This window comes from Peromyscus californicus, unplaced genomic scaffold, assembly GCF_007827085.1.
Source record: "Peromyscus californicus insignis strain IS unplaced genomic scaffold, ASM782708v3 Scaffold_4__1_contigs__length_199733344, whole genome shotgun sequence".
NCBI classification, from domain to species: Eukaryota; Metazoa; Chordata; class Mammalia; order Rodentia; family Cricetidae; genus Peromyscus; species Peromyscus californicus.
Window position 1 is genome coordinate 34,909,477 of NW_026294562.1, and position 144,179 is coordinate 35,053,655.

Sequence of the window (144,179 nt, forward strand, 5' to 3'; positions counted from 1 at the left end):
GAATTAAGTTAAGCAACAATATTAATTACTTCTTTAGTTTTCAAGGAAATAAACACTGATTTTTAAAAATATACTCTATGTTTTTACATTTTAGGGTAAAATAAAAACAAGATGGTTTTCCATGGTGTGTTATCAAATTTGATTCCCCTCTTAAGCTGATAACTGCAATGAGAAGAAGAGGACTGGAAGAGGGTCTATATTCTCTGAGCCCTCTTGGTCCCTCTCAGGATGGACCAGGTGGAGTCTGCATGCCTAGTTAATTCAACCTCTTATGTCAGTAATTGCTTGAATTATTCCCTTCCCCACGGTCCTTGCCAGTCCAGCACCCTTCTCTCATGATCAGAGAGGCATGTTTTATCAACACTAATTGCAGATGCAGTAACTTCTGTATCTGTGTTCTCCTTTCCTCCTAGTGCAGGAATTTTTGGAGGGAAAATAGAAGAAAGACCATCTACAAAGTGACTGGCCATTTGGTATTCCTTGTGTGGGCAATACCACTCCTGTGCCCCTGACCCCCAAATTGATATTTCTCTCGAACTTCATAACTCTGTACCCAGGTTGCCTCAAGAGTCTCAACTAGTGGAGAGATTTTATCTGGGTCCTGTACCCATGTGAAGGTTAGCATCTAGGCTTACCATTGTATCTGCCTAGAAAAAAAAAAAAAAAAAAAACCAACCTTGGGACTCTGTTAAAGTTGGTGGATAGGGAGTCCAGTGAGGGAAACCAGGGGATGGGGAACCCATAGAATCCTTATCTAGGCTAACAATCAGAGAAGAAAATGATACATGTCATATTCCATGTACATACATTTAATCAAGGAGTAGACATAAGTCTATTTCAGCAATGTCCCACATAGTTGAACTTGTTCCTGCAAAGATAAGGAAGATAAACTTGAAGAGATTTTCTTCAATGGAAAAGCTTCTTTGTAATTGATCAGTTTGACTTTAAATACTGTAGACAACTTGTGTCTTTCTCTATATTGGTAAATTTGGATAGAGAGGTGACTTATCATACCCAACAGTTTAATTGCATACCCCTTTGTTCAAGTCTTCATGTCAAATTTTAACTCCACAAGTCATTGCCTGGCCCCAGGGCAAGTGAGTGCAGAGTTAGGAGTTCAGAAACATGATCTCACTTCTCCCATGAAATAAAGAGCCCCAATTTAAACACACATAAGCAAGGGGCATCTTTACTGGAAGGAAGCAGAGCCCATCTGTTCCAGCAGTTTATCTTGCTTCCAGAAGCACCCCCATATCCTCCAAACAGATTGGCATCTAAACTCTAGGCTCCTCCCTTGCAACAGTGCTCAGAATAAGCAGTTCCTAACTTAACTCTGTTACAAATGGGACATCTGGTGAACGTTGATTCAGAAATGCAGGTTGACATGGTGGTTGGGTCTGTGAGTTTGAAACTTAGTTCTTCAGCTGTCACCTGTGTGGTGCTGGGCCAGTCATTTCATTCTCCGGGTTTCCTTTGCAGCACTGCTGTGTTGATTTCATGGGATGATAATGTTTATCAATTCTTGATGTGTGTGTTCACACTGAACATATAGCCATTGCTCAGTGGAGATACCCTTATGTTACAGTATCACATGGCTCAAAAAAACAAAACAAAATGAAAATTGCTTATCAATTTTAGCCCCCAGTTAGACTCATTAATGTAGACCTGTTATGTCATGGGGCTTTCAACTCCCTTCTTTCCTCCCTACCAAAGTAACAGTATAGTTGTCATCAGCCCTAATGAAGCCTCCGACTCATGGGTACAAGTATGTCACCCTCTCTATAGACCTCGCTCTTTTCAAGGAAGGGGAGATACTACAGGGGAAGTGTAGTTTGTAGCTGATAAGTGGTAAACAGAGTGAGCACACATTGTAATTTCACCCATTTCTTGGGCATTTGGAGTAGAAACTGGAAGAAAGTGGAGGCTCCTTGAAATGTCACTGCCTTCATATGGACTGTGAGTATTTGAAAGGCCTGAGTAGTTATGCCCAAAGCCTGAAGGATAGGTTTCTCCCCTGTACTAAAAGAGGAGCTGGGCAGTGTTCTCCACCTGACCAAGCAGAAGACAGGAAATCAGCCTGTCATGGTAACAAATGTTTAAACCCATGCGTCCTATTAGTTTTTTTATTTGTTGGTTTTGTCAACTTGACACATGCTAGAGTTATCTGGGAAGAGCAATATCAATTAATAAAATGCCTTTACCAGATTACCCTGTAGGCAAATCTATGGGACATTTTCTTGATTAATGATTAATGTGGGAGGGCCAAGCACACTGCGGGTGGTACCCTTCCTGGGAAGGTGGTTCTGAGCAAACTGAGCAAGGCAGGAGTGCTGTGGGATGTTCTGTATGGCAAATGTGTTGCTGATTAGTCAATAAATAAAACACTGATTGGCCATTGGCTAGGCAGGAAGTGTAAGCGGGACAAGGTGGAGAATAAAGCTGGGAAGTGGAAGGCTGAGTCAGAGAGACACTGCCAGCCGCCAAGATGACAAACAGCATGTGAAGATGCCGGTAAGCCATGAGCCATGTGGCAAGGTATAGATTAATGGAAATGGATTAATTTAAGCTGTAAGAACAGTTAGCAAGAAGCCTGCCACGGCCATACAGTTTGTAACCAATATAAGTCTCTGTGTTTACTTGGTCGGGTTTGAGCGGCTGTGGGACTGGCAGGTGAGAGAGATTTGTCCTGACTGTGGGCCAGGCAGGAAAACTCTAGCTACACAGGAGGATCAAGGTAGTGAGCAGCACTCCTCCATGACCTCTGCTTCAGTTCCTGCCTAGAGGTTCCTGCCCTGAATTCCTGTCTTCCCTTCATGAGGGACTATGACTGGGATGTGCAAGCCAAATAAACCTCCCTAAGCTCCTTCTGTTGTGGTCTTTATCACAGCAATAGAAAGCTAACAAACACATCATATAAATGTCCTGGATATATTTACATCCTTAGCCCCATAAAATTAATATATGCTGTTTGGAGGAAGTCTTTCTGGGGCACTAAAGGGTGTGTCAGAAAGAATTGTTTGCTTCCCGTGGCATTGTACTTCAAGAGGTCTCTGCTGTGGGATGTCCTTCTGTATGCTGTGAATGTGTGTTGCTTTCATTGATTGATAATAAAGCAGTTTGGCCAATGGCAAGGCAGAATAAGGTTAGGCAGTACAATCAAATTGAGGACAGAGATAAAGAAAGGTGGAGTCCAGCAGCCACAGGCAGCCACCGAGGAAGCAAGACATATAGACAATGAGGTAATAAGCCATGAACCATGTGGCAAAGCATAGATAAGAAATATGGATTAATTTAAATATAAGAGCTAGCTAGTAATAAGCCTGAGCCATCTGCCAAACATTTATAATTAATATAAGCCTCTGTGTAATCATTTAGGCAGCAGCTGTGGGATGGTACAGGACAGAGAAAAGCCTTCATTTACAGGTCTCTCCAAAAATACCATGATTAATGTCTTTTTCAAATTCCCCTCTTTTTCACCTTTTTAGACCCAGCTGTGTGAGTTGGAGAGGAAAGAATAGACAGTAATTCTAGGACACTCATGGTATTGAGAGCACTTAGTGACAGGTCAGCTCATTCAGTTTTTTTTTTTCCTGTGTATCACCCTCTCTCCCTTGGGCCAGTAATAAACATTTCAGAACTGACCATGTCAGATGCCTTTCCATTTTAAAAGTCATTTCCTTAATTACAAAACCAAACATAGTCACATATTAATCAGAAGCTACAAAATTGTCCATACAGAGTCCATCACCTTTCTTTTCTCATTCTACCCCACTCATTACAATTCAATTTATACAATTATATATATTTGTGATTTTCTCTTTTTTTATTTTATTTTTTTGGTTTTTTGAGACAGGGTTTCTCTGTGTAGCTTTGCGCCTTTCCTGGAACTCATTCTGTAGCCCTGGCTGGCCTCGAACTCACAGAGATCCACCTGGCTCTGCCTCCCGAGTGCTGGGATTAAAGGCGTGTGCCACCACCACCCAGCTTATTTGTGATTTTCTAAGCAAGTACCTACACATAATATTGTCCTTGTTTCCATAATAAGATTTTCCTAATAGTCTTCATCTTAATCTTTCAGTCAGTGATAAGTCCTTGTGGTGGTTTGAAAGAAAATGGCCCCCAAAGGGAATGGCACCATTAGGAAGTGTGGCCTTGTTGGAGGAAGTGTGTCACTCTGGGGTCAGGCTTTGAGGTCTCTTTTGCTCAAGCTTCCCTCAGTGTGACAGGCAGTTGACTTCCTGTTGCCTGAAAAATGTAGCACTCTCAGCTCTAGCACCACGTCTGCCTATAGGCCGCCATGTTCCCTGTCATGATGATAATGGACTGAACCTCTGAAACTCTAAGTGAGCCACCCTGCTGTGGTTACAAATTGTTATTGGTCATAGTCAATCTCTTTCTAAAAGAAGAAAGGTGGACATGATATAGAAATGTAAGCTATAGATATGATAGGATAAAAGGGTAGATTATTGACTCTACTTTTTGAAAACAGCAACAACTCATTTTAAATATTTTACATTGCTATCGATTTTAGTTTATTGGTACAAATTTAAAATTAATTTTGTTATACTATATGTATATTTCTACTTTTGTTTAAGGTATTATGTTTATGCAACTCGTTTAAAATTGTAATGTACAATTAAGAACTACAGATTAATAATTAGTCATGTATGATAATCAAACTTATAGTCATGAGGAGGAAGGGTAAGGTTTTAGCTCTTAGCTCTGACCTCTTGGCTTTCTTCTTTGCATTGGTTCTGTGTTTCTTATTTAATAAGAAGGTTGGTTACATCTACCACAGGCATTTTAGACACTCCATATGGAGTTTATCTTCTTCTTGGCAAAACTGGCCATTTGGGCAAAAAACTGTTCTTGTCTGGACTGCTTGACAGTATTTTATACAGACTGGACATGCAGGACCCATGGGAAAGTGACCACTAAACTTTGCCTAAACAGGGCAAGATGGTCCTTCAAGGTTCCTGCTTCACAGAGGAGACTGGAAGACATTCTGCAGGACACAGGCATAAGTAACTGATAAACTTTTCCAATAGGCAAGACGACCCTTCAAATTTCTTACTTTACTAAAAAGTCTGCCAGAGACTCTAGGCCTGTAGGCTGAAGATGGATGCCCTAACATTGCAGAGGAACTTTGGGTTACTGTCCCAGCTGCCAAATGTCTTTGTCATTCTAGATTTTTGGAAGTTGCTTACAATGAATGCACTTCCTGTTTACTTAGGTATTATTATGTTCCTTCTCAGGTCTTTGATGGAGTTGAAGACTAGGCAGTTATAATTATAGTCTTCCTTAGTTATAATAAAAGATAAATTAGATATGAAACTTTAGACTCACAAAAATAGACAGATGATAGAGTATTTTCTTTAATTTTGTTAAATACAAATGGACTAGATATTGTAACTGTAATTCTTGCTTGATAACTGTTTTGTTATATGTAATTTTACTATGTTAAAGTTAAAACCTTCCTTTTTGATTAGACAGAAAAGGGGAAGTGCTGTGGGATGTCTTTCTGTATGCTGTGAATATGTGTTGCTCTGATTGGTTGATAAATAAAGCTGTTTGGCCAATGGCGAGGCAGAATTAGGTTAGGCAGTACATGCAAACTGGAAAGAGAGGAGTAGAAAGGAGAGTGGGGTAGTCACTGTGAGCCACAACCAGGGGAAGCAAGATGTTAAAGTACCAGTAAGCTACGAGGCCACCTTGCAATGCATACATTAATAGAAATGGGCTGAGTTAAGTTGTAAGAGCTAGCTAGTGGGAATCCTGAACCATTAGGACATACAGTTCATAAGTAATATAAGCCTCTGTGTGTTTACTTTGGTCTGAGTGGCTGCAGGACTGGGCAGGACACAGGAAAACTTCAGACTATACCCCCACCCACCCCCTTTAAATGTTTTTATATATATATATGAGTTGCCATGGTCCCAGAAGGACAAACATGGTAGGTACTCACTCATAAGTGGATACTAGATATAAAACAAAGAACAATCAGACTGCAACAAACAGATCCAGGGAGGCTACATAGCAGGGGAAATCCTAGGATGACTGTGGCTTATAATAAGTTTTGGTTTTACTCAATCACTGGGCAAACTTCAGTAAAACATTTCACTATTAGGATAAGAATTTGTACTGTATCAAGCTGATGATAGAAAAAATAAAATAAAATAATAATTTAAAAAAAACAAACAAACAAAAACAAAACAAACAAACAAAAGAGTTGTCATGGTCATGGTGTCTCTTCACAGCAATAAAAAGCCTAACTAATATAGTCCTAGATCCATAGTGATAGGTCTGTTTTTTTTAGTAGATGCATGCAAATCCAGAACATGGATATGTCCTAATGTCTAAAAATCAATCAAACAAACAAACAAACAAAAACCCTAGTCCATGCCTTGGCCTAGCATTTGGAAGGCTAAGGCAGGAGGATCATAAGTTCAAGGCAAGCCTAAATAACATAGCAAGACCCTTTGTAGAAAAAGAAAAAACAAAACAAAAACCAAAATGTTTCTTCAGCGTTTGGATTGCTTTCTCTATTTTTGCCATTGGAAATTTCTTTAGTAAATACCTTCAAATATAAATTGTACAGTGGCATCTCAAATAAGATGCCTAGAAATGGGAATACTGGATCAAAGGTTGTGTGCCTCCTATGGTCTTTTAGAAAGCACTATCTCTCTTGGATCAAAAACAGTCTTGCCTTGGCCTGCAACAGATGAGCATGTTTATTCCTCTACCTCTTTACTAAACTGAATGTTTCCATCTGTATGATTTCTATGAAACATTTCTTAAGATCTCTGTAAGTTATTTTAAATCCTATATAGGTGTGTGTATATGAATATAGGTACACAGGTGCCCACAGAGACCAGAGGTGTCTGGTACCCTGGATCTGGAGCTACAAGTAGTTGTGAGCCTCCTGGCATGGACACTGAGAACCAAACTCAGGTCCTATAAAAGAATGGTGAGTACTCTTAACCACTCTAAGTTTTCCTCTATGAAAGAGCCTGGCTTATCAATGTCATTTTAAATATGTCTCCAGAATAAAACTCAGGGCAGTCTCTGTATTCTGTTAAGTGTCAGGTACAGAGAACAGATTGTGAATGTTCTGAATCCTGCTTCTAATGGCAGAGTGTAATATAAGTTTCAATTAAGTTGGAGATTCATTGTACTTGAGTTTCTAGTCAATTAAAACTGGAAATCATATTTTCACAGGATCTATTTTTAAGTCATGTCTTTCCCTTTTCCTAGCATGCAACTCTTTTTTTGTTGGCTTTACTAGTCAAAGTTTTTGTATTTTTCAGTCCACGCACCCATCTGATGTTTTTATATCTTTACTAGAGCTGATGCATTGTTTTACTTTTGAAATCCTTTTGTACAACATATTAATCATCCTTACCGATTGCTAAAGAAATAACATAATCTTCCTTCAAAGGTGATTCTCTCTTGTGTATTCCATTTCTTTTTGATCTGGTCTTGGAAATGACTCTGAATCCACTTGTGTTTCTATCAAGCCCACAATCCTCTATCCAGGCCAGAGGAAATATTCTCTGTCCTTCGCCAGAGTGCTACCCAGATGAGCTGACTATCTGGATCCACTCTATAGTCCCTCTCAACAACCATGCTGAAGAGGAAGGCAAGATCAGCTGGCTGTGTGGAGTTCTTCTTTACTTTCTTGGTGGGAACATCCAGGTCTCTGGTTGTCACAACTTTCTCAGTCCTGAGAGGGTTAAGTTTTTGAAGTGCCGATACAGTTGCATCATTTCAAATGTGCTGTTAGGAGGCAATGAAAAGTCCTTCTCCCAGTAGGGACCCCATTCACGTCCCTCCTGCCACATTCTATAGCCACTGTTGTCACATTGTATGTTATGGTTTCTTGTATGTCCCCCCTGATATTCACTAAGGATGTGCATAGAAAACACTGCGGTGACAGGAATTTTTTCCTGCTTCTGGACTTACATAGTAACATCTTCAATGTTTTTCTCCATCTTCATCTTTGAGTTAGTAAGACATCTCAAGGATGTTTCAGTCTCCACCCATCGAGGTCTTTCTTCTTTCAGTTACACTTCTGTATCATGTTTTCTCGTTGATGTAATCACATCCTGCATGAAAGTCAAGGCTTTGTCAGAGTTTAAATTTTGTGACAGAGTATCTGCTCCCATTCTAAAATCTGGGCCTCCCTGGGCTCTGTGGCCACATGTGCTTCTCTTGTCCACTTGTCCATCTGTCTCATCCTAATCTCAACTGTTTTTCCAGCCCTTGCACAGATGTTGGTGGCTACAGATGGCTTCTCCTGGTTTTACAGAAAATGGGCTCTGGGGTCTGAGGAATCTTTCTGTTTTCCATGCTTTGGGTGGCTTCCAGGCGAATGGTAGAAGATGCTGACTCATACCATGTTCCTCTTGGAACTTAGCATTTTCTTCCTGAATCCTCACAAGCCAGCTGCCAAATGATGGGTTCAAAAAAAAAGTGCTGTGGAGCAGGAGCCAGCATGTGCCTGTAGTTTGAATCTTTTATGCCTTTAGCAAACCTGGGTAACAGTTCTTGCCTTTCAATATTGATGTTTTTTAAAGTATCTCATAGTATATATGATTGTGTAAATTTAAACCCTTTTTTCTTCTATTATTGTTATCTAACAAACCTTGGGTTTCATCTATTCATATGCTCATATTTCTCTACTTTCTTATCTGAATATACTCCTAATAGGTAAAAAAGGAATCAAATCATTTACATGTCACCCTGGCTTGCCTCCCACAGGTCCTGAAGCCTTGTGGTAGCTCAGGGTCACTTTCTATTTTGTCTGTATGTGACCCTCCTGAGAAGAGGGACTGAGTCCCAGTCTGTGCTGTGTCCCTGTCCACTTAGTGCGTTTCAGAGACTCGGCAGTGTTGAGCAATGACTAACCAAATGGAGGGCATCTAAGAGATCCATCAGACACAACTGAAAGAAGAAGCCATGGGCATGCACCACTGTAGGAGAAAGAAAGGAAAGAAGGGAGGGGTTGGTTATCATTAGGTTGTTCCTCTGAGGTAGTGTAAGAGCAGGCCTGGAGTCTGCTGTATCCTGGTTCCATTTAGTTTCTTCTGTGCGCTGGTTGGTGCATCATGATCTCAGGCCAATGAATGAACCTGTGTAGCATTGTAACTTCCTCCCTTCCTCTATGAGAGGCATTTATAATAACCAATCAGGGACGCTCCTGCCATAGTGAATGTACAGTGAGCTCACGGTAAGTCCCTCCTCTTGTCTCCTGTCACTGTTCTTCTTGCTTGTTGCTTAGACTTCTTGTTTTCCTTGATATTTTCTGTAAGCCTTAGCAGTTCTTGAAGGTCTCTATCTCGAGGATTTTTTTTCCCAGTAAGGGTATGGTCCCTTCACACTCCCTTGGATGGGATTCCCTCTCTCTAATTGCCAAATACTGTTTTAAACCCTGAACTCCTAGAAGTCCCTCTGCAGCCTCATATATGTGGCAATACCTGCCCTCTCTTTTCCCACCGGGACCATTAACAATTGCACTGTTAGCATTTTATTTTTGATAGCTCTATCACTGTGGGGCTGTCGCCTGTTTTATTACTCTGGCAGCAATAAAACAGAACCTATCCTATTATGAACTTTATGAAATCTGTATCCTGAAAGGTCACAGATGTGATCTCTGAAGTATTTTTGACCATCAGCTCCTAGGAGTAAAATCACTTTATGGACATCTTCCCGGAGAGTTTCAAATTAATCTTTCAATTGTGAGCATGTACAACAACAACAATAATAACAGAAAGTGCAGAACTAGCAAATATGTGTGTGTATACACACATGCATATCCATGCATTGACAGATTGCATACATGTGTAGAAATTCATGTTATGTGTTTTATAATACATACAAAATTAGAAGTTAGCATGATGTATTGACAATATTAAATATAGACAGATTACTGGATCTAACTCAGCTTCTTATCCTATGCCAAAATATTTTGAAACACTTTTTAAACATTCCCTGTGAAGGCCCACTACACCCAGGTTTGGCAAGGGATTTAGTTTAGAGAGAATCTGATGAGCTTTGTAGTTTACAAAATTGGAAGAAACGCTGATCAAAGAATTCAACCCTTGGAAGCTTCAAGTGCTATTCCAGCAGTCTTCATCAAACTGCCTTAGAGGACTCCATGCCAAGTGAAGCCTCTGGACTGCTATGCATTTGGTCAGCTGTATCGAGGGGAATTATGGGAGGAGATTTTCACATGCGGTCTTAGTGAGCTGTGGAAGGTGATGGCTCAGCTTTACGTGACTATTTTTGCTCTACAGCTTCAGATGCTCTGTGTGCCTATCCCATGGTGAGCACCACCACAGATGTGCACATTATTAAGAAGTAAGTCTTACCAAACAATGCATCCCAGATTCACAAAAGCTGCACAACAAGGTAAGGATGACAATACCTTGTGTTTATTTGATTAGAACCTCACACTCACCTAGGGAATTCACCAGGAGTGTTTGTCAAAAGCAGTGCTGTTTTCCCAGATCTGCCACAGTAAGTTGTTACAAGCCAGGCTGCTTAAAAGAACAATGGTTTGTTCTTCATTCTGGAGGTCTGAAGTCTGAAATCAAAGAGTGACTAAGACTCTGTTCCCTCTCAAAGCTCAAAGCTCACATAGAGAAATTGCCCTAAGTTTTTCAGTCTTTGCAGTTTTTAGTGCCCCATGATGTTTGGGGCTCCCAATGGCAGTACCCCCATCTCTGCCTGTCTCCACATGCCCTTCTTCCCTATATGTGTCTATGTCCTGTCCTCTCATAAGGAAGCCTGTCTATATTGGGTGTAACTTAATATGGCTTCATCTAAACTTGGTTATGTGGGCAAAACAATGTCCCATTTACAGTTACTGGAGTTTAAACTGAAACATAAAATTTCAGGAAGACACAACATTATCTATTATGACAACTAAAATATTAAAAATAATAACTAAATATCTTTTCCAGTGTCTCCCACATTTTCCCTGGGGAAAACTCCAACCCCTCTAATAAATACTGCCCTGATGTCCATGCCTTCCTTAATTAATAAATCCTCATTGATGGGCTCAGCTTTCCCCAGGCTTCCAGCCACTTCCGTTTCCCCATCCCATTCTTCCTAATGATTACCCATAAGCCTATTTAGAATTACTGTATTCTCACAAAAGACACATCCTTTGTCTGTTATGACCAAGCAGTATTTTATTGAATATTACCAAAAGAGGTGACATATGAAAGAATGGTTTTTATATTCAGTATTGAACTAAGGTACATTTTCACTCAAGCTACCTACTCTGTCTGTGTATATTTTTTTTTTTTTTTTTTGGTTTGTCGAGACAGGGTTTCTCTGTGTAGCTTTGCGCCTTTCCTGGAACTCACTTGGTAGTGTATATTTAAGATGAATGGTGAATCTGCAAAGATCTAGGGTTTTTAACTATACATTTATGTAAATGTATAGATGCATATATAAAATCTATGGCCAAATAACTTGTTCAAAATGATTAATGGTGATTTAGTTTCTGTAGATACAGTTGGGGAAGGTTATCTAATATTGTTCTCTGAAACTTTGAGCTCTAATTTTGGGGTTTGATGTTGACCTCCAGGGTGTCTTGGCACAAACTTTACATTGTTTTCCTGCAATTTCAGGCAATCACACATTGCCCTCTGTCAGATGAGTCACTACAAAATCAGTGAGTGGCCATCTCACTCCTCACCCAGCCACAGACACACACTGAGCAGCTGGGACAACCAATTCCATCCTCTCACTGACCACTCGGAGCTGTGATTCTCCGTCTTCTTATAGCCTTCCATCACTGGCATACACAAGGTCTTTCTGCATAGGGCTCCAGTTTCTCAGGAAATAAGCCCAACAGCAGATAAATGGGACCTTAGGAAATTCAAAACCTTCTTGACAGCAAAGGAAACAACTGAGTGAAGAGACAGCTTACAGAATAGGAGAAAAAAATCTTTGCTAGCCATACATCCAACTAAGGATTAATATCTAGAATCTACAAAGAACTAAAAATGCTAAACCAGAAGATGGGTACCAGGGAGTGGTAGTAGGACTATGTACATGTGTGAACATATAAGGAGACCCATTATTATGTATAATCAATGTATGCTAGTAAAAATAACTAAAAGTCCAGGAATATAGTAAGCTTACATATATCCACAGGAAACAAAGTAACCAACTCAGTCCATAAACGGGCCAATGAGTGACCAGACAGTTCTCAGATGCTGGGGCACAAACAGCAGCAAACACGTGAGAAGATGTTGAACCTCACCAGCCGTCAGAAAAACGGAAATTAAAACCACACAGATACTCCATCTCATCCCAGTCAGAATGGAGTCATTAAGAAAACAAAAGCAGCCAAACAGTGGTGGTGCACACCCTTAATTACAGCACTTGGGAGGCAGAGGCAGTCAGATCTCTGTGAGTTCAGGGCCAGCCTCATCTACAGATCAAATTCCAGGACAGCCAGGGCTGCATGGAGAAACTCTGTCTTGAAAAACAAAAACAAACGAAGAGAACAAACCCCACAAACATTGACACAGGTGTGAACTAAGTGGAATTCCAATGCACAGCTGCTAGGAATGCAAGCTAGCCCAGCCAGTACGGAAATCACTATGGGGGCTTCTCAGAAAACCAAAGAAGTTGATCTATCATGTGACCTGGGGACACCACTGTTCAGTGTTTACCCAAAGGACTCCACATCAACATATCAAAGACATACTTATGCATCCATGGCTACTGAAGTACTGTTCACAATAGCTAAGTTATGGAACAAAGCTAGGCATCCAACCACAGAGGACTATATGAAGGTGGCATTTATATACAATGGAGTTTTTTCAGCTATAGAGAAGAACAAAATTACATCATTTTCCAGAAAATGGATGTAGCTAGAGATTGTCAAGGTAAGCCAGTCTCAGAAATAGTGTCTCTGAATCATCTCCCATGAGGTTTCCAAATTTTTATAGATGTATGAAATCATGTATCCACACATGCTGTCAAAGTCTAAATGAAATTCTCTAAGGGATCAAAGAAGACTAATATGAGTGGGTGGAGACAGGAAAGGAATAGAGGAGGAATTTGGGCAGGGTATAAGACATACTTACAAGACAACATTCTTATGGAACACAGTACAGTACACTATGAGTATAATATATACACGTAAATCTTAAAATGAAAGACTTATTTTATATGTATGAACATTTTGCCAAATTGCATGTCTATACCATATGCATGCCTGGTGCCCATGGAAGTCAGGAGGAGGCCTCAGTTTTTCAGAACTGAAGTTATAGATAGATGTGAGCCACCATATGGTTGCCGGGAATTGAACCTGTGTCTTCTGCATGAGCAACAAGTACTTCATCCAAAATGAAAATCTGTGCTTCAAATTTGAACCATATATAGGTGTGTCTTCCTCTGACTTGCTTACCCCACTGCCTTCTGCAAAGTTTGAGCCTCTTCCAAGGAGCACATTGTATCAACATCTAGTTCCCCTGCAGCAATGGTTCTCAACCTGTTGGTCACAACCCTTTTAGGACCAAGGGACCCTTTCACAGGGGTTAAATATAAGGTACCCTGCATATAAGGTATTTGCATTATGATTCATAACAGTAGCAAAATTACAGTTATGAAGCGGTGCTGGGGGATATCTTTCTGTATGCTGTGAATATATGTTGTTCCCACTGTACGTATATACTACATGTATATTTCTACTCTTGTTTAAGATATTATGTTTGTGCAGCTCATTTGAAATTGTAATGTATAATTAAGAAATACAGATTAATAATTAGTCATCCATGATAATCAAACTTATAGTCATGTTAGTTAAGTTTTCTAGGTATACATAGATATATTTCAATTAGGTAGGTAATCTTCAAACACTTCTAAGATTTACAGAATATGGCATTTAAAATGTTTTAATAACATAATTTTTTTTCTTTTTTTTTCTGACTATGAGACATGTCTGTTCCTGGCAGCACCAATCTACTTCATAGAAGATGATGGGCATTGAAGAAACTCCATATGCAGTTTACTTTCATTGTGGCAAAAGTTAGCCACTGGGCAAGAAAGTGCCCTCTCATTGACTGCTGACAGTATGCTGTCCAAAATGCACAAACAGGACACAAAATAAAGGACTGCTGATCCTTTCCAAGACAAGATAGGAAGGCTCTTTAGAAAACCCTGCTCCACAGATGGGTCTGTCAGATATGCTAGGCCTGTAGGCCAAAGATGGATGCCCCAACATTGTAGAGAAACTTTGGGGACTGTCCAGGAAGCCAGATATCTCTGTCATTCTAGATATTTTGGAAGTTGCTTACAATGCATTTCCTGTTTACTTAGGTAATATTACATCCTTCTGAGGTCTTTGATGTAGTTGAAGACTAGGTAGTTATAATTTTCCTTGGTTATGATAAAAGATACATTAGATATGAAACTTTAGACTCACAAACATAGGATAGATGATAAAATATTTTCTTTAATTTTACCAAATACAAATAGACTAGATATTGTAACTGTAATTCTTGCTTGATAACTGTTCTATTATATGTAATTTTACTATGTTAAAGTTAAAACCTTCCTTTTGATTAGACAGAAAAGGGAAAGTGCTGTGGGATGTCTTTCTGTATGCTGTGAATGTGTTGCTCTGATTAGTTGATAAATAAAGCTGCTTTGGCCTATGGCAAGGCAACTGAGAGGCAGTGGGGGTGGGGGGAATCAATCCAAGGAGAGAAACAGGAAAGAGAAAGGTTGAGTCTGGAGAGAGACACCAGTCACCACCAGGGGAAGCAAGATGTGAAAATATCAGTAAGCCATGGTCATATGGCAAAACATAGATTAATAGAAATGGAATTAATAGAAGTTATAAGAGCTAGCTAGCAAGAAGCCTGCCATAGGCCATGCAATTGGTATATGATATTAAGCCTCTGAATGATTATTTTATAAGCAGCTGTGGGACAGCAGGGCCGGGCAGGACTGGAGAAACCTTCTGACTACAAAGTGGCAATGAAAATAATTTTGTGATTGGGGGTCACCACCACATGAGGAACTGTATTAAATGGTTACAGCATTAGGAAGGTTGAGAACCACTGCCCTACAGCCTACCTTTGAGTGTCACAAATGAAGAGAACTATTAGAAGAAAATTTTAAAAAAATCCACCCAGGTCAATTAGATGAGTTGAAACAGAATCAAAAAACACAATATTGTTTTATTTGATGTGTGCCTATAATTTTCCTCTCATTTGGGCCCAGTAAAATCTATGGCTTGGATTACAGTTTTCATGTGGCCTAATGTTATATTTAAACCTCCTCAGGTCACTATGGGCAATGATAGGTTAGTGAAAATGGAGACTTGATGTAGTACACAAATTTCTGGAATTTAAAAAGAAGTCTGGTAACCAAGTTAATCCTTAGTATTTAACCTCAGGTATGCAAGGCTGAGGGTTAGGAAAAGAGGTCTTGAGTATGTCACTCTCCTTGGTAGATGTGGAAGTAATCCAGCATACTTTCAGGGATATATTATAGTGATGAGTATTTGGAACCTTACATATGCCCATATATGTTAGCAGGGTGAGTCTGCCTCTAAGAATTTATGCCAAGGGAGTGATTGCAGGTGTGACAAAAAGATGTACTATAAGAATGCCCTTTATAGCATTTTTTCCAAAAATTATATCTTGCCATTATAAATAGTAATATTATAAAATATAAACATCCATACTATTACTAAACAAATAGTGCTTTGCCCATAAAATGCCACTGAAAAGTTTTCAATAGTTTATCTCATGATATAATGCTTGCTTATGTTAAACAAAAAGAAAGCTTTCAAACAGCACTTAAACATTTACATCTGTAATTACATAAATGAAATAGAAAGAACATCCTGTAAGGTTAACTGAAAAAAAAAAAAAACCTTATCCAGTGACATTATGAAAAATCTTCTTTATTTTTACCACTTTTCACTTTCTCTACAGTGAATATGTAGTACCTTTCTAATTAAGACATGTACATTACTCTGAGTATCCAATAAACACCCTGTAAGCATGGCTTTTTCAGATCAGTCATCAAGGATATCCCAGACTACATATTGTTATCAGTCAGTTCCTTTCTCTATAATTGCATGAGCTTTCTTCTGGGGCCCCTTAAACTCGGTCACATCTGTTAGTTGTTTACATCCATCTGAGATTTAGCTTAGCTGAGCCTTCTCTGATTAGGAAGGCACTTCAGTGAAGACTGTAAGCATCTGGTCCTTAAAGCCCCTTTCTGTCGTTATGTTGGGAAAGTGCCCCACACCACAGACTTTAATCAACCAGGAGTACCGTTAACGTTGCGGTTTTTAGATCATTATAGTCGTCATCTGTTCTCACAAATCAACAAGACTTTGAACGGCCTCTGTCAATATTGATAGCATCTAAGTAAGGCAACAAGAGTATAGGTAAGGTACCAAAGCACATTCATGAAATTGTAGTGTATGTAACAGACACCGAAGGTATGTATGCAGTGCTAACTGGCTTGTGAGGTGCTGCTGTTTCTCTATTCCACCGATAGAGCTATGGCATTCAGATTGTATCACTGGTAAACCAAAAAGGCTTCAAATCTGAGAACACCCTCAACTTAAAGACACTGTGCTGGAGGTAAGATGTGCTGTATGTGTATATAAAAGTTTAAATGTCCCTGTAGCTAGGTCAAGGAGTTCAGAGTAATGCTGTCTTTTTGATTCAGATGTGGACTCAATGGTTTACGATCCATGAAACAGAATTTGGTACATAGCAATTGCATGCTGAAAGAGTGCTAGAGAGTCCACAAAGTGAAATGAGTTGTATGGCCTGAAGCAGCGCTCCATCTCTCCCTGGTCTTGCTTCCCTCATTGGCAGGCATGGAGTTTAACGCTGCTCTTTGGCTTTCATTCACTAAGGAGTGTTTGTGAAGCAGTTATTCTAATGCATCTAAGTCATGAGCCCCTTTAAATCACATTTTGATGGGCTAGATCCACAGTTAAGAATGCTTGCTGTTCTTCCAGAAGACCAAAGTTCAGTTTCCAGCATTCAAGGTGGATGGCTTACAACCACCTGTAACTCCAGCCTCCAACTTATATACACGGGACATTCATTCCCACAGACACAGATACATATACATAAATGAAAATAAAGTCAATCTTAAAAACAAATAAATACATCATTGTGGATTTCCCCATCATGATCTTGACGCCCACCCCTCCACGCCCCCTACCCCCTCCCAAATCCCTTATACCCCCACCCCTACCCCGCTCCTATAATCCCTCTTCCTTCTCTTCAATTGGACTCCCATAGCTTGGCCTGGTGCTTGGATGTGGGCCTCTGCATCAGTTTCAATCAGTTACTGGATGAAGGTTCTATGATAACAATTAGGGTAGTCACCAATCTGATTACAGGGGAAGGCCAGTTCAGGCACTTCTCCACTATTGCTAGGGGATCTTAGCTGGGATAATCCTTGTGGATTCCTGGGAATTTTCCTAGATCAGGTTTCTCTCTAGCCCGGAATGGCTCCCTCTACCGAGATATCTCTTTCATTGTCCCAAACTTGTGGAAGCTCACTGACACTAGACAGCTGGGGAGCCTGCTTGGGACCGAACTAGGGCCACTACATATAGGCAACAGTTTTGTAGCTTGGACTGTTTGTGAGACTTGGCAGTGGGACCAGGATCTATCCCTGGTGTATGAGCTGGCTTTTTGAAGCCCATTCCATATGGTAGGATGCTTTGCTCAGCTTTGATGCAGCAGGAGGAGCTTGGTCCTGCCTCAACTGAATGTACCAGGCTTTGCTGACTCCCCATGAGAGGCCTTACCCTTTCTAAGGAGTGGATGGGGATGGGTGGGTTGGGGAAGGTGGAAAGGGAGAGGGAGGAAGGGAGGAAGCGGGAACTGTGGTTGGTATGTAAAATGAATAAAAATAAATAAATAAATAAATAAATACAATAAATTGCATGTTTGAAACTCATTTGATTTTAGATTGTGTGGCTGAGAATGTCTCTCTTTAGAAATTATATATATTTACTGTGATACAAAGAACTTGCCACACTGAGATAGATACAATAAATGTGTCATAGTTACCTTTCTCTTGCCATGACAAAATACTCATATCAAAGCAACTTATAAATGAAAACATTTAATTTGGGGGGCTCACACTTGCAAAGGTTTAGAGTCCATGACCACTATGGTGGGAGCATGGCAGCATGCAGGCATGGCATTGTGCTGGGGCAGAAGCTGAGGAGCTCACATTTGATTGACAAGTGGGAAGCCAAAAGAGAGCTAACTGCAAATGACATGGTCTTTTGAAACCTCAAAGCCTCATCCCTACCATGACATCATGACACACCTCCTCTAACAAGGCCACACCTCCTAATCCTTACCAAACAGTTCCACCAACTGAGGACCAAGCATTCAAACATAAGAGCCTCTGGGAACATTCTCATTCAAATCACCACAAAATGTGTCTGGAAAACTCCTCTTCTTTATACCTATTTAAAAACCACAGAGGAAACCAACGCGGAGCAAAACTGTGCGATAGCGAGACTCTTGCTTTTCTTACTAAGAGGAGATTTTTTTTTCTTGCTATTCATATTACTGTCTCTCTAAGGTCTTTACTCTGAACATATCTCCATCCCTATAGCATCCTTCTTGATGCAGTCACTCCATATCAAGCAAATGACCCAGGGTGGAGCCTCAGAACAGTCTGACCACTCATTGGCATGCCAACCTACAAGTTAACTTAGTCAACCTGCACTGCCCGGACCTTGGTGTTTTCATCTGTAAAATGAGACAAAAATACATAGCTTGCTGGGATTTTGACAGGCTCTCCATAGCATGCCTGTTGTGGCTTCCATGGGTGTGCAGTAAATGCTGGTTTCCATCCTTCCTCTCTCTTCTTCCTCTTTTCTGTGCTCCAGCTCTCTGTAAGGTAAATAGCTGATGATTCGCAATTCATTCCAAGCAAAAGCATCTGGACCTTGAATAATTGGGAGGGATTTTAGAAAACCCACTTTCTGAAAGCAAGAGCCATGTGAACCAGTAACTTGATTCTGCTTTCTTCATCTGCTATGAGCGGAGCTTTTACAGGAACGCTAGAGACAGCTGGACAGAGCCAACTCTTGCTTTGTGCAAAAGGACAAACATTGTGACCAAGAAGAGGTCAGACTGAGCTAGCCAAGGGTCAAGGGTAACTCAGCCACAACCCAGTCATTTAGGCAAGCTGTCAGGGGATGGGCAAGTGCCTTTCTGTTCTTTTTCTCCCACTCAACAGCAACAAATTTAATTAAAAAAGGAAACTGATTAAAAATATGACTCTCTTGAGAATTCTAGATCTTGAGTGTATTTCTTTACATTTCCTATCTTTGATGCCCAGGCTACAGCAGCGTACTGGTGATGGGAACCAAATGGCAGAATGTTTGAGAAGCTGGACCTAGAGCGGGTCCTGAGTTAATGTTTGGCAGTGACACTGCCCTTTTCCTGTCCTCCACTGAGCCCATTTCCTACTGCAGCAAAGGACAGAAGAATGAGAATGTATGTCCATGTGTCATTTGTGTAGTGTATGTGTGCTGTGTGTGTGTGTGTGTGTGTGTGTGTGTGTGTGTGTGTGTGGTATATATGTATAGTTTGTATATTGTGTATTATGTATGTGTGATAGGTGTGGTATATATGTATGGGGTGTGTGGTACATACATATGATGCATGTGGTACATGTATGTGGTGTGTGGTGTGTGTGTGGTGAAAAATTGTGGTGTGTATGCATAGTATGTATGTAGTGTGTGTGTGGTGTGTGGTAGGTACAAACCTTCTGGTTTTATAGTCCGGGGAGGCTTATGGTTTTCCGTTTCTTGGCAGACTTCAAGAAGGGAGCCACATTTCAGATGTGATGAGGTTTTGGGAAAGATAAACAGAAAAGCATCTATCTGGTTGTACAGCCATCAGCACTAACAGGACTAGTGGAAGTTCCGTGGCACAGAAGTCAGAACCAGCCCAGTACATACATCAGCTGATTATCAGCAAAACAGCAGAGAGGATTCAGTGGAGAAGGGAGCTGGATCAGTACATAAATCACTTGCCATGCAAGCATGAGGACCAGAGTTCAGATCCCAACACCAGCCTAAGAGCCAAGTGTGGCACCCTGTCTGTAATTCTATCACCCAGAGACAGAGATGGGGGATTCTCCAAGCAAACTGGATAGGCAACAAGAGATCCTGTCTCAATATTTAAAACAGAGAACAACAGAGGAACACACCAGATGTTAACCTCTGACCTCCACACACATGAACAGACGTGCGTGTGCACCCCCGTGTGTATGTGCATCCACACATGTAAATATTCATGACATACATATACACGTGCAAAAAATGAAAATAGGTAAATTAAGTCATTGTTTAAAAAATGATGCTGGGATCATTAGAAATTAGCATGTAATTATCAAAAAAATTCCATCCATGTCTCATAGCATCTATAAAAAGTAAGTCAAAAGAGATTATACATTTATGTGTAGAATGTAAAGGCATAAAAATTCTACCACAACAACAACAATAAATTCTACAATAAAACATGAGAGAAAAAGTCATTGTGCCTTATGTTGATAAAGATTTAAAGATTTCATAGGAGCAATCCCAGAAATTCAGTGAAAGGAAAAAGGCTAGATGAGTTATACACAGATGTTTCCCAGTGCTTGGAAGGCAGAGGAAGGAGGGCCAAAAGTTCAAGGCCAACCTGGGATATATAGTGAAACTCTGTCAATCAACCAATTGATTGATAGATAAGGTAAAAGCATACTTAATCAAAATTAAAAACTCATGCCCTTTGTAGGAGAATGAAAACACAAGTCACACATTGGATGGAGCTCTTTGGGAAGCACAAAGCTGAAGACTAAAAAGGGCTAATGCAATGTATAAGAACTCAGTTAATAAAAGAAACAAAAAGAGAGGAAAGGGCATAGGCAGATGAAAATTCAGCCTGATCTGTCATGAGGAAATGCAAAGTAAAACCATGGGATATCCTGCACCTGCTAAAGCAGCTAAGAGAAAAACTGTTTAAGCCTAAGTGCTGGTGAAGACAGGGAGCCACGGAGAACCTGGACAGCTACTCTATAAAGGCTCAGGCATGTCCTTACGTACACTTAACATATGCCTCAGTAACCTCACACCTAGGTATTACACACAGTCAACTGAATATTTACTGTAGCTTTATTCACAATCACCAAAAGCTAGAAGTAACTAAAATGTCTTCTAAATGGAGAATTAACAAACTGTAGTCAAGGCACACAATGGAATAACATTCAATAATAAAATGTGAAAAGGGATGGGATACTGGAGATAGTTATATTAAAAGAAATAAGCCGAACTCAGAAAGGTAAATACCACATTTTCTCTCATCTGAAGAATCTCTCTCTCTCTCTCTCTCTCTCTCTCTCTCTCTCTCTCTCTCTCTCTGTGTGTGTGTGTGTGTGTGTGTGTGTGTGTGTGTGTGTGTGTGTGTAACACATATATAAACTCGTTGGACATTAAAGGAGAAAGGAAACATACAGGGAGAGGGAATAGGGAAAGGGGGAGCAGAATGTATGTGTCATGAATGCCGAAGGACGGCTGGGAGGGGAGGCGGTTAGTGGGGAAATAAAAGTAAAGTGTAACAGTGGATATGCATGGAAATATTGCAATGAAACCCATTTCTTTTTATGCTAACTAAAAATGAATTTAAAAAATCAATTAAAAAAAAAAAACAGGACTAAAGCCCTGGTACTGATCATCATTTAGGTGAGTCTGAGATATATTGTACTCAACGAAAAAGGTCTGACAAGATCACCAACTGACTTCATTTTTATATCATTCTAACAAAGGAAGATGTGCATGTGAGTAGGGCCCCAAATGTCAGAATGGAGACGGGTAGGGCAGATGTGCGCATAGAACTTTCCAGAACAACAGTACGGTCTTGGGCAGCATGAGCCATTGGCTAGCAAACAGTGAGTTGAAGCTTTAGTCCCTCCTAAGACAGGGGAAGCAAAAGGGTCTCTCAGAGGATGAGAATCTGGATCACTGGCTCAGATATGATTTAGACTGTGCATAATCAAACTCGCTAAATATAGTGGCCAGAAATAGATGCAAGGCTGCCCATAAAACCTCCAGGGAGAGCACTGGGATGGGAGTGGAAGGGGCAGAGGATGGGAAAGGGAATACCGCAAAGCCTGTCTGCTGGTGGCTTTGGTTAGGATTAGCTCTTCACTCCTTCCCTGTCATAGAGTCCTCTAGCAGTCACAAGCCAGGCAGGGAGGATAATGAGACTCAGCGAAGCCCATCTGCATGTGAGTTCATAAGCCACCTTGCCTGCATTTTCAATAGATGAAACCGTAAACTTTGCATCCTATACTGAACAAACTGTTTCTTGGGGCTTCGTAGACTGGTTTCTTATAGCTTCAAATATTTTCCTAAAAACCGTTTGTCATTTTATCTTTAGAGTAGCCTCCTCCCCAACTACCCACCCAGGTCTGCAAAGGATGTGCTCTGTCTCCAGAGGATACCCAAAATCCTGGAGAGCATCAAGCCCTACAAACTCAGCACCCGACTAGAAGTGTGATGTGAAGTTGAGTCCCTAACTTGGGCATGGTAAGAGAGAAATAGTGACAACCAAGTAGAACAATTGTAGCAGGTATTCGCCCATCAGTGTTACTGGACTGTACCTTCCTCTTCAAATACAGAAGTTTACCTTTCATATTTTCAGGCCACAGTATGCCATCGTTACCAAGGCATCCCTCAACAAGACTGAAATGCCTGTGGGTCAGTAAAGGGTGCAGAGAGGAACCACTGGAGACAGTTTCAGGGAACAGTGTCTGCTTTATCATATGTGAACACTACTTATAGAGTGGAAGCCTGTGGACTGTGATTGGTTAGCACGTTACCTCAGATTGGACAGTGAGCGTTCATACCACCGGGGTCTCTCAGCACATAAAAGGTGATGTGAAGAGTGCACACTCATCAGCAGGCCGGCTACTGGCTACTACTCACACTACTTCAGAATTCAGTGTTCTGACTACTGGGAGTACTCAGGAGCATGGTGTGCCACACTGCTTATTCAGAAGGGCGGTGTGCCAGGTAGGCTGGCTGCCAGGTCATGACTGCATTTTCTCCTGCAATGGTAAACTGCAGGTAGCTGACACCAGCTGAGGCAAAGCTGCGGCTAGCATGGACCTACTGGGTTACCACACTCCAGAGCCAACGGCATCCACTTAGTTTCTGAATTATTTTTAAGAGAAATTTAACAGGCACCATGGGCTGGTGATGCAGCTTATGTGGAAGAGTGCTTGCCTAGCATGTGTGAGGCCCTGGGTTTAGTCCTTAGTGCCACATAGACAGGGTGGGGTGGGGGCATATCTGTGACCCCAGCACTTGGGAGATATAGGAAGGAATATCAGAAGTTCAAGGTCAACCTCGTCTACATGGTGAGTTTGAAGTCATCTGACCCTCTCAAAAAAGTAAAAATAAGTAAACAGAAATTTAAGAAACCCCCACCTCATAGTTTTATACATGCCTATGCTGTGGGATGTTCTGTATGGCAAATGTGTTGCTGATTAGTCAATAAATAAAACACTGATTGGCCATTGGCTAGGCAGGAAGTGTAGGCGGGACAAGGTGGAGAATAAAGCTGGGAAGTGGAAGGCTAAGTGAGAGAGCCAGCCGCCATGATGACAAACAGCATGTGAAGATGCCGGTAAGCCACGAGCCATGTGGCAAGGTATAGATTAATGGAAATGGATTAATTTAAGCTGTAAGAACAGTTAGCAAGAAGCCTGCCACAGCCATACAGTTTGTAACCAGTATAAGTCTCTGTGTTTACTTGGTCGGGTCTGAGCGGCTGTGGGACTGGCAGGTGAGAGAGATTTGTCCTGACTGTGGGCCAGGCAGGAAAACTCCAGCTACATGCCTATATATGTCAGACATCAGAGCATGTTATAGTGACCTTCTATTTGAACTTTTAATCTGCTTTTGTCAGTATCTTCAACAAATCAAAAGCTAGAGCCAGCACGGCATGTTCAGGATTTCTTCCTTGTTCCTTTAGTTATGTGATAGCACAGTATGACGTCGCCAGCTGATGCGTTTGTGTGTCATTAAGAGATGATGACAAAGCCTTTATTACCTTATCTTACAGTGAACTCGTGCAAGGCAAGATGCCATGGAGGCGGGGCCTCTCCTTTGCTTCACAGCATCATCAAATGAGGATGAGAGATGGTCTTTCCGAAGACCAAGCTTCCCTCAGCTTAAGCAGCTCTTACACGTCAACACATCAGGCTAACACAGCAGGGCCCCCAGGCATGCTCACTCTGTCAGGACAACTTAGTGAGTAGCACCAGCAAAGTGCTTTCTCCAGCTGGTTGGTGGCCATCATCAGGGCTTTCAACTGTCCATTCTGGTGCCTGGCTTATTCTGACCACTCATTTGATGGCGTCTTTCCCCAGCCCCTGGTGTCTACACAACAGTCTTACTAACATTTCAGCAAGGCTCTGTCCCAGTACACCCACACCAGTGACCTTTGTCAGACACCTTTCTCACCCACCTTAGACATAGCCCTGTTCCCTCCTTCTTCAGTCCATACTGTAGACTTATGCAACATCTTTACTTTCTAGTAGATAGTCTTTACAGATTCAATCCACATCTGATTTAGTTTTTAATTTCCCCTACTATTTAGCAGTATGCTTTAGGCATCAAAGGTATTCAATAATGTACTTATTTAGTAAGTTGACCCTGAACTTGAGTAACTAAATTATGAAATATGGCTGGATGTTGCTCCACTTGCATTGTAAGCATGGTAAGCAGACAGTAGAAACCTTAGTTGCAGAAATACAATATGGCTGATGCTGGTGCCTCTGCTCACTGATCCCAGTGCTCTTTCCTGTTGAACCTTCACGTGGCCTCAGTCTTTCTTAAGCTTGCCCCTCCAGGAAGCCTTATCAGTCTGTACAAGCAGACACAGCTGAGGAAGCTGTGGCCTTTAGAATCCCAAGGTTGATACAGTATCTTTGCCTTTGAGGAACCCTGAGGATCTTCTAAACATTTTACACACATTAACTACTTTACATCCTCACAACCCCACTAAGCAAGTGCTATTATTAACTCCATTTAACAGATGAAGAAGTGGGGAAGAATGGTTCAGTCACTTACGACATGCAGCTCCAGAGCCAGGGCAGTAAACCAGGCAACTCACTCTAGCCCATCAGCACGCTCTATCATAAGCAAACCATTGAGAGTAGCCCAGAAGTCTCTGTTGTCTGCTCTATTGGTCAGAGCTGGGTCAATGTCCATATTACACCAGTAACTGACAAGGGACCCAAGATTAGCATGGGACCAACTCAGTCAATCAAGATTTATCCCCAAACTGGAGGTAGGCTCGTCTTCCCAAAGATATCAACCCTAAAACAAGCTAAAGTTCTGTCCCAGAGAATAGGAATGGAGCTAGGGAAAAGAACTCTGCCACGACAGTCCAGTTTCACAAATCCCATTTCCTCTGTGACATTAGTCATCCATACATGTATCTTTGCCTCCTCCAACTCGCTTGCAAGCACCCGAAGAGAGGAATAAATATCACACATCAGCAAATTTCCCATTGGCCCCAGCATAGGACTTTCCACACAGAAATTATTCAAGGAATATTTGTTCATTGTAATTGAATCTTCACTCTGAGTTGACTAATTGGAGAGGTCAACAGTTGACCATGCTCAAGGCAGGCAGATAATGCATTTTCACGTAGATCTTATAATCAAATGCATTCTTAGGCACTTCTCTCTTGCTGTGCAAAAATGCATGAAATTGCACATTAATATAGGTCAGTGCAAAAGCCCAAACTTATTAAATTGTTAGTGTCTTGCACTCAGCACCCTTGGAGATCACAGTAATGTCATGTGTTTATTGTGAGTTCACAATTCTACTATATTCAAAGAGACATTGTATTCAAAAACATATTTCAAAGAGCCATAGACAAGGATGGGTGGGCCACATAATTGGCAGGGCTCAGTTCAGAAAGATGATGTGATTCGGTAAGTCAATTGTGGCTTCCCTTAGGCCTCTTGTTCCAACCTGCAGGGACAAGTGGCTTCTGAGAGACTGTAACATCCCAATACCTATGTGCCTATTAAATATACAGTAACAGCACCAACCCCCAGGGGATCAGCATGACATTGTCTTATTGTCCTATAGTGAAAAAGAACACTTCCTAGCCCCCATTCTTCCTGCACTTGCACATAGAGCTCCCCCTCCCCAGGGCAGAAAGCAGCAGTAGAACCTAAGTACCTACCCCAAATATGACATGGGTACAATAAAGAATGGGCAGAAAGAGGAAGAGGAGTCTAAGCATGATCTGGAGCTTGGCATGTGGATGGAAACCTATTCTAGAGAGCCCATGGTCCAGGGCTCCAAACTCCACTGTCCCTTCATATGTCTCTCACAAACACAAATTCAAAGGTAAAATTAATCCTTTCAGGGGAGTTAAACCAAAGCATTAAGCTCCAAACATTTTAAGCATGGGACTTCTTAGGGTTCAAAAGTGAAATGTGCCCCACAGACTCATGGGTCTGAACACTTGGTTCCAAGATGGTGACACTGTGTGGGAAGACTTTAGAAACGTTAAAAACTGTGGGGTAGAAGTCATGAATGACAGAGATGGGGGATGAGCTTCTGAAGGCTATAGGTAGGGTGGGCCTCTGAGGGTTATAGGTAGGGGTGGGCCTCTGAGGGTTATAGGTAGGGGTGGGCCTCTGAGGGATATAGGTAGGGTGGGCTTCTGAGGGTTATAGGTAGGGGTGGGTCTCTGAGGGATATAAGTAGGGGTGAGCCCCTGAGGGATATAGGTAGGGTGGTCCCCTGGGGGTTATAGGTAGGGGTGGGCCTCTGAGGGTTATAGGTAGGGGTGAGCCTCTGAGGGATATAGGTAGGGTGGGCTTCTGAGGGTTATAGGTAGGGGTGGGTCTCTGAGGGATATAAGTAGGGGTGAGCCCCTGAGGGATATAGGTAGGGTGGTCCCCTGGGGGTTTTAGGTAGGGGTGGGACCCTGAGGGTTATAGGTAGGGGTGGGCCTCTGAGGGATATAGGTAGGGGTGGGCCTTTGAGGGATATAGGTAGGGGTGAGCCCCCGAGGGATATAGGAAGGGTAGGCCCCTGGGGGTTTTAGGTAGGGGTGAGCCCCTGAGGATTTTAGGTAGGGGTGGGCCTCTGAGGGTTAGAGTCCTACCCAGTTATTGGCCAAGCTCTGCTTCCTGGTCTATACCCTAGGAGAAGCTGCTGCTGCGAATGCCTACCACCACGGGCCCAAACACTTCAGTCATCCTGCCCTCCCTGGCAAGCTAACCTGCACGCTCTGGAACTGTGAATGCCTACCACCACGGGCCCAACCACTCCAGTCATCCTGCCCTCCGTAGCAAGCTAACGTGCACGCTCTGGAACTGTGAATGCCTACCACCACGGGCCCAACCACTTCAGTCATCCTGCCCTCCGTGGCAAGCTCACCTGCACGCTCTGGAACTGTGAATGCCTACCACCACGGGCCCAACCACTTCAGTCATCCTGCCCTCCGTGGCAAGCTCACCTGCACGCTCTGGAACTGTGAGTCTAAGTAGCCTCCCTCCTCTTGAGGTTCTCCTGCTGATCCCATCAGGGAAAGGAAGGAGCCAGCTCAAGACCTTGTGCTGTCGCCATCATCTTGTGCCCGGGTAGTGCCACATAGTTCCTGGTGTCAACCCAATAAGCCATTTGTAGGGAAGATAAAGCACATGTTCAGAAATGCTATGAGGAGAAAGGACATAACCGGGGTGGGGGGAAGGGAGGGTGCTTGCTCATTGTACGCTCATTCAGTGTTTCCTGCTCTGAGAGGAGGCTGAGCTGACTTCCGACGCTGCCCTGCTCACAGGAACTAAGGAACTGGCTGGCATTTTTAAAGTGTTAGGGTGAAGCAACTGGGTTTATGGCAGAGTTGGAACCCTTAGGCGGCAGAATAGAGGAGGATTCAAGGGAAGAGAGTGACTTACTCTATCGTCTGAATTCTAGGTCAGCTGTCACTCAGACAGATATACTGTATTTGATAATACAGTATTACCAAGATCTGGTTGGTATTGTAGTCCAATGCTTAAAAGCCTGGTAGAGTCCTGTGGTTATAGTATGGTTAAGGTAGTTAAAGGTGGTCAAAGATAAGTTAGACATACCTGTGTTCAAACTCAAGTTCTAAGATGCATATATTGGATAAATTTGGGCCCACTTGACTTGAATACTGTGAATTTAATTTTCTTTTCTTATTTTTTCTTTTTTCTTTCCTTTTTCTTTTTCTTTCTTTCTGTTTTTTTTTTAGTTTTTTCTTTTTGGTATTTGTTTTTTTAGACCAAGTTTCTCTGTGTAACTGTTCTGGATGTCCTGAAACTCACTCTGTAGACCAGGCTGACTGGGAACTCATAAAGATCTGCCTGCCTCAGCCTTCCTAGTGTTGGGATTAAAAGTGTATGCCACTGCCGTTTTTGTTTTGTTTTGTTTTGAATCTGGTGAAACAAGTGAATTGGGATAGGGTTTTGTGAGAGTTAAATGAAATCACAGAGAACGGTGTGAAATGATACATAGGAACAGCTTAGCACAGGACCTGGCTCGTTAAACGTAGCCATTATTATCATAGGAGGTGAACCATTTGCTTCTGTCCTCTGCTCTGTGTTTATATTTGTTCTGAAACCACGAAAACCTCCGTGCTTTCAAGAGAGAGGAAGGGCGCATGCGCAGCCATCTCCCCAACCAGTCAACCCCGCTCTGCACTACTCAGCTCTTCAAGAGCAGAAGGGAACAGCTGCCTATTCCTTCCTCTATGTTCTAATACTCTCCTAGCTAAGGGCAGCCTCAAAATGGCCATCAAAACTGGAGCGACATCTACTTTATTGCCCAGTCCCTAATATGTGAAGAAAATTTAGAGAAACAAAAGCCACTTTCTGTTCATAGCTTAATTTTAAATGTACTGTCTTGTCAAAGAAAGGATCTCATTTATTTATTCAGATATCCCCTATTACCCTTACTTAAAAGTCTGTGTAAAGAAAACAACTAAAGGTTGTTAAGGAGGAAGAAATAAAACACATTCATTTAGTAGTCACAATATACAATCTTCATAGAAAAGATAACTCATCATTGCTATAATGGTACAATATGAAAATTAACTTCTGGAAATCCTACTTATAGGTAACATGTCATAGAACACACAATTTGATATAAACAACAAAATCATTTATTTATTTATTAGAAACTCCAGAGGCAGCTAACATCTGGCAGGGATAAAGAAGTATCTGGAAATTAAGAGTGGAGAAAAAAGCACACGGTTATCAAGACAAAAACTCAGGGGCCACGTTCATCAAAGACTAGAGAAGTTAACTGTGGTGGTGGTTTTGAGTCCTACATGCCAGGTCTACATGGCTATGGAAAGAGAGGACTTAGTGTAAAATGATAACATGTGTAGAGAGTGTTCTGGGCACTTGGGATTCCATTACCATCCCCACTGAGGTCAAAGGATAATCAGGGGTACAGCTCTGTGGTCTCCTGAGCCTTCCTGGTCCGTTACAGAAGTTGGCCTTGTACTGATGATGCAGGAGATGGAGATCAAGGTGACCCCTGCATGGCTACTCCTCAAATTTTTACATGACACTGAATAACTGGGAGATTTCATTGTAAGTCAAATCTGATGGGTGGGTTTAGAGTGTCCTTTGGGTGGGTTTAGGATGTCCTTTGAGTGGTTCTAATTCTAATAAGCTTCCTGGGGCTGGATGCTCCTGGCCTGTGAACTCCACTTCCAGCAGTGAGGAAACCCAGGCTTCCTGGTGGGGACTGTCTGGTAGGAAATTGCTCTCTAGTTCTTTTTCCATCTAGCTCTGCATGTTCTCCATCCTGAGCACCAGAGCTATAATTTCAGAAAACAATGAGCATGACTTTTGTCATACTTGATATATCCTTTAGGTAGATGAGTGCTAGTTGCCCTGCACCAAGCCTTGAGTTCACCCTGTCCTTATCTTCAAGAAACAAATGCCATGGGTAAATATCCCCAGCAACTATTGTTAAAGTACCTTTTATTCTTAGGACAAGAGGGTACATAGGGAAGGCCAGAACCAGTGACCATGTTTAAGCTAAGTCTGTGTTTTCTCATCTGTGAATATGGATAATAACAAAGACCTCAAAGACTTGCTTCCAGGATTAAATAAATCTAAAGTCTCTGATTGTAGCTAGAGTTTTCCTGCCTTGCCCAAGTCAGGACAAATCTTTGTCACCCGCCAGTTGCACAGCCGCTCAGACCCAACCAAGTAAACACAGAGACTTATATTGGTTACAAACTGTATGGCCGTGGCAGGCTTCTTGCCAACTGTTCTTATAGCTTAAATTAATCCATTTCCATAAATCTATACCTTGCCACGTGGCTCGTGGCTTACCAGCATCTTCACATGTTGCTTGTCCTGGTGGTGACTGGCAGTGACTCCTTCTGCCTTCCTGTTCTTTCTTTTCTCCTCTCTGTTAGTCCTGCCTATACTTCCTGCCTAGCCACTGGCCAATCAGTGTTTTATTTATTGACCAATCAGAGCAACACATTTGCCATACAGAACATCCCACAGCATCTGACACTTGCTTAGTTGATGAATAGTTACAATAATCTCCTATATTAGAAAATATACTTGGAAAAGCAGATACAGAGTATTGGAGGTTGTTGCTCAGGAAGCCTCACCCAAGCAGCCATTGTCACACTGATGAAGGCCACCTGAAGTTTCGAGAAGAGAACCCAGAGAGAAAACAGCCACTTGAAAGTCTGAGCAAAAGGGTGATATTGTTGGGTTCCCCTCCCCTTTCCTGCTTTTGGCAAAGGTGACATTTCACTCCACAATTTCTTTCGACATCTACAAAGCCAGGAATCTGACAGCAAGAAGAGGAGTGAATTTTTGTTAGTCCTACCAAACAGGTATTGAACTCATGATAAATAGTCTGAGGAAATGTATTTATTCCATAGCAGGCATGATAAATGGAGTCTGGGTTGAGTTCTCAGGTGTCTAGGGATGCTTGCTGAATGAGCTGACCTACAGGAAGATGGAAGGTACCTGGGAGAGCAAATGTAAGAGACCTAACAGGTGTGCTTAAGCATTCTTATACAAGCAGAGATGTCATGGAACTTGTCATCACTGGTGCTTGTTCACCGTCACCAACCCTTCTGGGAAGACCCTACCCTCTTTTGCCAGCATACCCACAGGCCCTTGGCTGCCTCTCTCTAAGCTAATGGGCTGCCAAGATCACCACCTGTCTCCTGTCAAAGTTGGCTTTGTATTGCAAACGCCTCTCTCTTGGCTGACCATCCTTGCAGGGCCTCCACGGGACTTATCACATCACCAGGTCCCCAAGCTCCTGGTTTGAAGTCTGGCCCTCAGCTGCTGGCCTGATCCCCTCTGCTAGCAAAAGGCATAGGCTTCGGAAACATAAACCAGTTCTAATATCTTTAAAAAAAAATAGATGCCAGCTTTTTAAATGACCATCTGACATGCCCAGTGAAGTGAAGCTCATCTCCAGATGATTCCCAGCTGTCACAACAGCCCTGTGCCTGACTCGCGGTCATTGCAGAGGCAAGGAGCATGAGCACTTCTCACATTTGACCTGACAACAACAATTGTGATTAGAGATCAACTTGAGATACTCAGAACAGCTACTCGTAATTACAGCAATTAATGCACATTCATTGCTTTACTGTTTATGAAGCATGGTTATGTGCATGGTCATAATATGTTACAGAGTGATGGCGTCTGAGGGGAGACATAGTTGAACTATTTTACTACCTGAGCTTAGAGGCCGGGAGGAAACACGAGAGTTCTTACACAGGATATCGAAGCAGATCACCATGCTAAGCGTGAAAGAATAAGCACTTTCATTGCCAGACAGCCAAGAGACCAAGCAGTAAATCTTGGGTTTCTCTGCACTGGGTCTTTTCTGGCCACATTGCTAGTATTCTGCTCTACTACTACCTATGTTTTCTGCTGCTTTCCATTTGAATCCAGGAAGTGCTTAGTGGTTCCTTGCCCAGCGTGCTTCTTCCTGTGGTCTGGGACTAACCAGCTGTTGATGACTTGGTTATGAACTTGCCTGATGATAACCACATTTCCTGGAAAAACTGGTGCTTGTAGTTAGTTGTCTTTTGTATTGGCCTGAACAGTACCACATTTTTCTATATAATATAAAAGGATTTAGCTTGGCTATTGTCATACCAACCTAAGCTGAGCCCAATCATAGTTCAATATATCTGGTTGTCTTAGTTACTTTTCCACTGCTGTGATAACACACCAAGACCAAGACAACTTTCTTATAAAAGAAAGAACTTATTTGGGACTCACAGTTTAAGATGCCATGATTATCATGGTGGGGAGCAAGGCAGCGGGAAGGCAGGCACAGTAATGGAGCAGTAGCTGAGAGTGAGAGCTTACATCCTGATTCACAAGCACAAGCGGGGGGGGGGGGGGGGGGAGGGAGGAAGGGAGGGAGAGAGGGAGGGAAGGAAGGAGGGAGGGAGATTTATTGGGAGTGACTCTAATCTTTTAAAACCTCAAAGACTGCCTCCAGTGACACACCTCCTCCAAGAAGGCCATACCTCCTTCCCTAATCCTTCCCAAGTAGTTCCACCAACTGAGGATTCATTCAAATATATGAATCCATAGGGGGCCATTCTCATTCAAACCACCATACTGTCAATTTTGACTTGTCAGTTTGAATAACTAGTTTCTTTCTGGTGCTTTCCCCTGAAGAGCCTTGAGGAATTGGCTTACAATATCTTTACTCTCCCACTCTCATGTCCACTCCATTGCCCTGTAAGTTTCCCTTGCAGGCAGTAAACACTCAATACATGCTTGTGGTTTGAGAGTTCTTCTAGACTGTGATGAGGCTCCTTGTGAACCCAGCTGATTCAGCAGGTTCATGTGGTTCTTATGCATGAACCCTTAAGGTATGAGGCCATGTGTTCTGAGGAGAATCAGAGCTGAAGGTACTTCTCCCCTTGAGGGTAAACATGCAAGTGTGGAAGGATGTGCTAATGTGTGAATGAGTGTGAAGTGTGGGGGATAAATAAATAAATGCATTATTGCTTTACCCCATCCTCAGATTTTTCCCAGCAGATAAGCCTCCTCCCCAGAAACAACGGATTCTTTCTTTTAGGATAGTCTTTTCAAGTCCCCCCAAAGGCAGAGATCTTACCTATCTCCTGAGGGTTGCACCCTAAGGTCTGAAGTGGAAACTGGTTTTGGTTTTTGAACAAAGCCAGACTGCTCCCAGCCTGGGTAGGACATTAAACAGAAGTGAGTCCTCCAGAATAGAGACCAGGACAGAACAGGGAAGCAGAAGTACTGCACAGGTGAATGCTGGCTTGGCTAGAACACGCTCAGTTGGATTTCTCTGGAAAATCTGAGTGTCCTGCTTATGACTGCCCACATGCTATCCTGACCTAGAGACAAGATGAGCAATAGGAATTAGTACAGGGGGCAGGAGATGAGAATGGGGGTGGGGGGTGAAATTATAAGAAAACTTCAAGGAATTACCAGAAATAGTAAATAGTTACCAGTAGCCTTCCTATTAACGTGGCAGTAAAAGTAGTTATCTACTGTCTATCCATCCATACTTACATCTATCCATCCATCCTGCCTGCCTTTTTATAAAGGGGTTTAAATTAGCTTTCAAGAAGAAGTTGTATGTGGTGATATAATGGAAACCATACTGGGAGAAAAATATGGAACTATAAGGATAAATGACTGAATGGAACCAAGAGTGGGGCTGCCTATAAAGTTTCCATGGCTGTAGCACGAGACAGTGAAGCAGGAACGGAAACAGACAGAGCACCCTGGGCAACCTGGGATTTGGTCTACAGTACCTTGTCTGCCGGTCTGGCTGTGTCTAGCGTGGACTCGGCCACACCCCGCGGGGCTCAGTGAAGTGGCCTCTACATAGAAGCAAAGGAGTGAATGGGAGTGTGAGTGTTGTGGACACTAAAATCCAAGTAGCAAGTTTGCTTCGGTTGCATAAGGAACGATGGCAGGAAGAATTTGCGTAGGTACAGGGAATAAAAACCTTGTCAGGGGTTATGAAACAGCAACATTAAGTTTTTCACGGTTGAAAAAACAGCAATTTTTAAAAACTTTACTTTGGAATTAAAAAAAAAAAATAGATCTGCCACTGTCTATAGGCTTCTTCTCTTATCTGATATCTCCCTCTACTGACAGTCCTTGCTTTTTTTCCCCCTTTGAAACTCAGCAGGGGAGTCCTTTGAAAGTGACAAGCCTGTGAAATGTCTTTGAGTCCTGGCTCACAAAGTGGAGAAGGGCCAGGTTTGGGGAGGGAAGTGATAGGTCCACTGGGGAATTGGGGGATTGGAGCCATCCAAGTTCAATCACCAACAGATACAGTGTCTGGAGATCAGATGAGAGACCCGAGGCAAAGCAGTGGTGGGAAAGTGGTCAATGAGAGTGGATGAAAGAGAAGAGAAGACAGAACATGTTCTGACTTTGAGAGCTCCACCGAAAGGTCAGGCAGATGGGCCGGAGGAAAACAATACACATTCCGTCATTCCCTGAATGCCTTTTTATAGCATTTCCTACCGAGGACAATCCATCTTTGGGTACCAGACCTCCAGTGTTGGAAAACTCCTTCCTTACTGTGTGGCTATTTATTATTATTCTTATCATTATTACTACTACTAATAATATTATCCACATCTTTTTGTTATTGTTACCGTTGTTTAAGACAGAGTCTCCCAGCAGCCCAGGCTGGCCTTGAACTCCCTATCTTCCTGCTTCAGCCTCCCAAGTTCTGGCAGGCACCACCACGCCCAGATGACAATTCTTTTTATTAGAGAGCTATTAAACTTGATGAGTTATGACCTGGCTCCCTGTCATTCCCGTCCCTTTCCCACGTTCTATCATTGGACATGATAAAGATAAACAGTCTCATTGTGCATTTTCTCAGTAAGTAAATACATTGCTCACAGGAATCCCATGTGGTAAATATAGCCAAATAGTTAATGCTCTCCTCCATTTCAAAACCTCTCCCTACCCCTCCCAGAAGCCTTGAGGATAAAATCACTGATGTTGCCTCCAGTCTGTGATGATTTCTGGGTCACAAGAACTTCTGCAACCCTTCAGACATTGCACTGAGTAAATGAGGCACACTGTTTTCTCCATCTGTAGATGGAGAAACTGAAGCTCATAGAGACATGTGATTTGTATCAGAGAGGCCACATAGCCAATGGGGATAGACCCTGGCTGGAAAACGAGACCTCGCTGATGCTGAAGACTGGACATACGTATCAATGTGATTCTGTATCTTCTACTCACAGACAGCATCAGACACAGAAGCAGCCCACGGTGGTATTTACTGCCCAGACCAAACGGTGGTAATATTTATTTGAAAACTGATAGTCAGAGTCAAGAACTTATAGGGAAAAGAAATTAAGATTCAGTAGGCCAAGTTTCTCTCCTTGGTTAGGGTTAGAGTTATGCACAGTCTCTGGAGAGCCCCCACCTTCTCAACCACCTTGCTACTGGAGGGTAGCTTTGGTTTTGGTTTTCTTTTTTGGCTTTTTGGTTTTTTGAGATGGGGTTTCTCTGTGTAGCCCTGGCTGTCCTGGAACTCTCTCTGTAGACCAGGATCGTCTCAAACTCAGAGATCGGCCTGCCTCTGCCTCCTGAGTGCTGGGATTAAAGGCGCAGGCCACCACTGCCTGGCAAATGGCTAGCTAGCATTTTTTGACTCTCCCAAGTGATACTATTCTCTCCTCCCTGCAGCTCTCAGTGTCAAAGAATCCATCCATAAAGGAGTCTTGTGGACCAAGAGATTTTTGTCAGTATGTCCAGGTCCTTTGAGTGTGACGGATTTTTTTTTAATCTACTATAGTTTGGTTATAATTGGCCCTCCATAAATCAGTTATATAGCCTTGGATGAAATGGTTATTCAAGTGCTTTGTAGCAGTCAGTGACTTTACTGAGACTGTGAGCTAAAGGCCCAACGCAGTACCTGCCCCCTACCATATCAACTCTGAGAATGAGTTACACAATCTGTCGATGGAAACTGAAAAATATTGCTCGTTCCTTCCAACTGGAGATGAGCAGAGGCAATGGAGACTATGAGAGGAGAAAGGGGTGGCAAGAACCAGAGAGTAAAGAGGCTGTGGGACCATGGAAGCCAGAGACTGAATGTTAGCTCCTGTTTCTGTTTTCCAGTGAATGTTTCAGATCCTCTGTCTTGCAATTGGCAAAGAGATTGAAGGGTCTTTGAAACTTCTTTGTCTGTGGCAAAGTGGGAATAGAGAAAATCTGAGGTCTTAAGGAAACGAAGGGAGTTACTGATGACCATGTGTAACGGGGAAGGAAAGCAGAGGCGAGGGCAGCAAGTGGGGCAGGTGATTGACGACGAGTAGACGATAAATCAATGCTCGCAGAACCACTGGCTGAGGGAGCAGTCGAGGGAGCCGAGTGCCTGGGCTTAAGTGATTTTGATAACGGCCACACTGTTGAGTCTGTACTTCTTTAAGGCTTTCTCATAAGAGTGAGAGAAAAGCTGGAGGATTGTGCTGTCTGCAGCCAATAACAAAGCAGAGCTGAGGGCTGAGAGCATGAGGTGAAATTCCCTTCACCTGCTCCCATCTGCTGCTTCTAAATCACCCAATTTTCTCTACGTGCCCTTGGTTTGCGTGAGAACTGGACTAAGGGGATCATCAGATAAGATCCAGGAATGCTGGTTGGGGGTAGAAGCTGTTCATCAGGGACTTGGAGATGCATATGGTTGAGACTTGAGTATTTATTTTCAACTTGTCTGCAGGTTGGAGGGCAATCAGCCTGTTTCCTTCTGCCCCCTTCCAGGATCTAGACTTCTGCTCCCCCAGTACTATTGGCTAGGTAGGAATAACCTAACTTGACAGGGATAGGCCATTGGTCTTTATTATAGATCAGAGTTTCTTAAATCTTAATGGACATAAGAATCATCTGGTTGTCTTGTCAAAACAGAGCGGACTCACCTCACTAGTTCCCTGTGTGGGTGGAGCCTGGCTGTCTGTCATCCCTAGTGAAGCTACTGATTGGGTGATGAAGTGCTATGGAAGGGCAAGCTATAATAAATCTGACCCTGTGCCCATACCCACTATGGTAAAACATGTGATGTGCCCACAAGAAATTCTTAGAGTCAGTTCAGCTTTAAGAGTATTTTGTTCCCTTTCCCTAACCTAGAAACATGCAAAGAAAAAAATGTAATAGCAGATTCTTAGAAACGTGTTTGGGGTTGAAGGGATCGCTCAGTGGTTAAGAGTACTTTTGGATCTGTTTGGGAGGCACCCAGGCAGTGGGACCAGATCTTGTGCTCATTGCATGAGTTGGCTGTTTGAAACCTGGGGCCTATGCAGGATTGTTTGGCTCGGCCTGGGAGGAGGGGACTAGACCTACCTGGACTGAGTCTACCAGGTTGACCTCAGTCTGTGGGGAAGGCTTTGCCCTGGAGGAGATGGGAATGGGGGGGGGGGGGTTGGGGGGAAGGTGAGGGGGACGGGAGGGGGGAGAACAAGGGAATCCGTGGCTGATATGTAGAACTGAATTGTATTGCAAAATAAATTAATAAAAAAAAAAAAAAGAGTACTTTTGGCTCTTCCAAAGGACCCAAGTTCAGTTCCCAGTACCCACACTGGGTGGTTCACAACCATCTGTTACTCCAGTCCTAGGGAATCCAATCCCCTCTTCTGGTCTCCATGGGCACATGTACATATGGGGCATATCCATCCACAAACACACATACATACAAACAAAACAAAATTTAAAGGATCATGTATTTACAGCTTAAAGATATTTTCCCCACATTTGTTTGGAAATCTACAAGTCTTGATTTCTTTTTTTTATTTTTATTATTTTGTTTATTTTTATATTTTGACCTTCACAGTTTGGCACAACCCCACTTTTGTTGATTTGGCATTCCCTCTGTGGATCAACTTTCTTCTGGCTTTGGAAAAAGCTTCCATCTTTTACCAGGCACTTTTAACCTGCAGGATCTCCATTTAGCTTAATTGGCATATTTATGTATTGAGATGGGTGCCTAGAGGGCTTGGGCCACAGCATCTTTTGTATAAATCGAAAAAAATGAAATGAGCTGTTCTCACAGTGGTGTGCCCTTCAGTCATGGAGTGCACTAAAAGGCTCATCATTTACAGGCTGCGAAAGCTCAGGGAGATCAATAGGTATAATGCAGCCCAGGGCCATTTAGAAAAGCAAAACTCCGGCATTTTCAAGCCCAATTACTTTAGGAGCTTGGCCATTACTAATTCCCCGTTAAATCCTTCCTAGGCCTCCACTCTGGTGTTAAGGAATGGCCTCAACACAGAAGAATCAGCCTCCAAAGGCTAAGCCGGGAGCCTGCTCCTGAGAGTTGGATAATGTAAACTCTGGGGAGCTGACACTCCTGGCCAGCCTCCTCTGATCACAAGCCCAGCTGCAGACTGTCATTTTTCAGGTTGCTTCTGAGGCCCAGCATGCTTTGAAGGCAAGTGTGGGAATTGATTCTTATTAGTTTAATATAACTATAGTTAATGGTTTATAGATTTTTATATACTCTGGCCCAGCTCGGCATGTCTATTAAGTCTCTATTAAGGTTGACAGAGGACAGAGCAGGTCATAGGACCTGGGAAAAATGCATGGCTTCCCTGCAAGTCAGACTGAGAAATGGCTCCTTAGCCAGAGCTCTTAGGTCCTCCTAAAGCCTTAAGAGAGAGGAAAGGGACCTATGCCTACATACCAGGGAAATGAGCTTGTGAGCTCCAGAGAGCTCATCTCAATAGGAGCAAAGATAGTACCAGGCAATCACAGTGCCCTGCTGGGATGAATTGAAAACAGACAGAGGACCATCTGCCCCTAGGAGTTTCTGCTCCTGCCAAGATGACGGTGGATGGGAAAAAAGTCCACCTAGAAACTGTCAAGAACCTACTTGAAAAAAAAAAAAAAGATCTTTGAAGATGCAATTGTTAAGGATCTCCAAATGAGATCATCTTGAATCAACTCCATGGCCTATCAATATAGCAACAGATGGCTTTACAAACAGAAAAGATGCTGACACATAGGGCACTATGTGAACAGAGCAGCGATAAGGACATGGGCAGCTCCAAGGATTACCAGCAAAGACCAGAAATTGGGATGGCATGGCATGAGCTCTCCCTGTGAAGTAAACTTCCAACTTTTTTTTTTGTTGGACTCCTAATCTCTAAGAATTGTGGGAGAATATGTTTCTGTTGTGCTATATTACCTAATTTCAGACGTTTTTTTAAGCAACAACCTTAAAAATCTAGTGTGATTCAGGCTACTGATCAACCCTGGAGAAACTCATAAACCAAGAAGAGATATGAGCTCTGAACAGTAAAGATCAAATGTTCAGGTGGGTGGCTGCTACTTTGGGAATGGCAGGTAACCTCAGGAAATAGTGAAAAGTTGGAGGAAGGCTGGTTAAAGTTTACACACACATCACCTCCAGGCTGTTCAGGACAATCATTAACTGACTCTACTGTATGGCTTCCTGTAGTTTCCTAGACATTCCCTGTGGATATCCACGGAGCATCATGGGGCATGCTCCAATGTCTCTCAGGGTGATAGCAAATGAAGAGAGGCACAGAAGAAGTGGAATCCACCCCTATCCACCTCCCTTCAACCCCCAAACCATTGCTACTGACTCCCTACCCAGCAACTTCTTGCCAGGACTTCAAAGAGGTGATGCTGATTGAGAGAGTTACCTAACAAGATGGCAACAAATGACAAGGAGCAGCAATGGTTCTGTGGCTATCAAGGGCTGCTTTCTGGGCCTCACTCCTCCCCCTTCTGCAACTCACCCGAACTCACACGCAGGAACTCTTCTAAATCAGGACTCCGGAGCAAGAATTTAGAGTGAATGTTTAAGAAATGCTTATGGTAAGGGACTATATTAGGTATCTGAACCAAGAACAAAGGTAAAGCACAACTAAATGAAGACTATAAATAAGTCTGTCCTCATTTCTGCTGCTGTGATTAAACACCACGACCAAAAACAACTCGGGGAAGAAAGGGGTTAATTTTCACTTACAGGTATAGCCCATTACCAAGAGAAGCCAGAGCAGGATCTCAAGGCAAGAAATGAAGCAAGAGATCATGGAGGAACACCGCTTACTGGCTTGATCTTCCTGGCTTGCTCAGCTCCGTTTCTGACACAGCCCAGGCTTAACTACCCAGATGTGGTATTGGCCATAGTGGGCTGGGCCCTCCTGCATCAATCAGCAGTCAAGAACATGCCCCATAGACATGAGCACAGGCCAAGCTGATGGATGGGATTGCTCAGTTGGGATTCCCTCTTCCCAGGTATGTCTAGGTCTGTGTCAAGTTGACAGTAACTAACTATAATAATATTACAATCAGTATAGCTGAATAATGAACCACTGAGTTGGAAGATCAGTTTGCAATGGCTATGACAGGCAATATGCTGGTCTCTTTAATGCACAATGAACCTATACAAAATTTTTTTAAAAATCTGAAATTTCAATTTTTGTCTGTTTGGGGGTTGGTTTGTTCATTTGTTTATCTGTTTTTGAGGCAAGGTCTTGCTTGACTAGGCTCGCTTCAAACTTGCAGTTCCCTTCCCTTAGTCTCCCAAGTGCTTGGATTACCATTGTACATCACCATACCCAGCACCAATTTTATATCAATTATTGAATGTACTGAAGATATGAGAAAAAGTCCCAGAAGTTAAAACAATATGAAAAACCCAACTCAGTGACATAAGATGAATATATGAAATATAATAATAAAATAATATTTTAATCCCTGAGTGGAAAAAGTACAAAGCTCTTCAGATATAAAGCGATCAACTTTGGATGACCTTGACAATTGTTCAAATACATACACCATTTCAGAGAGTTATGAGTTTTATTGGTGATCAGGGTTTTTTGATGATACCTGAAACTAGAGCTTGATAGAAAACAGAACAGAAGGCACAAGGGTACTGGGTATATGGAGGTGAAGCTAAACATTACCAAGCGAGGTCAGTGAGACAGGGATGCTCACACACTGCTGGGATGCACCTCTCTGGAGGCTAATTTGAAGATACTAAGTAGTCCAGAAATCTGTGGACATGTGTGTGGAAATTCCCAACCTCTGTTCTTCAAAGAAAATTCCTTTGCCTCTTCTCTCTTATTGCCTACAGAGGCACTCTCTCCATCTTCCCCAGCATCCTCTGTCATCTGTCCACTTGGTCCAGGCTTTACTAAACCTCAAGAAGAGCAGTTGCCATTACATGAAGCCTGATGGCCATGGTGGTCATTGTACCAGCCTTTTATTGCTTGCTTCTGAAATATTCAATTTTGTATCAAAAGGTATTTCTTTCATTTGTTCAAGCCACCCAGATCACTTCTCAGTTTACCGGCAACTAAATGCTGTTCAAAGCTGAAAGATTTCATAAAAGTTGAGCACATTTGCTCTAAATTGCTCAGGTATTCTGTCGTCATTTGGGTGACTCTGAAATACTTCAAAATGTCCTTCAATCACCAAGTATTGATTTTCTGGCTACATTGTTTCCCAAATCTGTTTGTTTTGTTCAAGTTCTAGAAGGTGTCTGATGATGTACAGACAGGTCACATTCAACTGGAGTGAGCAATCCTGCACTTTAGGAGCAGAAATGAAAAGAGCATCTGTGACATGTATGTTGTCTGGTTTTTAAATGTAGCCTCCAAACTCATGTGAAGGAATTGGTGAAAGATGGGCCAGGCCAACTTCAATGGCTGAACATGTAGCTTGCCTGCACTGAAGCCATCAGCAAAGCAAATCTCAGATTAAGCTCTGTGAGATACAGACCTCAACTCCAAGAAGAACCCTGCTTCTTCTTGGTCGTCTTAAGCTATGACCTGGGTTTCCTCCCAGGAATTTTGGACACTTTATTTAGAACTTTGTTGAGAAGGAGATAAAAGAAAATGTTCCAAGGAAGAATAAATTCATATATACAGCTTACAGTGCAGGTCCAAGGAATTTAGAAAACCCTGAAATTCTAACCAGAAAGAAGCAGGTCACCTTGGCTGTCACTCACAATGGCTGTCACTCAGACACTGTCAATGTATCATTAGCCAAATACTCTCTTTGTTGACCACCCTCACTCCTGCCTTCTTCTTGCCTGAACCTTTTAAAAAATAATTTCTGTTAATTCTTTGAGATGTTGTTATACAATGTATTTTGATCATATTTGCCCCTCCCCCAGCTCCTCCCACATTCACCCTCTCTACCTTCCCCTTCTTACCCACTCAACTTAGAGTTTTCTTCTCCCACCACCCCCTCTGTTGAGTCTAATTGTGTTGCCCAACTAGTCTTGGGAATGGGGCCTGGCCTGGAGAGTGGTAAATTTACAAGGGGTCACATCATTAAAAGAAACTGGCTCTCCCTTCTCTCTCTCTTAGAAGCTATCAATTGCCTATAGCTCCTCAGCTAGTGATGGAATTTCATGCCTGCCTTCCCCTCTCCATGATAGAATTTTGCATGGCTTGAACTTGAGCTGGTCTTAAGCATGTTGTGACAATAACTGTGAATTCATATGTGCAAGTGCCCCTGCTGTGGCTAAAAAATACTGTTTCCTTGATGTTATCCACCACCTTTAGCTCTTAAAATCTTTCTGCCTCTTCTTCTATGAAGAGCCCTAAGCCTTGGGGGGAGAAGTGTGATATGCATATCCCATTTAAGACTGAGCATTCCACAGTCTCTTATTCTCTGAACATTGAACTGTTGAAAGTTAATTGCCTAGGTTAATCCCCATCTATTGCAAAAAGAATCTTTTCTGGTGAGAGTTGAGAGGTGCACTGAGTTATACATCAGTAAGTCATTAGGATCCCTTTTAGTACTACATTCATCTAACAGAATAATAGTATTGGGCTCTCCCCTAGCACCTATGATCTATCTACCCACAGGCTCTTGGCTACTTTAACTGTGCTAGCTATGGGATTCAAGAAGCTTTGGAATCTGTTCCAAAAGTAGTTGGTTACTCCCATAATATTCATACCACTATTGCACCAGTTGCTATATCTCGTCAGAGCATTCATTGTTGTAACCTGCAGAGTTCACAGCTGGGTGAGAATGATTACTTTCCTCTTCTGGTCATGGGCATACCACTCTCCAGCACCATGAAAACTAGCAAATAGAGATGACGTTTCCAGGTGAGTACCACCTTGCTTTCTCCATGCTCTTTGGCTCAAATATGAGGTTCCTTCAGCAATGGGGTTGTATAGTCAAATTCAGGAGGGTAGCTGAGTATTGGTAATAGCTTATAATGTTTGGGGGCTTATGGGACCCTATTTTGCCTGGAATTCTTATAGGAGTTCATTAACAAAATTTATAGTTAAAGCTGTATCACTTGGCCTGGTGTGATTTCTTGGGTTTAAAAGATTCCGTTCTTGATTTTTAAGATGTTGTTTGAGAAGATAACATGTTTAATCTCCAAACTCATTTATTCATCCAGATTTCCCTGGGGATGCTCAAGCTGTGTATTGAGTATAGCATTCTTACAGATTTACACAGGGTTGTGCAGACTCCTGCAAAATCTACCCCATTTTCCCTAATGCTGATTTCTGTCAATACTCTTAAGTAAAAGCAGCACCCAGATATTTAGGACTTATAAAATGCTGTTAGTTGTCTTTGGCACATGTTTAAACACACTGGGAGAGATGTAGGCTTTATTGGTGATTTTAACATAGTGCCTGATATAGGGACTTGATAGAAAATGGAGAAGAAAAAGCATGAGACTGGGGCTCCTGGTATGTAAGGAATTGTAGATGAACATTACAGAAGAAGTATTAGAAAGAGCAAGGGAGGACCTAGCGGCTGTCAATAAAGAGATTGGCATGGTGTGGCAGGGACAAAGGCATGTGGGAACTCTATCAGTTTCTATCATCTTGTTTAAATGAACACAAAATGTAAAGTTTGTTTGAATGACTCATTGGGCTTGTTTGTAGATGAGGTACTTAGACGTTAAGAACAGTTAGTCTCTATTCTCTCTTCCACCCTATTAAATATGTATATTGTAAAAAGCTTTTTTTCCTGAAGAAAATTCAAGCATTTTTTTAAAATTCAAATCTTCTGAGACTGAAAGAAAGGAACAAGAATTACATAAGCAGCCTGTTTCTATAAAGCAGATTTTTATGAAAAGACTCCCAGCAAACAATTAGAGAGAAAGAAAGGAGATGATGTAGCTCTGTGTTTTCATTTCTTCAGAAGCTGAGAGTAAAGGACAGCCCAGGCTCTCCTGGAGAGCAAGACAGGTCAACATGCTCTACCGCAGCATACCAAGATTCACTCTGCAGTGTTCTATTTGGAGACAGGAGTGTTTGAGAAAGACAGAGACGTGGATTGATGGTTCAGAATAGTGCACCCCAGTTTAAGTTCACACATCAGTGATCACTTAGTGCACACCTGAAGAATCAGTGCAAAGGCACAAGGGAAGGACATCTTTTTAAATAGGTTGTGTTTGGCAACTGATCCTGAAGTGAACAAATAAAGGAATATACTGATTTGTTAATCTCTCCCTTTATTTGAAACATCCATATACATAAAATATATGACTTCCACTTCAGTAGAAAACATGAACAAAAACGTACAAAAACTCTAGATCAGATGGGACTGAGGAGACAGGCCAGTCAGTAAAGTGCGTGTCACACAAGTGAGGATCTGAATCAGTTCCCAAAACACACATGAAAAAGCTGAGCATGGTGGTACATGCTTGTTACTCCCCCTGGTGTTGGGGGAGAGGAAACAGGAGGCTCTGCCTGAGCCTAACCCGGGAGCTCCAGACTCTCCAAGTGAGAGACTCTGCCTCAGAAAGCAGCATAGACTCCATCGGAAGAACACATCACAGCGTCCCCAGGCACACATGCACAAACACACACACACACACACACACACACACACACACACACACACACACACACACACACGTGGAGAAAGGAGGGAGAAAGAGAGAGGGAGAAGAAAAAGAGAGGGAGAGAGAAAAGGAGAGGGAGAGACGTATCAAAGCCACCATGAGCATGTGTTGCCTCTACCCATTGTGTACTCTGGCTAAATTTTAAAAGTTAGACAAAATCAAATGTTGACAACACAGTATAGTAAAAAGTCAGGGAATTGTTGGCAGCAGGGCATAAATGCATGTATGTAATTGGAAAAGAACCTGTCTTTATCTAGCACAACTTCAGCTATGTACTCCTGAATCTGGTAATCTTGCCTCTAGATATATTCTCTTTAGAAAATGTCAGCACAGACATATCAGAAGACAAGCAGGAGAATCAACTGAGTAACACACTCATTATAGCCAAAAAGACAAAAACAAAAACAAAAAAAAACAGGAAAATTAAAGATAAAATTGATAAATAGGTAATGGAAATTTTTCTTAACATCTCATGCAGGAAAAAAACCAGTGAACAATAGCTGCAAACAACAACATGGGTGCTTTTAATATTTGACAGGAGAAGGTCGACACCAAGATTAGCCCTTATGATTTCATTTTTATAAACATGGAAGTTGTAAAACGAACAAAAAACAATTGGGCTAGGGCTATAGCTCAGCGGCAAAGTATTTGTTTAGTGCACAGAAGTTTCTGAGTTCGAGTCCACACTCCAAAAGGCAAAAATCTAGGGAATAGTGTTGAGGATGCACATTTATGTGCAAAGGTAAAGGAAAAGCAGGACACAGTGACCGTAAGAAGGGATGGGGAAGAATGTGGGCTGTAGGACCCAGGGACATTTGAGACTTGAGAATGTTGGACTTCTTGGCATGGATACTGGTTTCCCAGGTCACTTCACACTATTTTTTTAAACTACGTTAAGATGTAGATGTATAAATCCAGGTATGGTGGCTCAGGCCTGTAAACTCAGCACTCAGGAGGCTGAGGCAGGAAGATTTCTACTATTAGCCCAAATCTAGTCTGATCTACATAGTAAGTTCTAGGCCAGCCAGGGATACAGTGTGAGGCACCCCTTACATCTCAGACACACACACACACACACACACACACACACACACACACACACACACACACACTAATGCATATTTAATACAATTTTTCCAAATGAAAATTAAAAGAGAAAAAATCCTAGACATTATAAAAATAAAAAATTCAATTCATGATGTCCCTGAGACAACTTGATAAATGATCTCTCTACTCTCCACGTTTAGGGAGCATGCCTTCTGTGAGGTCTTCAGATAGCTTCTCACTCAATGTGAAATGGTGTTGCTATGTCAGGCCAGTCCTGTAAACTGCAGATAAAAGAAAATGCAGTTCCTCTGTTGGATTTGTCCCTGTGGTTGCTCGCTGGTGCCCCCTGCTGGCATCAGTGTTCTGGCTAACATATTTCAGGAGTCCTGTCAGCGACTGTTCTGGGATCCCTGACACAGGCAGCCCCAGAAAGCTGTACCTTAAGTGTGCAGACCACAGGACATGACAATAAAATGATCAGCATGCGCATCCTGTGCATGATGATAAAATAGATGCTTTCGGGGAAAAAATGTTTTTAAAGGGCTTTTATTTGTGCTAAGGGAAGTGACTTGTTATATCAATCTTGTTCCATAAAATAACCTCGTGTAACTGACCCATGATGTTTTTATGTTCATGGTATCAATGAAAAGCAATAGTGAACAAAAGACTGAAAATTCAAAATTCAAGAATTGCCAGCACCCTTGTCCCAGTGCAGTCTGTTCGTTCCTTTAACCAGTATTAGCTGAACATTAATCACATACCCAAGGCTGTGTTAGGCATTGCAGGGACTGGCTCTATGAAGCATGCATGCTGTTGGGGGACACAGACAATAATAAGCTAAATGCTCAATTTTAGATTGGGATTGAAAGCCATGAAGAAAGTAAAGCAGGGTAGGCGATAGGAGTTACAGGAAGGTATAGGGGTTAAGGGGATGTCTTAAGTAGAATGATGTAGGAATTCAAAAGCCTCTTTTTTGTTTCTCTAACCACTGAAATTAACTGGCTTCCAGCATCTATTGCATCCTTCTGGGGACTGAGTGAAATTGACCTTGACTTTGGGTGGAGCAATGGAGGGGGGAACAAAGAGGTCCCAGGAAGCAGCTCAGGCTGAGCTAAAGTATTGTTTTCTCAAATAAAGGTAGAGAGGGAGGGAAGGAGGGAGGGAGGGCTAATGGTGGCCAACGGTTTGAGGTTGTAGTCCATCATAGAAAGAAAGTTATGGTGACAGGGGCTTCAGCAGCTGGGCACAGCGCATCCACAGTCAGGAGGCAGAGGGAGATGAATGCTGGCATTTGGCTTATTTTCTCTGTTTCATTAAGTCTAGGACTTAATAAGCCATTGAATGATGCCATCCACATATGGGGTAAGTCTTCCCATAGCAATTAACCTGTTCTAGAAACTTCCCCACAGACAAGCCCAGAGGTTTGTCTTCTAGGACTCTAGGTCCTGACAGTCAATATTATCCATCATAGCTGGAAAGAAAAGGAACGGGCTGAGAGGACATGGAGATCCTAGCGCTCCAGAGACAAGGGGAGGGCGAGGGAGGACTGTCCGAGAGGGCCAAGGGGAGGGCACCACAGGAGGGTGTGCCAGAGCCCAGCCTAAAACCAGTTCCTTCTCTCCTCAAGTTGGGTGAAGCCTCTATAACCTGCTTAAACGAGGTCCCTGCCCTCAATCAGCAAAATCTATGCTAGGTGGACAAAAGTGTAACAGAATCAGCTTAGCTATCTCCACTGGCATTTAATCATGAGTCCACAACCCTCAGAACCAGCACAGGTTCCGAGAACTCCAGCCCGGCACGCAGTCACACGGCATTTGTAGACAGAGAATGGAATAGAGGTGTGGGCAACGGAAGCGACATGGTGGGACGGCTCACCGTTAGCCTTCGTAGAGAGAATTTCAATGGTTGTCCTGCCTGGCTGAGGCACCGCTACCATGAGCGGCTGAGCCCCAGCTGCCAGAGAGAAAACTCCTGCCCAGGCTGTCAGCTTTTGTGCTGTGGTTGTTACGTGAGGACTCATGACAGGCATCCTCTGCAACATCCCCTTTAACTCATTTTGAAAGTATTGATTGCTAAGGATTGATAAACTAGGGTCTCCCAATATTGACTGGCTCCATGGACCAACTGAAGAGATCCATGAACAGAACAAAGGAGCCTGGAGAGTGTGGGGGGGGAGGGAAAAGACAAGGCATCTTTATTTTCACTGACCTCTAACTACATATTGTCTATGTAGTGTCATAGTAAGGAACAAACATCCCAGGACGATTGTAAATATCTTGAAACATCATTTAACCCACATCTGTTCCACAACCACAATGGGTAAGAGGCCTGCCCCTGGGTTTTATCACACCACACATTTTCTTAAATATTTACCACATTTCGGCATTTGCTGTTTTTTGTTTGCTTGTTTTTGTAATCCAATATGTACCATTCTCTATATTTTTAAGGGCACTGTACTGAGGCGTTCAGAGGCCTAACAGATTGCCAGGGGGTCTTAAGAATTTTCTTGTTACACTGGGTCATGAACTTGTTTGGGAAGAACAGACCTCTCAAGTCACCTTGTGTGGGCAGCCTGAAGAACCACCTCAGGGTGACAGGCACCTCCAGGGGTCTAGTACCCGGCTACAGGAGAGAATACTAACTAACCCTTCCTGATAATCCAGGGACTTGTTCAACCCTGGCTTGCAGGGCCATCAGACATTTCTAGGGATGGACTGCCATCTGGCGGCAGATGTCCTCCCTCATTTCTCTGTCCTGTAATTGGGAGTATTCAGAGCAAATCAGCAGCACTGGGAAGGCTCAGTGCTCTTCTCCAGTCTGTCCACCATCTCAGTCCCACTCAGAGCACAGTCCGATTTTGGAATTGTAAATGTTCAGTAGGCGGAAGTGCCTGACAGGATTCAAACCCCAGTTTTCCTCTAATGGAATTCCTCTTCCCACAAAAGGGAATTCTTAGAAGTCCTATGTAGCCCAGAATGACCTTAAACTCCTCCTGTCTGCCTGCCTCCACTTCCTAAGTGCCAGGCTTGCAAGTGTGTGCCAACACGCCCAACTCTCAAAAGATCACTTCTATCTGTGCTCATATCTGGATAAATTTAAATACAGGATGTTCAGAGAGAAGGTGGGGCTCCAGGGAGCATACACTTTTGACACGTCGAGGATTCAGTGGTCCCAGAGTCTCAGGCCCCTGACCAGGGATAGTCTCCCACCCTTGGTCAACTTACCCTGGCTCAGGCACTGTGGTGCTGGCCCCTCTCCGCCACTCTTCAGATTTCCACCGCTCCCTGCCAGGCTCCAAGCCACCACTTTTCTTTCCCCTTTGAGTTTGTAAAGAGCCTCGTCTCCCTTTCCCCACCATTTCCCCCATCACTTCCTTTCCTGTATGACATCCAAAATGGTGCAGTGCAAACACAAGCCTGGCCATAGCTTCCAGAACTCGCTGCCCCTCTGTGTAAAAGAAGTCCTCACTCTGTGAGACCTCTCATCTGCCCTGTGAGGGAATCTCTAAGCTCCTCACCTCCTACACAGCTGCAGCAATAGGTGTAGGGTGGGTGTGTGGGGGACTTCTTGTTATCCTTCACACAAGTGGTGCGTGCATGTGTCTCAGGGCATTTGCAAGAGCTGTCCTCCTCGGCCCCAAACAGCAAATACCAGCAGGGCTCATACTCTCCGTTCTTTCCAGGCCCAGTGGCTCTCTACTCTGCCCCCTTGCTGGTTTGATTTTCTCTGTATCTTTATCTTCACCTAACGTTGTGTGTATTTCATCCATCTTTTGTTGTTTCCCTCCCACTGGTAAAACGACCTCCAGGAGAAGGTAGACAGTTGTCTCCAGTTTAGTGTCAGTCCCCCATGTCTAAAGCAGTGCTAGTACGGGACAGAAAATGGAATGTCTACAGTTTTAAGAGCCCCATGACCTTAAGTCATGACACCACCCTGCACTTGCCAGTGGCCTGCAGCAAGACTGGCCCCTCCCCGGCTGCTCCAGGATCCAGGAGAAGCATCATCCTGGGTTGTTGAAGAAGTAGCAATATACAAAATGACAATATTTGGTTTTGTTAGGGTTGGCTTGGGTTTTTTAAGACAAGGTCTTTCCATCTAGCCCCAGCTGGCATGGAATTCTATATGTAAACCAGGCTGGCATAGGAGTCCATATATAGACCAGGCTGGCATGAGATTCTATATATGGACCAGGCTGGCATGGGATTCTATATATGGACCAGGCTGGTGTGGGATTCCATATATAGACCAGCCTGGCATGGGATTCTATATATGGACCAGGCTGGTGTGGGATTCCATATATAGACCAGCCTGGCATGGGATTCTATATATAGACCAGGCTAGTGTAGGATTCCATATATAGACAAGGCTGGCATGGGATTCTATATATGGACCAGGCTGGTGTGGGATTCCATATATACACCAGCATAGCATGGGATTCTATAAATAGACCAGGCTAATATAGGATTCCATGTATAGACAAGGCTGGCATGGAATTCTATATATGGACCAGGCTGGTGTGGGATTCCATATATACACCAGCCTGGCATGGAATTCTATATATAGACCAGGCTAGTGTAGGATTCCATATATAGACAAGGCTGGCATGGGATTCTATATATGGACCAGGCTGGTATGGAATTCCATGCATAGACCAGGCTGGTATGGGATTATATATATATAGACCAAGCTGGTGTGGGATTCCATACATAGACCAGGCTGGCCTGGAACTTGCTGCAGTCTTCCTGTCTTTTAGCCTCTCAGCTGCTGGGACTGCAGGCAGACACTGTCCCCCAGCTACAGTACTTGCACTTGAGTTTCTCCTTGCATGGTCATGGTGTCTCTTCACCTACGGGTTATTATGAAGATGACTTCTTCCTAAGCTGTATTGTCTAACTGATAATAATAATGTTAGCTTACAAATTAGAGTTTTGATGATAAAAAGTAAAACAAGGAAGTGTCACACAGCCAGAACACATGAGTTTCTATTAAGGAGCCACATAGACTGTGGCTTAGGTTAATGATTAAGAAAAACAATTCGTCCCAGTAGCCCAGCTAGCTTAAATTCTTCTAATCTTAATGTTGGGAGGTATGTTCGCAGGTTTTGAAGTGCATCATTAGCTTAAACAAAGCCTTACAATAACTCCAGGTTATATCAGATGCTTTGGTAATAGTTTTGAGATGAAAAACTCCAGAAAACAATCTAAAGTTCACAAGGACACACAGCTGAGGTCAAAAATACAAAGCAGCCCAACTGTTACTAACTGATGGACTTTCCTTGCTAGGGTTGGTTGATGATCAAAGGTGATAATTAATTCCTTATACCCATTTTGCCCTCAGTCTCTCTCTCTATATATATACACACACACATATATATGTGTGTGTATATATACATATATATGTATATAAAGTATTGATGAGTGGGTATGTACCCTAGAGATTTGAAGTAGAGCTGGCTGATTCTTCTTCATATATAAAAGTTTAGGTTTGTGATTCCTTTAAAATTCCTTATAGGATTACCTTTCAAGATAAGTAATAAAGTAATTGGCCCTTTCTTTATAACTGCAAAATGCAGCCTGCCAACAAAAGAGTTGGCTGATAAAAAGTACTTTCTGCTTACACATGTTCTGTTAATCTGTAGCAAGTTACTTAGATGTAAATGTGGGCTATTGGGGTGATTTTGTTTTTAATCATGTAAGGGAGATTAAAAAAAAACCATGTTTTTACCTGTATTCATTATAAGTATTCACTTGAAGAACAGAATATAACCACATTGTGATTCCTATATTGCTTGAAAAACTTTGTGGGGTATATAAGCTGTAGGAAAAAAAAGTATACAGTAGGAAAGAACACAGAAGAATAAAGAAGGAAACCATCAAGAGAGAGTGTGTGTTGTTTTTCCCTTTACCCACTCAGATATTAGAGTCTAGTATGTGCCAACTGTGTGGATTCCCTTTGAGCCATGTGCTGCTGGAGGCTGATCCCCCAGGCAGCAATAAGAAATCCTAACTGAGACATCTGGCTTATTTTACTTGATATCTTATTTAATGTAATGATATTTTCCAGGTCTATCTATGCTACTGCAAGTGACAGAATTTCATTCTTTATGGTTAAATAATATTCCATTGTTTCTATACCACATTTTCACTGAAAATTATCGATCAATGAACAACAGTTTATTCCATATCTTGGCTTTGTTAATTACTATTAACATATGAATGCAAGTGTCTCTTCAACACACTGATTTTATTTCTTTGGGATAGTGTCAGGATAACTGGATAATAAGTTAATTCTATTTTCTTGAGGAACATCTAATATTGTTTTCCATAATGACTTTACAAATTTACATTCCAACCAATAGTGTGGGAGAGTTCCCTTTCCTCTATATGGATGCCAGCATTTGTTTGTTTGGTTTTTTGTTTGTTTCTCTTTTTAAATTTTTACATATTTTAATTAAAATACAATTACATCACTTTCCCTTTTCCCTTTCCTCCCTCAAGCACCTCCCAAGACCCCTTCCACTTTGTCCATGCCCCCCACTCTGAAGCTGATAGCCTCTTTCTCCTCAGTTTTTATTGTTAAATGTGTGTGCACATGCACATAAATACATAAATATAACCTGCTGAGTCCATTTTTGTTGTTCGTACGCATATGGCTTCAGGGCTGGCTATTCTGCATTGGACAAGTGACTAGGGGGCCTTATCCACGGAGGAAGCTCACTGTCCCTCTCTCAGCAGTCATCAGCTGCCTGTATTCCTCGTCCAAGGGTGGCACCTTTGAGATTTTCCCCTGTCTGTATTACTATGTCTATTAACATTGCCATTGTTCTGGTCTTGTTTATGCAGTCATTTCTATGAGAAACTGTTTTACAGCAGGAGGCATCATAGCCCCTTGTGGATTTAATTGACATTTCTGTTGAGGCTTTTCCATATACTTGCTGGTTATTTGAATATCTTCTCTTGAGAAATATTTACTTAGCTCATTTGCTTACTGTCTAATTGAATGATTATTATTATTTACTCATATACACTAGATATCAATACATTGTTGGATTCTAAATTGAAAATACTTTCTCCCACTCTGTAGGCTTTCTTTTCTCTCTGCTGTTTCCTTTTTTCACAGATCCTTCTTAGACAGAACCTCCTTCGTCCATCTTTGTTTTGTCATGAGTGATTTGGAGTCTTATCAAAAAAAAAAAAAAAAAAAACACCTTGGCCAAGAACAATGTCCTGATATTTCCCCTATAGTAGTTTTGAGTCTTGCATTTAAGTTTTTGACAATTTTGAGTTAGTTTTGTTCCTTAGGTGTAGCTGAAGTTTTCCTGTGTCCCAGCCTGCCAGCAGTTGGGACACATCTCTCTCACTCGTGTCCCCCAAGTAAACATACAGAGACTTATATTACTTATAAATTGTATGGCCATGGCAGGCTGCTTGCTATCTGTTCTTATATCTTAAATTAACCCATTTCTATAAATCTACACCTTGCCACATGGCTTGTGGCTTACCGGTATCTTACATCATGCTTCTCCTCGTGGTGGCTAGTAGAGTCTCCTAACTCAGCCTTCTTCCCACCAGCATTCTCTTCTCCTTGTCCCACCTACACTATCCTTCCTACCTGGCTACTGGCCAATCAGTGTTTTATTTATCAATCAATCATAGCAATGTATATTCACAGCATACAGGACATCCCACAGCACGTAGGAACAATTATTTTTTAAAAAAATGTAGACTCATCAGGTGTGGCAACACAAAACCTTTAATCCTAGCACTCAGGAAGCTGAGGCAGGCAGATCTCTGAGAATTGGAAGCCAGCCTGATCTATGTGGTGATTTCAGGCTATCCAGGGCCACATAGTGAGACCCTGTCTCAAAATAACTACAACAAATGTGAAGACCAAGACTATCCCCCACCCACTGTGAACTTCTGACACAGCCTGAGGTGGATGCCTAAGCATCTGACAGTTTTAAATTACTACATGATTATGAGGCACAGTCAGGTCTTAGAGATAACTAGTTCTGAAACTGAGTTACCAAAGCACTTCTGTGCTGTTTGTCTCTCATACTTCTCATAAGAGATGGGACAGCAGGTTTCTGTCCCCATTTTACAGGATCCCTGAGAGGATTACTGACCTGGTCATCCAGTAAGTCTCAGAGCTGGGACTTAAATCTGTCTTTTGACTCAAATTCCAGGCTCTTTCTCACCCAAGTATAGCAGAAGCCATCTGTAAATAACGCTGTATATCCATGCATAACCATCTCCACTTCTTCTGCATATTTAGACTGCATTTCTTTTTCTGTCTTGCCTCAGTAGATTACTAAACTTGGGAACAGCCCCCAGGCTGCATTATCCACTCAGGACCTAGCATATTCTGGGCTCTGCACAAGTTAGTTTTTGAATGAATGAATAAATGAATGAAGCCGTTGTTGCCACTGTTCTCCAAAAATTCCTGTCCTGCTTTAATGGCTGTACTGTCTGGTGAAAGCTACCTCAAAGGTTTGTAATTAGGGCTGGTGAGATGGCTTGGTGGATTAAAGGTGCTTGCTGCCATAGTGTGTGTGCATTCACACACACACATGCACACACACACACACACACACACACACACACACACACACACACACACAATTAAAAAGTATAATTTTGTTTAAGGCAGAGTGGTAGTTTAACACCAAGAACAACTGAGCTCATACCTGGACTAAGGTGCTACCCTCCTCTCCTTCCCCCCAAACATTTATGTAGCTGGAAATGTCACTGAGTGTTGGGATAAAAAGCAATAAATAAAATTCTTCCTGCTTAGAAGTCTATAAACTTCAGACTGTCATAAAAAGGTCTTGTTAGAATAACTTTCCCAGCCAGCCTGCAAATCTAGTAGACAAAGGAGGGAAGAATAATCATGCATTAAGTTAAATTAAGCATTTAATTAAAATTAAAGTTACTTTTCCCTCCAGATGAACCTGATGACTTCTCCAAACTGGAACTGCCCGGCACCCACCAGCCAACAGGTATCCTCTAGGCTCTTTCTCTGGCTGAAGACTGCAGGCTGTACACCAGATTTTTTTCAACCTTGGCAACATCAATGTTTAAGTTTACAGCATTTTTCTGTGGATGGGGGTTTGTCCTATGCACTGTAGGGATTTAGAGGTGTCCCTGCCCTCCACCAAGACCCACCAACAGCTTAATAAAAAGCTTTCTCAAAGCCTGTGCCCAGAACTCTACACAATCCCGTCTGAGGCTTTTGCTTAGCCTCCGTCTTCCTTTCTCTTCCACAGGCTCTTCCCAGTATCACCTCTCTGTCCTTTACTTCCACTTGCTGCACTACACGGGCCAACACAACAGGCGTCAAAGTGGTTCCGGAACGTGGGCAGTAGCATGGAGTTCTGAGAGCGGCTTATCACTTAACAAGGAAGACCACAATCCAGACTGAATACGGGATACACACAGTCCAAAGTGCAACATGGCTGCTGAGTTGCTAAGCAAGTCACTATCAATGGGCTAGGGCATCCGATGAAAATACTCTTGCCAGTGCAATCAGTGGTTTGGACATTTGAAAGTTTTCAGTTATGTGTTTTGTTCATGTACTGTAATACCTGACAGAAACCACCTAAGAGAAGAGATGTGTGTATTGACTGCCAGTTTATGGGGATGCAGTCCATGTGGTAGCTAATCTTGGTTGCCAGTTGGACTACATCTGGAAACAACTAAAATGCAAGCTGTTGTGTACTCCTATGAGGGATCTTCTTAGGTTATCTGAGGCAAAAAGACACACCCTAAATCTGGGCCATGCCTTCTGGTGGCAGCCCCACTGGAAAGGACACAGAAGAAGGAAGCTTTGTTTTTTTGCCTGCTTGCCTTCACTCTTCGATGGCAAGTTTATCTATCCTGTTGCTGAGGCATCCCTTCACTGGGATTAGAACCTATGCCTTTGGGGTTCCAACTTATATTGAAGATCAGCAGTCAGGAATCATTGAGAGCCAAGCTGGAAATAATGGTGACCTACAACCCTCAAGGCCAGATTCTCAGCAACCTCCCTCTCTCAGCTGGGTCCCAAATCCTTAAGGTTCCACAGTCTCCTTAAACACATCCACTAGCTGGTGACCAACTGTTAAAACACATGACCCTGTGGGCACATCTCCTAGTCAAACCCTGACAAGGGATTCTGTGCTTTCAAGGACAGTGGAGTTGGATGATTTCCTGCAAATGAGTAATGAGCATCTAGGTGCGTTTTAACAATAAAGACCTCATAGGAAGGCCAGCAGCACTTTTGGTATTTTGCAAATAGGCACCTAACTCCTGTAGGCAAAGGGACAAGTTGAGGAGAAGATACATTGAAAAGTCATGAATCTCAAGACTCTCCAAAGTGTTCAGCCACCATGGTCTGTTACAGTGAGGTCAGTATTCTGGCTGAAAAAACTTGAGACTCTGAAATGTGAGATGGGGATATGAAAAGATACTTCAGTAGCAGTTCTGATCACCCTAGCCAAAAAGTAGATGCAGGAAGACATACAAAGTGTCTTCTTATAAGACAACCTCCATCTTCCCTCCCCAGGCAACAGTTGCCTCATTGCCTCTCCTGGCCATCAGACCAGTAACTAAGATTAAATCTCAGCAGCATGCTGGGACTGATGCTGGAGATTATCCTGGAGCAGACTTTCAGGAATTTCCCAGCACACACTGTCTACCACTGAGGAATGCTGAGAGACTAGATTACAAGGATACTGGACCAAAGCGCTAAACGGGAAAAGTAAACATGTAAAGACATACTTAGGGTCATTTTCTCAAGGCATGGTTATTAGAACCTTGGTATTATCTCCAAAGGTCAGGTAGAAGACATTGTTATATGCCTTTCCAAATGTCTTGGTAGCAGATGGTAAAAGATAATGAAAACAGTTGGAAAATACAATGAGAAACAGTTCAAATTCCTCGGAATGAATAGCATTCATTTCTAGTTTTGTACCAGGGCTATGTTAGCTCGCCCACCCTCTGTCTTAATATAGTCCAAAGAGATCTGGGCCATCTGGACACCACATAGAATGTCACGTCAAACCATTACATCAATAAAACAAAGGAATGGCTGGAATTCTAGAGACCTTGATTGGAAACAAGTACCACAAGGTATGCAGCAAGCCCTACAAAGATTTCAGGATGGGCCACTTCTGTACACTTCTAAGAATCATACGAGAATGGACATGAAGAAGTAACATTTTTGCATGCTGAGACACATCCACAAAGGAAGAGTCACTGAACGGTCACTTTAGCCAGTTGTCACTAGTCAGTCTTTAGCAGTGGGTATGAGGGCTGTGTGAATGGAGTAACTATAGTGGAAGATGGGATCTAGATACAGGACTACAGCATAAATATTCACTTAACCAAGACCAATCTAACTGCTACATCCAGTGACCAAAAACCAGATAGGACACATGATATGGCATTGTTTCCCAAAGAAACCAGTCAGTCACTTGGTGACAAGTTAATGACATTAGGTTCTACTCATTCTGAAGGGACCACAGGTTCCTCCTCATAGGATCCAAGTCCTATTTCAATTATGGGTTTCCCTATTTCCCATTCACAGAGCCTCTAACATCAGTAACATCAGGATCTATCAGCCTATGAAACACCTGATCCTTGGATGCAAAATTCTACCTCACAGGAGATGTACATCAGAGCAAAGCAGGAGTGGGGTAGGTACCACCCAGAGACAGACAGCCTAACAGAGCATTATGATGGCCGATCAAAGACATAGCTGAGGCATTGGCTGAGAGGTAAAAGTCTGCAAAAATGAAATGTCATGCTCCAGAATGCAGAACAAGTGGTATACCCCTAAAAGTAATACATGTGTCTAGGAACCATGGGACAGCAGTATGAATAGAGTCAATCATTTTCAATGACCTTCTGGAAAAAAAATTGTGCTTCCTGTCTCAAATTATGGGCTCTTCAAGGTGAAAAATCCACTTCCCCAACCCAACAGGGACACACTTGCCAGGGGATGGGGAAGAGTCCATTGAATTATGGGTGGCACCTAGACATTTTGGACTGGTTGTATCCAGGACTAACAGGTGAGATGAGGATCGCTGTCATGGCCAGAACAATTAACTCTGATCAGTAGAAGTTAGGGCTGTATTGTGGGATATTTGGATCACACTCTGACACTCCCGAAACTGACAATAAAGTTTACTTTGAATCAGAGGGTGGAGCTAGTACTAGCTGACTAAAATTAGCCATAGAAGTTTTAGAGGACTGAGGACATTTAGAGAGATATAGGAAGTAGTAGGGTGGGCCTTAGAAAGATTTTTGGCCTTTATTGATTGAAGAAGTAGAGAGAGAGAGAGGAGGCCACTGGTCGAATCTCACTGCTTCTCTGATCATTCAGGTTCTTTCCCCAATATCTGACTCCAGAGTTTTTATTAATAAAGAATAATTAGGTAAACTGCTTCAAGGCTGCTTCTATACAATAGAGATAAGAAGGAGAAGATGAAGAGCCCAGGAGACCCACTTAGATGCCTTTAGGGTTCTTTAGCCCCCAGTGTAACTGTACACATGTATCTTTAATGCACACAAAGCTTTAGAAAACTGTGAGTACAAACAGCACCGATGACTGTGTAAGGCCACATCAGCATCTTGTTAGTAGAGAAGGGTAAGATGAGTTCCAATGGGAAGTGGAAAAGGAAGCCCTTGAGTCCCTGTGGCAGCCCCTAGGAGATGACGGTTTGTCCCACAGATCTCTTTCTTCTAACTTTTCTTTGGGAGGACAGAGTTATAGGGACATTGGAGGGGCTTCCTCTCCAGCATACAGAGACAGATTACATGAAGGCTGGATTCTTGTCACCGTGGGAGTGAACTGTTCCAAGCTCTTCTCAAGGAAGAAGAAGCGTATGCTGAGAGGTGCTATGACTTACTTCAGAAGCCATCACAGTATGAGTGCTACAGCTATGTTCTTCCTAGCTCCTAGTAGCAGCAGCTTAGTGGAGCACCACACTAGACCCCAGACGTTCCTACTCTAAAGGCCTTCTTTCACAGTAAATCTCTACTCTGGACCTCCTTCCCTGTTGCCTAGCCAAGACTTTCTCAGAGCTTTTACTATTTGAAGGCTTCTTACCACAGCCACCTCCTTTTGCCTCTCCCTTCATAGCTATTGGGTCTAAATCTCTCCTCCACTGATCCAATTCTCCTACTCGCCCTGTTTCATGGGTTTTTCTCATAGTAAGTCTCTTGGCCCTTTAATTCTAACTTGGCATCTGCATCCTGGTGACAGAGTGAGTTAATTTTTCCTTCTATTCTAAAAAGAAGAAGGGTTAGGTCATTGTTCTAAGGTCCAAATTAAATTGTCTATCATTTTTAAAAGGTAAAATTGTAATAACTAGAAAATTATTTGTTGGTGCTGGGGAGATGTCTTGCCTTCACGGTTAAGAGCTCTTGCTTTTTTTCCAGAGGACCTGAGTTTATTAACCACCTAAGTCAGGCAGCTCACAACTGCCTGTAACTCCAGCTCCCAGGGACCAGGTGCCCTATTCTGGACTCCTAGGTGGCATCCACACACAGAAACAAACACACAGGCAAAAATAAATCTTTTAAAAAGGAAAAAAGGTATTTGTTCTTCTTTGAAAGCACAGTTTCTTCTTTGCTCCCTTAATAAATACATGCTTAGTCATTGTGTCTTTATTGCTCATAGGTTAAAGAAATCATAAAGTAAAACTAATCAGTGCTTCGTAAAGAAAATAGCTTTCACTGAGCGCAAAGGCAAAGTTAAAAGTGTACACTACAAACCTCCCCATCGTCTTCCTTCTGGTTAAGAAGACAGAACTGCCGTATGCGGCTTAGGTGCAAAAATCATAGAGCAGTGCACATGTGCTGTGTGTAAGGGATTGATTGTAGGCTTTAAGTGGTGCTAATTTTTATTTTCCTATCACATGCTGATGTGACATTCACTAAAGGTGGCACTTAGTACAATGATCAGATCAACTTTTACCCTGGGCACATAGTTTTTCTACCACTTCAAAGCATGTCACAAAAAAAGAAAGAAAGAAAGAACATAGAGACAAGGTTAACTTTCTGTTTACTGGAAGACAAGCAGAACATAATGAATAGTTAGTGTTTAGACTGTAGTAGTTCACATTTTAATAAATTATGGTATGGAAAAACAAAGTCCCTTATTCTGAAGCAGTTCTTTTTTTTCCTAAAGCAAAACCCAATGATGATGGCTCTGTTTGCTTTATCCTTCTAATAGATCCTGAAAACAAAACCAACTTTGCTAAATTTTCATTTAAGCTTTACATCAACATGCCCTTTATCTCTGCTTATACAACTGGGAAACAGAAAACCCAAATTAGTTTAAAAACAAAAAACAAGCTAATTAGAATTCTAAAGAACTTAGGGGAAGGGAGATGTGTGGGAGATCACACCTGACATGCCTTATTCTTATGGGGGGAAGAAGAGAGAAAATTTTATAAATCATGCTGAATTGAAAAAGAAAAAGAGAAGACACATTTCCCAGACAGATTTTGAAGCATACAGTTCAAATTTAGACTTCTTAGCATCTTGTGGTGTTTAGCCATTATAAGAGACCTCAGTGAATGAGAAAGACACTGTGTATCCAAGATAATTCTACTTAGAGAAACAAGTGTATTATACATTTAATTCTTATCTCTGTTGACTGCAATAAAAGTGAAGACCAAGAAACTGTAAGGTTTAATTAGAAAATCAAATCAACAATTTGAAGCGCATTCTTGAAACAAGTACCTCTTGATTTAGCTGCACATTAGGGCGACCTGGGGAGCTTCCACAGTCTCTCCACCTAGCTCCACTCAAGATCAATTAAACGAGAATTACTGACATTCTTAACTCTACAGGTGATTCTGGTGTGCGTCCAAGATTGATACAGATTTCCTTGGATACTGAAGGTTTTTTTTAAGCTTTAAACTATATTCATGTAAGCTACAAACTGAATATCTACAGCTCCACAGAATACCAAATGACCTTTAATTTTGTCAGGGAATTTCAAAAAATGATATTTAAAGAATGATAACTGGCTAATGTTATATCTGGTGGTTAGCCTTCTAGTCCCAGAAGTGGCTGTGCAGCCTAGTTTTAAGCCCTGATTTAAAAAGCATCCTTGCTGGGTCCTTTCCTTCTGGGATGGGAACTGAGCCTATGGGGCGGGGTGAGCTTCACCCCTTCATGTGTTCCCCTGGCCCAGGATTCCGCTATACCTTCTGGACAGAGAGGATATCTGGCCACCAGAAAGCAGCAGGCATGAGCATAAATAAAGGCTAACTATGTTGTCTATCACCACACAGAAGTTGACTCAAATGTCAGTGCTCTTAACTGCAATAGCTACAGCAGTGACTAACTTTTGAGATAGAACCTCACCTAACTACAGATTAAACCTTTATCATATAGCATCAAAAACTTCTACAAATATGGACATGTACAATGAGATCATTAGACAGTTATTGCTAGTTACTGGGTTAGAAACAAAATTATAGGATGTTGGGTTGGGGATTTAGTTCAGTGGTAGAGCGCTTTCCTAGCAAGCGCAAGGCCCTGGGTTCGATCCTCAGCTCAAAAAAAAATATAGGATTTAATTCTTTAGTATTATTCTGTAAAAATGAAAAATACTTTCTTATTCCAAACAAACAAAACTCCTACATGAATCCATATTGACAGCATAGGAGACTCAATTTTAAAATACATCACTAATAATTGGGCTCTGGTGTATAACAAATTTTTATTCTCCTTAGTGAAGAGGCCAATGGGTAGTAGGGAATTGGTATGCACATGTAAGCAGTTACTTGGATGTGTCTTCCAAAAGATGGGATGCTGCTGTCTCTGGAATTGAAGACACATATATTCCCAGATTGTATGGTATAATAGGCTTTTTTGGATGGCCAGTGCCCAAATCATGACACAGAGACTTATTAATTATGAAATCTTGGCCTTGGCTTAGGCTTGTTTCTAACTAGCTTTTATGACTCAAATTAACCCATTTTTGTTCATTTATGTGTTGTCCATGTGACTCATGGCTTTTACCTGTCCTCCTACATGTCCTGCATCTTCTGCCTCCAGCTGGTGACTCCTTTCTTCTTCCCCAAGACCTCTCTGTCCCAAGAAGTTCTACCTAATTACCTCTTTCTGCCTAGATATTGGACATTTAGCTCTTTATCAAATCTATCACAGTAACACATCTTTACACAGTATAAAGGAATAGTCCACAACATTTCACCCTTTTGTCTAAATAAAAAGGAAAGGTTTTAATTCTAATATAATAAAACTATAAACGATACAAACAATTATCAGGTTAGAATTACATTCACAATGTCCAGTCCATTTGTATTTGGCAAATTTAGAGAAAATACTCCATTATCTATCCTCTCTTGATGAGTCTAACCTTTTGTACCTAATTTACTTTCTATCCTAAATTGTATTACCAACCCCAAACTAATTTTTTTATCTCAAAACATTTTTAGATAAACAACGTAAGCTTTTATGTCTCTCAACCTTATATACTTTACACCTCTTTTGTGAGTTTTTTTCTTAATTTGGTAACAAGAAAAACTGCAACTGTAACTATTTAGTCCTCACCTCCACTAGAGGCACAAGAAGGACATATTACCTGAGTAAACAGGAAGTGCAGAGCAAACAAATCCCAAAACTATAGAAATGACAGAGACATTTGGCTGCATGGACAGTCACCCAATGTTCCTCTGCATTGTTGGGGCATCCATCTTTGGCCTATGGGCCTAAAATATCTGAAAGACTTCTGTGAAGCCAGAATTTTTAAAGGACTGCCCCACCTTGTATTGACAAAGTTCAGCACTCACTTTTTTGTGTGTCCTGCTTGTCTAGTTTGCATACTGCCAGTAGTTGAGGCAAGGGCATTTTTTTGCCAAAATGGCTAGCTTTTGCCACAAGGAAAGCAAACTCCATATAGAGGCTTCTTGATACCCATCATCCTTTTTTTAAGTAAACTGGTGCTGCCAAGAGCAGATGTGTCTCCTGTCATAAAAAGCCTTATATTATTAAAACATTAAAATGCCATATTCTGTAGGTCTTTGAAGTGTTTGAAGACCATCTATCTATTTAAAATATATCTCTGTTTGACCTTGAAAACATACCTAACATGATTGTAAGTTTGACTGTTATAGATGACTAACTATTAACCTGTATTTCTTTATTATCTTAAATAGCTTTCAAGAACTAAAAGTTTACATTATATTTTTAAATGAGCTGCAAAGGTACAATACCTCAAACAAGAGTAGAAACATATATAACAAAAGTAACCTTAAATTTGTATCAATATATAAAAATCCATACCAATGTAAAATATTTGAAACTAGTGATTGTTCAAAAGTAAACTCAACAATATACCCTTTTATCCCATCATTTCTATACTATATTCCCTTTTTCCCTTCAGAAAGAAATCTCAGAATCTAATCTGTTTTGTTTAATTTCTTCCTGACTGTGACCAATAATAACTTGTAACAAACCCCCTAAATGAAGACAAACATTATAATCCATCAAATGACCAAAAATCATCCACCCTACCTCTTGGGAATGTGGGTGTCATGTTCTATAGACTGCTTCTTGTTTTCTAGGGATGATGGCATCTTTGGGGGACCCTGAGAAAATAAGGATAATGGTCAAGTTCTGGGAGAGCTAACCATAACATTTGTTGTTCAGTCTCTGTGCAAGGCTTCTTTGCAGTCCTGGCTAGAATAGTCTGTGAGGCTGAGCCATCTAGCAACTTTGAAGTTGTTCTGGATGTAGAACTTTGAGGAAACCGCAGCAGAGGCACTCTGAGACACTGGATCACCTGGGCCACCCATTTTCACTGGTCTCTGGTCCCCTTACTTTGAAAACACACAAACTTTCTGCATTAACACAAATATGGACTGTGTGTTGTACACAAGCCAGCCAAAGATGATTGTTTTGTTTTATGTTTGGGCAGGTAAAATATGTCACCTGTCTTGTAGGGTTTTTTTTAGGTTTATTTTTTCATGTCTATTGTTAAGATTTTCAGGGAGTGTACCCCAATCAAATCTGATCTTTATTAACCTGGAAGGAATCCACAACCTTTAGTTTCCTGTGGAAACAAAACCAGAACCTTTCTCCCAACAATACATTTTCTGACTTCCATTTTAAAATTAAGACATTCTTAAAATATTAGGTTGGTTTAATTTAGCAATTTCCATAATCCAATGTCTCTCAGAAGCTATTGTTTTTTGTACATTAGCATTTTTAAAACTCAAAGTCAAAAAAGTACCATACAGGATCCAGATACCTTGTGTATTTCCCATCTTTGCATGGTTTATTTTTTGTATTACTTTACTCTCTCTTTAAAGACAGTATTATTTTTAAACTATATTTATTTTTCTATGACTGTCGATATCCATTTTCTTTTCTTTTTTCAGCATCTAAGCACATTTTTAAGCATACTATATCTGTTTAGAGGTTTTCTCAGTCTGGACCTGACTTTGCCAAGCACCTGCAGCCATCTCTGACCAGGTGAGACAAATCTTAAACTGCAATGTCAGCCTCTGCTCTGCTCTGCTCTGCTCAGCTCAGCTGGCCAGTAGCTGCTGCACCTCTGTACACCAAGCACCCGCCCACCTGAGAGACTGCAGAACTTGAAAGCCGTACCTGGCTCTTTGTCCAGAACTTTTCTTAGCTTTCTCAGGCCCTCTGTTTGGATATTCGAACCCCCACTTTGGATGCCATATGTAGATGGATTTTCTTTGGGCTGCCAGCTCACAAAAAAATGACACAGAGACTTATTATTATGGAAGCTTGGCCTATAGCTTAGGCTTGTTTCCAACTAGCTCTTATAACTTAAATTGACCCATTTCTATTCATCTACATGCTGCCATCTGGCTTGTGGCTTTTACCTCTTCTCCTCTATGTCTTGCTCCCTCTCCATCTGGCTGGCGACACCTTTCTTCTTCCCCAAGACCTCTCCGTCCCCAGAAGTCCCACCTAATGTCTTCATGCCTAGCTACTGGCCATTCAGCTCTTCATTAAACCAATCAGAGTGACACATCTTTGCACAGTGTAAAGGACTATGCCACAACAGTACGATGGAGTGTATTCTGTAGCTCCTTTTCTCCTGGGGAGCGTTTACTTGTCAGGGCTTTCTAAGTGTCTGGTATCTTTACCAGTGTCTGTTCAATAGACAGTGCAAACCAGGCTCCTGCAGGCTTTGCATTCTTGTTCCTTATTTCTCTTTCTTCATCATTTATCAAAGAATTAATGGAAGCTGGCTGTGGTGGCATAAACCTTTATTATCAGCACTTAGGAGGCAGAGGCAGGTGGATTTCTGTGAGTTTTAGTTCAGCCTGTTCTACAAAGTGAGTTCCAAAACAGCTAGGACAGTTACACAGAGAAACCCTGTCTCAAAAAAAAAAAAAAAAAAAAAAAAAAAAAAAAAGAAAAGAAAAAGAAAAAGAAAAAAGAAAGAAAAGAGAAAAGAAAGAAGGAAAAGAAAAAAAGAATTAATGGAGTTCAGTTAATTAAAGCAGTTCACAGGCAGTCATATTGAATTTGGAATCCAGAAATTGAGAACATGGCTAGTACATCCCCTTCCTTCATTGAATGAAAAAAAAGTCACCTTCAAAATTCCCTTTTAATTCCTTTCTTAAGTTAGCATACAAAGTAATTGGTTTCATCGTGAAATATATATATACTTTTTACTTGCCCCCTCAATGTTTCCTCATGCCACCTCCCCTTCTCTTTCTTGTGGAATAATCTTTTTGTACACTATGAATATGTGTCACTCTGATTGATTTAATAAAAAGCTGAATGACCAATAGCTAGGCAGGATTTTCGGGGCAGAGAGGATGCTGGGAAGAGGGGTGGAGTCATGAGGAAATACCAGAAACACAGAGGAAGCGGCATGGGCTTTACAAAATAAAGGTAACTGAACCAAGTAAAAGAATGGAGATTAAAAGATACGGTAAATTTAAGTTATAGGAACTAGTTAGAAATAAGTGTAAGCTATTGGCCAAGCTTTTATAATTAATAATAAGTCTCCATGTCATTATTTGGGAGCTGGCTGGTGGGACAGAAAAAATCTGCCTACACTTTCTGATCTCTTTCCTCTCAAATATCATTTCTATCTGCTTTCATGTCACAAATATCCCATCATTTTCTTTTGTTCCCCTCTCCCTTCAAATCTCTGCATTTTCTAGTCTCATACCCTACACACACTTGGGGAGGATGTATTTGTCACAACAAAGGCAGACGAGTATTTATGAAATCTGTGTGCTGAGCAGTGGGATGGGGACCTAACAATGTAAGTATGGCTTCTAGCCCAGAGAACTGTACTATCTTATATATTATACTTCTCAAGTTGAATGTCTCAAAGGGCAAGAAACTAAGTGAGTTGGAAGATAAGAAATTCTTAAGGTCAGTGTCTTAGCCACCATTGTATTGTTGTGAAGAGACACCATGACCATGGTAATTCTTATAAAAGAAAGCATTCAACTGGGGGCTTACAAAAGGGGGAGCTACAAAAGGGGAAGTGGAAAAGTTGTAATTCAGAAAGCAAGCAGACTGAGTGAGGGTCTGTGAACAACTAACTGCCTTGGGGGAGAAACTTCTCAGACATTCATAAATGCATGCTTCATTGAGGAGACAATTATGCCTCCATCTTAGCATGCCTTTAGCTTTATCATATATTTTGTAACATTTCCAGAACAGATAGCTTTCTGAGGTGCATTTTTCTGGCCAGATGTTTGACAGGCCCATTTGGATTAACTCTAGAGGGTCTAATACATTTTTTTTGTAATTTTATCTTTTGATCAGTTTAGAATATATGTCTCCACTCAGCACCAGAGGTATGACTCAGGTCTCATTCTTTTAGTCAGAAACTCTTCGACTGAATTTTTTTTTTAATTAAAGTAAAAAAAATTTAATGAATTAGTCGGGTCTTAAGGGGTCTCCTCTTGGCCACACCCCAGGGGCAGGTGTGGTAGTTACTTGCTGCCACACTAGGGGCAGTGTTTCAAGGTTAAAGCTGGAACAGCTACCCACTACAAATTAGTCATACTTTATCAGGATATTTATAGCCTTTCCTTGATGTGCCACAATAATACCCTGCTACTCTACCCCTTTTGCGTGGCATTTATGGAATTTATTTTCATAAGCCTCTTGTAACTGTATAATATGGTATTGTGAATATTGAGGGGCAGTTGGGATACATCCTTCTCCTCTCACGTGGTAATTCCAAGGATCACTGTGGTACTTTCCACTTTGTTAACATAGGTGTTATTACACACAGGAGGCAGGGGCCACAGGGGATTATGGTCTCCAAAGTTTTTCCAGCTATTGAACAAAACGACAAGCATTCTTACAACAAACATAAAGACACAGAAAAAAGGAAGGCAGAGGTAGAGACCTGCCTGAGTCAGGTAACCTATGCCAAGGATCACCTGGAGTACCAGATGCTGCAGACACATGGGAAGTGTGTTCATTCCTTGGGGCTTCAAAGGGGGCCCCCGCCCGACCAACACCTGTATTTCAGAACTATTAGGCAATAAGGTTGTTGTTTAGCATGATCAAGTTTGTTTGGTTTTCTTTTAACGTGTATGATTATTTTGCCTCCGTGTACAAGTACACCACGTGTGTGCGGTGCTCCAGGAGGCCAGAAGAGGCTGTGAGAAATCCTGGAACTGGATTTACGTGAGCCACCATGTAGGTGCTGGGAATCGAACCTAGGTCCTCTCCAAGAGAAAACAGCTGAGCCACCTCTGAAGCTCCCACGACCAAGTTTATTACCTAAATTGCTTCCCCGGTAAAACTGAATAATACCTTACATATATACCCTGAAGTGGAAAGTGGAGAAAATGTATGCCCAGGAATGGGCCGACGTTAAAAACGCCATGGCCGGGCGGTGGTGGCGCACGCCTTTAATCCCAGCACTCCGGAGGCAGAGCCAGGCGGATCTCTGTGAGTTCGAGGCCAGCCTGGGCTACCAAGTGAGTTCCAGGAGAGGCGCAAAGCTACACAGAGAAACCCTGTCTCGAAAAAAAAAAAAAAAACCAAAAAAAAAAAAAAAACCGCCAAACATTTATGGAGAGTTTTTCACGATCACTTACTGCGCTCCGCTCTAAAAACTGGGATGATTCCCGAGGTACTTACTAATTTGCCCAGAGATTCAAAGCTAAGAGTGTGGAATATGAAAACCGTGAGTGTTGGTGAACAAGATGACAACAGAACCGACTCTGGCACAGCTTTTATCCTCCAGGCTAGACTGGAGACGACAATGTACACACGCTAACAAGCGAGCTATCCGAACGCCGAAGACAGAGTGAAGGGTTAACGGGGCGGTCCTCGCGAGAACCTGCGTCTTTCCCAGACTCTGCCGGCTCCAACGTCACTTTCCGGCGCCACTGACTCGTCTTCCACCGGACGGATCCCTTCAAGGGCCAAAAGCCGCGCTGTCCAACATAGGAGGTGTGGCGAGGGTGGACCAATTGAAACTATGGACTTCGCGTTCCCCCCTAAGCTCCACCCCTTGACCCCAAGCATCATGGCGGAAGAATACAATCAGAGGACTGGGGCGGGGCCAGATGCGGAAGCGGAAGCGGCGGAAGGTGGCGGAACTCTGCGATCTTCTGCCCCACGTGTGCGGTGAGTGCTCCGGAGAGGGCGTTGCAGGCGGTGCAGGGCAGGCTTTCGCTGGCCGCTCCGGAGCAGGGAGAGTTTTCGGGGCCGTGGACGAGCGGGCGTCTTCAGATCGGCCACCAGGGCCGCTTTCCCGGCCGCGTTTATGGCTCGGAGTTGGGGGATTGGCGGGAGCCTAGCGAGGGCAGAGGGGTGAAGAAGCCCTCTGTTACGTTCCTTAGTGCAGAGCTAGGGGAACTAGCTTCGCTTTCAAACCCCTGTCGGTGCGGGTCACGGTCAGCCTGCCCATCCTGTGACAGACCTTGTGCCTAGGAGCATTGTAGGGAAAACTGAAGAAGTGATCCATAAACCGAGACCTAAAGCATGATGGGAGGCAGGAATATTTTAAGCAGGGGCTCTGGGATAAGTCCCGGAGGTCTGAGTTAGGAGTACCGCAGACAAGATAAAAGGGAAGGGTAGGAGTTTGGAGGCCATGGTGTCGAGTTTTTGTATTCTTGTGTAACGGGAAGCATTGTTCTTTGTGTTCCTATGCGTGTAAAACGCTGAAGGGTTGTTAGAAAAAAGCGGGAGGCGGCTCGTGACAGGCCTTGATTCTCTTAAAGAAAAAAAGTGTGCTTAATTTGCAAGTTCGGTAAGGAGAATTTTGATGGGTTTGTACTGAGTATTGGTAGTGGAGATAAAGTATTTTTTTTTTTTTTTTTTTTTTTTTTTTTTTTTTTTTTTTTGGTTTTTCGAGACAGGGTTTCTCTGTGTAGCTTTGCGCCTTCCCTGGGACTCACTTGGTAGTCCAGGCTGGCCTCGAACTCACAGAGATCCGCCTGCCTCTGCCTCCCGAGTGCTGGGATTAAAGGCGTGCGCCACCACCGCCCGGCAAAGTATTTTTTTAAGGGGATTGCAGGATAGCTTACTGATAGGTTCAAGATGACTGACACACAAAGAAGTAAATATCAGATGCAATGCTCAGGTTCTCTCTTTGAGCAGTAAAGTAGATGATACCCTGTTGGCTACGGTGAAAACGGACAGGGAGAGAAAGATGGGCTGTCGTTGGGGTAGTTTGCAGTGGGAATGCAGAGAATTAAGTTTCAGACATTAAGCAGAAGGTGCCAGTTATATGCATAGTCAAAAGTGTCGAGTTGCCAGGCGGTGGTGGCGCATGCCTTTAATCCCAGCACTTGGGAGGCAGAGCCAGACAGATCTCTGTGAGTTCGAGGCCAGTCTGGTCTACGGAGTTCCAGGAAAGGTGCAAAGTTACACAGAGAAACCCTGTCTCGAAAAAAAAAAAAGTGTCAAGTACACAGCTGTGAAGGTTTAGGACGTAAAACCTAATTTGCTTGTGTTTGCATTTGGGTTAGCCATAAATTAATTTGATAATGAAGAAACTTGGCAAATACTGCTTTAAGTGATCAAGGTTAACTTCAGGAGCAAATCATGACTGCTACAATCCTTTGGTGCTGTGAGAACAGTACTTCTTTGCTAACACACACCGGCCCAAGCATAAACTTACTCTAATGATGAAAATCTTAATCCCGAAGGGGACATAACCTGCAAAATAGAGAGGAGACATTGTGACTAAATTAACTGTATCTTGGAATAGGAAAAAGGACGTGAATGGGAAAGTTGACATCAAAATATACCGTTATACTAGTGTTAATTTCTTAGTTTCATTACAGTGTCATATGTTAACAATGGGGAAGCTGGGTAAATGATCTATAGGCTCTATATCTTTTTAACTCTTCTGTAAAACACATTGTTTTAAAATAAAATATGCAGACTTAATATGTAAATAAAGGTATGGTTAGAAACCTATATATGAAGACCAGTGGCACAATTGGTTAGCGTGTGGTACTTTCATGAAACCTACATGCAGACATGCAAGTGTGACAATATCTTGCCAAGTGATAAAATGACTGTGCAATTTAAAATGCCCAGTAGGAAACTGAGTGGTTTCAGTGTTGCAATTACAGGTACATATCACTATATTTTTATGTAGTTCTAGGCATTGAACCCAGGCCATGTTCCAGTGTTTCCTGGAGAAAGTGGTCAACTACATTTGGAAAGTTGTATATTTCAGTCTTTGTTTTCCAGTGGGTAGTTCATAGTAGCAAATTAAGGACTTAGAAAATCTTCCCTTACTTGCTGACTATTGCTGTGTAATTTACTGTTTCTCAAATACATATTAACCTGGAATCCTGCCTTTTTTTTTTTTTTCCTTCCCAGGACATTTCAGTGTCCTGAGGAATTAATCATGCTTAGTTTTGTTTTGATTTTTGAAACAGTATCTTACTGTGTATCCCAGACTGGCCTGCAGTTTATGTTGCCAGAGTGTCCTTGAACTCACAGTGATCCTTCTGCCTCATTCTCTCAGATCTAGGATTACAGGTGTGTGTCAACACATCCAGCAAATTAATTCATGAATAGAAGTTTCTAATCTGGAAACATTGTCTAGGAATCCCTGCAAGTGACTCTTAAGGTCATTTAGAAATGCATGAGCATGAAACTTTTCGAAATGTAGACATGAGCTTAGTAGAGTTTGCCTTTGTATCTGTATGTGTTCTGCTTCTTGCAAAGCTGGTAGGTTGGTGAGGAGTATCTGTTACTTTGCCTGTGCTCAGTGAAGGTCACTGAATGCAACAGGTGACATGCTAGGCGGATCCCTCTCAATTAAATATTAAATAGTTCATTGTGGCTTGGAGGTCAGCAAGGCATCTGGCTGTCTCTAAAACAGTTGGCCGATAACCTTTATTTTAGCTTCTTGGGGTTTTCTGTCTTTAAATTGTAACATGTGCTAAATGCGTCCTATTGCTTTTTAAGGTAGATACCCAAGAAATCAAATGGTAACATCACCGTTACTCATAACTGTTTTGGGGTTTTTTTGTTTGTTTGTTTGTTTTGTTTTGTTTTTTGGTTTTTTTTGAGACAGGGCTTCTCTGTGTAGTTTTGGTGCCTGTCCTGGATCTCGCTCTGTAGACCAGGCTGGCCTCGAACTCAGAGATCCCCCTGGCTCTGCCTCCTGAGTGCTGGGATTAAAAGCATGTGCCACCACCACCACCCCATACCAGCATCACTGTTTATTCTTAATAGTGGTCTATATTTAGTCAGTGCTGTTCTTCGAGTGTTGCCTCCGGGTGTGCGCATGTCCTGAGTTCTTGTTTGTGTTGGTATCTTTTTCACCCTCCGTTTTAATGTCTTAGAGGTAGTTCTGTACTTGGTGGACTTGAGAGCCCCCGGGCTGGATGCTTTATACTGCATCTGAGCTCAAGGACTGTATGTTGCACTGACTGTTTAATGACTCTTACTGGATAGCAATTCGGTGAGTCTTCATGCTTTTGGCTTTTGTTTTCCAGAATTGCTATGATGGAAGTCAAAGAGAAGAAAAAATTCACAGGAAAGAGTCCAAAAACAGCACAAGGAAAGACTAGATTTCATAAAAACAGTGGTAAGAAAGCCTTGCCCACGTGCGCTTCCCATGTGCTGGTTACTTTGAAGATATATCTGAAGGGGACGAGGTTTGTAGTGGGTGTCACGCTCTTCATGGGCTAGGATTACAGTAAACATGGTGGAAAGAAGTCACCACTGTCCACAAGCCAACCTGTTCCTCGTGGAATTTCGGCTTTTAAGAATTGCCAGAATAATTGAGGAATGCTTTATTTATAAAAGATCCTTTTGCCAGGCGGTGGTGGTGCACACCTTTAATCCCAGCACTCTGGAGGCAGAGCCAGGCGGATCTCTGAGTTCGAGGCTAGCTTGGTCTACAGAGTGAGATCCAGGACAGGCAGCAAAACTACCTGTCTCGAAAAACCAAAAAAAAAAATCCTTTATGTCAGCAATTTATGTGGCCTTATTGTATTCACATTCAGTCACTGTACAATTCATTTTAATGCTTGATGAGTTGGACCTGGCTAGTACACTCAGCTTTTGCCTTCTGAATTTCAGATGGTGATGTCTCTATTATTCCATCAGGTGTCAGTATTGCAGAGTAGAAAAATCCAGACCTATATAGATAACTGTGTCCTAAGCAGTCTTATGCTTTCCCTTGTAATGGTCTTAAGGCATAGCTATTATTATTGTCATCCTATTTGTTAGATATGTATAAGCTTTTTGACTAAAAATTTTAGCCAAAAGGTTTATTGTAGGCTTTAAGATTTTTCTCACAATTAGACTTTTTCAGAAATCCATTTTAATTCATTTTTATGATATGCTTTCTTAACTTCAGTAACTGTTCATTTTGCTCTTAAACTCTTACCTTATTGAACCATTGAGATTTTAATATAAATATTGATGGTAGTGCCAATAAGACAAAATGGAAAGGTACATAACATTTTATGTCTAGCATATGCTTAAAACTGCAGAAATATGCCATGCTAGCATAGTGGTTGTTTCTAAGAGGTAAATTATAGTTTATTATTAATTCCTCTAACTTTCCAGGGTTTACATGGCTAACCTATACAATTTTATAATCAGAAAGTTTTCTCTTAACTTTGGTTTGATTATTTAAATCCTAATTTATTCAAAGGGTTAATGTATATTTGCGAGTAAGGCTGTTGGTTGCACTGAAAAGTGGGTAGTTCTCTGCAGCCTGTGGTTGAGTAGATAACAGAGATTTCGGCTCAGAGTCAGTGAACTAAAAAGTATTCTTTGTTGTCACTAGAGTCTAGTTCTTCAAAAACATTCCCAAGGAAAGTTGTTAAGGAAGGTGGGCCTCGAGTCGCATCTAAGAACTTTCAGAAAGGTGCCACAAAACCTGGCAAAAAGGGTGTGAAGCAGTTCAAGAACAAGCCACCAGGGGGCAAAGGACCGAAGGACAAATTCCAGAAGCCAAATAAATTCAACAAGAAGAGGAAATTCCAGCCAGATGGTAAAAGTGATGGTAAGCATGGCTCTTAGAGCCTTTGTAGAAGCCCTCCCGGGCCAAGGTGGGACTGGACCATGGTGCACAGGTCCTCCGCTGTGTCAGAGACTGCCTGTCCTTGCTCCTAGATGGGCAGCATTTCAGAGTAGAAGGAAGGAAACACAGAGGGTTTAAGTAAACAACAGCGTGTTTCTAGTCAGAATTTCTTGTTCTGGTGCTGGTGAGATGGATCAGCAGTTAAGAGCACGTTCTTGCAGAGGACCCGAGTTTGATTCCTAGTGCCCACATGGTACCCACAACCATCTGTAACTCCAGTTCAGGGTGTTCAGTGTCCTCTTATGACCTCCTCAGCTCCAAGCTTACATGTGGTACACACACATGCATGCAAGCAAAACACTCTTAAAATGAATCTAAAAATAAAATGTTTTTAAACTTTCTCATGCTTAGAGATCTTTATTTCTTTAATCAAGGAATTAAGCTAAATTGTGTCTTTTGCAGGAAACTCAAAACATTCCTTTCTGAAGTCCAAACTGAATTTATTTGTTCACTCATTCATCAGATATTTACCTTTTTTAAGACATTGTCTTGCTGTGTAGCACTGGGTGGCCTGAAACTCACCATGAATTCACAGGTCCACCTGCATGCACTGTCATGTCCAGCTACCTTTTTTATTCATCGTGTTGGGAGATAGGTAGTTTTAAAATCAGTAACAGTACAGGGCCAACCTAATCATAAAAGCTGGCCTTAAAGACATAGTGCGCTCCAGCTAAAATGTCAACCATGCAGAATTAAGAGATTTGTAGACTCTGCTCTCATGGGGCTTAGACCAGGCTAATGTGATCAACTCGTTAGATGGTTCACATTCAGTAATAGTTCTGGATAGATTTAGCCATTTAATTCCTTCAGGACAAATTGCTCCCTGATGAGAATTGTTCCTTGGGCTTCTGTTTGTCATTGAAATGAATTGCCAGTCTCTTTATCACGATATCCATGGAGTCACTTCTCACCAGCATTTGCTCAGTTGTGCAGCGTGGCACCGTGGTGCCTTGTCCCTTGCTGGCTTCAAGCAGCAGCTTCTCCATACTGACCCCACATTCCCCCCTACCCCACTGTGAAGTTCTGGGTTATTTCCCTAACGTGGAGTGTATTCTTACGTGGTTCCCTGCCTGCCGCCGGGACTACTGTGTGCACATTTTCTATCCAGCCCTCCAGCCTGGTCCTTATTCTTCAGTTTGCCTGTGGGTTGCTTTCTGGGGGAGGGACAGCATGCTTGAGGTGGGAGAGGAGAACAGGGGGGGTGGGGAATGCCATTATTTCTCAGTGTGTCTGCAAGACCTTTCCCCACTCTGGTGCTTGTCTTTTTTCTGTTTCTAGGTTTTTTCTTCCTCTCCCCACGCCCAGTGTTTGCTCCAGTAGTTGCTTTTCCCCCTCTTGTTGCTTGTATGGTAGTTTTAATGGAGAATGCAGAGACTCTAACGATGTTAAATATAAATGCTGAGACTCAAAACAGAGAAGCAAGGGGGCAAGAAGGAGATATTTGGTATTTATACCTAGATTTTAGTATGACTCAGTTGACTTTTTTATTGTTTTGGTTCTTGTAATGAGTGAATTTTATAATCAGAGAGAGAGAGATTTAGAAATAACTAAATTCCAAAGGATTTGGAAGGAGATACTTATGTAAATAATACTCTAGTAAAATATTCATTTCATTTATCACATTGTTTGGTTTTGTTGTTTAATTGATCACATAACTTAATTTCAAAGGTACAGGAATAGATAGATCAATCTGTAGAAGCTTGCTATATATTGTCATGAGTGGAAGGCAACTATAAGTTGTCCCTGGATTTGTATCTTGTTTCTACCACCGGGTGGCCTTGGATGAATGACTTAATGTGTGGTACATAGCAAAAGGGGGTGATCAAAGTCATACCCATCTCACACTAAGAATTAAATAATGCTTGACAGCTCTCAGAAGAGTGACATTTTACTTTGGATTTTGTTTTATTTTTGATGTTTGGATTGACCCTCATATATGCAGGTACTCTACCACTGAGCTTCACTGCCAGCTTATATTTTCCCCTTGTAACTTCTAGAATGAGCGTTGGTCCTGGTGATTGCCCTCTGTTCTAAATTCGTATTTGTGTACAGTGTTCGGAATGTTAAATGCATTAAATTTAATTCTAGAATCAGCAGCCAAGAAACCCAAATGGGATGACTTCAAAAAGCAGAAGAAGGAGCTGAAGCAGAGCAGGCAGCTCAGTGATAGGACCAACTATGACATCGTGGTTCGGGCAAAACACATTTGGGAGAGCTTGCGGAGGTACTGTCACTTAACACTGTCATTATTAGTCTGTCCAAGACAAGGGCACCACAGAGGTTTCCCCTGCACAGACAGATGTCCTAAACATCAAAGACATCACCTGGTTTCTTTGATGCATGCTCAGAGTCCCCTGTCACAGCAACAGAGTGTCTGCCGAGTACAGAAATGTGTGAAATCATTAGAATAGTGCCAGATAGCTTTATGGAAATGATGGGAGGCAAATGGATTTGATACCTATCCTGAAAGATTTCTCAGAAAATGAAGGACAATTTCTTATCAGTTAGGTTTTGAGATGTTTAAGTATTTGCTATCTTAGATTGTTTTATTATTTTTCTTTGCTTCTGAAGTTCTGGCTGTTAAGATTTAGATTGATGCATAAAATTATACCCTGTGAGATGAGTTTCTGCCTCTGAGAAAATGACTTTTGTCTGACGGCTTCGGAATAATAATTTTAATGTCAGAGGTTTGCTGCCTTCAAAGGAAGAACCACACTGAAGTGGCAAACATATATCGCATGCTGTTTGGTTTTCATGCCTAAAATAACTTCATGTGCGCTTCCTCTGCAGAAAAGACTGCGACAAAGAAAAAAGAGTGAAGCTGATGAGTGATTTGCAGAAGTTGATTCAAGGGAAAATTAAAACTGTGAGTAGAATGTGCTCACTCTTCCAATTTAAAAAAAAAAAATGTGAGTTTCTTTGTTCTTAGGGAAGTGTGTTCTTTGTATGTAGTTATGGTTATCAATGCAGCGACACTTCGGGATTGGTATCCTGTGTCGGTACCTGTTAACTTTTGAGAACATGGGACCACAGTTCATGTAATCCTTATGGAGATAGTTTTAAATACAATTTTTTTATTTTTTATGGTTTTGATTTTTTGGTTTTTTGTTTTTGTTTTTTTTTTTCCGAGACAGGGTTTCTCTGTAGTTTTGGTGCCTGTCCTAGATCTCACTCTGTAGACCAGGCTGGCCTTGAACTCACAGAGATCCTCCTGGCTCTGCCTCCCAAGTGCTGGGATTAAAGGCGTGCGCCACCACTGCCTGGCTTGTGGGGGTAGTTTTAATTAGGAATGGAATTTGAAAGGTGGTAGACTTTCCTGTCTCTTGCATTTATTTCAGCTATGAAACGTGATAGGAAGCAAAGCCAAACAATGGTGTACCACATGATTGACATATTTCTGTCTCCAGCAGGCTAGTGCATTGGAAGCTGAAAAATGTGCAAATTGTGTAACTAGTAGAAACCTGGTGGTTCAGGCGTTTTGTTTTCCTGCAGATTGCCTTTGCCCATGACTCAACACGTGTGATCCAGTGCTTCATTCAGTATGGGAATGAAGAGCAGAGGAGGCAGGCCTTTGAAGAACTGCAAGGTATGGCTAATGTGCAATGTTTTTATCGCTTGTGAGAAAGTCACTTGTTTTCTCTTGGAATGCTGAAGAATGTCCTAGAGAGCAGTTCTGTGTTTTCTGTAAGACTGTTTTGTTACTGTTTCTTTGCGTGGGACTAGAGTGAGCTGTGTTCCAGAATCATGTGTGGGTTTCTTTCTTCCCTCTGTTTCTGGAGAACTGAAGTAAGGATGTCAGGTCATTGGATGTTTTGTTTTCCCAGGTGACCTGGTTGAACTAAGTAAAGCCAAATATTCGAGGAATATTGTCAAGAAATTTCTCATGTATGGGTAAGTTGTTATAAAGTGTATTTTCCCCCCTTGGCTTTTGGTTTTATGGATTCATCTTTGCTCAAATGCTACTTTAACATCTCTGGTTTTAGTAATTGCCTCCAGACACTTGTGGTCTTCCTAAGGTACAACACCGTAAAACAATGACTAAAATTGACTGAAATCATGATGCTCCCTTCTCCATTGTTACGGACTTATTTTTATATATTTAAGTTAAAGAACGAAACATTGGAATAATTAACTCCAGTTGCTAGTATTTAGAGGGTAGGAAATTGAGGACTCTGAAGTAGGTCATTGTGTTAGTCCATGTCAGGGTGGGATGATTTTTCTAATGATGTGCTGTTGGTACTTATCCACACCAGCCTTTCGGGTGTGAGAATGTACCAGAATATGATAGCAAAAAAAATAAGTGATATGCAATTGGTAACATTTTTCCTAACCAGTCCTGGCTATTATTAGCTGCTCAAATGCTTTAGAATAAATCTTTATTTTATTTCCATTTGTCTCCTTGACTCTGTCCTTCTCTGACTTTCCTTGTGGTCTGGTTGGAGGAGCTAATGAAGGCACTTTGTGTGCTGCTCACTGTTCTTGACTCATCTCAGTTCGTCTAGTTCTCACAGCAGCTGTTTCTATTTTGTGAATGAAGAGACTGGGCACAGAGAAGTTAAAGACCATAGGACTGGGCTGTAGCTTAGTGGTAGAGCATTTGCCTTGCATGCATAAGGTCCTAGGTTCAATCCCAGTACTGCCAACGATAAATTAAGGAAGAACCTGGTTGGTCTTTGAGCTGGTCAGCGGCTGGTTAGCCATCTTTTCTCACCAGGGATTGCAGCCTACTTTGTCTTCTAAGCATTGAAAGTGCGTGGCGTTTGATTTGCCCACTCACAAGTGTTCCCGTGTAGGAGAACTCCCCTCTAACACAAATATTGGTGAGCTGGCCTTTGCAGAAGTAAGTTGTGGGTTTATTGCCACCCATCCACCTCCTGTCGTTTTTCTGTGTTCCTTTTGACTGTAGAAGTAAACCGCAGATAGCAGAGATCATCCGAAGCTTCAAAGGTCACGTGAGGAAGATGCTGCGGCACTCAGAGGCATCGGCCATCGTGGAGTATGCGTACAATGACAAAGCCATTTTGGAACAGAGGAACATGCTGACAGAGGAGCTCTATGGGAACACGTTTCAGCTTTACAAGGTGGCCTTTCTGGAAGTTCGTTCCCTGTGTGTTTATTTTTCTGTGTGGTCTTTAAGTTTCAGGGTCCTGTATTTAAGATGTTTTTACCAAGCTAGTCCTTCAGGAGACATCTCATAGCCACTCTCTTCGATTATATGTCTGTGCAGTAGGAGCAAGTGGTCACTGCATGCTTCCTCCTCCAGAGTGCTGCCTTTAAATCCCCTTCAGATCATTCCGTGTTTGTTGCTTCCAGCTGCTGTGTGTGTGATGCTTCAGCACTTCTCTTTCTGCAGTCAGAGTGACATCAAAGACTGTAATAGTGAGCAGAGTTTTAGACCTGCTCTAGCCAGCTCTGGCTGGGGTGTACTGGCCTTCTTCTCGTTACTCTGTCTCATGTTTCTTCCCGGGTTTGCCTTACCTTGTCTGGATCTGGAGAGGAAGGGTTCTGGAGACCTGGCATTGGGTGGAAAATAGAAGTTGAGTCTGAGACCAGCCAGTGAAGGAACTAGTACTGCTCTTGGGCCTACTTCAAACCTTAGGACAGGATATACAGGTGATATGAAGGGATGTGGATTGATTGTGGGGTTGCCTCCGTTAGCTTCAGTTCCTAAGTTGAGTTGCTGGAGCATTTCTACTGTGACACTTGACCTTGGGAATCTCCAGCAATTCTAAAACACACCAAGGCAAGGATTGTGAGTAGGCACATGCTAAATGCTTGGTAAGACCTGATGGCTGGCGATTTGGTTGGTGCTTAGCCTGGCTTTAAAAGTAGAGCCAGCTCCCCATTTCCATGACTTCCACATCTTACAACTCAGCAAACCAAAACTATTCAGAAAAAAAATATGAATAAGATAAAATAATTGCTGGGTGGTGATAGCCCACACCTTTAATCCCATCACTCCGGAAGCAGAAGAAAGAACTCAGTGGATCACTGAGTTCGAGGCCAGCTTGCTCTACAGAGCAAGTTCCAGGACAGCCAGGGCTACACAGAGAAACCCTGTATCAAAAAAAACAAAAGGAAAAAAAAAGAAAAATGGATGTCTGTACTGGACATGTGTAGATTTTGTTCCTTATTGTTCTGTGAACAATATAGTATAATAACCATTTGTAGAGCATTTATGTGTTGTTATGTAAGTAGCATGAGATGGTTTAAAATATCCCAAAGGATTGTATGGATTACATATAAATACTTAGTTGTTTTATGTGGGAGTCTTAAGTGTCAACAGGTTTTTGTATCCATGGGAGTTGCTAGAGCCAATCCTCCACAGGGATGTTCACACACTGGCAGATGTATAGACAGGGAATCAGATCATGAGGAACTATTCATGGACATTCGTTCTAGAAATGTGAAACATCTCAAACTTACTTTAAACTTGTTTAACATGGTTGTAGTTCTTGCTTGTTCTGAAGTGAAGCATTTGATTTTTCCTCTGTTTCAGTCTGCAGATCACCCCACTCTGGACAAAGTGCTGGAGGTGCAACCAGGAAAACTAGAGCTTATTATGGATGAAATGAAGCAGATTCTGACTCCGATGGCCCAGAAGTAAGAAAGGGTTTTTATTTACATATTGAAAGAGGTATTTGCAGGAGCCACATTTTACATAATCCTTGCCAGAAAGGAGGCATTGTCCTCCCTGTTGTTAATAATCTATCGTAAATAAGAGTATAAAACATTTTGTTTGAAACTATTCTTGATGCAGATAGACATGGCTCTTCTTGACATGGTATCTTATTGGCTTACTTGTCATAGTGGTTTATAAACATTCTTAAAGTGATAAAAACCTTTTTTTCTTTTTTTTTTCAAAGTAAAGTGTTACACCGAACCTCGGTGTATTGAAGTTTATAGAGTTGGTTGTTTAAACTGTACTGTAGACTTAGAAGTTTGTGCTTGTTGCCTTCATGTCTTTGATACCTGACAGAATGGTTGGGAGCAAAGCTGCTGCTACCAGGCAGGGTGGGTGTGACCCCTGATGTCATGTCCTCTCACCCCCTAATCCTGTGTAAGCGTGGACAGCTTCACCTCTCTGGGCCTGGTTTCCAGACCTGTGGTACTGAAGTGATAACACATCCTTTGTGGGGTTTTATGAAGATAAATGGATTAAAATATTTGCAGAGCCCTTAGAAGAGTGCTTTGTGCATCGAGGCATTTGTGTCTGTGGTGGGTTTGCATATTCTATGTCAACTTCTAGGTTCTTGATCTTGAACATCGGCCAGCACTGCGCTGCTGAATTCTCCACACATCGTATTGGGGGCATAGACAAGTAGGGGTTGTCGCTACCGGTGGCACTGCTGTGGGCCATTCAAATGTAATGCTGCTAAAATTACTTTACGATACTGAGACATTTTGAAGAATGCTTGATAGAAAATAACCATTAGGAATCGGGTCTGCATGTGAATTTTTAATGAGGTGTCCAGTGCTCAGGGTCGGGGGAAACACTACAGCTCTCCTTGTGCATCATCTTGCTATAGAGCCTGGGAATGTGTATCCTGCTCTCGGTTGTGATGACACTAAACCAGTGTTACAGTCTAAAATTTTTAACATTTTAGTATTGCTGAAAGATACAATTGATTTATGACACACTGTGTTTAGTGAAAACCATTTCACTTAGATGATTTAGGACCAATAGGGTTGCCTGTCTTTGTGTTGCTGTTTCGATAAATCTGATCTGATTCTCTTCCCTTCCGTTTGCAGGGAAGCTGTGATTAAGCACTCGCTGGTTCATAAAGTATTCTTGGACTTTTTTACCTATGCACCCCCAAAACTTCGATCAGTAAGTCCTTAGTTTCTGTCTTTGAATCAGTGTAAAGCCAGTGTGGTGGCACACACGTTTGAGATTTGGCACTTGGGGGCCTGAGACAGGAGGATAACCATGAGTTTGAGGTTAGCTTGGCCTCCAAAGTGAGCTCCAAGCCAGCCTGGACTGTGGTGTGACACTGCGTCTCACAAAATGAAACAGACTGAAAATGGGAAAGGAAAGTCCTGTAGGACTTTGTGGGGCTGCTCTGATGTACACAGTCCTTTAGAAACGCCAGGGTTCCTTTCTCCCTTAAATAACCATGGAACAGGCACTGAACAGATCTGCTAAATCTCTTTAAAAATTCTGCTCTAGCCCCCACCCCAGAAAAGAATAGAATTGACCCTAGTTTGATTTATGATACTGAATTTTATATTTTAGTTACAATCTAGAGAGTGTCCTCTAGCTAATCTGATCTGAAAGGTAACTTACATTGGAGGATACCTCGGTGTTCCAGTAGTTTTAAATAAAAAAAGTAAATAAATAAATAAACCATACCTGCTTTAAAAGGTTAAGGGAGGATACTTAATGTGAAACTAAATGGCCTGTGAAAGCCTGGACCTTATGCAATGGAAGGCAGAGGACCAGTGAAGGTAACTGCACTGTCCTTCAAGTCAGCGGTGGGAATACAAATGAGATGGATGCCTTCATTCCCCGAGCTGTGCGTGCTTCATCCAGCCGTGACCTGTTGTCCATTGGTTCTCATTTTCTAATTGCAAGGGCTGACTAACCTGATTTCTCTTAACATACATGCCTATTGCACACTCCTGGGAATTTTGAAGCCCGCCAGTTAGCATGGAGAATAATGTCTCTGCAGCCCCTCCCTACCATCCCCCCAACCTTGTGGCCAGAAGAACAGCACTTGCTCTCTTAGGAATTTCCCTCTTCCCTACAGAACTCAGTATTTTGAAGTTTTTGTGCCAAGAGTGTTTTGGTGACAGTAGAAAACAGCAAACGTCTGGAGTGGGCATAAAGTGACAAGACCTCTGGAGATCTTGGAAGCACAATTGGAACCTGTGTTACCCTCCCGCCCAATATCTTTTTATTAATTCTTTGAGAATTTCATACATGTATATATTTTGGTCATATTCTAATTCTTCCCAGATCCACTCACACTCCCCCAATCCCATGCCATCTTTTTTTTGATAACCCACAGTTCAATTTGTGCTCCCCATATAGTCATAGTTGAGGGACCGTCTACTGGCCGTACTATTAAAGATTGGCTCCCTCCCCTATAAGCCATCAACTGTGGGTAGCTCTTTAGCTCAGGGTCGGGGCTTTAATGTTCCTGACAGCAGCTGCTGCTGTGGGTTCATGGATACAGTGGTCCTGTCCTGTCCAGAAGTCTGTTTTGCCCTGTGTCTCCTGGAATCTTTCCATCCCCTCTGCCACAATATCCCCATAAGCTTTGAGGGGAAAAGCTATGATGTAAGTGTCCCGTTTATGGTGGAGCACTTTTGGAGAAATTCTAAAGTTCAGCTCTGTGACCTGAAATCTACTCTTGAGATTCATCCCTGGAGAGGATGGTACCTTAGGGTGAAGTACAGCCCTTTTCTTTCCAGACTGTAGTCCGGAAATGTGGTCCCCGAATGTAGAAATTCATTCGGGACCCCTGTAGCTATTGGGTTCCAGAATGCATTTATATCCTGGCTGTTCAGATTTTGAAAATAAATTAAATGATTTTTTCCCCTTTCAATTTTTACAAAAAGGTTATCTGTAAGTAAAGGCCTATCCTAAATGTTAGCACAGAGATTTCATTGAGAAACACTATTTAAGTGTTTTGGTACACAATTCATATGACCTGTAGAGATCATCCAGTCCTATGGTAAACTAAACCACAGGCACTTCAGTCAGGATGAGTTTTGATTGTGTTTGTTATATTCACATGTTGGGGAGTATGATCTTTTCCCATCTGTTCTGTTAAACACCCCCTTAGAGCCGCTACCCCTGGCTGCTCTTTCTGTATTCATTAGAATATATCACACATCACCTGTGACTACTTTATAAAAATAGATATAGTGGGAAATTGGTTCTGTTGTTTATTAGAAATTGCTCTGAGCTGTATTCGCTGCTTTGTTGGAAAGAATTTGTCTAGAAAGAGGCCGGCTGTAGAATTCCAGCCTGAGGTGTCTGCTGCCTGAGCTCCCGCCTTTTCATTCTCTGCCTTCTGGTCTCTAGGAATTAATCGAAGCCATCCGGGAAGCAGTGGTATACCTGGCCCACACACACGATGGCGCCAGAGTGGCCATGCACTGCTTGTGGCATGGTACCCCCAAGGTAAGTGTCAGCGCCGTGCCTCCCCGCAGTCTGACTTGATGAGCCTTCATCTTTGAGCCTTTAGTCTTTGGATCCCAGTTGTACAGAAGTGTCATCTTCTGGAAGTTGTGTCCTAGGGCCTCCCGGGGCTTTGGCGCCTTCTCTGCTTCAGCAGAGACCCAAGGCGTCACTGAAGGTTAGGAAGAAACCTCCAAGCAGGTGACACGTTCATGCTCAGCCTGAGCTTACGGAGGTTTGGGGACCCATGCTCTGTTCTTTTATTCTTCATTTAATGGTCATATTGAGAATGGGAGGAAGGCAGAGATAATTCGTTAACTACACCATACATGTGTTCCCTGTGTATTAAGTACTCTGTGGGAAAAGGTGAACATTGATCACGATCATAGAATTTTACATATTTCATCCTTTAAATGTTCGTTGTGTTTTATCTGCCTTTTACTTATTGCAAATTTAACTACTGCGCAAACATATTAAGCACATCTGTGTGTTAGACTCTTGAAGGCATATCAGACATTGGGAGAGGGATGGCTGTACAGGTGATCTCACTAGGTTTGCCTGTGCCTTAGACTTCCGTGGGTCCATATTTGTGCCTAAATGGGATGACATAAGCTGGAGATTGTATAGCTCCTTGTGGAGTGTTTTGGCTCACGCTGCACTGTTTTTCATTCTGCGTCAATCTGGTCTTTTCACTAACAAAGAGACGATGCTGATGAAAATGTAACACTGCATAAGTATTAACTGTGCGCTAAGCTTCATCTATAAATAAATAAAAGTTCATTGAATCAGTTTTTCCTTTTAAGGACAGGAAAGTGATCGTGAAAACAATGAAGACATACGTTGAAAAGGTGGCCAATGTGAGTACAACAAAAGCATGTTTGTAAAGTCACTAACAGTGAAGTGAGTTCATGTCTAGCGGAGAAATCAGATAACTGCTTCAATTTGTTTGTTATATCTTCTTCTGTCCGTTTTCTAGGTTACTTTGCACAACATAGGGTTCATACTATGGTTCTCTCTGCACATGAATTGTTTGTATGTATGTGTGTCTTGCTAGAGATCGAAGAAGGGAATTCCTATATTCCAGGCCTGTGCACTCCACCCCAGGCCCTGTTTGGTTGTGGTGTGTAAAGACTGATCTTTATACCTGCTTTATACCTGTCTCCAGCCTCGGTGACTACACATGGGACTTCTGCTGCCGGTTTAAGCCATATATATACCTAAGTAAACAATGTCACATTGTAGTTCAGAAACTTAATACTGGTTTTTGCTACCACCAAAACTGTAAAGAGTTAAAATTTGTCTGTTTTCTTGGTATAAATTTATACTGTGGTCATGAAAAAATTAAGGTATTAAATATTTTAGCTCCTTGGAATCTATTGGAGGATTAGTGTTAGATACAAACGTTTAGTGGTGGTGGCAGTGGTTTTTGTGGGTTTTTTTGTTTGTTTTACTGGGGATTGTTTCTAGCTGGGGGAGCCCCTCAGTGGATCAAGTACTTAAAATTGAGCTCTGGCCTCCACACATGCATGCACAAGCAATCTTACCCACACACCCGTGCATTGCCATCCACACAATAATAAAATTAATACAAGTTTTTGTGTATTTAAATGTGGGATGGTTTTTCCATACCAGCAATACAAAGTAATGCTAAAACTAGGTTACATGTAGTAGTAAATGTGGTTTTAATTATATAGTTGAGTAACTTTATCAGTTACTGGTGAGTGGCAATTACTCTATGTTCAGCCTTTTCCTGTTTTTTAAAAAAAAAAATCCAATGAGAACAACTGAATTAGTCAAATTCTTAGTTCAGCAAGTGCTGTTCAGACCAAGGTAGCATAGATGCTGTGTGATACAGTTAGTATTCTGTGGCATTGGGAGTGACGGGCGTTAGTGTGCATTGGTAAGCAGCTGTCTTTTCTGTAAGGTGAAATGTGGTATTCTTTTTCCAGCTTGAGATGTACAAGAATATTTTATTCACAGTTTGCAACTGAGTAAATTTTGTGTGACATTTAATTGAAGTACTTACATTAAAATTGAGTAAAAACAGGATGTTAATAGAAAGTTCTGTCTAAACTGTATTAGTAAGGCATTTTCTAAATAATAAAATTAGACTTTTTAATTTTAGATTTTGGTTACATGAGGTAATTGGCCAATTCATTTTTGAGACCCTTTCCTAGTTTGGCATAGTAGTGGTCACAGAACCTGGCCGTCCGGCTTCTTTTTAATTTAAGAATTACTTCTGAGGGAGGAGGTAAACATAACCCAGTAGATTTGAACTGTAAATTATTTAGAATCACAAATGTTATTGTTCAGTTTTGAGGTTTTTAGATTTTTATTATTCCGGTCTTTAAATTTTATTGAGACTTCCTTTCAGGCCTCGCATTAGGTCTGTCTTGGTATCTTGAACGGAATCACTGTGGAGTATTTATGGTAGTCTGTAAATGTCGGTTAGATCAAGGTGGAGTTAGGCCGTCAGCGAGTCCGCTGGTTTCCTGGTTTCTCGGTCCCAGCTGCTGAGAGAAGCATGTTCAGTGTCTAGATGTGATTGCGGAATTGCCTGTTGCTCTCTTGTGTAATTAATATGGAATGATTGTCGAACTTGAGCAGAAATGATCATCTCTTTGTTCGGTGTGATTGTGCCTTTCAAAGATGGTGCTACTGTGTCTACATTTGAAATGGAGTTGTGGGCCAGCGTCTCTATTCACACGGAAATACCTTGCAGTTAGTTGTGCTCTGCCTCCCTGACGGTAGTTTTCACTGTCCTTTACCAATTTCCTCATCTCGGGAGCCAGTTTATTTCAATACATGTACGTCTGCTTGCCTCACTTGTAGTGACTTTACAGTATTCCCTTGCATGGCTGTACCATGATTCACTTAGCCAGTCTTTTTCTGTTGGATCTTGAATTGTCTAGATTCCTTAAATTATCAGCACTCCAGTAAACATTTTATATGTGTCTGTACATATGTGGAAGCATGTCTAGGATAAATCCCCAGAGCTAAAATTGCTAGGTGAGAACATACATGCATGTTGTTTTAATGTTGCCAATTGCCTTCCAAAGAAGCAAACCACTTTACGTTCTAACCAGCATGAAGATGCCTGCTTTCCCCAAAAGTTGAATTCCAAGAGGTGATTGTAGGCACAGTGGTTTTTGTCTAGTTCTTGGGGTCAGAATATTTTATATAGTTTGCGTGCTTTTCTTTTTATTGCTGTGTGTGGGTTTAGGGGAGCTTCTTTTTTGTTTGTTTCTTTGTTTTGGAGCTTGTAGATTTTTGCTGTTTGTTTAAGGAGAAATCCACCATGTAGCCTCTGGAACTCAATCAACTGTGTAGACTGGGATGTTCTCAAACTTATAGCAGTCTTCTGGTCTCCCTCTATTAAATACTTAGATGTATTATAAATTATAGGGATGCACCACTGAGCCTAGCTCTTGTCCAGCTTTTGTATATGGTTCGGGGTTTTGTTTTCAGTATTTGTTTAAATATCTATAGCTATTTTCAAAGAAATTCAACAATGTACAATAAATGCAATTGGACAAAGTACAATAAAAATAATTTGTAGTCCTTTGACTCGGGTGTTTTGCCTTCTAAAATTTTCTGTGTATGTACAGATAATTTATGTATGTATATATATATATGTCATAATTTTATGAAGGTATGTGTATATTTTATAATGTATATATATAAATCGTGCCTAAGATTATCCGTTTCTTTTTTGGTGATTTGAATAGTTTCTGTATGTAGTTGTATGCACGTCCCCTCCTCCCCCAATTAATCTTTCATTTCATTGTCTCATTTAAAATTTTCAAGTTGCCATTCATTAACTGGGTGTTTGCTTATATGTTGCATCCTGATTCCTGGGCTATTTGACGAATATGTTTCTGTTTCTGTTCAGTCAACCTTATCTCAAATATGATTAGCTAGTTCCTTTGAGTGACTGATTCACCTTGTTTGTGTAAGGTTGGACAGATTATTGTGTAGGCTATGGGAAGGGTGTGTAACAGGGAAAGTTTTTTGTTTCTTTGGTTTTTTTCTTTTTTTGAGACAAGGTCTCACTATGTCATGATAATGTAGACCAGGCTGGCCTCAAACTCACGGAGCTCTGGCTGCCCCTCAGATGTTGGGATTAAAAGTGTGTGCTACCACGCCCAGCTTTCTAGGTTTGCCGTTATTTTGTCTTACTAATTTTTATTACATTAACTTATGTAGTTTATGTGTAGGGGATAGGTGGTATGCACATGTGTGGACGTCAGAGGAAAGTCTGTTGTCCTCTTCTACCATTTGGGTTCTGGGAATTGAACTGCGGTCTTCAGGCTTGGCAGCCTTTACTCACAAGAGCCAATTTAACCTTTTCTGTCTCCCCGTTCTTACAGGGCCAGTACTCTCACTTGGTTTTGCTGGCAGCGTTTGACTGTATTGATGACACTAAGCTTGTGAAGCAGATAATCATATCAGTAAGTAATTTGGATGGGCTTGAATTGGTTACGCCGGCCAGTGGCCAGTGTTGGAGTTCAGTTTCACATGTTATATGAACACTTTGACTTGTGCTTTTAGTTCACATTTTCTGACTTTAGTATGTCTTATTTTAGAGGCTTGTTCTGTTCCTATATGAATTCCAATCTTGTAACTGGATAGTAATTGTTTTAAACACCTAAATGACCATGGTAAAAATAAGACTTGACATTTCTACTTTGGATTAAGGTTGCATGGAATTTTTTTTTTTTTTTTTAAGCAAAGCAGTGCTTGGATGTGATTAGTAATTGCCTTATTTAGTGATTCTTCAGTTTAACACACTTGTTGTGGACAAGCAGCCTCTGCACAGTTGTGTCCTGTTCATCTGTCCCTATATGCAGGGCTAAGCTGCTGGAGAAGAGAATACTTAAAACCCATTCAGCTAGCCGGGCGGTGGTGGCGCACGCCTTTAATCCCAGCACTCGGGAGGCAGAGCCAGGCGGATCTCTGTGAGTTCGAGGCCAGCCTGGTCTCCAAAGAAACCCTGTCTCGAAAAACCAAAAAAAAAAAAAAAAAAAAAAAAACCCATTCAGCTGTGCTTGTAACACCCTTAACAAAAGGTTTTGTTAAAATCAGGTTTCCTAACCTCCTACTTGTGTCTTAGCAATTACTCTGGTCTAATCCAATGACCATAAGGTGATAATCCTTGAGTAAATGTCTTTATCCCTGCATTTGACTTTCAGAACTCTTGGAAAAGCTAACCCAAAGTAGACATGGTGTTCAGAATTGTGTGTCTCCCGCCATCCTCTGGGACCATCCTTTTCTCATCTTACTTTGTGAGCCTATTTTCCTTATGTAGTATGCACAAGTATTGACTGGAGAAGGTAGAGATTGCCAAACTAGGGAAGAGAAATTGCAGTCTTGGTAGCAGTGACCCAAATTGGAAATGTTTTGAAAAGGGCTTAGTTTTTGCAAACGCAGCTTGTTCACCTGTTTGCACACGAATGGAGTCTTGGAGAAATCTTAGTGATGAATGAGACTCTTACAATGTCTGCAGAGAAAAGCCTGTGGTCAGGTGGGGGTGCTGTGGCCTCTCTAGTCCAGCAGGGTGAGGGTAGCTGGGTGTTTCCAGTTTATCCCTAATAGTAGGGAGGGAGAGGGGAGATCTGCTTTCCTAGATGGCAGCTGTAGATCCCAGCTGTGGGTTTCTCATGCCCCTGCTGCCACTTTCCAACTTTGTTCTTGATTATTTTAAAGTTGGGATGACTTTTGGGGGAGTAGGATTGTGGGAAGGAGCGAGTTGGCAAGATTTTGTGTCACAGACTGAATATTTTGACATGTTTCTTGTGACTTTCGTACCCTCTTGACTCCAGTCAATAGTCATTGTTTTTCATTCCTGTGACAGAGATGTGAGGCCGTAGAATTGGCTCTGAATAAAGCTGTTTCACAGAAATGGAAACTGACTGGCCCATTGAAAGTTTGCTTTTGTGTACTATTTCACAAAAAACGAAAATGTGCATAACTGTTCCAAATGGATTTCAAGGGAAACAAGCGCCCTTCAGGACTTGCCAGAATTCTCTGCTGGGTTAGTCTTCTCCAACGACTTATCTCACTTCAAGTTGCTGTTGAAGGCGTTTTCATTTCTTGTGCTTATCTGTCTGCGGTCCACAGCTGTGGAACCCACATTCCTAAAGACTAACTTGAGGCAGCTCTCACGGACATGCCTCTCACTGACAAATGCTCCGCCGGTTCTGTGGATCATTAAGTCCCGAAGTTAGTGATAAAGTTGTGATATGGTCATCACTCTTGCATTTTTCCCACCCAGCCACCACAGAATCTGTTGCAGTGCTTTTTAAAAATACCCAGAAAGTTGAGCATTGCCAAACACTCCATTCAGGGTATCCGTACTTCCCAGAATGTCAAGTTGGAATCTCAACCTGGTCAGCTATACCTTTCTTTGACCTTACAAAATAAATGCAAGCTGTCTCCCATCTGCTTTCCTTTCCAAAGTGAACATACCTCCAAATAAAATGTGATCCCATTTATTCTGGTCTGCTTTGGCTGGTTTCATAGAAGTGTTCCTAAGGAAAGGGATGGATAGCCTAGCCAGGGGCTGTCTGGGAATGAAGCAGTATTGATGCATATTTTAAATGCCTCATCTTTAATAAATAATTACAAAGTTACAAAGAATAATATACCGACTACTTAGCCTTCCATCATGTGATACAAATAAGTAAAACCTGGCTAATCATGGTGGCTCACGCTTACAATCCCATCACTTGAGAGCCAACAAGCCTGGAGGATTGCCATGAATTTGGAGTCCAGCCTGGGCTGGATAGTAAGATCCTATCTTTTTTTTTTTTTTTTTTTTGTAAAGGGCTAGATAGTAATTATTTGAGGCCTTATAGGCCATATATGGTTTGTCTTGTTTATACTTTTAAAGAATGTTTTGCAATTAAAAAAAAAGGAAAAGAAAAACATTCTTAGCTTGATGAGTGTATAGAAAGTGGGCACAGACAGGACTTGACCTATGGACCATAATTTTTTCACTTTTAAGTATTTCGTTTATTTTTCAATGACAAGTAGAAATAGTCCACTAGTGACTATACTGAAGTTTATAGTTTTTATTTTCATGGTGGTGGTTAGTGTTTTTTATACTCTTAAAAACTGTTTTTTGGATCTCATGTATGTAGTTCATTTGGTAGAGTGCTTGTCTCGTATCCATGAAGTCATGGGCTCCATACCCAGCACCACATAAACCAGGTATGTGGTATATGTTTTAGTAATTCCAGAACTTGGAGGGTGAAGGCAGGAGAATAGGAAGTTCAAGGTCATCCTTGGCCACAAAGCAACTGAGGCCAGCCTTGGGATACACGAGACCCTATTTTAAGAACAAAAACCAAACTATTTTTGGAGGAGTGGCCGTGAAGTTCAGTGGTAGAGCACTTATGCAGTACACGAGAGGCTTGCAATCCCTACCACTGCAAACCAAAAGCAAACAAACAGCAACAAAACCCAGAAAAACCCCAGAAGTTATTCTTCCTTTTTTATTGGATTTTGCTATTCCATATAGTTCTTAATCACATATGTGTGGACTCTTAGTTTCATTTCTGTAGCTGTGAAACTTAAAAAAACAAACTACAAACAACCTTGGCTTACAATTTACCCGTATTGTGGAGAAGTCAGAGTGGGCATCACATCCACAGAACATGTCACGAACAGACAGAAGAAATGCCTGGATTCTTGCTTGTCAACTAGTTTTTTCCCTATACTGGTCAATACCCCCTGCCTAGGGAATGGAGCTTCTCACAATAGACTGGGTCTTCCTACATCAATTACCAGGCAAGACAGTTCGACCACAGTCATGTCCAGAGGTCAGCCTGATCTTGATTCCTCAGTGAGACTCTTCCCAGGATATTCTAGGTTGTACCAGACTGACAGTTAAAACTAACCAGTAGAGTCCTGTGACTGTGTTTCCCACCCAGACACTAAGAGAACCCAGTGTTGCTAAGAGTTTCCTTCAGAGTAATTGGTTTTACCAAAATGTCAGGTTGAAATCATAGGCTGATCATCACTCTAAATAAATAAATAAAATCCCAGGCTCCTGCTCTGATCTCTCAGCCACATCTCTGCCTCTCACTTGACATTTCCTTAGGTTAGTTTTCATTCATTTTTAGCCGTTAACTATGGTCTGACAGGACTTACAAACTCAGAAATGCCCATTGACCGGATGCTTACATGAGTGAGGTACTCAATAAAGAGGGAGGGGGTCGAGAATGGAGAGACTGCATCATGCCCTAGTGCAGCCAGAAGGTAGACTAGGGGATAAAGCCTTGTCTTTGAAGTGCTCAGGCTTCCTGGTCATTTGACCTCCCTCGGCTCCTCTGTTGCTGTCTATCATTTAGGTCTCTCCTATTTATTTTTAACTTTCTATTCATTCTCTTGCCTGTTCTGCTAGACTTTAGCTCCCTGTGGCTAAAGTAGTTCCTATTTGTTTTTCCTTCCCACATATGACCTATTATAGCAGTGTGCTTACTACAGGCTCAAGTCTCAAGTTTCTGTTGCTTGGTTTAGTTCTGTCCTTATGGAAAATGTGTACCCCCAACTCCATTCCCTGTGTGTACTTTTGTTTTGAACGACTAGCTCTCTTAAGAATGCCAAGGGGCCTGGGCAAGGGTTCCCCCTGCTTAGTCAGAGCAAGTGAACTGAATGTGTCTATGCATAGATGTTGTGCATACTGGCTGCGCCATGAAAGTAGTCCTTGTGGGGGGTGTCAGTGGAGTCCACAGATTTGGTGGCTCCCGCCTTTCCTCATTATGCTCTGAAAAAGATGTCAGTTCAAGTGCACCGAGGGCATGCTAAAGGTTCCCTGTGTTGGATGCATTAAACATCTCATTACCAAAAGCATGGATAATAATGCTACTTTGAGATAATGAAAAGAACTCCACACCTTGTAGCGAATTCTGTATATTTTTTCCTGGTGTGATTGAAATTGTAGATTCATTTTTAGATTGTTAGACTTATTTCTGAAAGCCTTCGTGTTTTGTGTGGAAATCATGCTGTGACCTTTGACTTCTTCAGAGGTAATTCAGAGAGCTGGATGAGGATCCAGCTGTAGTTCTGGAACCTGGTTGCGAGAAGGATCATTCAGCACTCTGCAGTGTCTGGTTCCATTTCAACATGTAGCCAGTGTCATTACTGTCATTAGGCATCAGAAGAACATAGATTAGTGCAGAAGTTGAGGGGAGCCTGGGATTTTATCATCAACAAACATGAGATGCTGAGTTTTGCTGTATTTTGAGCCTATGGTTGATGGTTTTTAGTTTAGTCCTTTGTACTACTAAAATCACTAATTTAGTAATAAATAGTTGTTGGTGTTTTTTGTCTTTTTGGTTTGTTTTTTAAGGGCAGACTGGGGCTGGAGCATGGTTAAGAGCACTTTCTGCTTTCCCAGAAGACCCAGGTTTAATACCCAGAACTCACATAGCAGCTCAGAATTCTCTGCGGGTACTGCATGCGTGTTGTGCACAGACATGCTTATAGACAAAACACTCATACACACAATAAAAATTTTGTTTAATTGTTAAAAAAAAATAACAATTCTGAGTATATGTCATCGTAAGAGGATTTCTTCCTTTTAGAGGAGGGATATGACAGATTTGGAGTAGGGATCAGGACTAGTCAGATCCCTGCTTCTGGTCCTGACCTGTAAACTTAGCTAGTGAATGAGTTCTCTCTGTGGCTCCAGGTAACCTGTTGGTGTTTCTCACTGTGGTAAACAGCCTTCGTTTGCTATAATAAGCAGCCTAGCTAAGCCTGTGTTAACTTTGTGGTTTACAGGGCAGCTTCCTCTCCCATGCCTCAGCAGGGAAGTTCTGAGGCATGTGCTTCATCAAGGCTCATGCTACATTAAGTGCTCCTGCAAATTGACTCTTGTCTACTCAGATCACAGCAGGTGCTGTCCTTAGTAATAGCAGCCCATAATACTCCTCATAATGAATGGAGATAACTCTAACTTTTTAAAAGTCCTTAGGTTTGATCAGTTAATACAAACAGGTTGTTCAACAGTGATGGCCACAGTAGATAATTAACTGTTCTGATTATAATTCTTTGTGTTTTGATAAGACATGTCAGAATTAACTTCACATTTGCTAGTGAGTGCACTGAGGGAAATAGCCAAGGGTGTGTTCCTCATTCCCATCAAATCCCAGCTGAACTTTGAGAATGTAAATAACACTGCAAGGGTTTTGTTTTTGTTTTTTAATTATATAGGAAATCATCAGTTCCTTACCCAGCATAGTGAATGACAAATATGGGAGGAAAGTCCTATTGTACTTGCTGAGTCCCAGAGATCCTGCCCACACCGTACGAGAAATCATCGAGCTCCTGCAGAAGGGTGATGGCAATGCACACAGGTAACTGCCAGCTGATGGCTTGGTGCCTTTGGTCCTCTCCCAGTATGCTTGATTCTTTGTGAGGAGTGCGTGTTCTAATAAATCCTCATTGGTGAATTCCATTGTTAAACCTGAGGTTTTGATAGTCTCGAGACTGTCCTTGAAAGGAAATGGCAGTACCAGGCTGAATGAAGCATCTACTTGGCACACAGTAGGCCTTCAAGTATAGTTTGATTTTTGGTATGCTTTACTTTCAGAGCTCCTGATGTCATATATTTTAATGTCCCGAGAACAGAGTTTGTGAAGTACTCTGAACACGTCCTGTCTTGCATGATAATTTGTCATTATTTGGTTTAAGATCGCCTGGATTTGGGAGGGTTACTTGTGTGTCTGTAGTGTAGAAAGCGGCTTCCTTTGTTGAAGTCTTGTTCCTCGCCAGGTAGTGTTAAGAACTTGAGAATGGAAAGATGAAGCCCAGCCTGTAACTTTCACTTACTCACTGTCTGCATCCTCAGCAGAAGGACAGACAATTACAATAGAGTGTGCCCCGGGTTGTGATAAGCTCCTAGAAGTTTGTAATAACAAGATCTGCTATTTATCTTACCACCTCATTCAACATATTCCTACAGTAAGAAAGACACGGCCATCCGCCGGCGTGAGCTCTTGGAATCCATCTCTCCAGCTTTGCTAAACCACCTGCAAGGACATGCTCAAGAGGTAGTGCTGGACAAGTCTGCATGTGTGTTGGTATCTGACATCCTGGGATCTGCTATTGGAGACGTTCAGCCTGCCATGGATGCCATCGCCAGTTTGGCCGCAGCAGAACTGCATCCTGGTGGCAAGGACGGAGAGGTGATGTACTGTTGATTAGAGTGCTGGCAGGAGAGCCACAGAGCTGCAGAAGCCCCTGTCATGGAGACTACAGAGTTAACAGTAATCCAGTAGCACATTTGAAAACGATCAGAGCGCCATAGTGGGAGTACTCGTCCTTCTCAGAGATGCAGTGATTCTGTACTGCCTGACGTCACATGCTGTGGCTCTTAGATATGTGTGGCTGGCCCTTTACTACCTTTCCAGAATAGTCCATGCTTGCTGTGGCAGCCGCTTCCTCCAGTGGGAAATGCTATCCTTTTCTCCACTGCCCTGTGCTCCATCGGTGCACAGACTAACTCATCCCGGGGCCCACAGTTCTCTGTGAAGTCTTCCCTGATTCTGACTCATTAAAAAAGACTTGCTTAGCCAGGTGCATAGCTACAGACCTAGACTTGAGAGAGAGAGGCAGGAGGAATAGGAGTTCGAGGTTATCCTCTGCTGCATATGGAGTTCAGGGCCTGCCTAAGCTAGATGAGACTCTCTCTCAACAATTGATACAAGTGCTAAACAGCTCCCCAAAAGCTTGCCATTCGGAAGACACACTGATTAAGTAGAGTAATTATTTAAGTTAATATTGAAACAGAAACTATGAAGGACAACTATGGGTTCTGTGGGGTTGTATAAGACCCAGCTTGTCCCCAGGTAGCCTTCCTGGAAACAGATGAGCCAAGCTGAACCCTGAAGGGTTAGCAGCTGGGCCAAGCATGATGGAAAGGGGAGGGTGTACTGCAGCCCTAAGGAAAGGAGGGCTACTGAGCCCAAGACTCCCAGTTGGAAACAGCAAGCAAACAGGAGGAAGGCAGAGGCCAGTTCACACAGGGCCTTTGTCCTGCGCTGCCTTGTAAGCTCACAGAGCTCGGAACTAGCTGGTTATAGGGAACTACCATTTTTGGAAGCTTCGACCTCTGCTGTCACTTAGTCTCACAAAAGCCTTTATGTGCTAAACAGAGTAGCCTTTTATTATGATCCCTGGCATTCATTGCTCAAGGATATAAAATAAGCTGTCCAAGTTCTAAGCCTTTCATTCATTAATCAGAAAAGCTATGAATCTGTCAGGAATGCTTAAAAGATATTCCTTGCCCTTAGAGTTTGGAATCCATTGGAAGGCACATACATGCCACTTTTTGCATACCTTTATGCATAAAACTGAATGCTAACATCTGCATTTTAGTCCAGGCCGTAGGCTGCAAACACTGGATGCCTTGTGGTAGCAGCACTATATTATCACAGTGCAGAGGTGCTGCCGCACTAGGGCAGGGTCTGCCTTCCCTGCTGAGCTCTTCCGCTCAGCATCTTGCCAGGTGTTATGTTTTGTCATAGCCAGCTTCCCCAGCCTCAGCATCTCCTCACAGAGGGTCTCAGGCAGGAAGGAAAGCAAGATCGGGAAGCCTTTTCCTGACTGGAAGATGGTCTCCAGGCAGGCTTTCCTGCCATGTCATTAGCTAGAATTGGTTTGAGTCCCATCTGCTTCCAGACCCATCTCTGGCAGAGTGACTGGGTGGCTAGGTCTGCTTACAGCCACTGAGGATGTGGCCCCTAAGAACACAGCCTTTGGAGGAAATAGCTTGGGGGCTACCTGTTGACTAAACAGTCCAGCATCTTCTCCACAGCACAGTTATTCTTTCCATCTCTAATTCCTTCTAGCCATGGGTCAGGTCTGGCACTCAGCAATGTTAAATACCCATATGCATTTGATTCTGAATAAAAAGGATGCATGGTATTGAGTGCCTGGCATGCTACTGACACATGCATTGGAAGAGACAAGTGGGTTGTGATCTGAAGCCCCTGGCTTCCTGGAGCAGATCAGATGAATGTATGATGAAATAGTGCTCATTATTTCTCACACTAAATGAGGGGAGACTGTTGTTACTGTGGAACAGTTGGTAAGGCCAGCAAGTAAGCTGCAGAATGTTTTCGTGGCCTGCTCTTTAGGTCATGGTAGTGAATGGTACTTAAACACCATGTCGTGTTCTCCCAAGGGGTTTATTTGTATATCAGATCAGTGTATTACCATGGGAAGAGCTGGCAGCTTCACCTGATTTTAGAACATTGTGTGGTACTGTTTAAACAGAAGCTCGCCAATCCCTGAACTACCTTGGGGGGACTGTGATCTCCCACAGAGCTATGCTTGCTGCACCCTGGGAATGTGATGGGTATTCTGGATAAAGATTTCTTAAAATGTGAAACTTAACTGCATCCATGTCTATACATGGGCTAGAGATAGGCTCATGTGCCGGAGATGGATGACAGTTTTTGAAATAACACGCTTGGGTTCTTTTGTAGCTTCATGTTGCCGAGCATCCTGCAGGACATCTGGTTCTCAAATGGTTAATAGAGCAAGATAAAAAGATGAAAGAAAATGGAAGAGAAGGTAGGCTGTGTGTCTTACATGGAATTGCTGCATTTCTGGACTTTATACTGGTCATTTAGGTCCAGGTGGGATTTACCAGATGTGTAGAATTCATGCCTGTGACTAGGTAATGATTAAATTTCAAGGGCCGGGCTGCAGCTCACTGGTGGACTTCTTGCCTCCCATGCAGTTTGAGCAGTTTCTTGAGACGGCCTGCAGTGCTGTGGCTAGCAGGGCCGTTAGTGCAGGGCAGCACTGTCACCTCTCACTCTAAACTTTAAAATAAGGACTCGGGCCTGGTTTTCCTGCCGTTTTTAGATAAGACGCTGTAATAGTCAGGAATAAGATGTAGTGAAGCAACCTTTCCATTATTGAAAAAGTCAATGCATAGTTTAGATGAGTTAGACACGTTGTTAATGTCCAAAAAAGTTCCTAATGAGTTTTCAAAGTAAAAATGCCAGAAATCCTAAAACAAGGCTGTTAGCCTTGGGTGGGTGGTTGTCATTTTCAAGCACAAATGAGTGTGTCTGTCTGTTCGGTTATGTAATGTTGTGTGACAGACCTCAGGCTGAGTGGTTCTCTGAGCAGTCATTTGGGGTTTAGTGGAGTGGAGTGTACCCACTGTTACAGTAGCTCACTCACCAGACTTCCACCAGTTTTACCTTGGAGCCAGCAGCCTCCCTTCCTCTTCTTAGACTGCGTGGCCTTGCACACATGGTGGTTGATTCGTTTTTTATTTTTATTTTTTATTTGTGGCATGTTGTGTGTGTGAATATAGATATATGTGAGTCATGGCATATGTGTGGAGGTCAGATGAGGCCAGCTGGCCCTTGTGCTTCTAGGAATTCTCCTGTTTCTACCATTGGAATTATAGGAGTGAGTGTATAAGAATAATCTGAGCATTGCATGGGTCCTAGGAACTTGAGCTCAGGTCCTGTACCCACTGATTCACTTCCTGGCCCCAGTGGTTGGTTCGTAGATTGAGCATCCCAAGGAAACAAAGCACGTGTACGCTTTTGCCTCATCATTAATCCTCAGAAGTCATCCCGTGTCACTTCTACCATGTGCTCTTGGTCTGAGCAGTGAGACCACCCAGAGTCAGCAGAAGACTTAGACTCCACCCTTAATGGGGGCTGACAGCATCTAGAAATGCACACAATGTACAATGAGTTGCACATAGAGGACACAGTGAATAAGATGCCAAGACCTTGCAAACAGAGTTAAGATGAACAGTGTTTAGGGTGGGGGAGTCTTGGCTAGCCTGAAACTCATGGAAGTCCCCTTGCCTCACCCTTCAGAGCCGGAACATTAGGCATAATTATTTTTGATATATGGCTATGAAAGCATCGTAGAAATTGCCATGACTAACCCAAATGGTCATTCTTTAGCCACTAACCACGTTATTGGTCCCTTCCAGTTCAGCCTTTTTATACAAGGGGAACCAATTTTGGCTGCATGTGAAATGGCGCTGTCAAACATTTACTTGCTGAGTAGGTCAAGGTTAAATCATTAAGTATTACAAAGAAATGTAGATGTGACCAAATGAGCTTTTTAAAATAATTTGTTTTTCTTGGGTAATTACTGCCAAAAATAGTTTGGAATTTGCATCAGAGTTGAGAAAATTGGCAGTATTAACATAGTACTAAATCTGTACTAGAATTTTAGTGTGTATAGGTGAGGATTATTTTTAACTTTACTGTTGAAACATTTGCAAACTAAAGGGTATTGAGATGAGGGGTGGGAGTTTGTATTGATGTTCACTAAGTTCCGGTCTACTTTACAGGTTGTTTTGCAAAAACCCTTATAGAGCATGTTGGCATGAAGAACCTCAAGTCCTGGGCCAGCATCAATCGGGGTGCCATCATTCTTTCCAGGTTGGTGGATACATCATGCAACACTTCTTTACCTTTATTTCTTTTTCTAGAATTTATTCCCAGCAGTGTGGTATTACTCCATCACTCATGGTCCAGACAAATATTAAAAAGGAAATATAGGGGCTGGTGAGACAAATGCATTTGCCACCAAGTTCAACTACCAGAGTTGCATCTCCAAGACCCCTAAGATAGAAGGAGAGAAATAACTCCCTCCGACATGTACACACATTTTGTGGCAAGGAGCTGTGCGCTCACACACAAACAATAAACAGATGTGACTTAAATTTTTCTTTAAAGGGAGCTGGAGAGATGGTTCAGTGGTTAAGAGCACTGGCTGCTCTTCCAGAGGACCCGGGTTCAATTCCCAGCACCCACATGTCAGCTCCAACCTGTCTGTACCTCCAGTTCCAGGGGATCTGACACCCTCACACAGACATATGTGCAGGCAAAACACCAATGTACATAAAATAAAAATTAATTTTAAAAATTCTTTAAAAGCAAATGGAGCTTTTCAGTCCTCAGATTTAACTGTCATCTTGTGGGTGTCAAAGGTCACAGAATTTTGACATGTGCAATATACATAATTTCATTGCATTTGTAGTTTTGACCAAAACACAATTACATTTTCTCTTAATGAGTAAGTTGTTTGCCTCTGGACTGTCACAAAGCTCTTTGAGTCAAGCCTAACTTGAGAGTTTATTTTCATTGTCTTTAGAGATTCTGGAATTGATAAAGGAGTTGTTAATTGAGAGAAGTTGATGTGTAAATGGAGTCCTTGCTTACAGACTGCTCTCTGGACTAGGTTATGTTGAGTTTATAATGTACAGGTCATTTTATAGCATCTGTATGCTTTTGAATCAGTTACTGTTTCTCTTCTGCTCTGTTGCATCCTAGTTTACTTCTCAGTTATAAAACACTGGCCAAATCAGCTTTGGGAGGAAAGGGCTTATTTTATCTTCCAACTCCCAATCACAATCCATCACTGAGGAAAGTCAGGGCAAAACCCCAAGGCAGGACCTGGAGCAGAGACCGTGGACGAACGCTGCTTACTAGTCTGCTCCCATTTTACCTTCAGCTCCCTTTCTTACCCAGCCCAAGTCCACTTGCCTAGGGCTAGTGCGTGGCACGGTGTGCTGGGCCCTCCTCCATCAGTTAACAGTTAAGAAGTGCCCCTGTGGCCAGTCTGATGGAGGCAGTTCCTCAATGAGGTCTCCTCTTCCCGGGGACTCTACTTTGTGTCAGGTTGACAAAAACTGACCAGCACATCCACTGCTTATGAGAAAACGTACTCCAGTCTGAGGCTTCCACCTTGTTTGTGGAGCTTGCTGTACAGTATAGCTGTGTGGCTTGTAAATAGTAGACTAAAAATTCCAATATACGGTCTGGTCTACATACACAAGAGTTCATATTTACGTAGTCAGTGTCTTTGAATGTATGGGTATTACATGCAGATCTGGCTCTCTGTTTCTTAGAGAAATGAGTTCATATCCCAGTGGATGTTAAAGAGTCAGAACCCATTCGCTGCGACAGGAACTTTTTTGTCCTGCATTTCTTTACTAGGCATTTGGAATGTTAACACCTACTGACATGCTTTCATTCTGCTCGGTTAACTGGAAATTTCAGTGATGCCATGAAATTAATGTGTAAAGTTTGCTCATCCCTCAGCACTCCCATGGGTAGATCTCAGACAGAAGAATGATTCGTGTTTCTTATGGAGCTCTGCCTGGAACTGTATGGAGACACATGCAGTGTCTGAGGTTCTAAACAGAAGCTGAATGTGACGTGGCTTTAAATGCATTCGTCTTATTTGCTGGATACTGGAATAGCATTTGTTTGCCAAAATCCCTGCCTGTTTACATTTTAGTTCAAATATGTTTTCTTTTGGTACTATTTAATGCTGTGTTTGTTGTCTCTGCCACAGTCATTATTAAGTCACTGAAAGAGCATTTTGGGTGAAAAGAGGAAAAGCTCTGGATGCTTTACAGAGAAATAACTCTGTAGAGTTCTCTAGCACCTGAGAACATAGGCCCTAGATAGTCTACCTGGGTTTCAAGCCCTGCCTAACTGTGTGACTTAGAAAATCATTGAGCTTTCCTGGTTTTTCTTGGTTGTAAAACAAAAAGTTAATAATAATCTTAAAGCTGTTAAGAACTCAAGGCATGTAGAATGCCTCTCACTATGCCTGTGTTTAGTGCATACTTAATAGTGCTAACTTGTACTAATGTTCTGTACCATGTGACCGTTTAGCCAAGGTGATACTGTAAAGACACTGAGTGACAAATCCATTTCAGGGCACTTTGCTAGCACCCATTGTCATCTCCTATGAGCTGTAGGATGCTGCCTGGTGCTGCTAACCCACCTTCCTCTTTGTTGACGTGATGGAAGTTACTGGGACTGGGGACTTTTGAAAATGCCAAATGATCTCCTAGAATGTGTTTTAGAGGTTGACATTTACTTGTGGTCCTAAAGAACTTAGGAGGGAAAGGAAATTTGGGCCTAGTGGCCTGTGGTCTGGTACCTGTGACCCAGCCTTGTTTAATGGTTCACATTTATTGTTTACTAAGTATCAAGCTCTAGCTTAAAAAAACAGCCCTCTGGGAACTGGGGGCCTGGCTCAGTATTGAGCATGGGCTTAGCATGAGTGTGGCTATGCTTGGCACCAGAGTGCAGCCTTAAAATGCACATAGTTAGTGGTGCAGTATGTACCCAGCATGTGTGAGATCCTGGGTTCAGTTTGCCACCAAAAGCAAACAACCTGGAGGAGAAAGGTGAATTCTCTTGTTAATCCCATTCTCCAGATCAGGAAACCAAGTCTTAGGCATTCAACATGCTCTGGGTTGTATGGTTACTGACAGAAGGCAGGTTTCTTGCTAAATCAGGAGCGCTATTAGGTTATGCCCTTCCACTTCCACAGCACAGTGTGTCGTAGGTGTAGAGTTCAGTGACAAGGTCACTAACACTTGGCTTTCCTCCCATGCTTTGCTTGCCACACCTGTTCACTGGGTGAGCTCACCTGTGCAGACAGTGCTCCTTGGCCATCTTTAGGCATGTGGTGCTGTGCTGTCAGTACGTGAGTAAAGCACCCTCTTTCTACTGTTCTGTTACTGTGAAGAGACACCCATGACCAAAGCAGCTAATAAAAGAAAAGCCTTTTGTGGGGGCTTACTTACAGTTTCAGAAGGTAAGTCCATGACCATCGTGGCAGTAGACAGGCAGACATGGCACTGGAGCAGTGGCTAAGAGCATCTGACCCATAAGCAGGAGGCAGAGAGGTTGAGCAAGTCTGGGTCTGGTGTGGGCTTTTGAAACCCCAGTGGCTACACCTCCTGATCCTTCCCAAACAGTTCCACCAACTGGAACCAAACATTCAAATATATGAGCCTACGGGGGCCGTTCTCATTCAAACCACCACACCTGCCAAACAGTTTTAAGGCAGGATGCAATTAAGTCATAAGATAATCAAAGTCAATGGAGTCTTGTCTCAGTGACTCCACCCACAAGATATGAAGCATTTCCATAGTTTCAGAATGTAGACATTCATTTGGTGAATTTTAATTTTTTTAACTACATTTATTTGGTGGGTGTGGGTATCTGTGCATACATACATGCCATAGCACACATATACTGGTCAGGGAAGAAGTGAGAGTCAGTTCTTCTGCCATACGAGTTCCAGACATGGAGCTCATTGGCTTGGTAAGAAGGCAGGTGCCTTTACCTGCTGAGTCATCTCACTGGCCCTCATCTGATGAGTTTAAAAAAAAAAACAAAAACCAAAAAAACCTGTGTAATACACTGTACATAGCTACAGGAGATGACTGAACAGCGTCTTAGTTACACTGTCCATGTGGGTGGTGTAGCAGATTCAGGGCTTTTATGACGTTTAATTTTGTCAACCTTTTCTTTTCTTTAGCCTTCTTCAGAGCTGTGACCAGGAAGTTGTAAACAAAGTCAAAGCTGGACTGAAAAGCCTGATTCCGACATTGGAAAAAACCAAAAGCACCAGCAGAGGAGTCGAAACTCTACTGGAAAAGCTGACTGCGTAGGCATGCAGGATGAGCAAGCTGGAACCTGCTGCTTCCCGTGGAGATGAAGGGCGGATCCACCGTACTCATAACTGGACACTCTATACATGTAGCCTTTGTTCAAGGACCTATTTATATAAAATTGTTTCTAAAGGAGACTTTCTGTTTAATGCCAACCGTCTCATCTGTCAGGCCGAGTACTGCACAGGTCGCAGTGTGGCAGTGTGGCATCCAACTGGTGTGATGGGCCTGGGTGGGTGTGTGTGTGGTTGCATGACTTGATCTAGGAAAGGAGACAGCTGCAGTCCAAGAAGACTTCCTGGAGAAGGTGGGCTTTCACGGACTATTACGATAGAAGAAGGAAGGACGTGAGAAATCCACGTGGAATGTGTGGTGGGAGCGGTAAAGTGACCCTGCCCTTGGTGGCAGCCTTTGGTGGGGACAGCTGCTCTGGTAAGTTCAGCACATGGAGGACCCTGTGCTAGAGGAGTTAGGAGATCATAGGTCATTGCTAAGGTTAAGGTTGCTAGGAAAGTCTTATCTCTGGGTTTGGGCCTTCAGAGTAAATATACCTTGTGATGGGGCATTCTCCTTGGGACAGCCCCTAAAATAATCACAGCCCTTAGGGTGAGTAAAAAGGGCTAAAGTGTTAGAGTGTAGAGGTTTCTGTGCTGGTGGGGTGTTTAGATTTTAAAAGTACAGGTGGCTCTCAGCAGCGAAGCTAGAGAAGGTCTGTAGACCACCTGGGCTCACGTAGCAGCTTTTTCAGTACAGAACCTGTCTTTCCTCCAGATGTCTGATGAGACACCCGTCTGGTCTGTGAGTAGTTACGTCCTCTGGGGAATTGGCTGTGCCTTGCCTGCCCTGACTTCAAGGTCCCAGGACTGCTACTGTGGCTTCTGGAACTCTTCTACTGGTGACACCTGTCTCTGTTGGTTGGATTCTCAGCGCAGCTGAGCATGGAGTGAGGTGGTAAATGGAGAAGAGACAATTCGATTTTGCTGCTGTATGATGAACGTATCATTATTTGGGGTTGAGTTCTCTATAGAAAGGACCATTCAGAGAGATGAGAGATGGGAGTGCTACACGTTCATCCTTAAAAGTGAAAAAATAAGCATGTACGTAATTTGCAAGAACACTTGTGCAGCTTGGAACAAAAGCAGCCATCTCCTAAACCCCTAACTCACGCTTCCCCTAATGACTTGCATTCTTAGCTCTGGCAGATTCTAAATATGTTTTCTATTACGTACTTGAATATATACATTTTATATACTTGAGATTTCATACTGCAGAAAATACATGCTGTGAACGTCACCATTCTTCCTCTTTCCTCACCCTAGTACAGCTGCATCTGATAAAAGGGTTCTGCATAAATCGTTGAATTGAATTATGACATACTGAGCTGCCATTTTGTACCCACTACCATTTTATTTTTCCTATAGTTAGTCACTGTCAAATTTATTTTCATTTACTTGGGTTTTTACATTCCTGTTATGAGATGCCCTCCCCGCAAAACTTCTCACTAGAAGGTTGCATTACCACCTCCCCCACAACCGTTTTCCTCCTCTGTCTGTGTGGTGTGGCTCCCTGGGGTTATTCTGGCATCCACTTGTGTCTCCCACCTCATGTGTCTCATGTAGGTCACAGGCGTGCACTACTCACCAGCCATCTGCCTGTTTCCTTTGAGTCTCACGCAGAAGAGCAGTGGTAGGTTTAGAGCACAGTCCAGCTAGGGAATTGTCGGAGAAAGGTGGATTTGCTGGGGATGGTTTCTGAGAACCCAGCTCTCCAATCCAGCTGCCTGGCAGCAGTGGTCATGAGGCAGGGTGTTTGAAGATTGCTGTCTTGCCACCATAAGGAAAGATAGCAGACATGCTGAGCATGGCTGAGCAGGAGGCAAAGGAGTGGAGAACTACCATGATGTTGAGTTGCTGTCTGCGTCAAGTGGAGCTGTGTTAGCCTCGAACTCTTGATGACATGGGGAAGTATACCTCCATTTTCATTTAATTCATTTGATTGATTATAAATTAGGTACCGTTAGAGAAATTTGCAGCCCAATGTGCTAGCCTAGCCCAGAATACGATTAGCCTTGCATACTGCCCAGCATTGAGGTCAGTCAGCAGTCCCATCTGGAGAGACTTCTGGCTTTCTGCATGTCTGTAGAATCGCTTGCCCACTGCCATCATCCTGCATCTTCATCTGGGGAAAGCCCATTTCTCTTATACCTTGCTTAACACTGACCTGAATGAGTGACGGCCTCTAATAGGCTTCCTGTGAAAACATGCCTGTGATGTCAAATAGAGTGCTGGCAAGTCGGAAGCTGTACTCTGACTTTTAGACAGTTTAGCTGGATGTAGAATTCATACATACATAGTTTAAAGTTAATTTAATCACAGAATTTGGGAACATTCATCTTGTCTGTAGTGTATGAAGTTGCATTGTAAGTCCAGTGACATCTTGATATTTCATAGATAGGCTTTGGGATGGTGAAAGAGAAAGTTTATACAAGTTTTTAAAGTCCTCTATCTTCATTCCAGGATCACATGCATAGGTATATGATGTGTGTCTCTTGCATTTAAATGAGAAAAGCCAAATCCTTCATTCTGGAAGCTGTATTGTCTCTGGTTTTTCATCCCCTGCACCCCTTTTTTGATGTTTCTTATAAGAACTCTGGTTTATTTCTATTTTCATTTTGAGTCTAGCCTTTTAACAGCTCAGTGACATCCCACCCTGGTTCAGCCCTCCAGAGGTGGATGCTGTTTTGGACTGCCTTTCTTTTTTCTTGTTTATATTTCTTTAATTTTCTTTGTGAATTACTTCCCCCACTTTCTTGGCCCTCCCTTCCAATGAGACATCTTTTTCTTTCTTTCTTTCTTTTTTTCTTTTTTTGGTTTTTTCGAGACAGGGTTTCTCTGTGTAGGTTTGTGCCTTTCCTGGAACTCATTCTGTAGCCCAGGCTGGCCTTGAACTCACAGAGATCCGCCTGCCTCTGCCTCCCGAGTGCTGGGATTAAAGGTGTGCCCCACCACTGCCCGGCTAGACATCTTTTTCTTATTTTAGGATATGATGTGGCTGTGGCTCTTGGGCTGCTGGATTTATGGTGAGTTCTTTTGTTTTACTTTGCCACTCTTCCATTCCCTCCTAGCTGGTCTAATGGAGGCTTTCTTCTTTCTCCGTACACGCTGCAGCCCCTGAGACCAAGAGAAGAAGGCAGCTTGTAGTCTACTGTTGACTGCACTCTGGGCAGTGGGGTGGTATCCTGCTTCACTGAGGCTCTCCAGGTGTCGGTGACTAGGCCTTTTTAGGTGGAACCCAGAGGGGAGTGGGGAGCTGTGCTGGCCACCCGCAGCCAGCACCGCATTACCCAGCACTGCAGGTTTTCAAGGACCGATTTGGATCTCGGTAGTTGCTCTCCCTCTGACACCTAGTATTGAGCAATTGGAGCAAAGTCTAGTCTACAAGTCGAGGGTAGGGAAGGAGTGGATAAACATTTGAGCTAGTTCCTGTTCACTTTGTTCCTGTGGGTTTACACCCTGACTCTTAGTTCTATATTATATAATATATACCATTTTGTAAGCAGTAGTCTTCAAATGGCTTTAAGTACAAAAACCATAGATCTGGCTTCCTAAAAGACTTATTTTTCATGGCTAAGTATGAAGGTTTTGAGAGTTTCCGTTATTGAAAAACTCAGTTGATCACAGTTCACATGGCACATCAACTCCTTGCTTCTTCCAGGAGTCAGACATTGTCCAATGTGATAGGCATTTGCATATTGGGATAAGGGACTCAGAGGACATGAGTTTTGGGGGTGTTTTGTTTGTTTGTCTTTGTCTTTGAGACAGAGTCTTACTATGTAGCTCTGGCTGTTTTGGAACTCACTCTGTAGACCAGGCTGGCCTTTAATTTGCAGAGATCTGCCTGTCGCTGCCTTCCTAGTGCTAGGATTAAAGGAGTGTGGCTTTTTGTTTGTTTTTCGAGACAGGGTTTCTCTGTGTAGTTTTGGTGCCTGTCCTGGATTTTGCTCTGTAGACCAGGCTGGCCTATCACCGAGTGCTGGGATTAAAGGCGTGCACCACCACTGCCCGGATTGGACATGGCTTCTTACATGACCAAACTCAAAAGACTCTTAAAGATAGGACTTAGCATTTCCTTTTATATTTTCAGTGAAATTTTATACCGATCACATCTTAGAGCAGGCGAATCTCTTCTAATAGCAAATCTTGGATGGCAAAATGACTGAGTGGGTGCCTGCCACCAAACTTGACAACTTAAGTTTGCTTCCTAGGGACCTGCTTGGTGGAAGGGGAAAACCAGCTCCCTCAAATTATCCTGTGACTTCTATTGATTCACTGGAGCATGACTGCATCACACACACACACACACACACACACAGTATGAATTTTTTTTTAAGTTAAATCTTACAGAGGTGTGTATATATGTTCAGAATAATGTGAGTAGAACACAAGGAAGACTGGCTTGTCTGAGCATGCCTATAAATCCAGCACTTGGGAGGCGTTGGCAGAAGGACTGTGAATTTGAAGCCAGCCTAGTCTAAAGTGAAGAAGAAAAAGAATAAGAGAACACAGTGTCTCAGAGCATCTGTTTATATGGCGCCAATTGTAGGATAATCTTTCTGTACACTGAAGATGCGTCTGTTGTATCTTGTCTGCCTAAGGCACCTTCTGATTGGTTTAATAAAGAGCTGAATGGCCAATAGTTAGGCAGGAGAGGATAGGTGGGACTTCTGGTAAGAGAGGAATTCAGGAGAAGACTCAGGGACTCAGTAACAAGACATGGAGGAAGTTGAACATACAGTATGGAGGAGAGGTAACCTACGTGGCAGAACGTAGATTAATATAAATGGGTTAATTTAAGTTATAAAAGCTAGTTGGGAACAAGCCCTAAGCTAAAAGCAAAGCTTTCATAATTAATGTCTTTGTGTCATTATTCAGCAGGAGCTACCAGTCCAAAGGAAGTCCGGTTACAGCCAGTTAACACTGAACTAAACAATAAGCTCTACCACTTGGAGCTGGCAGTGTAGCTCTGTGGCAGAGAACTTGCCTAGCATGCAGGAGGCCATGAGTTCCATTACCAGCAGCCCAAGAAAGAAAAACAAAGCACGGCCAACTCGGACTTGTGAAGCTGCTTGGCCAGGGAGACAGGCCATACTATGTTCTTGTTCATGCCTTTCTAAATGTGAGACACCACCCAAGTGCTCCAAATCCCTTAGCTTATGGTATAGAGAACAAGGAACCCTAAGTGAGTGGACTGCCGACATGGGTGTGGCCATGTCAGTAATTCCAGTGTCTCAGCCCCATGGGAATAGCAAAGCCTTCCCTGGAGATTGGCTAAACCTGCCTCCTTGTTCGGCTGTATGCTTTCCTGTTCACCTGTGTATAATAAACCCAGCTTCTCCACTGGCGATCCCTGCCCACCTGATCCCAGCTTGTCTGTGAGTCTGTCTTGTCTTCCCTTGCCACGCCAGTCGGGTTTCCAGGACCCAGCTGCACAGAGTAAAGTACTGTGTCAGGATGAATTTTTCAGATCTTCACATGAGCCATCTCACCCAGGAGATGCGGTGTGCTATTTGTCTTGTCCATGATTCATGGGTAGTGCAAAGTGGCTGCCCTGCATTCCTTAGCCTGCACACGCAGGGCTGTGCACATGACTACTCCAATAGTGCCCTCGAAGGCATTGCTGATGCCTCTCCTCCCAGAGCTGTCGAAGAATGGTGCTGTGGACTCTTCCATAAACAGGAAAATGTCTCACTCATTTACAATATTCTACCCCACTGGTAAGCATGTTTGCAAGCCCGTAGATGGATAGAGCTGCAAAGATAATGGGAACAAGACATGTTGGCCCGTGTTCTGTTCTTAATTACATCTTTGGGAGAACAAGGCTTTCCCTTAGCTCCTCATGTGTTGACTGCTTGGGTAGGAGGTGATAGTGGTCTGGTAAGGTCATGAGAATCATCTGACTTTGAGCTCTTAACTACAATTAAGCATAGTGAATAATTTAGATATTTTAAATCACTTGCAGATGCTTGAAAACAGACTCTCCTTTGAAATAGCACTTGTCTTGCGCTTAAAGCTCATATTCCTAGCCCTGTTCATGCATCTGCCAGTGAATACAGATGGCGTGATGTTGCTTCATCAACAGCAGGCAGCAATGAGACCCGAGGCCAGCATCACAGTAGGAACGGGTTCTTTGGGAAGCATTTGACCAGATCAACGTTTCTGCCATTTGTATTTCAATATCTAAAGCAGTAAACATGGGTCTGCTGGAAATAACAGCCTTCCGGGCACATGTGTTTGTCTGTCTGGCACCTTGCCAGCAGTTGAGTTTTATGGTCATCTTGGATGGGAAAGAGGAAGCCAGCCCCAGCCTAGGAATAATGACCACAGGTCCCCAAAGTCACAACAATTGATTCTTTGGGGGAACAGTGATTGGTTAATGGACCAAAGCACTCTGCTTAATTAACAGCATGCCATCAGAATCTAGAACATTTGAGTTCTGCAGCTTCTATGAACAGAATGGTGAAAGATGCTCTCCTTGGAATCCCGGGGTCAGTCCTTGGACCCTTGGCTGCAGCTGCTTGCACAGGTATTGCCATTCTCCATCACTTCCATTCTGCACACCGTACAATTACTCCTTAGCAAATCTTTCAGTTTACATCTTAACCGTGATGTATTAGTATGACCAATATTTGGAAGGCAGCTTTTTTCCTCAGTGATAATGTAAGATACCAGAGTACTGGGCTCAAGATCTGTTAAGGCACAGTAGTCTGCCGTTTCCTGTCCTCTCTGCAGCAGTCTCGTTTGCTTTTCTGTAATAGCCTTTCAGTCCTTGGATTCTTTATTGCTGGATCTTCCTAGGGGTCAGCAGGGTGAGAAGGCAAATCTTCCGGAACGTATTTGCACCCAGATCACACCCCTTGAGGCAAGAGAGGATATTGTCTGGGAGCGCCAGCCTAGGGGACGGGCGTGAAGCCTAGCTTTGCAGTTTGGTTGATGTCGGGAGTTTGCACTAGTTCCGCTTCAGTTTGCTCAGTGATGAGATGAAGATAATGCACACTTCCCCACTCTCTGTGAAGATTAACTGAGTTGGTAGGGGAAGCACGTAGAACTGGACCCAGCCCAATCGGGGTTGTTCTCGGGCCTGACTTCCTACACAAAGGTGGGATCACTGACAGTTTGGAAACTCTTCAAAAGGCCCTGTCTGTGACAACTCTGAAACTTGTGCCATGCCAGTGAAATGAACTCTCTAGCCTTTGGAGGCAGAACAGGACTGCCTCTCTGCCTCCCTCCCCTGCACACTGGATTCCCTGGAGCTAGGCATTAACCGCTTCTGCTATTGTCTAGGGTAAGAACAGATCTGCAATCCCCTGCAGTCACTTCTGCCTACAGGTTAGGAAGCCTGAGGGAAATCATCTGAGCCCAAATAGAATCCTTTTGAAATGCAAATAAGCCGGATAGAAATAGCACCTTGAGCTGTTGCCTGTCATAACACCTTGCTGTGAAGTCTATCAACTCCATTATGTCAACGGCATAGAGCAAGACAGTTAGAAAGGGAGGCTGTTTCCAAGGGGAGAAGGAAGGGGGAAAATGAGGTCATTTCTAGACTCAGAAGGTGTAGGTACAGCAGAGAAGTGGGGCCTTCCCATCATTTGTAGTCTTGGCCTCCAGAGGTCAAGTTTGAGTCAATGCCAAAAGGTGAGACAGCCTAACCCCAGGTGGTGGTTTTGAAGCATTTCTTGGGAGATTTCTTTGGAGAAGTGGCTATTACAGGGGTCTGCCAACTAGCCAGCAGGTGAACTTGATCCTCAGTTTCTTCATTTATAAAGCACAGTACCTGCGTTAAGCCATCTACTTAGTATTTAGTGGGCAGCAGAGTTGCTGAATATAAGCAATGCACCGCCCAGGTCTGTCTTCAGAAGATCTGCTAATGCAGTGTGGCCCTGATTTTGAGTGGGAATGTGGGCAAATGTTGCTCTCCAAAGCCCTCCACTCTCCTCTGTATGAAGGTAGGAGTACCTGAAGATCTCAGGATACTGTGTCAGCCTCATAGAGCCTGTGTGTGTAAAGATGCCTTGTAAAACTGTATGTGGTCTGTGGTGATACTGTGTCTCCCAGTATATTGTGCACCCTAATAAACTTATCTGAGGTCAGAGAACAGAACAGCCACTAGATAGACATAGAGGCCAGAAAATGGTGGCACACACGCCTTTAATCCTAGCATTCTGGAGGCAGAGATCCGTCCGGATCTCTGTGATTTCAAGGCCACACTGGAAACTGAGCCACACATGGTGGCACACACCTTTAAGTGATGGCAGGAAGCCGAAAGGTATATAAGGCTTGAGGACCAGCAACTAAAGGTCTTTTTAAACTTTTAGGCTTTTAGCAGCAGTACAGCTGAGATCCATTCGGATTAGGACTGAGAGACTTTCAGTTTGAGGAAACAAGATCAGCTGAGAAGTTGGCAAAGCGAGGTTGGATGTGGCTTGTTCTGTTTCTCTGATCTTTCAGTATTCACTCCAATATCTGGCTCCAGGTTTGTTTTTACTAATAAGACCTTTTAAGATTCATATTACAGTGGTCAGATGTTCCTAGACTTGTTTTGGACCCATATTTCAGGTTTGAAAGAAAGACCTACTGCCTGGCAAAAGGATCCAGATTTGATTCATTCAAGCATGCTAGAGCAATGTCTGCCTGTCCACAGGGCATCAGTCTTCCTAAGGAAGACATAGCTGTTTGAAAAGTGGAGGCTAATATGGTGTGTAGAATTGCAAACACTAGCTATCCAATAGCATAGGAAACCCCTGAGATGAGTTGGCCTCTAGAATTTACCCATGTTGATCTAAATTTGCCAACTTATTCTAGGATCATCATTGTGTGTGTGTGTGTGTGTGTGAATTCAATCTGCTGTATCTTCTTGGAACTTGCTATACCATCCTGCTTTTATTTTTTATTGATAAGTTATGTAAGTCTGTGGTTCATCCTATGTCTGTGTAAGGATGGAAATTTCTTTTTCAGTTACAATGCTGTGGTTTGTTGTTTCTGTGTTGGGTGCTTTAGGTGTAATTATGTTACTTTGTAACCTTTCTGTTCAGCAAAACAAGACAACATCTGGCCCCGGTAAAAGGTGATAACTGATTCCCAAATAGGAAAAGCAGGCTTCCCACTGCCACTGTGGCTTCATCAGCGTGCGGGCCTAGATATGCTGTGAAGAAGAGCATTCTTGCATTCAGATTGCATTTAAGTTTGCTTTGAAGAAAATGTTTGAGTGACATTTTCAATTCCTGAGTGTCTTAGCTAGTGTTCTGTTGCTTTGAAGAAATGTCATGATAAGGCAGCCTAGAGAAGGAAGCATTTAATCGGGGGCTTCAGTACAGTTTCAGAGGGTTAGTCCATGATCATCATGGCAGAAAGCATGGCGGCAGGCAGGCAGACATGCATGGAGCTGGAGCAGTAGCTGAGAGCTTCCATAGATAGGATCCACAATCATTCAGCAGAGAGAGGGCAAGAGTGGGGGCCTGGCGTGGGCTTTTGAAACTTCCATGCCCACCACCTCCAACAAGGCCTCACCACCTCCAACAAGGCCTCGCCTCCTAATACTTCTCAAACAGTTCAACAGCCGGGAACCAAACATTCAAATAATGAGCCTCTGGGGGCCATTCATATTCAAACCACAACACTAATAAATATTAAAGCTTCTTTCTGGCTTGAAATTTGTTCCTTGAATTTTTATAATTGAGGAAAGCAGGAGACTTCTCTCATTAGAACGCCTAAGTCAGGGAACTTGGCCCATACACAACTTACGATAGAATTTTTCCAATCAAGAAAAGCACATAACGTGCAGGGAACATTTGTTTCAAGACTAAAGTGAGGGGGAAAAAAACAAAACTCTGATATTCTATGAAAATGAGGAACAATTTAAAATATCTCTCTAGAGAAGCTGCTTAAAACAGAGACCAGAGAAGCACAGTCAAAAAAAGGCATGAAGTCCCCGTGAGTGGGGAGGAATAAGTTTGCAGCTCATATTTAAGTCAGTCAGCCATAAAAATGAAAGCTGGAAAAGCAAGAGTCTGTATGCCTACATATATTTCCTTAGCTCTCCCTGGGGCTTTTTGGGTGGTTTCTTTTATTTTTTTTTCTCTTCTATATTCACATGGAGTCCAACTCTCTCTATACTCATATAGTCAGTTCTGCAAATATGTAGATCCAGCCCACTGAGGATCAAGAATAGTTTTGAGACTGTTATGTATCTCTGGCTAGCCTGTAACTTCTGATCCTCCTGCCTCCACTTCCCAAGTTACTGAGATTATAGGCATGTATCAACAGGCCCTGCTTATGTGTTGCTGGGGCCCAGACCCAGGGGATATAAGCCAGGTGATAACTGTTTTCCAAATAGGAAAGGCAAGCTCCTCTCATGCATGCCTGGCAAACACTTTACCAACTGAGCTATATTTCAGAACCTCAAAAAAAAAATTTTTTTTAAATGTTTTTGTACAAGACCTGGAGAGGTGGCGCAATCAGTAAGGTGCTTGTCATACAAGCATCGAGGCTGAGTTCACATCCCCTAGCATCCCTGTAAGAAGCTGAGTGTGGCAGCATGCAAATCCCAGTGCTTCGAGAGGAGAGGTGAGGTAGGATCCAGGGCTTGTGGGCCAGCTAGTCTTGTCAAATAGATGAACTCCTTCCTGGGCAGAAAGAAGCCCCACCTCAGGAGATAAGGGAGAGCAGTGAGGAAGACACCTGATAATGACCTCTGGCCTCCACCCCCACCACGAACACCTGTGCACAGGCATGTACACACACACACACACACACAATGTGTGTGCTGAACATATGTAGACTTTTTTCTTGTCATTTCTTAAGCGGTAAAAAAAAATAATTACTTGCATAACACTTACATTAGGTATTATGTATATTATTTAAATATTTGGTGGGTGACTTAAAATGTACAGGGGAATGTGCTTCAGTGAGCATGTGGACTTTATCAACATATCCAGAGGAGCCCCAGAGCCTACGGCCATAGCTGTCTAGAGATGAATGATATTTCCTGTATCTTGGGGCCAGTGTTAGCCCCTGGTTTCCTTCTCTGCCTCATGCCTTCCATGTGTATGCCAGGGACTCTGTCAGTGATGCAGTATGAGGTAAGGGCAGACAGGACCTGAACAAGGCAGTGGCCTCCAGTGAGAGATGTGGCTGAAGGGAGGAGTCCCCACCTTCTTCCTGGACCCCAGTGAGGGAGAGGTGTTCTGACTTTTCCCGTACCAGGCAGTATCTGCTATAAGTGTATCCTACTTAGCCTGCTAATAACTCTGCTCTGGGGATAAGGTAAGACACAGCTTCAGAAAAGGCTTTGAAGTGTGGCCAAAGAGTCAAGGTATTGTTACAGTACAGTGTAAGGTCTGTGGGTAGACAAGAGTTCTAGGTCCTCTCCCGTATTCCATAAGCATGCGACTTGGGCTGGACTAGTAAACTTTTTGGGTCTTCACTCTGTCCCCCATAAAAAGAGGACATTGAGATACATCAGGTAGTTTTCCGACCAGACCCTTGAGTCCTAGTTTCTGCAAGATTCATCAGCAGCTGAGTGGAGCAGGATCAGGGCAGGCAGATTGGGGTCTAGTATCCCCTCCTCCAGGGCTCAACCAAGTCAGCCCGATTGTATCTGCTTAATGTGTGCAGATTTGGAGTTAGACTTCTTTTGTGACTGTGCTGTGGTTAGGAAACAGCAAACCAAAGTTAGAGAAGCATTCATCAATGTCATCTCCAGTGTTCTTCCAGATGAAAGGGTCCCCGATTACCTGACTATGATGACCTTCCCTGTGTCCTTGGTGCTATCAGCAGGCAGTGCTGGGCAAGAAAGCCTTAGGCTGGAGACACATTTCCCGTGAAGCCGACTAAGCCCTTCCTGCGGATAGCTCAGAGCCCACACTACATAATTGTGTTTTCATGATTTAGCATTTCTTTTGAAAAGAAGGATCCTAAATTGCACAGAACTCCACACTGCCTTGTACTAGCCCTCTGCTTCTTACTAGGCAGGCATTTTTACAGACCTGTCTGGCAATGTATTAGATCCTTCCAGCCATTTAGAGAGTAGGTGGGAGTAGCGTCATAAATTCAGTCTGGCTAAGTCAATGATGTTCTTGCTAATGAGGCATATTGTAAAGCACCAGGTAGGACTTCCTCTTCATCTCTTCCACCATCACAGTGGCATAGCCTTGGGACTAAGAATGCATGCTTGAAGATGACCTTCCCGATTTCAACCCATATCTGTTGCTTTCTATTATGGATACGGGCCATGCTGGGTAGTTTTTGCCAATTTGAAACAAAGTCACCTGTGAAAAGGATACCTCAGTTGCGAGACTGCCTCCATCAGTCTGACTTGTCAGCATGTCTGTGAGACATATTTTTACTTGCTGACTGTCTTAGAGTCACTATTGGCTGTGATGAAAGCATGACCAATGGTAACTTGGGGAGGAAAGGGTTTTTTTGGCTTACATATCCCAAGTCACAGTCCACTGAGGGAAGACAAGGCAGGAACTCAAACCAGGGGTGGGGCAGGGGACGGAATCTGGAGGCCGCACCTGATGCAGAGGCCATGGAGGACTGCTATTTACTGGCTTGCTCCTCATGATTTGCTCAGCCTGCTTTCTTACAGCATCCAAGACCACTAGCCCAGAGAGGCACCACCCACCTGGGCTGAGCCACATCAATTGCTAATTAAGGAAATGCCCTACAGGCGTGCCAACTGCCCAGTCTTATGAAGGCATTTTCTCAGTTGAGGTTCCCTTCTCTCAGATGACTCTAGCTTGTGTCAAGTTGATATAAAATTAGTCAGCACAATAACTAATGTGGGAGGGCCCAGACCACTGTGGGCTGTGCCAGCTTTGGTCAGATGGGGCCTAGGCTAAGTGAGCCAGAGAGCAGTATTCCTGCCTGGTCTCTGTGTGAGTTCCTGCCTCCATGTTCCTGTTTTGAGTTCCTGCTCTGACTTCCCTCCATGATGGAGTGTGATGTGTATAAGCCAAGTAAATCCTTCCCTCCTTCCTGCCCGTTGGTTTTGGTCAGAGTTTTATCGTAGTGACAAAGCAAACTAGGATACACCTTGACAACCTCTTCAGGCTCCATTTTTCTCATCTATAAAATGGATAACAACTCCCCATAGAACTGTGAAGAAGAACCAAGATGCCATGGCCGAATGGATTTGGAATAGTCGGCCTGCATGGATAGTTCACATAGATTCACCTTCCTTAGTACCACTGTTGGATGACTGGTTATAACAGATACAACTGGTTTACTCTCTCAAAACCCCAGAAACAGGCCCCTGATTTTTTTTTCATTTTTTTATTTTTTGTGGGTGTGTGATATGTATACATGTTTTTTCAAGTGTGATATACATGTGCAAGGGGCACACATGTGGATGCATGTACATGTGGAAACCTAGGCTTGATATCAGGATCATCCTCCATCACTCTTGCAACTTCATTCATTGAGGTAGGATCTCTCAAAACAACCTAGAACTCACTGCTATGGCTAGTCTTGCTAGCTAGCTTGTTCTGATGATCCTATCTTTGCCTTCTGAGATCAGAATTATAGGCAGGCTACCAGATCTAGATAGCATTTATGTGGGTTCTGGGGATCCATACTGGTCTGGCAAATGCTTTAACCACTGGGCTATGGTTATATAGCCAACACAACACCTTCACACATGCATGCACGCGCACGCACACACACACACACACACACACACACACACACACACACACACACACACACACACACACACAGAGGCCATACACAGAAAGAGAGATAGATCACATACAGAGAGAGAGACAGAGAGAAACCACATGCACACACACACCATCACCACCACCACCACCATCTTTTTTTCTTTTTTAGAACCTTGATCTTGAACTGGGTAGTCAAGTATGCAGCTAAGTGTCATTTTCAGCTTTTTTCACAGAAAAGTGTCTTGCTTTGCTGCTGTTTTCATTTTTTATGTTTGGAATGTGATATGAGAGGCGGTGCTATGCTCCGACACAAAGTCATGCTAAAGCAGGATGAGCACTCTCCATTCTATTCCCTTAGACCCAGTTGTGACCACTGGACTCTAACCATTGTCCTGGTGAACCTGTAGACAAGGTTCATACATGGTGGTGAAAATGGGGAGCAGAAGGAAGTATGAGTCGCTGGAAGCTTCTTGGTTCTGCAAAACTTTCCCTGGGTGGCCTCCTTCTCGATTTCTTATGTAGTGGTTCTTGAGTCTACGGAGGACTCATTAAAATGAGTTCTATATCCTACCCAAAAAGTGTCCGATTGCACAGATTTGTTTTGAAGTCTAAGGATTGACATTTCTAACAAGTTCTGAGTTGATGTGGTTGAAGGGGTTAAACACTCCCACTTTCACAACTGAATTTAGGTGCCAGTTCCCTGAGAAGGACAAACAGGTGTCTTTTCCAGCAAAGGGCCATTTATCTACAAGGCCCTTACATTCAGGGTGGAGGGAGGGAATGAACACAGAGGGTCTAAGTCAGCCCCACAGTGTCTCAAGGACAAACCCAGCAGCCCCTTCTGAGTCATGTCCAAGCTTGTGCAGATATGTCCAAAAATAATGAGACTAAGCCTCAGCCAATTAGAAATATACTAATGTAACTGCTGCTTGCTTAACCAATTATGAAGCTGACCCCGAAACTCCCCTTAGCTGTGCTTAAAAGGAGCCCGCACATCCTTCTCAGGGTCGTCACCATTTTGCACAGGTGAACGACCCCACATGCATGTGGTCTAATAAACGCTCTTTATTCTTGCACACTGTTTGAGTCTGGGGTCTTCCTTCAGCGTTTCCTCGGCCCTACATGGTTAGCAGTAGTGAAAGCTGAGACTGTGTGATAGGAAGTAACGTCTCCCTTGCATAAGCCACTGCTGTTTGGGACATTCTGTTATTGACATGTTATAGTTCACTCTTCTTGTTCTGATAGGTTAACAACAACAACAAAAGCACAGTAAAATGTTGCTCAGAGTAAATCAGTAAGCCAAGGGAATTGCAAATTGAGTTGCTGTCCTCCGCACTATTCATGCATCAAATTTTGTGCACACAGGACCATGGATGTGCTAGGCATGGATCAAGACCAAGACAGGCACTTGGTGCCTAGTGGACATTCACAGGAGTGCCGCTCAGTCAGACCGATAGCCAGTTAGCTTGTTACTTTTCTCTGTCTGTGACGGCATAACTCATTAGAGCAACTTACGGAAAGAAAGTTTTCGCATGATGCAGTTTGATAGGTTAGTCCACCATGGAAGGGAAGATGGGGTGGTGAGAACAGCTTGAGCTCTGGTGGCAAGAGCGGAATAATGCAGCTGGTCCCTATGCCTCTGCAGTCAGGAAACAGGAATGTGGCTGCTGAGCTGAACTCCTTTTCCCCCCTTATATTCTGTCTAGGACCCCAGCCCGTAGGATAGTGCTGCCCACATACAGGGTGAGTCTTCTCGGGTAAACCTCTCTAGAAATGCACTCACACACATACTCAGAAGTGAGTCTCCCAGGGGACTCTAGATCCAGTCAAGCTGACGGTGAAGATCAAACATCATAGCCAGAGCCTGAACCTGAAAGAGGGTAATGAAAAACAGCCAGTGGCCTCCCCATCACTCAGTCTGGAAAGGAGTATGAGTCCTGAAATGGAAGGGGATCACAGAATCCTCTTAGTGCAGGAGTAGCCGATCCTACCTGCACCTTGAACTCATCAGGGATTCTTGGTAATTGCCTAGGGTTGGGATCCAGTACCTGGAATATTAAAATACCTTTGATGAATTTGCTGTGGCTTTTCAAGGTCGAAAAACACTGGTCTAGTCCTCCAGAGAGATTGGGTAGCTGAATCCAAAGTTCCTGGCTTAGAGTCAGAGGCATCTCTGCTGTACTGTGGAGAGTACTTTAAGATGCCTGGATGCTCTTTGGACCCGCCCAAGGCCGGGCACAGGTTAATCCTCCCTCCATAGGCAGTACTGTGATAACGTGTTCCCAGCTTGCTAACAACTCGCCTCAGCTCATCAGTTTCCCTAACAAGATTTTCCTTGGTGACAGAGAAACAGATCATTTTAATTAGCATTAGATAATGAATTTAAACGGCATTGCAGTAATTCCAAAATCTCCCTTAACTGTCCTAAATAACATCATGCAGGCAGTGCTCCAGTGGGATTGATTGCTGAGAAATATCCAAGGCAAGAACACAGTTCTTTAAAGGCTCTTTACGTGAGATTATTTTCCCCTGGACATACAGTCAGGCTAGAACTACACTGTAGGGACTCACATGTCATCTGGTGGCCTTGCTTTCTGGCTACGTGACTATCTGCTCATTTGTCTGTCCCTGAGTAGAGAGGGTTTGTTCTCTGTCTCCCGAGGAGGCCCCATCCATTCACAAAGCTCTTTCTCCCGCTCATATGAGACGTTCCCCTGTGTCTTCCACCTCCTTTTTCAGTCCTGTGCTCTCGGAAATCGTTCTTTGCTTCTTCGTGCTATGGGAATATTTTTTACAGCACTGGATTTGAATAGATGGTGTCTTAGAGTGAATATACTACTGTCATCAGGTCTGGGACTAATAGAACCAGAGAATAATGTGTTATTCTTGTGGCCCTGGAGGATCTTGCAAGTTGTTCCTCTACACAACATGGCTGTGAAATCAGTTGTGAATTTTTTGTTTTTTGTTTTTCGAGACAAGTTTTCTCTGTGTAGCTTTGCACCTTTCCTGGAACTCATTCTGAGACCTGCCTGACTCTGCCTCTTGTGTGCTGGGATTAAAGGCATGTGGAACCATGCCCAGCTTGTCAATATTTTTGATTCACATTTCTCAAGGAAAGCAAAGGAGTATGTTGGTCACCTTCAATCTACCAAACCATGAGCATGCCTGTGCTAGCTAGTTTTTATGTCAACTTGACACAGACAGGCTAGAGTTATCTAAGAAGACAGAACTGCAATTGAGAAAATATCTCCAGATCAGGATGCAGGCAAGCCTGTTGGGCATTTTCTTAGTGACTGATGTGGGAAGGTTCAGCCCATTGTGGGTGTTGCTACCACTGGGCTGGTGGTCCTGGGTTTTATAAGAAAGCAGGCTAAACAAGCCAGTAAACAGCACTCCACGACCTCTCTGTCAGCCCCTGCCTCCAGATTCTTGCCTCCTTTGCTGATGTACTGGGATTTGGAAGTGTAAGCGAAGTAAACCCTATCCTCCCCAAGTTTTACTTTCCATCAGAGTGTTTCTTCATGGCAATAGACATCCTGACTAAAACAATGTCCTCTTGTTATTGTGGTGTTGCTGTGGATGTCTTTCTGTGCACTATGAATATGTGTTTCTCTGATTGGTTGATAAATAAAATGCTTATTGGCCAGTAGCCAGGCAGGAAGTATAGGTGGGGTAAACAGACAAGGAGAATTCTGGGAACAAAAAGGCTGAGTCAGCAGACGTCAGCCCATCGTCCAGGGAGGATCATGTAATAGCACACAGGTAAAGCCACGGAACACGTGGCAACATATAAATTAACAGAAATGGGCTGAGTTTAAATGTAAGAGCTAGTCAGTCATAGGGCTGAGCTAATGGCTAAGCGGTTTTAATTAATATAAGCTTCTGAGTGATTATTTTATAAGTGACTGTGGGGTTCGTGGGGCTGGGCAGGACCACAGAAATATGTCTCAGGCCATATTCTGATTTAGAAAGAGCAGCTCTGAAGACTTGGTATGGTAGTGTATGCCTATGATCCCAACACTTGGAAGGCAGAGGAAAGAGGATTGATATAAGTTTGAGGCTAACCTGGTTAACATAATGAGTTCCAGACTGGCCAAGGATAGATAACAAAAACCCTCCCCCAAAAACCAAATATAAAAGAGAGAGAGGTTCTGCCTTCTCTTCCCAGCTGACCTTGCCTTCCTGGGCACGGACTGGTCATCACTAGACTTAGCTGCTCTGTGATAACAGGTCAGTAACATGACAGGCACACATCAACTGACTAGCTTTTCATGGTGACATAGGGTAAATGGACTTGAGAGTCCTAGTCTCTGAGATTTGAACTACAACTCCTGATTTATTGGCATGGTTTGAGGACAGCCTCATTAGCTTTCTCTGAGTGATTTAACATCTCATGTGAAGTATAGTATGAAGAACTGAATACTATAATCCAGGAGTGGTTAAATAGAACACAGCTGTTACATTTCTTAACTTCATATCCTGCTCATTAATTCCATCATCCCAAAATGACACTTGTTTGACTGAGTTATAATTCCTTGGTCTTTTTCACAGAGTGCGTGTACCTGGCTTTGGTTTCCCAGCATCCATATTCCTTCCTGTGATAACAGCATGATTTTTCTTTTTCTTTTCTTTTCTTTCTTTCTTTCTTTTTTTTTTCAAGACAGGGTTTCTCTGTGTAGTTTTTGGTGCCTGTCCTGGAGCTCGCTCTGTAGACCAGGCTGGCCTCAAACTCACAGAGATCCACCTGACTCTGCCTCCCAAGTGCTAGAATTAAAGGCGTGAGCCACCACTGCCCAGCTATAATAGCATCATGATTTTTCTTGGTCAGCCTCTTCACCCCCCTGATTCACTGTACCCAGAGAGAGAATATAATGGGAGCTTCTGTCAAAACTGATGAAGAGGATGGGCTCTTTGTCCAGCAAGTTGCAATACTGCTGTGATAAAAGCTTTGAGTTACTATTGCATGCAGCCAATGCAAAGGAAGGCAAAATGGAGGGAAAGGGAGCAGGGATACCCAAATCCATCTGGCATCATTGGAACCCCAACTCAATGGTGCCTGAAGTCAGATTTAACTTGCAGTTTTCAGTCAAAATATAAAATCAGGAAAATAGAGTTTACTTCACGCACCAAATAAAAATAGATAGCACAATCCAGGAGAGTTGAACCCAAAGGTTGTAAGAAACTTAGCGTAGCAGCGAGAGCCCAGCTGATGAAGCAACGGTGATAAAGTGTGTTATTCTTGTCATGCATGACTATTAAAACTTACATTCCTTTCCAGGTAGCTGTGCTCCGTGAGTGTATGTGTTCACTTCTAATTGGTTGAGAATTTTAAGGTCCGTGCTGGCCTGGGAAACCTTGACTTTTGCTGGTGGGTGGAGCTTGCATTTCTGAGGAAGGGGGCTATTTTCAGTTTGGGTTGTATTCCCATGGATGTTTGTGGGAAGAGCTGATTCAAACTATGGCCTCCAGACAGTTCACTAGCTGCCCCACTTGGTCATTCTCTCAGTTACGCATGACTGTGGGCAGTGTTGCTCTTACTCCTTGTATTCTCTTGCTCAGTTCTCATGGGTTCCATCCCATGAGCTCATGGCCTCTACCAAACACGTGCTCCTCTTTACAGAATGCAATTCAAGGACGAGTCTCTATATGACTAGTAGGAGGGTAATAACAAGAGTGAGACATACCCCAAGTCAAGCCCCCCCCCCCATGTGAAACTTAACCAGTTGACCAGGTCAACTAATTGTCCTTTCTCAGTTAGGTAGAATACATGGGCATGACTGTCCAGGTCTCAGGTTCAGGACTACAGTCTGATTTACGGATATAAAATGCTGCTTTGTTCTCTAATAAGGGCACATAGCTCCTCCTTGTTGAGCAGTGAGCCTTTTAAGAATGCTCCTGTTGGTGCACAACTGAGTCTAAATTGCTTATTTCATTAGTGTTTCTTAAACAATTTGAAAATTTCTCTGTGAGTTTGACGCCAGCCTGGTCTACAGAATGAGATCCAGTGATTTTTAAAGAGCTTAAATATATTGATAAGCGATTCTCCCCCTAATTTAAAAACTGTAGTTAAGGGGGAAATGCCCTAGAAAAACTCAATGTTCAAAGTGTTTGATTAGAAACACTTTGTATGTGTCATTATTATATGGGTGGGGGGAGCAGTATTAAGAATAGTGTTAATGGGGCTGGAGAGATGGTTCAGCAGTTAAGAGCACTGACTGCTCTTCCAGAAGTTCCGGGTTCAATTCCCAGTACCCACGTGGCAGCACATAGTGGTCTGTAACTCTAGTTCCAGGAAACCCGACACCCTCACCCAGACATACACACAGGTAAAACTTCCTTGCACGTTGACACCTGAACATTGCCATTTTGAATGATGGTAGTTTAAATCAAGTTGAGACACTTATGAATTTGATGATGGATTTCTAGTGTCTGTCACTGTACTTCCCAAGAGACTTAAGTAACCAGGAGAAGGCTGGTGAGACTGTCCTAGAAAGGGAGGATTTTGTGAAATTGTTTTAAGTTTAGTAAAGGGCTTCTTGTGTTGGTTTTTCAAAGCAGAGATTTGTAAATGCTGATTTTAAATTGTTTATAGATAAGAGAGGATTGTAGACAAATTTCTAAATGGTCTTAATAAATAAAAACATAGAGCCAAATATAGGGGAGAAAGCCTTAGAGAGATCAGGGAAACAGGAAAAGCCACCAGCCAACCTTACCTCACCAACTCTGCAGCTTCCAAAAAGAGCGACTTCCTGTCTACCCAGGCTTCTATGCCTTGCTCTTCTGCCATCTGATTTGCTCTCTGTCTAGCTACATCACTTCCTCTTCCTGGCCAGCTCTGTCACTTCCTGTCTGTACAGGCCTCCAGAACTGTATGGTTTGTACGGCTGGAGAGATGGCTCAGAGGTTAAGAGCACTGGTTGCTCTTCCTTAGAGGTCCTGAGTTCAATTCTCAGCATCCACATGGTGGCTCACAACCACCTATAATGAGATCTGGTGCCCTCTTCTGGCATCCAAGCATACATGCAGGCAAAAGACTCTATACATAATAAATAAATAAATACCTATTTAAAAAAAGAAGGCATGTGTCACCATGCTTGGCTCTGTTTCCTAGTGTGGCCTTGAACACACAGAGACCCTGCCTGCCAAGTGATAGGATTAAGGGCGTGTGCTTCTACTGCCTGACTTCTTGTTTACTTAAAATGACTTGCTATTTCCTCTGATCTCTAGACAAACTATTTATTAAAGCACAAATAAAATATCACCACATTTCAGCACAAATAGAATATCACCACAGAGGATAATAAAGGAAAATTGGGCACCCATGATCTACAGACCCCTTCACATGTGAGGCATCATCGTATTTCCATACATACTGTCACTAGTTTAGGGAAATTTTCCACAATATCCATTCCTTCCTGAAATACACAAATTCCTGTTGCAACTACATCATGACCTCAGCAGTGCACTACTACTTTGGAGAAGGGAAGTTTATCTCAGGAGGTTTATGGCTATTGAAAGACAATTGTTGCTGTAATTGATTTAGTCAACTCCTGAGCCCTCTTTGGACAACAGCAAAGAATCAAATTGCAGCATCAAGATAGACATTCTGAGAAACTGAAGGATTTTCAGATCCTGATGCAAAGTTAGGAGAAAATGATATTTGTTAAAAAAAAAAAAACTGTCTGTGAGGCATTACTGCCCTAGTATCAACTGTATTCTTGATTTTTTTCTCCCAAGTAATAGTAAATATATGTGTTCATTTGTTTCTACAAGAATGCTAAAGACTACAATGAAGTCTTCTATTGCAGACTATTGGCCCAGCTGGTACCTTTGCCAATAGGATGTTAGCATAAGATGGGAGCTCTTAGAGTGACGTGGGCTGGGGAGATGACTCAGTTGGTGAACTGCCTACCTTGTAAGCACAAGGACCAGATTCAGATCCTCAGCACCTAATTAAACGTGTGAGGCAGAGCCAGACACAGGGGGGATCCCTGCAGCTCAATGACAAGCTATTCTACTCTACTCTCTGGTCAGCTTTCAAAAATATGCGTGCGAGAACAGTAGACAAAGACATGTTACCTTCTAGCCTCAGCATGCACATATACCTCCATACACACGTAAACACCACACACACACACACACACACACACACACCCACACACACACACACCCTCACCCACATTAGTCCTTGGACTAACAGTTTTACTTTCAACCCTAAGATCTCTTGTAAATTTCCATTCTTGTCCATGTTTTTGTTTTGTTTGGATTTTTGCGTTTAATGGGTGTGGTAGAGAATACCATTGCAGACTGGTACAAGGTACAAAAACCCTTGTTATTTCAGTCTTCTCTGGAGTGAGTTCTTATATAGCTTAGGTTTTAAGAGACAATCCTTTAGTCAATGTCCCTTCTGTTTGTAAGAAAAACAAGGTCTTCATCTGAAGAGGTATAATCTAAAAGTCTTTTAAAGCTAAAGTGGGCTGGGAGATGGCTGAGTGGTTAAAAGAGCTTGTCACAAAAATGTGAGAACCAGAGTTCCGATCCCCCAGACCTGTATAAATACCGAGTGGAAATAGCAGCCCACCTGTAGTTCCAATTGCTCAGAAGGTAGTCATGGATCTCCAGAGTAAGCTGCTAGGCAGATTAGATTAGCAGCAAGCTCTCACTCAGCTGAGAGATTCTGCCTCAAAGAAGAGGTGAAGAGTGATGGAAGAAGACTCCTGAGTTCAGCCTTGGGCTTCCGCCTGCATGTGGGTGCTGTAGAATATTATTTTAAGGTGTGTTACTTTTGTTTATGCTCTGGAACATTTGTTTAGTGATGCAAACATATGTTTGATTAAATAAAATTCACCTGTGGTCAGAAGGCTGAGTCAGCAACTAGCTGACATAAAGTGGTAGGGAGGAGCCAGGTGGAGAAGGACTTTTTGGAGGATATGAACAAGAAGAGTAGGTGAGCTACTTGCTATTCAGCCACTGTGAGGAGTGGAATTCCACCTTAACCTTTGAATCTTGAGTTCCTTAGAGGGACAGAGGTTTAGTTAAGTTCCCTTGAAAGAGTTGATGCCTGAGGGAACAGAATTCCCTCAGGCTGCAGTTCTTGTGGCCTAACCACTGCTGGAGGGGCAGAGTTGCAGTTGCTGATTCAGACAGCTGTGGCTTAAAAGGCAGCAACAATTTTTAAAAAAGGACAACATGTGGGTGCACATGTCTACCTGAATTCACACACATTTGTTCCTACATACCCAACTATATATGTGAACACCGCACCACACACGCTAACGCAAGAGAAAGAAAAGTTCGAGCAAATGTCTTGGAGCAGTTGTAAACATAAAGTCAGTCATTTGCTTGACAGTGGTTCCTCTTCTGTCCTAATGTCCTCTCAAAAATGTTCTGCTAAATGCTGTAATTCTATCAGGGGAGTCACTTCCCATTCTAACAGATATGTCTTGAACCAATCGCTTATCTCTGTATGCAGTCCATTAACAAAATGGAATGACAAGACCACTTCATCAGATCAGCCAATAAGACCACAGTGCTGTTGAAATATTTCCTCTAGGTGCATATGATAGCACACAGCATATCAGGTAGACAGACTGATAGAATCAGGGATTCTTGAAGCTTGCACACAAAAAAACCTCGAATTTGCCTGTATCTTTTGTTTGCTTGTTTGTTTTCCAGGTCTGAAAAATACTTTACATTGGCTCAAAATTTGTCTGGAGACCAAGGTTCCAATTCTGCTGGTACGCAAGTTCATTACCTTACCTTAGATGGCATCTGGTATGGAGAAGTTCATGAGGAAAGAGAAAGAATCAACAGGGCTAGTGTATTCAAAATAGTCTGGCAATGGAAGTAAACAGAGGAGAGGAAGAGCCCCCACTGGATCCAACCTGACTTTAGCCTTGAATTTATTAGCATGTTGATAAGATTCTTATAGGGGGGATTGGAGTGTAATTCTTTTAGAAACCTTTATATGCCAATTAAATAACGCATCCCATAGTTTGAGATTTTATAACCTCTTTTCTCAAAGCACTTCTAATAATAACTATTTTATCTAAGGTAGAGATCCCCAAAGTGGCCACAACAATTCTAAAGTACCCTTAGTGAAGGCCACTCAGGATGATTTTCCAAAAACACAAAATTCCACTCTCTAGGTTTTGAACTACACCTGGCCCTCAGACCTTAGGACACCGATGCCAGGACAGGAGCCCATTTGGTCCTTGGAACCCAGCATGTAGGCCGCAACATCAACCAAAAAGGAGCAAAGATCTAGTCCACCTTCCAAAGTCCCACTTGTTGCTGACTGTTCTTGTTAACTGAAGTGTGTCAACCCAGGATGTGGTTTTGTGCTTAAAAAGCCCAGAACAGTAAGGCTTGGGGCTGCATGATTTGGTCAAGTTCCCCCAGGCAACCGCTGGCTATAAAGACTTCCTGTTGGCTTCAAGAGTCCGTGTGTTCTCTGAAGGAGTTACCTCACAGGAAAATTTGTAAGCAGCCGAGTATCAGATGAAGTGAACACTAGCACTCCAAGCAGCAAGGAAGAAGTAGGCAACGGGCTCTGTGGATTCCCCTGGCTTTGTAGCTTCTCTGGATTGTTTGTGTATCCCTCCTCTGACACAAAACCAGACCAAACTTACTGTAATACTGTGAAGGTAACTCACTGGGAAGACGTGAAAAGGAGGAGGAGGGTCTTCTATGCAAATATGGAGAACATCCTTAGTCTCCACCCAGACTCTACTTTGGCCCAAACTCTTTACTGACTAGGTACACTATGATAAACAGGGAAAGAAAAATCCACGGGGTCTTTCCCAGCACGATCATGCTAGGTAAATAGAAAATCCTGTCCTCAACTGTGGTGGTTTGAATGAGAATGGCCCCTGGAGGCTCATATGTTTAATTCTTGGCCCCCAGTGGGTGGAGATGTTGGGGAAGCATTATGAGGTGTGTCACTGGGGGTGGGCTCTGAGGTTCCCCACTATTCCTTTCTCTTCTTCCTACCTGCCAATCAAGGGGTAACCTCTCAGATGTTTCCTGCTGCCATGCTTTTGCTCTGGCACTATGGACTCTACCCTCTGAAACTGCAAGCCCAGTTAAACACTTTCTTTTCTAAGTTGCCTTGGCCATGGTGTTTTAAAACAGCAATAGAAAAGTAACTAATATATCAACCAACTTAACTCATTGTACCGCCATTACCTTATCGTTAAATTGTGAGTTTTTTTTTTAAAGATTTAATGTTTTAGTTTTAAGTGTGTGTGTGTGTGTGTGTGTGTGTGTGTGTGTGTACGTGAGTGCACGTGAGTGTAGATGCCTGGAGGCCAGAAGGGTCAGATACCCTGGAGCTGGAGTGGTGCTGTGGGTGCCATGTGGGTGCCATGTGGGTGCTATGTGGGTGCTGGGAACTGAACTCAGGTCCTCTGCAAGAGCAATAGATACTTTTAACTGCAGAGCCATCTCTTCAGCTGTGGTCAACTGTGGTGTTGACTGCTTCTTATGAGCCTCTAAAGAGGCTCATGAGAAGAAATACCCTAAGAGGGAAACTCAGTCCACCATAATTTGAGAGGAAAAAAAGCTATCATTTTCCCCAACGGATATACCATCCACCTCATGCAGTCATTAAAGCTTCTGAAAATAAACCAACATCTTTTGCTGCTGCCTACCCTTGAGTGAGCCCACTCCTGAGTTGCTTGGAATATACTTTAGCTTTGCTAAATAAACCTGTGCTTAAATTCTCTCTCTCTCTCTCTCTCTCTCTCTCTCTCTCTCTCTCTCTCTCTCTCTCTCTCTCTCTCTGTCTCTCTCTCTCTCTCTCTGTGTGTGTGTGTGTGTGTGTTGAATTCTTTCTTCTAGGAAAACAAAAACCAAGAACCCTTTACCTGGTAGCAAATATGATAAGAGAAGGACAGACTCCGATCCAGAAAATTCCAAACTAAACTAGTCAGAGACTCAGCTTACAGTACTAGGACCCAGCTTATACAGCTAGGGTGATGAAGGGCCTTGCTCTCTGCCAGGACTGACTACTTGAAATGCACATTCCTTTTAGGGTAGCAATACTGCATAAGCTTGTTGTAGCTGACTGGCTAGGAATTTTAAGGTCACACTGACCTGGGAAGCCTTGGATCTTGTTTATGGTTACAGCTTGCAATTCAGGGAGATAAGAATAGTTTTAACTTTTGGCTGGGTGACAGTGGATGTTTATTCTTGGGTAGTTTAATAGCAGTCTCTAAAAAAGTTTATCATTAGCAAGTTACATGGAGAAACAAATTGCTGGGGTAGTACGGTGCTGCTTGTTTAAACTCATTTGAGCCTCAGTCAAGAGTCTAACTAACATTCTGGTTTTCTGTGCAGTGGTGTGCTAGTAAATGTTTACTGACCTGTTCTCTTTGGGAGGGGAAAGGAAAATACCTGATGTGTCATGCTTTCCTGTTTTGTAGTCTAAACATTCCCACTGTGAGCACACAGGCATCAACATGATGCTTATGCACTTGCATATACTCTGAAAATGTACTCATCAGCTTTCACAAGCCAGATTCAGGACACTTTCCTCCTTCTCCTCCTCCTTCTCCTTCTTTTTCCTTCTTCCTTCTTCCTTCTTCTTTCTTCTTTCTTCTTCTTTCTTCTTTCTTCCTCCTCCTCCTTCTTCTTCTCCCCCTCCTCTTCTTCCTCCTTCTCCTCCTCCTCCTTTTCTTCCTCCTTCTCCTCCTCCTCCTTCTTCTTCTTTTCCTCCTTCTCCTCCTCCTCCTTCTTTTCCCAAGACCAAGTCAAAGTCATCAACTAGGGAACCTTCTTCTGAGAGCAACTTGGCATGAGTACTTCAACCAACACTGTTTGGGTAAGTCCAACAGGTTCTGCATTTAGCTGTTTATACTTTCAGCCAACTTATTTCCCCTCTATCCCACATAAAAGAGTGTCTAAATGAGTGGAGGGTGAGAGGCCTTGGAGAACTCAGTCCTAAATGGGATGTCTTCATCAAAACCTCCCTTCAAGGCTCAGAGACCTATATGGCGGAGGAGGAGGGAAGATTGTAAGATCCAGAGGTGGTAGAGGACACCGAGAAGAAGCATCTTCTAGACACAACAGGTTTGATGCACATATGGACTCACAGGGTCTGTGACAGCGCTCACAAAACTTGGACAAGTTCAAACCAGACAGAATCCGTGCACCGAGAAGGGTAAATGAACACAAAGTCCCACCCCTCGCAAGAAACTGTTTGCAGCTGATATCTTCTGCAAAGGAAAAATCCGTATTCTCCCATGAAGTGTCACTGGGTGTACCAACCACATTTCAGTGCAGGCGTTGTGCCCAGGAGTAGTTGACTAACAGAAAATAAATTCCATTTTGTATGTGTGCTTTTTGTTCGTTTTTTTTTGTTTGTTTGTTTGTTTTCTTTTTTTTTTTTTTGGTCTTTAATGATTTTTATCATTTATTTTGGGTTTTGTTTGTGTCATTACAGTGAGATAGAATGTGAAGCTGGGTGGATAGGGCGTGGGTAGGATCTGGGAGGAGTTGGGGGGGATATGATCAAAACATCTTGTATGGAAAAAATAATAAAAAAAGAAGAGGATGTCCAGTGTCCTGCGTATTCTCTCAGCCCATTCATCATGTTGGACAAAGAAATGAGACGACTTTACCTTACCATGGCTAATTTTTTAAGAATCCATGCTGGCTCCTAAAGATCACTCTCTGCTCTGAAAGGCAAACCACCAGTCAGCACTCCAGGTTAGAGTCTTGATTGCGCAGCCATGGTCTCTACTGTTGAATCCATTCTATTCCTTTTTTTTCCTCTGGAAACTTGAAGGTGACTCCATATAGTCTTTGTTAGTGTCTCCTTCCTCCCCTCACTCTCTTCTTAGGACAGGGTCTCATCTAGGTAGTCCAGACTGGCCTCAAACCGCAATCCTCCTGCCTCAGTGTCTCAGGTGCTACTACAATAGGTATGCATTATTCCTGCATCCACCAGTCTATTGACTGTCATCAGCTGTTCTGCACCTACACAGTGGGAAAATCAGAAGCAAGGGGAGTTGCCATTTTGTATAACCTTACCATTATCATCTTTGTAATTTTGCCAGTATCTGACTTTCTCCTAACAGATTCTCAATTTCAAATATTTCCAGAGGCCTGCTCTACTCAAGAAACCAGAGTTCTTTCCTAATCTGCCTTCAGCCTTCAGATCGAGTCCACCATAAACAATATTTTCTGTAGCCCTTTGATGTAAACATACTGCTGCAGAGATAATATATTTCCCTCTCCCCCTCCTTTGTCAAAAGTCCTTCCCTGTCAGCCTCTTTCAGGCTGTGGATTTCCAAGCAGGGCAGCACCCTCTTTTTTTTTTTAAGGCTTCAAATGTATTTTAATGAGGTGATGCTGCATTACTGCTCCATTTCTCAGAAAAATTTCAAATTGGAGGTATTAGGAAAAAATCAAACATAGTACACCAATAAAACGTGCACAGCGTAACTACCTAAGATAGGCAAGGCTAAGAGCTACTGTCAGACCTTCAACACACAGCAACCCTGTTCCCAAGATTGTACTAGGCCTATCAAGAAAAGCTGTGAACAGCAGTATCATAGACACAAAAGGTCATTCATTCTTGTGCGGTCCTTACCCAAGAAAAAGATGGAGGCAAGTTAACCCAAGACTTTTTTTTTTTAAAGATATATACTAAAATGAAAACCTCTAAGAGAAAATGTCTTCCTTAGGACATGAAGGGGTTATATATGAGATTTAACAGAACCATATGTATGCTGTAATCTCTGTGGATATTTGTCTGAATTCTCGCCTGGGAGTGAATGGAGGAACATTATAACTCCTTTTCCTTTCTAGGATTTCTCCTGAAGTGTTCAACTCTCCATCATGCCCAACCAATGAGTCATCTTTCTTTGCTTTCATTCATTTGTTTGAGGAGCTCTTAGGTTTGAAGGACTGTACTGATGAGTGCATTCGTCTCCATCTCTGGTGACATGCCATGTCTGAGTCCATGTCTGACAGTCCATGACTGAGACTTAGGAGTCTAGAAGCTTTGTCATATCCCTGATGCCCCAAATCCTACTCTTGGGCATCATCTACACAGCTCGCTCTTCACCTCCCAAATCTTATTCCAGCTGCCCTTCAGGACATAACATGAAAACAAAACTGAGTCTCTAGGTTGTCAAGCCAGGAAGCAGCCTAGCCCCAGCATTCAAAGGGGAGTCATTGTTCTTAGGTCCCATCTTTGTTACTTGCTGACTATGACCTTGGGCAAGCCACTTTAACCTCTTGCCTTTTCTACTGGATAGCGCCAGGGAAGGCATGCTATTTCCCCATTAGAGTTAAGAATGAAATGAGATGACGCCCACACAGGTGGTTGAGAGTGGAGCGTTGCACACAGGTCAGCTGTTAGTGACATTACAAAAGCTTCTTGTAAGATGTGGGAATGTGGCATTGATTCAGAGTTGTGGAGTTTAACCAAGTCATCATCCACTCATGATCAAAAGGATCTACGTGACTGACTTGGCATCCCAATGGAAGGAGAAAAAAGGCTAATGTGTTTGCTGAGCCCATTGATCCTCATGTCTCTTGACACCTTTACTAGTTCAACCGAACACTCTGACTATGGACACCGCTTTCAGCTTCAGATAGCTTAAGTGGAACGGTGGTTCCTGAGAAGCACTACAACTAACTGCTGCTCTGTCACCCGGAACAAACTCTACTCTGGTCCCTAGCTTCCAGGGAGAGGAGAAGGGGGCGGAGGAGGGAAAAATGGACTTGTTTTCCTGTTAGCAACTTAATGTTGGTAATTTAGAACTGATAAAACTAATTGCTGTCCTTATCGGTATGTTGTCTAGAAGTGTGTGTGTGTGTATGAGAGAGAGAGAGAGAGAGAGAGAGAGAGAGAGAGAGAGAGAGAGAGAGAGAGATGGGGGCGTGGGGAGAGGGAAGAGAGTGAGATTGAGTTTTCTTTAAATCCACTGGTTACTGATAAAGTCTCAAGAAAGGAAAGTAGTCAGATTTGGGGTTGGCCTATGCTATATACATCTCCTCTCCTATTTAAAATAAACCTTTAGAAATAAGGTTTTACATCAGATTTAATAAGCTTAAAGAAGTTTATGACATTGATTACCTGTGAATATCATTATGTAAATAATATCAGGAAGAAAAAGATTATTTAAAAATTCAGTGTGTGTATGTATGCCAGCTTGGGCTCTCCCTGGCAAGGCTCTCAATGTCACTAGCCTGCTGACCACAGATCTGTCATCAGATTTTCTGAGCTGTTGCTCACTTCCCTGCCATGCAGGAGATTTGGGGACTGCTCCCCAACACTGTGTATGGGAGCACACACAAAGACGTGTGTAGTTTGACAAAAAGATGCAGTTGGGGTAGATCACGGCTGCTTTTTAAGAAGATACAGCATGTTCTTATTTATCTGCCTTCTCCTTCCTTCTCTGACTGATTGTCTTATTAAAATAGATCATAATATGCTTTCCTCATAGTCAGCAATGCCTTGCTAAAATCCTTCCCAGGCCACTGGTGTAACAGCCATTTTCCTGCTGATGGGATTTCCTCTCTCTCCCTCCCTCCCTCCCCACCCCCTCTCCATCCTCTCCCCACCTTCTGTGACCCACACAATTTATTTTAATTAGCATCATGAATAATCTTTTTATGAATACATCAGATCATCACATTTCGGCTCAAGACCCTGAAGTGACTCTCCATTTCATCACCAATGAAAACCCAAAACCCTAATATTATTGACATAATGATATTCATATGTAATCAATGACTTAAATGGCTTTTTTTTTTAAAAAAAAAAAAAAAAAGCTTGTAAGTACGTTGTAAAACAGGCAGAGGGCAAAGCAGAGCCTGCCATCTCCCAGCTGTGGCCCAGAGCCACAGAATTCACCCACATACCTGTGAAAATTTAACACCAGGACACACCACTGCTCAAGCGAAGAGTCAGTTCTAAGGTGCCTCACCTGGCACGACAGGAGATGGCAGGTATGCGATGAAAGGGATGCATGGAGGGAGAAGGTATGTCAGGGGGCAGGGGAGGCCCCACCTGCCCAGGCCACACTCATTCCTCAGGGCAGCCAACCAGAGACAGCTGCTCTTTTGGGCTGCGCAGCGCTTTTGCCCACGGCAGAGGCAGCTTCCGGAAGCTGTTTGTGCTGGTCGTTTTTCCCATCAAGCTGCACGATGAGGAGGCTGTCACCTGCTCCTGAGGGGTAGTCAGACATGGTGGCCAAGCATGCAGAATCTCCAGTTTGGATGTGCGCATGTCCAGGTTCTGTACAGGCTGCTCCAACCTGTCCATGCCTGCAGACATCTTCTGTGGCTCCACGGCACTTAGGGCCTTGTCGAGAGCTTTCGTCACTTGTGTCTTGCTCTGGTTCAGTCCTGTCATGGTCACGGCTTTCTGCACCGTAGAAACCACTGCATCAACATGGGACATATGAGCAAACTCCTCAGTTTCCTGTCCTCCTTCACTTTTGGCCTGCTCAGCCTTGGAGTCCTTCTCTGCCTTCTTGGCTAGCTTCTCCAGCTGCTTCACCATGAATTTCAACAGGACTAGGGGATGGTCCATGGCCAGTCAGGCAGCATAGGGGTGTGGCACAGGATACCACCACTGACTCTTTTGTTGGTTTGTTTTTTGAGATAGGGTTTCTCTGTGTAACTGCCCTGGCTGTCCTGGAACTCATAGAGATCTGCCTGCCTCTGCCTCTCAAGTGCTGGCACTAAAGGTGTGCACTGCCACCGCCCAGCTACTACTGGCATTTTAAAAGTAGAAAAGGTTTGCAAACATGGAGAGGGAAAAGCAACCACAAACATAACAAACACATTAACACACCTTTTCAGCTCTTGGCCACACATAGATATGTCCGAGTCTTGGAAATGAGTTTCAGCAATACTGTAAAAAGATTGTTTTCCTGGGCAAGTTCAATCTGCCGTTGTCAGGACTCTGTGGATTGCTATCAAATAACCAGTATAAGAACCCTTAGAGAACCTGGCACCTGCCAGATGATGGATGGAGCCTGGTTCTAGGTATTTTGGTGGCTGCTGCCATTGCCACAGGTCCTGACTGGCTTGATAACTCTGGCATCTGACAGATACTTTCCCAGGGTACCCCAGGAAACTTCTTCTGTGGTTCCTCACCCTAACCCTTAATACTGTTTGGAACTACAGTGCTTAGATCCCACACCACAGGTACCCTGTAGGCATCCTCCCTTGGGGACTCAGTGCAGGTAGCAGCTATCAGGAAGACAAGGCTTGGGTTCTCCAACAACTTTCATTCTCTCTCTCTGTCTCTGTCTCTCTGTCTCTGTCTCTGTCTCTCTCTCTCTCTCTCTCTCTCTCTCTCTCTCTCTCTCTCTCTCTCTCAGCACAAACTCACTTCTTCAACTTCCAAATTAAACAAACAAACAAATAAAAACACTGTGGGGGGCGGGATTCTTCTCAGAATTCTCGATTTGGATCCTGAAACAGCAAAGTTATAAATTACCCACTCAGTCAAGAGACTCAAATTTGAATACTAAAATCAAGGAAAGCAGTATAAAAATATCTTTTCATCGTATCTAAGTCACAAGCAGCAGTAAAGAGAAGTTAAAACTGTAAAAGCAAATTCCCCTATCTTATACAAACAAGTACACACGGCGTAAATCTAGCAGCTGGTACCCTGCCCAGCAGTTTGAGAAACGAGACAAAGAGAATAGCTTCGCAGGGACTCCGGCGCGCAGGCAGACCAATCCCTGCTCCAGGGAGACATGACCTTGGCTATGTCAGGAAAAGTTCCTGGGCTGGCAGCTTTGTAAAGTGTGAGTCATAATCCTGTCACCAAACAGAGGCTCAATCTTTCAGAGAGGAGAGAGGGGGATGGGGCTTGAGAGCCAGGTTCCCGGGGCCCAGTCAGTAACCCAGAATGGCAGTTTCCTGATTGAGTCAGGGACGTGAAACTTCCGAGCAGATCCAACTTGAAGTTCCGTCTCTAGGTAATGTCATCGAGTGTCTGCCGAGCACCAGATGCTGTGGCTACAGCAGTGAGCATGACAAACTGGGCCTCGCCCTTGCGTGCTTAACATCTGTTCTTCTTCTCCCTGCAGGGAAGCCACACACCAAGTCAATTTATGATCAGAATGCTGCGCTGGGAGCCTGAAACCAAAAGCAAAATTGTAGTAAGGTGCGCAGCGTTAGAGCGCTAGTGGCGCCCAGTCCGGCAGTTCATGAAGTCAGTCCTGCCCACATGTGGGTCTGTGATTCTAGTGTCTTTTCCTGGAAATGGTAACTAATTTGGGGGTTTTCAGGTCTTTTTTTCCTCTCTTGTGTGGTACTGGGGATTGAACTAGGGTCTCATACGTGCTAAGCAAATGCTATACCACTGAGGCACATCTTCAGCTTTCAGACTTTTTCTCACCTGTCTCTGGATCTCTCTGTCCCTCTCCCTCTTTTCCCCCCTCAAAAAATTAAAGTAACTGTAAAGAATAGAGCCAGGTATGGTGGTACATGCTTATAATTCTAGCACTCAGGAGTAGAGGCAGGATCTCTGAGTTCAAGGCCTGAATGATCTATGAAGTGAGTGTCAGGAGAGCTAGAGCTATGCAGTGAGACCCTGTCTCAACAAAACAAAACAAAGAATAAAACAAATTGCAATGAAAATAAATTTGGTTTAAAAACTGTAAATAATAAAATGATAATGACTATGAACACTCATTCCACCTGGATTTCCCATGCTTAACATCTTAATTCATATATTTCCAGGCATTTTTCTCTTTTAAAGGAAAATCCCCCCCTTTTTTAGCAAAAAAATAATGCATGCTTATTATGAAAAAATGGGAATAATTAAAATGCTTAAATACAATCACCCAGAGTATGACACCTGGAAATATTCATTATTAATGTTAGTTGGAATTCTAATTATTTATTTTAGATAGTCTTATTTTGGAGCATAGACTGGCTTCAAATTTGCTGTGTCTTGAATTCAAGATCCTCCTGCCTCAGCCTCCCAAAAACTGAGATGCTGTCATGTATCACTATGCCCAACTTGGTCAAACACTTCCTTATAAACCCATTCGATTTGAAGACAAGTAGATTAAATGGCAGCAATATTTTTGCTTTTTAAAAAAGCATCCTGCTCTATGTGATTTTTTTCAGATGAAAAATATTAAAGTCTGTCAAAATTAGCAGAAAAATAGAAATAGATAAAAATAAAAGAATAATTAGACTTCAGAATAATTTTATTTTTTATCTATAAGAGAAAGATAATTTAACTTTAAAAAATGTAATTGTGAGAAACATTGACATCAGATGTTTATAAAAGCATTTTATTAGCATATATAATGATTTCATTGTGACATCTCACACACACATGCTGGGGATATCTTTCTGTACACTGTGAATATGTGTTGCTCCCATTGGCTAATAAATAAAGTTGTTTGGGCCTATGACAAGGCAGTTTAGAGGCAGGCAGGAAATCCAAGCAGAGAGACAGGCAGAAGAAAGGCAGAGAGAGATGCCAGCCTGCCACCCAAGGAACAACATGCCAGCAGACCGATAAGCCACGGAACACATGGCAAAACATAGATTAACAAAACTGGGTTAATTTGAGATATAAAAGCTAGCTAGTAAGAGGCCTGCCATAGGCCATACAGTTTGTAAATAATAATAAGCCTCTGAGTGATTATTTTATAAGTGGCTGTGGGACTGTGGGGTACCCAGGCAGGGTCGGAGAAAACTTTCAACTACACACACACACACACACAATGCATTTTGATCACATTCACCACCTTTACCCCCTCCCCTTCAAAGGTTTTTGTAAGTGATGTCAGTTGCCTTTATGTTACAGAACACAGCATTTGAATATGCATTTGTCTTTCCCCTTCTCCAGAGTTCTCATTTTTGTTTGTACATACAGATATACAGATATATGTGTTTGTACACACAGATATACAGATATATATGCATATGTTTACTGACCAGTCCTGTATATTTTGCTATCACATATCTAACCACTCTGTCTCTTCCCTTATTCCCATTATTATTAGCTTGATACTAACTGAAGTTGATCCAGCCTTTAGTCTTGTTTTGGTGTCTTCATTCATGAATTCTTTACTTAAATGCTCTATAAATCAGCTGGATTCGGATTGCAGGTTACTATGTATTAGCACTGTACTTAATGAGTCCTTGCATGTATGGAAGTATACGCTTCATGTCTTTAAGTGTGAAGTAGCCTCCTGGCTGGGTACGATGTCACCAAGTCACACTTTTTTTCCCCTCAGAACTTTGTACAATGGCTTCCCTGTCTCCTAGTATTAACATTGTGCTGTGGAAAAGTCTGGAGCCTGGCTAAAGTTCAGCCTCTGAAGGAGCTTGCTTTCGGCCTGCATGTTAAGCTTGTAATTTTCAATGGTTAAGTAGGCTAGATCCAAAATTTCCTTGCCCCATTGATCTGAAGATTGTTTTATATATTTATGTGTTTTGTATGTTTTCTGCTCTCCCTAAATGGAATTTTCCAACTTAAGGAACCTCTTATGGTGCTGTTTGGTTGCCTTATGTCATTAGTTCCTCTCTCACTGATTTAGTAGCTGCTCTCTCCACTGAGATTATCCTGTCTTCCTTCTTATTTTCAGTGTCCGGCTTGCTTCTTCTCTACTTCATTATGTCTATAGTTGGTATGGCTCCTCATACGTTTACGGTCTCACTCCCTGTCCTATAATCTGTCTTTTCATCTTGTTTATCTAATCAATAGAGCCTCCTTTGGAGGTCCTTCTACAGGAGTAACTGTCCTGCCCTCCTACTCTGCAGACAGGGTGACCGAGGGCCTACCCTGTTTGTGTTGCCAGACTTGTTCATCATCCTTTCTATAAATGGGTCTGCATTTTTTTAAAAAGATTTATTTATTTATGTATACAGTGTTCTGCCTGCATGCCTGCAGGCCAGAAGAGGGCACCAGATCTCATTACAGATGGTTGTGAGCCACCATGTGGTTGCTGGGAATTGAACTCAGGACCTTTGGAAGAACAGCCAGTGCTCTTAACCTCTGAGCCATCTCTCCAGCCCGGATCTGCATTTTTAAAAAACCATTTTAAAGCTATGGAGATATGCCCCTTTAAAACATTTCATTTGGCCGGGCAGTGGTGGTGCATACCTTTAATCCCAGCACTTGGGAGGTAGAGGCAGTGTGGATCTCTTTGAGGTCTACAAAGTGAGTTCCAGGACAGCTAGGACTATTACACAGAGCAGCCCTGTCTAGAAAAATCTAAATAAACAAACAAACAAACAAAAAACCATTCGTTTGATATTTTGCTTTCCATTGTTATCATTTACATTAACTGTATAATAGGATCAGCTGTGACTTTTCTGTACATGCGTGTATCATGTATTAGTTATGCCCCTCCACCCTTCTACTCTTCACTCCCTTCTGCCTTCCCCTCAGCACCCTTCGAGTCCTTAAAACCTCCTCTTAATCTCCTTCTTCCCCCCCCCCCCCCGGCCCCCCTGCCATCTCTGGTGACCACTCTTTCATGCCATTTCTGTGAGGGGCGCACTTGGAATGGTGTTTACCTTTCTGTGTCTGCCTTGCTTCGCCCACTGTGATGTTCTCCAGTTCCGTTCACAATGCTGCTTTTCCTTTGGTCTTGGGGTCCTGACAAGCATCCTACCTTGCATTTGGTTGTTACGTTTCTGTCTTCTCCATTCAGGATGCTATAGTACCCAAGACAGGAAGCTTCTAAACAACAGAAACTACTTCCCATTCTGGAGGCTGGAAAGTACACGATTGTGATGCCACCAGGTTCAGTAGAACCTATTTCTTGGTTCAATAAGGTCTCACCTTATTGACTCCTCCCAGGGTAGAAGGGTGAGGGGATAGATAGATCATGAAAATATTTTATTGCTTTTAAAATTATGTGTAGGTGTGTACATTTGCATATGGTTATGTGCATGTGAGAGGAAGAGCCAACAGAGCTCAAAAGCATAAGATCTCTTGCAACTAGAGCTACAGGTAGTTGTGAGCTGCCATGTGAGTTCTAAAAACTAAACTAAAGTCCTCTGGAAGAACAGCAAGTGCTCTTAAGCCCTGAGTTATTTCTCCAGCCCCTTAATTACTTTCTAAAGATACTTTTTTTTTCTAATGTCATTATCTTTGAGTAGGGGGTTCTGTATTGTGTGTGTGTGTGTGGGGGGGGAGACCATTATAGTTTTTTCAGTCTCTTGATCTGGAATAATTCTTCTGCATCTCTTTGTCCCCCCGCCCCCCGCCCTCCGCCCCCTTGCTGGGGATCAGCTCAAGCCCCATGCCTTCCACATGCTAGACAAGTGATCTGAGTCTCATCCCCAACTCTGTTTGCTATGCTTGGCATTGGGAGAATAGAGACCAGCAACTTTAGAATGTGCATAAATGTGAATTGGCCTGATAAAACACAGAGTTTGCAGTTTGGGCAACAACAGCATAGAAGTCCTTCGGAGTCTTAAGTGAGAATTGTTTTTAATTTCTCCAATATTTGTTGATGTCAGCTTTGACCACTTAATTAAGGAGGACCTGCCACCACTGGTTTGAAGTCACTCATTTTTTGAATTACTAAGGGGTGTGTGCGGGGGTTGGGGATGGTCTGTGAGCCCATGCACTTGTTGTGTTTATCATGAAAACATTCGCTCACTCACTTAAGCAGTGATTCAGGATTTTCTACAACCACTCTTGGGCAGGATTTGCACTTTCATATAACTGAATGACATTTGAAATAGTCCCTTCAGTATTTCTATCTCTTCTGTCTGCCGGGCACTAAGGCCAGTTCTCAACGCCTTGGGGAAGGACTGGTGCTGGGAATTTTAGGAAACGAAGTAAAATTCTTTGTCCGGAGTTCCAGACTAAGATCTTAAAAGCCACAGCTATAACTGACTCCTTATTTTTGTTGCTGTGGACTGAAGTTAGGGCCTTGTGCATGGTAAGACACACTCCCTGCTCCCCATCGCTATCAATTCAAACAGACTCCTTCTTCTTCTTCTTCTTCTTCTTCTTCTTCTTCTTCTTCTTCTTCTTCTTCTTCTTCTTCTTCTTCTTCTTCTTCTTCTCCTTTTATAAGTATAGAAGTCTTTTTTCCTTTAATTTCAAAATCTTGGTTTTGGCAATTACAGGGAATTTTTATCTCAATGTCATAATTCAGTGAAGGATTATCAATGTATAAAAAAATCTGCTGGGAAATAGGCTATTTGTTTGATATCAAAAGATTATGGCCTCCAATTTCATACAAGTTTCAAAGCAGAGTGTACCATTTCCGGAGAGACCTTTAGCCAAATAAAGCTGGTATCCCTTATTTCCAGGATAACTAGACGTTGCATATCTGCTAACACGATGTTCTTGCACTGTATCTAAGGTGTACACCACATATGAAATACTTTTTGCTGAAGGTATTTAACCTGAATCTCATCTCCAGATTCAATTTCCAACTTATGAAAAATACATGTGAGACAAGTAGGTGTTATGTGTAGAGTGTGAATGTCCTACGTAGGCTAATATGCTTGAACACTTGATCCCAGCTGGGGTCATTTAGCAGGCTGAGACATGGAATTGAGAGTTCAAGGCTGGCCTGGTTTAAATAGCAGGACCCTGCCAAAGAAAGGAAACATTCAAGAAAACAGTTTCCCCTCTGACTCTATTTTACTATTCAATATTACCTATGGCAGTTTGTTTTAGGCCTGCATTGCTGGCCAAGGTTCTCTGTAAATGAATGATCCTCTCCCTCACATAGTTCAAACAGGCCATCTTCCTTCATAGCTGTCTCCTTTCTCCCGTCTCTGTGCCTCTGTATTCCTGGACTGCCTTTACTTTCTTTGAAGGAAAATAAATTAAAAAGAAAATCCCTTAAAGAACAGGAAGGCTACCTTTGTTTCCTTGCCATAAAAAAATGTTTTGTGAGAGAACTTTACAAATACCTGCTAGTGAGCGCAAAACTACAATATCTACAGGGCAACAGTAATCTACTAGGTTTTCTTCAAACACATTTTTAGACTTCTATTATGAATCGCTACATCCTATCAGATTCTCTGGACGATTGAACATTAGTCAAAGACAGTGAAAGGGATAACTTCAAAGAATCCCCTAAATACCTTGCACTGTATTTAAAGGAAGCTTGGGGCCAGGGAGCTAGTTCAGTGGCTAAAGGCACTTGCCATACCAGGTTGATGACCTGAGTTTGATGCTTGAATCTGCACAAAGCTGGAAAGAGAGAACCAGTACCACAAAGTTGTTCCCTGACCTCCACATGCACGCTGTGACATGTGTGTACCCTCAAACGCACATCCTATACACATAGGCAAACACATCCCCACAGTAAAATAAAATATAGAAAAAATATTTTTGCTTATTTCCAAGTTTTTTCACATTTCTTTCCAGCATATTTTAACTGTATGGATTTGAAATCTGCAAAGAGAAATTTGTACACCAAGGTTATGGCAGAGAATGAAATGAATTGTGTACTATCTTTCTGCTATTGAATGAGATGAATTTCATGTTACTTCTTTTTTTACATGTACATTCATTCTAATAACACCCCCCCACACAATGCTGTATTAATATATTCAGACTCCTACACATATACATGGGGTACTTAGACAAAGAAATGCATTCCATCCATTGCTCTTGGGGACAAAGAACCTACGTTTGGCACCAGACAGGCATAGCCCAGAGAGCCATGCCCCTGGAACCCAGTGTTTGGGTCCTGTAGAAATACATCTATTAATTTGTGTTCTCCATTTACCCCTAGAGACACCATTAAGAGTTAGACTGCAGAACTGAAATTATGTGACCTGGAGGGCAACCTTGCCCTTGTATGCACTCACTTCAGCTGCCACACCCTCAGCCTTGTACTACTCTTGAAAGACTTTCAGTGTGAACAAAAGCCTTCCACCCCCTTCTCTGAATGCTCCACTCGGGAAGGACACATTCTTATTCTTTACTTGCTTTTCCTGGAGTTCCTGGAATCAGAATCTCCAGGAGGGGCCCATCCCAAGGGCCAACTAACCTAATTTTCACTGGGGGCTTAGGAACCCTGCATTTTTTAGTTGCACAGCTCATTTGAGAATAAACCCTTGTTTATCATATGAGAGTTAAGATATGATTTCATTGTGGGCAGACTATTCGAATTAAAAGCAATCTGTGGCTCAGAAAGATGACAGGGCTTCTCATTTGCTCATGGGTGCAGCCAGCAGTAGAACCCGTGCGGCAAGTAGACTTTAAGGTGTCCAGTGACAGGTCACTTATGGATGACTATGTCCCATGTGACATAGTCTCAGCTTAATCAAGTCTCACTTCTGGCTACCAAGAGCCCAACTAAGCAAAACCCTGTTGAGTGAGTTTAACCTGAACCCACTACCCTTGATGCCCGCACACCCTCCTCCATATCTGACCAAATTCTCCCTCTACTACCTCCAGATGATGGCTGAGCAAGAATCCTGTTGGGTCAGTTTAGCCAGAATCGTTCCTTACCTCAGATGACTGTGTCAGTGACTTTCCGCCTACTGTTCCTTGATACAAATTTCCAGCTTGCTTTTAATCAGAACTGAGCCCTGTTTCTCTTCCCTACTACAAAACTCCATCATGATATACCACATGCCCACCCCCATAGTATAATGTCTTCTTGACCATAATCTTCTGGACCCTTCTGTCTTTTGTATTTTGTTATTGTTTGTTGTTGACACAGTGTCTCACTCTGTAACCTAGGCTGACCTGGAACTTATTTTGTAGTCTTGCTGGCAACTCACGGCAATCCTCCTGTCTCAGCCTCTTGAGTGCTGACATTATGCATGAGTCACCACGCCCTGCTCCAGACTGCCTTTGAGCAAGTGTTTCAGATAACTATTTGTTGAACATGTGGGTTGTGGGTATTATCCAGGCAGGCTTAATCTGATCTCAAGAGCCCTGTAAAAGCAGCCAGTGGCAGAAGTCAGAAAGATCCAGGATACAAGGAAGTTTGACACACAGCACTTCTCCACTGCAGGACCGCCTCCAGAGGGAGGAATTGATCCATGCAAGTCCTCCAGGTAAGATTTAGGTAATCCTTACCTCAGGAGTGAGGTCTGCGTAGCTAATCTAGTCACACCCCTAGGCTTCTCATCTACACAGCTGTGAGATAAGCAGGAGTTCAAAGCTGTTGAATTTGTCCAGCGATGGAAACATAGGTTGGCATGTCTTCTTCCACACTATTAGAGTAGATATCCGCACAGGATGCTGGTCCTTCTGCATGCTTTGTGAGGGTGGAGTGGTTTAGAGGGCTGAAGGAATGTGAGATAAACTCTCACCTCTGCTAATCACAACCACACTGCCACCGCTGAGTGG

The 144,179-nt window shown here is 42.6% G+C and overlaps 1 protein-coding gene, 1 long non-coding RNA gene and 1 pseudogene across 5 annotated transcripts; 1 reads left to right on the forward strand and 2 right to left on the reverse strand.

Annotated features, from left to right (window-relative positions):
- Positions 1-807: 807 nt before the first annotated feature.
- Positions 808-68,430, reverse strand: LOC128124869 (uncharacterized). 2 transcript variants are annotated; one of them, XR_008223015.1, is made up of 4 exons: positions 68,131-68,430; positions 64,636-64,742; positions 63,541-63,614; positions 808-868 (listed from the first exon to the last, which is right to left on the reverse strand). It is a non-coding gene; the product is annotated as an uncharacterized LOC128124869 (long non-coding RNA). The 2 variants fall into 2 exon arrangements; XR_008223014.1 differs by lacking the exon at positions 808-868 and adding an exon at positions 7,454-8,105.
- Positions 68,431-68,513: 83 nt separating this feature from the next.
- Positions 68,514-103,310, forward strand: Pum3 (pumilio RNA binding family member 3). Of its 3 annotated transcripts, none has more exons than XM_052761637.1 (18): positions 68,514-68,622; positions 71,961-72,052; positions 73,265-73,483; positions 75,650-75,785; positions 76,352-76,427; positions 77,054-77,147; positions 77,386-77,452; positions 78,468-78,642; positions 80,061-80,164; positions 81,314-81,392; positions 83,595-83,693; positions 84,494-84,547; positions 88,061-88,141; positions 93,912-94,054; positions 94,663-94,885; positions 97,190-97,277; positions 99,040-99,130; positions 103,041-103,310. In XM_052761637.1, exons 1-18 carry the CDS (start codon positions 68,522-68,524, stop codon positions 103,171-103,173), a joined length of 2,055 nt encoding a protein of 684 aa, XP_052617597.1. In that variant the 5' UTR covers positions 68,514-68,521; the 3' UTR covers positions 103,174-103,310. The 3 variants fall into 3 exon arrangements, with proteins under 3 accessions (XP_052617597.1, XP_052617598.1, XP_052617599.1); XM_052761638.1 differs by lacking the exon at positions 68,514-68,622 and adding an exon at positions 68,631-69,247; XM_052761639.1 differs by lacking the exon at positions 68,514-68,622 and adding an exon at positions 69,427-70,995.
- A 30,628-nt stretch (positions 103,311-133,938) lies between these two features.
- On the reverse strand, positions 133,939-134,441 carry LOC128095381 (charged multivesicular body protein 1a-like; annotated as a pseudogene).
- Positions 134,442-144,179: the final 9,738 nt, after the last annotated feature.

Coding starts and splice junctions, on each gene's coding strand:
- Pum3 (XM_052761637.1), top strand. CDS start 68,522: ATGGCGGAAGAATACAATCAGAGGACTGGGGCGGGGCCAGATGCGGAA. Junction 76,428..77,053: donor TTCAAGGGAAAATTAAAACT/GTGAGTAGAATG, acceptor GTTTTCCTGCAG/ATTGCCTTTGCCCATGACTC. Junction 94,886..97,189: donor CTGGTGGCAAGGACGGAGAG/GTGATGTACTGT, acceptor GTTCTTTTGTAG/CTTCATGTTGCCGAGCATCC.